This window comes from Eptesicus fuscus, chromosome 25 (assembly GCF_027574615.1).
Source record: "Eptesicus fuscus isolate TK198812 chromosome 25, DD_ASM_mEF_20220401, whole genome shotgun sequence".
Taxonomy (NCBI): Eukaryota; Metazoa; Chordata; class Mammalia; order Chiroptera; family Vespertilionidae; genus Eptesicus; species Eptesicus fuscus.
In genome coordinates this window covers 12,330,806-12,465,137 of record NC_072497.1, presented here as the reverse complement: position 1 = coordinate 12,465,137, position 134,332 = coordinate 12,330,806, and the positions used below count along the sequence as shown (strand labels likewise).

Genomic DNA, 134,332 nt, shown 5'->3' with positions numbered 1-134,332 from the left:
TTCGTCCCCGGTTCTGGTTACCTTCCGGGGGGGGTGTCTCTGGAGCCTAGGGGGTCCCTGATTCCGTACATGTGTACCCGCTGGTTCAGCAGAGTGTTAAGCACTCGAGTCTGTAAAAGGTTCGAGGAGGAGGACTCGCCAGAGACGAAGACTCAATGCAGAGTGCGCCTCTCACGGGAAGGGGGTGTAAGCCGGGCGGGGGAGGTCTCTGGCCACCTGTGAGGGCATTCCTGGGACCAAGGGCGACATTTGAATCCCGCCAGAGGACTGGGCGGCACAGACGCATCAGCGTGAACTTCCCGATTCTGATGGCTGTGCAGGAGGACGCCCTGGTTTATAGGAAATGGCCCCTGAAGTATTTGGGAGAAAAAAATTTAAAATATTTGCAGGCGTCACAGGGTATCACACGGGTGATTTCAGATTGCTCACGAATAGAGATCTCTGTGTATACTTGTCGCTTTTCTGTAGCCTTGCTTTGGGATGGCTTAAAAAAGTTTCAAAAGACAATGCAATTCCAGATGTGTCCACAGGAGGGCGACCTAAGCGCCCAAAACTGGTTTTTTACCAGGCATCGCGGTTATTAATGCGCATTTTTTTGCACTCGGTGGAATTACCGCTAAAGGACTCAAACTTCTCGCAAATGCCCCCTTTTTTTGGCACTAATCTCGACATTTTTAGGCGTAAAAATATCTATAAGGCCTACGCCTTCAGAAAATTGGACATGAAGTTTGGAAGCTTGTTGTCAATACTAAAAAAGAGCAGACACATCAAATCGCATACATATCAACCTATGAGTACTTGCCATTTCGCTAGCTGGGCTTTAAAAAAGGGTTTTGTGTTTATGTTTTTTTAAAATATGTTCTTGATCTCAGAGGGGAAGGGAGAGGGAAAGAGAGAGAAATACCAACGTTGAGAGAAACATCCATCGGCTGCCCCCTGGACGCCCCACTCTAGGGATCGACCCCCCAACCGGCTTGTGCCCTGACCGGGAATGGAAGCGCGGGACCTCCTGGTTCGTAGGTCGAAGCTCGACCACTGAGCCACACCGGCCGGAGGGCGTGGGTGGCTTTAATGGTCTCCTCTGCAGTCAAAGCTCCCAAGATCAAAGACGAAAGGCACGTTGCCTTGAAAATCGGAGGCGAACTTACCAGCCACCGCACTTTCCGGGGCTTCCGGGAGGGCCTTTGCGCTCGAACCCTCGCCCTCAGCCAGTGACCCTGCAGCCACGGTCAGGCGGCCCCAGCACAGGGTCCTCCCGACACAGTAACTTCTCTTCCGACTGAAGGGCCTCTTCCCAGGCCTCCTGCCGCTGCCCCTCACCTGACAGGCCGTCCTGTCCCCACCCGCAGCCCTGCAAGCCGGCACAGCCGCCACCGTTTTCCCCTCTGAAAGAAAATAACACAATTTTATGGATTTCAGGGAGAGGGATACACACCCAGGGTGAGAATCGGCTGCCTCCTGCACCTCCACACCGGGGATGGAGCCCCCAACCCGGGCATCGAACCAGGAATCAGAACCGAGACCTCCTGATTCACAGGTCGAAGCTCAACCACTGAGCCTCCCTGGCCGGGCGCACCCACGTGTAATCGCTGCGCCCTGGGAGGAAAGACGCCTTGGCTGCGGGTTGTTAACTCTGTTAACTTAGGGTTAACACCTCATTAACTCAGGGTTAACACCGCATTTGCTCTGAGGGAGTCCTGGACTTGATCCACCCCTGCTGAGGGGTCACCCCAGGTCCCGATCTCTGGCGGTTCGGGGGTCCCGGGGGCCTTGGCTACGTCGTCCCCCGTTCTGGTCACTTTCCGGGGAGGGGGGCCGTCTCTGGAGCCTGGCAGGTGTCCGATTCCCGACAATTGTATCCGCTGGTTTCACTAGAGTGTTGAAGCGCTTGAGTCTGTAAAAGTTCAAGGACGAGGACTGGCGAGAGATGAAGACTCAATGCAGAGTGCGCCTCTCACGGGAAGGGGGTGAAAGCGGGGGCGGGGTGCCTCTGGCCGCCTGCGAAGCGCATTCCTCAGACAATGGGCTGCATTTGAATTCCCGCCAGAGGACTGGGCGCTAGAGAAGCATCCTCTTGAACTTCCCTATTCTGATGGCTGAGCAGGAGGACGCCCTGGTTTATAGGAAATGGCCCCTGAAGTATTGTGGAGAAAGGGAATTAAAATATTTGGAGGCGTCACAGGGTATCACTCGGGTGATTTCAGATTGCTCACGAATAGAGATCTCTGTGCTGTACTTGTCGCTTTTCTGTAGCTTTGCTTTGGGATGGCTTAAAAGTTTCAAAAGACAATGCAATTCCAGATGTGTCCACAAGAGGGCGACATAATCGCCCAAAACTGGTTTTTTACCAGGTATCGCGGATAATAATATCCATTTTCACCCCTTGATGGAGTTACAATTAATGAAGTCAAACTTCCCGCAAATGTCCTTTTCTTTAGCACTAAACCCAACATTCCTAGGCGTAAAAATATGTACAATGTTATCGCCTTCAGAAAATTTGACGTGAAGTTTTGGAGCTTGCCCTCAATGCAACCAAATAGTATACATATCAAATCGCATATGTGTCAACATAGGAGCGCTTACCATGTCACCTGCAGGGCTTTCAAAAAGGTTTTGTGTTTTTGTTTTTTGAAAGAAAAATGTGTTATTGATCTCAGAGGGGAAGAGAGAGAAATACCAATGATGAGAGAAACGTCCATCGGCTGCCCCCTGCACGCCCCACTCTGGGCATGGAGCCCACAACCCGGCATGTGCCCCGAACGGGAATGGAACCGCACGACCTCCCGGTTCCGAGGTCGAGGCTCGACCACTGAGCCACACCGGCAGGAGGGCGTGGGTGGTTTTAATGGTCTCCTGTGCAGCCAAAGCTCCAAAGAACAGAGACAAAAGGAACGTTTGCTTGAATATCAGAGGTTCCGGGGCCTGCGGGAGGGACTCGAACCCTCGCCCTCAGCCTGTGAACCGGCAGCCACGGTCAGGCGGCCCCAGGACAGTGTCCTCCAGAGACCCTAGTTCCTCTGCCTCCTGAAGTGCCTCCTCCCAGGCCTCCGGCCGCTGCCCCGCACCTGACAGGCCGGCCCCACCCGCATCCCTGCAAACTGGCACCGCCGCCACTTTTTTTTCCTCTCTCAAAGAAAATAGCACATTTTTATTGATTTCAGGGGAGGGATACACACCCACGGTGAGAATCGGCTGCCTCCTGCACCTCCACACCGGGAATGGAGCCCCTTACGCGGGCATCGGACCAGGAATCAGACCCGAGACCTCCTGGTTCACAGGTCGAAGCTCAACCACTGGGCCTCACCGGCCGGGCGCACCCACGTGTAATCGCTGCGCCCGGGGAAGAAAGGCTCCTTGGCTGTGGGCTGTTAACTCTGTTAACTTAGGGTTCACAGCGCATTAACTCAGGGTAAACACCGCGTTTGCTCTGAGGGTGTCCTGGGTTTGATCCACCCCTGCGAAGGGGTCACCCCAGCTCCCGATCTCTTGCGGTTCGGAGGTCCGGGGGTCCTCGGCTTCGTCCCCGGTTCTGGTTACTTTCCGGGGGGTGTCTAAGGAGCCTAGAGGGTCCCTGATTCCGGACATGTGTACCCGCTGGTTCAGCAGAGTGTTAAGCACTCGAGTCTGTAAAAGGTTCGAGGAGGAGGACTCGCGAGAGACGAAGACTCAATGCAGAGTGCGCCTCTCACGGGAAGGGCGTGTAAGCCGGGGGGTGGGGGGGTGTGTGTGTGTGTCTCTGGCCACTTGTGAGGGCATTCCTGGGACCAAGGGCGACATTTGAATCCCGCCAGAGGACTGGGCGGCAAAGACGCATCAGCGTGAACTTCCCGATTCTGATGGCTGTGCAGGAGGACGCCCTGGTTTTTAGGAAATTGCCCCTGAAGTATTTGGGAGAAAAAAATTTAAAATATTTGCAGGCGTCACAGGGTATCACACGGGTGATTTCAGATTGCTCGTGAATAGAGATCTCTGTGTATACTTGTCGCTTTTCTGTAGCTTTGCTTTGGGATGGCTTAAAAAAGTTTCAAAAGACAATGCAATTCCACATGTGTCCACAAGACGGCGACCTAAGCGCCCAAAACTGGTTTTTTACCAGGCATCGCGGTTATTAATGCGCATTTGTTTGCACTCGGTGGAATTACCGCTAAAGGACTCAAACTTCCCGCAAATGCCCCCCCCCCTTTTTCTTTCGGCACTAATCTCGACATTTTTAGGCACAAAAAATATCTATAAGGCCTACGCCTTCAGAAAATTTGACATGAAGTTTGGAAGCTTGTTGTCAATACTAAAAAAGAGCAGACACATCAAATCGCATACATATCAACCTATGAGTACTTGCCATTTCGCTAGCTGGGCTTTTAAAAAAGGTTTTGTGTTTATGTTTTTTTAAAATATGTTCTTGATCTCAGAGGGGAAGGGAGAGGGAAAGAGAGAGAAATACCAACGTTGAGAGAAACATCCATCGGCTGCCCCCTGGACGCCCCGCTCTAGGGATCGACCCCCCAACCGGCTTGTGCCCTGACCGGGAATGGAACCGCGGGACCCCCTGGTTCGTAGGTCGAAGCTGGACCACTGAGCCACACCGGCCGGAGGGCGTGGGTGGTTTTAATGGTCTCCTCTGCAGTCAAAGCTCCCAAGATCAAAGACGAAAGGCACGTTGCCTTGAAAATCGGAGGCGAACTGACCAGCCACCGCACTTTCCGGGGCTTCCGGGAGGGCCTCTGCGCTCGAACCCTCGCCCTCAGCCAGTGACCCTGCAGCCACGGTCAGGCGGCCCCAGCACAGGGTCCTCCCGACACAGTAACTTCTCTTCCGACTGAAGGGCCTCTTCCCAGGCCTCCTGCCGCTGCCCCTCACCTGACAGGCCGTCCTGTCCCCACCCGCAGCCCTGCAAGCCGGCACAGCCGCCACCGTTTTCCTCTCTGAAAGAAAATAACACAATTTTATGGATTTCGGGGAGAGGGATACACACCCAGGGTGAGAATCGGCTGCCTCCTGCACCTCCACACCGGGAATGGAGCCCCCAACCCGGGCATCGAACCAGGAATCAGAACCGAGACCTCCTGATTCACAGGTCGAAGCTCAACCACTGAGCCTCCCTGGCCGGGCGCACCCACGTGTAATCGCTGCGCCCTGGGAGGAAAGACGCCTTGGCTGCGGGTTGTTAACTCTGTTAACTTAGGGTTAACACCTCATTAACTCAGGGTTAACACCGCATTTGCTCTGAGGGAGTCCTGGACTTGATCCACCCCTGCTGAGGGGTCACCCCAGGTCCAGATCTCTGGCGGTTCGAGGGTCCCGGGGGCCTTGGCTACGTCGTCCCCCGTTCTGGTCACTTTCCGGGGAGGGGGGCCGTCTCTGGAGCCTGGCAGGTGTCCGATTCCCGACAATTGTATCCGCTGGTTTCACTAGAGTGTTGAAGCGCTTGAGTCTGTAAAAGTTCAAGGAGGAGGACTGGCGAGAGATGAAGACTCAATGCAGAGTGCGCCTCTCACGGGAAGGGGGTGAAAGCGGGGGCGGGGTGCCTCTGGCCGCCTGCGAAGCGCATTCCTCAGACAATGGGCGTCATTTGAATTCCCGCCAGAGGACTGGGCGCTAGAGACGCATCGTCTTGAACTTCCCTATTCTGATGGCTGAGCAGGAGGACGCCCTGGTTTATAGGAAATGGCCCCTGAAGTATTGGGGAGAAAAGGAAATAAAATATTTGGAGGCGTCACAGGGTATCACACGGGTGATTTCAGATTGCTCACGAATAGAGATCTCTGTGCTGTACTTGTCGCTTTTCTGTAGCTTTGCTTTGGGATGGCTTAAAAAAGTTTCAAAAGACAATGCAATTCCAGATGTGTCCACAAGAGGGCGACATAATCGCCCAAAACTGGTTTTTTACCAGGTATCGCGGATAATAATATCCATTTTCACCCCTTGATGGAGTTACAATTAATGAAGTCAAACTTCCCGCAAATGTCCTTTTCTTTAGCACTAAACCCAACATTCCTAGGCGTAAAAATATGTACAATGTTATCGCCTTCAGAAAATTTGACGTGAAGTTTTGGAGCTTGCCCTCAATGCAACCAAATAGTATACATATCAAATCGCATATGTGTCAACATAGGAGCGCTTACCATGTCACCTGCAGGGCTTTCAAAAAGGTTTTGTGTTTTTGTTTTTTGAAAGAAAAATGTGTTATTGATCTCAGAGGGGAAGAGAGAGAAATACCAATGATGAGAGAAACGTCCATCGGCTGCCCCCTGCACGCCCCACTCTGGGCATGGAGCCCACAACCCGGCATGTGCCCCGAACGGGAATGGAACCGCACGACCTCCCGGTTCCGAGGTCGAGGCTCGACCACTGAGCCACACCGGCCGGAGGGCGTGGGTGGTTTTAATGGTCTCCTGTGCAGCCAAAGCTCCAAAGAACAGAGACAAAAGGAACGTTTGCTTGAAAATCAGAGGTTCCGGGGCCTGCGGGAGGGACTCGAACCCTCGCCCTCAGCCTGTGAACCGGCAGCCACGGTCAGGCGGCCCCAGGACAGGGTCCTCCAGAGACCCTAGTTCCTCTGCCTCCTGAAGTGCCTCCTCCCAGGCCTCCGGCCGCTGCCCAGCACCTGACAGGCCGGCCCCACCCGCATCCCTGCAAACTGGCACAGCCGCCACTTTTTTTTCCTCTCTAAAAGAAAATAGCACATTTTTATTGATTTCAGGGAGGGGGATACACACCCACGGTGAGAATCGGCTGCCTCCTGCACCTCCACACCGGGAATGGAGCCCCTTACCCGGGCATCGGACCAGGAATCAGACCCGAGACCTCCTGGTTCACAGGTCGAAGCTCAACCACTGGGCCTCACTGGCCGGGCGCACCCACGTGTAATCGCTGCGCCCGGGGAAGAAAGGCTCCTTGGCTGTGGGCTGTTAACTCTGTTAACTTAGGGTTCACACCGCATTAACTCAGGGTAAACACCGCGTTTGCTCTGAGGGTGTCCTGGGTTTGATCCACCCCTGCGAAGGGGTCACCCCAGCTCCCGATCTCTTGCGGTTCGGAGGTCCTGGGGGCCTCGGCTTCGTCCCCGGTTCTGGTTACTTTCCGGGGGGTGTCTCTGGAGCCTAGAGGGTCCCTGATTCCGGACATGTGTACCCGCTGGTTCAGCAGAGTGTTAAGCACTCGAGTCTGTAAAAGGTTCGAGGAGGAGGACTCGCGAGAGACGAAGACTCAATGCAGAGTGCGCCTCTCACGGGAAGGGGGTGTAAGCCGGGCGGGGTGTGTGTGTGTGTCTCTGGCCACTTGTGAGGGCATTCCTGGGACCAAGGGCGACATTTGAATCCCGCCAGAGGACTGGGCGGCACAGACGCATCAGCGTGAACTTCCCGATTCTGATGGCTGTGCAGGAGGACGCCCTGGTTTTTAGGAAATGGCCCCTGAAGTATTTGGGAGAAAAAAATTTAAAATATTTGCAGGCGTCACAGGGTATCACACGGGTGATTTCAGATTGCTCGTGAATAGAGATCTCTGTGTATACTTGTCGCTTTTCTGTAGCTTTGCTTTGGGATGGCTTAAAAAAGTTTCAAAAGACAATGCAATTCCACATGTGTCCACAAGACGGCGACCTAAGCGCCCAAAACTGGTTTTTTACCAGGCATCGCGGTTATTAATGCGCATTTGTTTGCACTCGGTGGAATTACCGCTAAAGGACTCAAACTTCCCGCAAATGCCCCCCCCCTTTTTCTTTCGGCACTAATCTCGACATTTTTAGGCACAAAAAATATCTATAAGGCCTACGCCTTCAGAAAATTTGACATGAAGTTTGGAAGCTTGTTGTCAATACTAAAAAAGAGCAGACACATCAAATCGCATACATATCAACCTATGAGTACTTGCCATTTCGCTAGCTGGGCTTTTAAAAAAGGTTTTGTGTTTATGTTTTTTTAAAATATGTTCTTGATCTCAGAGGGGAAGGGAGAGGGAAAGAGAGAGAAATACCAACGTTGAGAGAAACATCCATCGGCTGCCCCCTGGACGCCCCGCTCTAGGGATCGACCCCCCAACCGGCTTGTGCCCTGACCGGGAATGGAACCGCGGGACCCCCTGGTTCGTAGGTCGAAGCTGGACCACTGAGCCACACCGGCCGGAGGGCGTGGGTGGTTTTAATGGTCTCCTCTGCAGTCAAAGCTCCCAAGATCAAAGACGAAAGGCACGTTGCCTTGAAAATCGGAGGCGAACTGACCAGCCACCGCACTTTCCGGGGCTTCCGGGAGGGCCTTTGCGCTCGAACCCTCGCCCTCAGCCAGTGACCCTGCAGCCACGGTCAGGCGGCCCCAGCACAGGGTCCTCCCGACACAGTAACTTCTCTTCCGACTGAAGGGCCTCTTCCCAGGCCTCCTGCCGCTGCCCCTCACCTGACAGGCCGTCCTGTCCCCACCCGCAGCCCTGCAAGCCGGCACAGCCGCCACCGTTTTCCCCTCTGAAAGAAAATAACACAATTTTATGGATTTCGGGGAGAGGGATACACACCCAGGGTGAGAATCGGCTGCCTCCTGCACCTCCACACCGGGGATGGAGCCCCCAACCCGGGCATCGAACCAGGAATCAGAACCGAGACCTCCTGATTCACAGGTCGAAGCTCAACCACTGAGCCTCCCTGGCCGGGCGCACCCACGTGTAATCGCTGCGCCCTGGGAGGAAAGACGCCTTGGCTGCGGGTTGTTAACTCTGTTAACTTAGGGTTAACACCTCATTAACTCAGGGTTAACACCGCATTTGCTCTGAGGGAGTCCTGGACTTGATCCACCCCTGCTGAGGGGTCACCCCAGGTCCAGATCTCTGGCGGTTCGAGGGTCCCGGGGGCCTTGGCTACGTCGTCCCCCGTTCTGGTCACTTTCCGGGGAGGGGGGCCGTCTCTGGAGCCTGGCAGGTGTCCGATTCCCGACAATTGTATCCGCTGGTTTCACTAGAGTGTTGAAGCGCTTGAGTCTGTAAAAGTTCAAGGACGAGGACTGGCGAGAGATGAAGACTCAATGCAGAGTGCGCCTCTCACGGGAAGGGGGTGAAAGCGGGGGCGGGGTGCCTCTGGCCGCCTGCGAAGCGCATTCCTCAGACAATGGGCGGCATTTGAATTCCCGCCAGAGGACTGGGCGCTAGAGACGCATCGTCTTGAACTTCCCTATTCTGATGGCTGAGCAGGAGGACGCCCTGGTTTATAGGAAATGGCCCCTGAAGTATTGGGGAGAAAGGGAATTAAAATATTTGGAGGCGTCACAGGGTATCACTCGGGTGATTTCAGATTGCTCACGAATAGAGATCTCTGTGCTGTACTTGTCGCTTTTCTGTAGCTTTGCTTTTGGATGGCTTCAAAAAGTTTCAAAAGACAATGCAATTCCAGATGTGTCCACAAGAGGGCGACATAATCGCCCAAAACTGGTTTTTTACCAGGTATCGCGGATAATAATATCCATTTTCACCCCTTGATGGAGTTACAATTAATGAAGTCAAACTTCCCGCAAATGTCCTTTTCTTTAGCACTAAACCCAACATTCCTAGGCGTAAAAATATGTACAATGTTATCGCCTTCAGAAAATTTGACGTGAAGTTTTGGAGCTTGCCCTCAATGCAACCAAATAGTATACATATCAAATCGCATATGTGTCAACATAGGAGCGCTTACCATGTCACCTGCAGGGCTTTCAAAAAGGTTTTGTGTTTTTGTTTTTTGAAAGAAAAATGTGTTATTGATCTCAGAGGGGAAGAGAGAGAAATACCAATGATGAGAGAAACGTCCATCGGCTGCCCCCTGCACGCCCCACTCTGGGCATGGAGCCCACAACCCGGCATGTGCCCCGAACGGGAATGGAACCGCACGACCTCCCGGTTCCGAGGTCGAAGCTCGACCACTGAGCCACACCGGCCGGAGGGCGTGGGTGGTTTTAATGGTCTCCTGTGCAGCCAAAGCTCCAAAGAACAGAGACAAAAGGAACGTTTGCTTGAATATCAGAGGTTCCGGGGCCTGCGGGAGGGACTCGAACCCTCGCCCTCAGCCTGTGAACCGGCAGCCACGGTCAGGCGGCCCCAGGACAGGGTCCTCCAGAGACCCTAGTTCCTCTGCCTCCTGAAGTGTCTCCTCCCAGGCCTCCGGCCGCTGCCCCGCACCTGACAGGCCGGCCCCACCCGCATCCCTGCAAACTGGCACAGCCGCCACTTTTTTTTCCTCTCTCAAAGAAAATAGCACATTTTTATTGATTTCAGGGAGGGGGATACACACCCACGGTGAGAATCGGCTGCCTCCTGCACCTCCACACCGGGAATGGAGCCCCTTACCCGGGCATCGGACCAGGAATCAGACCCGAGACCTCCTGATTCACAGGTCGAAGCTCAACCACTGGGCCTCACTGGCCGGGCGCACCCACGTGTAATCGCTGCGCCCGGGGAAGAAAGGCTCCTTGGCTGTGGGCTGTTAACTCTGTTAACTTAGGGTTCACACCGCATTAAGTCAGGGTAAACACCGCATTTGCTCTGAGGGTGTCCTGGGTTTGATCCACCCCTGCGGAGGGGTCACCCCAGCTCCCGATCTCTTGCGGTTCGGAGGTCCTGGGGGCCTCGGCTTCGTCCCCGGTTCTGGTTACTTTCCGGGGGTGTGTCTCTGGAGCCTAGAGGGTCCCTGATTCCGTACATGTGTACCCGCTGGTTCAGCAGAGTGTTAAGCACTCGAGTCTGTAAAAGGTTCGAGGAGGAGGACTCGCGAGAGACGAAGACTCAATGCAGAGTGCGCCTCTCACGGGAAGGGGGTGTAAGCCGGGCGGGAGTGGGGGTCTCTGGCCACCTGTGAGGGCATTCCTGGGACCAAGGGCGACATTTGAATCCCGCCAGAGGACTGGGCGGCACAGACGCATCAGCGTGAACTTCCCGATTCTGATGGCTGTGCAGGAGGACGCCCTGGTTTATAGGAAATGGCCCCTGAAGTATTTGGGAGAAAAAAATTTAAAATATTTGCAGGCGTCACAGGGTATCACACGGGTGATTTCAGATTGCTCACGAATAGAGATCTCTGTGTATACTTGTCGCTTTTCTGTAGCTTTGCTTTGGGATGGCTTAAAAAAGTTTCAAAAGACAATGCAATTCCACATGTGTCCACAAGACGGCGACCTAAGCGCCCAAAACTGGTTTTTTACCAGGCATCGCGGTTATTAATGCGCATTTGTTTGCACTCGGTGGAATTACCGCTAAAGGACTCAAACTTCCCGCAAATGCCCCCCCCCCTTTTTCTTTCGGCACTAATCTCGACATTTTTAGGCACAAAAAATATCTATAAGGCCTACGCCTTCAGAAAATTTGACATGAAGTTTGGAAGCTTGTTGTCAATACTAAAAAAGAGCAGACACATCAAATCGCATACATATCAACCTATGAGTACTTGCCATTTCGCTAGCTGGGCTTTTAAAAAAGGTTTTGTGTTTATGTTTTTTTAAAATATGTTCTTGATCTCAGAGGGGAAGGGAGAGGGAAAGAGAGAGAAATACCAACGTTGAGAGAAACATCCATCGGCTGCCCCCTGGACGCCCCGCTCTAGGGATCGACCCCCCAACCGGCTTGTGCCCTGACCGGGAATGGAACCGCGGGACCCCCTGGTTCGTAGGTCGAAGCTGGACCACTGAGCCACACCGGCCGGAGGGCGTGGGTGGTTTTAATGGTCTCCTCTGCAGTCAAAGCTCCCAAGATCAAAGACGAAAGGCACGTTGCCTTGAAAATCGGAGGCGAACTGACCAGCCACCGCACTTTCCGGGGCTTCCGGGAGGGCCTTTGCGCTCGAACCCTCGCCCTCAGCCAGTGACCCTGCAGCCACGGTCAGGCGGCCCCAGCACAGGGTCCTCCCGACACAGTAACTTCTCTTCCGACTGAAGGGCCTCTTCCCAGGCCTCCTGCCGCTGCCCCTCACCTGACAGGCCGTCCTGTCCCCACCCGCAGCCCTGCAAGCCGGCACAGCCGCCACCGTTTTCCCCTCTGAAAGAAAATAACACAATTTTATGGATTTCGGGGAGAGGGATACACACCCAGGGTGAGAATCGGCTGCCTCCTGCACCTCCACACCGGGGATGGAGCCCCCAACCCGGGCATCGAACCAGGAATCAGAACCGAGACCTCCTGATTCACAGGTCGAAGCTCAACCACTGAGCCTCCCTGGCCGGGCGCACCCACGTGTAATCGCTGCGCCCTGGGAGGAAAGACGCCTTGGCTGCGGGTTGTTAACTCTGTTAACTTAGGGTTAACACCTCATTAACTCAGGGTTAACACCGCATTTGCTCTGAGGGAGTCCTGGACTTGATCCACCCCTGCTGAGGGGTCACCCCAGGTCCAGATCTCTGGCGGTTCGAGGGTCCCGGGGGCCTTGGCTACGTCGTCCCCCGTTCTGGTCACTTTCCGGGGAGGGGGGCCGTCTCTGGAGCCTGGCAGGTGTCCGATTCCCGACAATTGTATCCGCTGGTTTCACTAGAGTGTTGAAGCGCTTGAGTCTGTAAAAGTTCAAGGACGAGGACTGGCGAGAGATGAAGACTCAATGCAGAGTGCGCCTCTCACGGGAAGGGGGTGAAAGCGGGGGCGGGGTGCCTCTGGCCGCCTGCGAAGCGCATTCCTCAGACAATGGGCTGCATTTGAATTCCCGCCAGAGGACTGGGCGGAAGAGACGCATCAGCGTGAACTTCCCGATTCTGATGGCTGAGCAGGAGGACGCCCTGGTTTATAGGAAATGGCCCCTGAAGTATTGGGGAGAAAGGGAATTAAAATATTTGGAGGCGTCACAGGGTATCACTCGGGTGATTTCAGATTGCTCACGAATAGAGATCTCTGTGCTGTACTTGTCGCTTTTCTGTAGCTTTGCTTTGGGATGGCTTAAAAAAGTTTCAAAAGACAATGCAATTCCAGATGTGTCCACAAGACGGCGACATAAGCGCCCAAAACTGGTTTTTTACCAGGTATCGCGGATAATAATATCCATTTTCACCCCTTGATGGAGTTACAATTAATGAAGTCAAACTTCCCGCAAATGTCCTTTTCTTTAGCACTAAACCCAACATTCCTAGGCGTAAAAATATGTACAATGTTATCGCCTTCAGAAAATTTGACGTGAAGTTTTGGAGCTTGCCGTCAATGCAACCAAATAGTATACATATCAAATCGCATATGTGTCAACATAGGAGCGCTTACCATGTCACCTGCAGGGCTTTCAAAAAGGTTTTGTGTTTTTGTTTTTTGAAAGAAAAATGTGTTATTGATCTCAGAGGGGAAGAGAGAGAAATACCAATGATGAGAGAAACGTCCATCGGCTGCCCCCTGCACGCCCCACTCTGGGCATGGAGCCCACAACCCGGCCTGTGCCCCGAACGGGAATGGAACCGCACGACCTCCCGGTTCCGAGGTCGAAGCTCGACCACTGAGCCACACCGGCCGGAGGGCGTGGGTGGTTTTAATGGTCTCCTGTGCAGCCAAAGCTCCAAAGAACAGAGACAAAAGGAACGTTTGCTTGAATATCAGAGGTTCCGGGGCCTGCGGGAGGGACTCGAACCCTCGCCCTCAGCCTGTGAACCGGCAGCCACGGTCAGGCGGCCCCGGGACAGGGTCCTCCAGAGACCCTAGTTCCTCTGCCTCCTGAAGTGCCTCCTCCCAGGCCTCCGGCCGCTGCCCCGCACCTGACAGGCCGGCCCCACCCGCATCCCTGCAAACTGGCACAGCCGCCACTTTTTTTTCCTCTCTCAAAGAAAATAGCACATTTTTATTGATTTCAGGGGAGGGGGATACACACCCACGGTGAGAATCGGCTGCCTCCTGCACCTCCACACCGGGAATGGAGCCCCTTACGCGGGCATCGGACCAGGAATCAGACCCGAGACCTCCTGGTTCACAGGTCGAAGCTCAACCACTGGGCCTCACTGGCCGGGCGCACCCACGTGTAATCGCTGCGCCCGGGGAAGAAAGGCTCCTTGGCTGTGGGCTGTTAACTCTGTTAACTTAGGGTTCACACCGCATTAACTCAGGGTAAACACCGCATTTGCTCTGAGGGTGTCCTGGGTTTGATCCACCCCTGCGAAGGGGTCACCCCAGCTCCCGATCTCTTGCGGTTCGGAGGTCCTGGGGGCCTCGGCTTCGTCCCCGGTTCTGGTTACCTTCCGGGGGGTGTCGCTGGAGCCTAGAGGGTCCCTGATTCCGGACATGTGTACCCGCTGGTTCAGCAGAGTGTTAAGCACTCGAGTCTGTAAAAGGTTCGAGGAGGAGGACTCGCGAGAGACGAAGACTCAATGCAGAGTGCGCCTCTCACGGGAAGGGCGTGTAAGCCGGGGTGGGGGTGTGTGTGTGTGTGTCTCTGGCCACTTGTGAGGGCATTCCTGGGACCAAGGGCGACATTTGAATCCCGCCAGAGGACTGGGCGGCACAGACGCATCAGCGTGAACTTCCCGATTCTTTTGGCTGTGCAGGAGGACGCCCTGGTTTTTAGGAAATGGCCCCTGAAGTATTTGGGAGAAAAAAATTTAAAATATTTGCAGGCGTCACAGGGTATCACACGGGTGATTTCAGATTGCTCACGAATAGAGATCTCTGTGTATACTTGTCGCTTTTCTGTAGCCTTGCTTTGGGATGGCTTAAAAAAGTTTCAAAAGACAATGCAATTCCAGATGTGTCCACAAGACGGCGACCTAAGCGCCCCAAACTGGATTTTTAACAGGCATCTGGGTTATTAATGCGCATTTGTTTGCACTCGGTGGAATTACCGCTAAAGGACTCAAACTTCCCGCAAATGCCCCCTATTTTTTGGCACTAATCTCGACATTTTTAGGCGTAAAAATATCTATAAGGCCTACGCCTTCAGAAAATTTGACATGAAGTTTGGAAGCTTGTTGTCAATACTAAAAAAGAGCAGACATATCAAATCGCATACATATCAACCTATGAGTACTTGCCATTTCGCTAGCTGGGCTTTTAAAAAAGGGTTTTGTGTTTATGTTTTTTTAAAATATGTTCTTGATCTCAGAGGGGAAGGGAGAGGGAAAGAGAGAGAAATACCAACGTTGAGAGAAACATCCATCGGCTGCCCCCTGGACGCCCCGCTCTAGGGATCGACCCCCCAACCGGCTTGTGCCCTGACCGGGAATGGAACCGCGGGACCCCCTGGTTCGTAGGTCGAAGCTGGACCACTGAGCCACACCGGCCGGAGGGCGTGGGTGGTTTTAATGGTCTCCTCTGCAGTCAAAGCTCCCAAGATCAAAGACGAAAGGCACGTTGCCTTGAAAATCGGAGGCGAACTGACCAGCCACCGCAGTTTCCGGGGCTTCCGGGAGGGCCTCTGCGCTCGAACCCTCGCCCTCAGCCAGTGACCCTGCAGCCACGGTCAGGCGGCCCCAGCACAGGGTCCTCCCGACACAGTAACTTCTCTTCCTACCGAAGGGCCTCCTCCCAGGCCTCCTGCCGCTGCCCCTCACCTGACAGGCCGTCCTGTCCCCACCCGCAGCCCTGCAAGCCGGCACAGACGCCACCGTTTTCCCCTCTGAAAGAAAATAACACAATTTTATGGATTTCAGGGAGAGGGATACACACCCAGGGTGAGAATCGGCTGCCTCCTGCACCTCCACACCGGGGATGGAGCCCCCAACCCGGGCATCGAACCAGGAATCAGAACCGAGACCTCCTGATTCACAGGTCGAAGCTCAACCACTGAGCCTCCCTGGCCGGGCGCACCCACGTGTAATCGCTGCGCCCTGGGAGGAAAGACGCCTTGGCTGCGGGTTGTTAACTCTGTTAACTTAGGGTTAACACCTCATTAACTCAGGGTTAACACCGCATTTGCTCTGAGGGAGTCCTGGACTTGATCCACCCCTGCTGAGGGGTCACCCCAGGTCCCGATCTCTGGCGGTTCGGGGGTCCCGGGGGCCTTGGCTACGTCGTCCCCCGTTCTGGTCACTTTCCGGGGAGGGGGGCCGTCTCTGGAGCCTGGCAGGTGTCCGATTCCCGACAATTGTATCCGCTGGTTTCACTAGAGTGTTGAAGCGCTTGAGTCTGTAAAAGTTCAAGGAGGAGGACTGGCGAGAGATGAAGACTCAATGCAGAGTGCGCCTCTCACGGGAAGGGGGTGAAAGCGGGGGCGGGGTGCCTCTGGCCGCCTGCGAAGCGCATTCCTCAGACAATGGGCGGCATTTGAATTCCCGCCAGAGGACTGGGCGCTAGAGACGCATCGTCTTGAACTTCCCTATTCTGATGGCTGAGCAGGAGGACGCCCTGGTTTATAGGAAATGGCCCCTGAAGTATTGGGGAGAAAGGGAATTAAAATATTTGGAGGCGTCACAGGGTATCACTCGGGTGATTTCAGATTGCTCACGAATAGAGATCTCTGTGCTGTACTTGTCGCTTTTCTGTAGCTTTGCTTTGGGATGGCTTAAAAAAGTTTCAAAAGACAATGCAATTCCAGATGTGTCCACAAGACGGCGACATAATCGCCCAAAACTGGTTTTTTACCAGGTATCGCGGATAATAATATCCATTTTCACCCCTTGATGGAGTTACAATTAATGAAGTCAAACTTCCCGCAAATGTCCTTTTCTTTAGCACTAAACCCAACATTCCTAGGCGTAAAAATATGTACAATGTTATCGCCTTCAGAAAAGTTGACGTGAAGTTTTGGAGCTTGCCGTCAATGCAACCAAATAGTATACATATCAAATCGCATATGTGTCAACATAGGAGCGCTTACCATGTCACCTGCAGGGCTTTCAAAAAGGTTTTGTGTTTTTGTTTTTTGAAAGAAAAATGTGTTATTGATCTCAGAGGGGAAGAGAGAGAAATACCAATGATGAGAGAAACGTCCATCGGCTGCCCCCTGCACGCCCCACTCTGGGCATGGAGCCCACAACCCGGCATGTGCCCCGAACGGGAATGGAACCGCACGACCTCCCGGTTCCGAGGTCGAGGCTCGACCACTGAGCCACACCGGCAGGAGGGCGTGGGTGGTTTTAATGGTCTCCTGTGCAGCCAAAGCTCCAAAGAACAGAGACAAAAGGAACGTTTGCTTGAATATCAGAGGTTCCGGGGCCTGCGGGAGGGACTCGAACCCTCGCCCTCAGCCTGTGAACCGGCAGCCACGGTCAGGCGGCCCCAGGACAGGGTCCTCCAGAGACCCTAGTTCCTCTGCCTCCTGAAGTGCCTCCTCCCAGGCCTCCGGCCGCTGCCCCGCACCTGACAGGCCGGCCCCACCCGCATCCCTGCAAACTGGCACAGCCGCCACTTTTTTTTCCTCTCTCAAAGAAAATAGCACATTTTTATTGATTTCAGGGGAGGGATACACACCCACGGTGAGAATCGGCTGCCTCCTGCACCTCCACACCGGGAATGGAGCCCCTTACGCGGGCATCGGACCAGGAATCAGACCCGAGACCTCCTGGTTCACAGGTCGAAGCTCAACCACTGGGCCTCACCGGCCGGGCGCACCCACGTGTAATCGCTGCGCCCGGGGAAGAAAGGCTCCTTGGCTGTGGGCTGTTAACTCTGTTAACTTAGGGTTCCCACCGCATTAACTCAGGGTAAACACCGCGTTTGCTCTGAGGGTGTCCTGGGTTTGATCCACCCCTGCGGAGGGGTCACCCCAGCTCCCGATCTCTTGCGTTTCGGAGGTCCTGGGGGCCTCGGCTTCGTCCCCGGTTCTGGTTACTTTCCGGGGGGTGTCTAAGGAGCCTAGAGGGTCCCTGATTCCGTACATTTGTACCCGCTGGTTCAGCAGAGTGTTAAGCACTCGAGTCTGTAAAAGGTTCGAGGAGGAGGACTCGCGAGAGACGAAGACTCAATGCAGAGTGCGCCTCTCACGGGAAGGGCGTGTAAGCCGGGGTGGGGGTGTGGGTGTGTGTGTCTCTGGCCACCTGTGAGGGCATTCCTGGGACCAAGGGCGACATTTGAATCCCGCCAGAGGACTGGGCGGCAAAGACGCATCAGCGTGAACTTCCCGATTCTGATGGCTGTGCAGGAGGACGCCCTGGTTTTTAGGAAATTGCCCCTGAAGTATTTGGGAGAAAAAAATTTAAAATATTTGCAGGCGTCACAGGGTATCACACGGGTGATTTCAGATTGCTCGTGAATAGAGATCTCTGTGTATACTTGTCGCTTTTCTGTAGCTTTGCTTTGGGATGGCTTAAAAAAGTTTCAAAAGACAATGCAATTCCAGATGTGTCCACAAGACGGCGACCTAAGCGCCCAAAACTGGTTTTTTACCAGGCATCGCGGTTATTAATGCGCATTTTTTTGCACTCGGTGGAATTACCGCTAAAGGACTCAAACTTCCCGCAAATGCCCCCCCTTTTTCTTTCGGCACTAATCTCGACATTTTTAGGCGTAAAAATATCTATAAGGCCTACGCCTTCAGAAAATTTGACATGAAGTTTGGAAGCTTGTTGTCAATACTAAAAAAGAGCAGACACATCAAATCGCATACATATCAACCTATGAGTACTTGCCATTTCGCTAGCTGGGCTTTTAAAAAAGGTTTTGTGTTTATGTTTTTTTAAAATATGTTCTTGATCTCAGAGGGGAAGGGAGAGGGAAAGAGAGAGAAATACCAACGTTGAGAGAAACATCCATCGGCTGCCCCCTGGACGCCCCACTCTAGGGATCGACCCCCCCTACCGGCTTGTGCCCTGACCGGGAATGGAACCGCGGGACCCCCTGGTTCGTAGGTCGAAGCTCGACCACTGAGCCACACCGGCCGGAGGGCGTGGGTGGCTTTAATGGTCTCCTCTGCAGTCAAAGCTCCCAAGATCAAAGACGAAAGGCACGTTGCCTTGAAAATCGGAGGCGAACTGACCAGCCACCGCAGTTTCCGGGGCTTCCGGGAGGGCCTCTGCGCTCGAACCCTCGCCCTCAGCCAGTGACCCTGCAGCCACGGTCAGGCGGCCCCAGCACAGGGTCCTCCCGACACAGTAACTTCTCTTCCTACTGAAGGGCCTCCTCCCAGGCCTCCTGCCGCTGCCCCTCACCTGACAGGCCGTCCTGTCCCCACCCGCAGCCCTGCAAGCCGGCACAGACGCCACCGTTTTCCTCTCTGAAAGAAAATAACACAATTTTATGGATTTCAGGGAGAGGGATACACACCCAGGGTGAGAATCGGCTGCCTCCTGCACCTCCACACCGGGGATGGAGCCCCCAGCCCGGGCATCGAACCAGGAATCAGACCCGAGACCTCCTGGTTCACAGGTCGAAGCTCAACCACTGGGCCTCACTGGCCGGGCGCACGCACATGTAATCGCTGTGCCCGGGGAAGACAGCGTCCATTGATGTGGGCTGTTAACTCTGTTATTAACTCAGGGTGAACACTGCATTTACTCTGAGGGCGTCTCCCTTTGTTTCATTGCTTCAATTCACCCCTGTGTGGGGCTCCCCCTGCTCCCTGAGACACATCAGATGCACGATGGTCCGAGGGTGGAGTTGGACACAATGGAGAAGTACAAGCTCCAGAAGAAGTTTAACGCAAAGGTTACTCTCGGTATCGGGAGGCGATCGGTGCATTTCCGGGGAAATATCGGCATTCTGTCCACAGGACCTTGCTCGGTGAGAACTGGAGTAGGCAGCTGGTCCACACGCCTGACCCAGGTTTGGCAGCAGGAGTTCCCAAGGGCCGGCTGGCGCACAGTCCGGGTGGACGGACACAGGAGGCCGGGCCCCTCATCACCGGTGTTGATGGCCCGTCCCTCCAGCGAGACCCGGTTGTGGCTGAGGTTGACCTTGGAGGTGCTTGAAGCCTGGCGAGTAGTGACGGGGAGGCCACGTGCTTGCCTTTCGCTTTGGTCTAAAGAATGGGTAAATGTGGGGGTTCCCAGGCAGGGCCCGGGTTGTCATTGGGGTGCACAGGAGGGATGAGGCCGGCGGGTGTAGTTCGAGGGGACGTCACACAGCCGGTTGGACTTCACCATCTCGCAGACGATCTTGTCCGCTGGGGAGAGTGGAGGGGGGCCCGGTCAGACTTGGGGCGCCGTGGGGGTCCCAGCCCTGGGGTCCTGCCCTGCCAGCTCACCGTTGCTGCAGGTGTGGTTGGCGACGCACGAGGCCCCCAGCTGCGTGAGGCCCGCCTCGCAGCTCAGGCAGTTCTCGTCGCACCTGTTGGGGGACACGCAGGGGACAGGGGTTTCCGCGGCTGGAGGGGGACGAGGCCCAGTCCCTCCAGCAGGTCCCGGATCGAGTCCCAGTCGGGGCATATGCCCGGGGTGCGGGTTCCATCCCCAGTGTGCGCCGGGCAGGAGGCAGCCAGTCCATGATCCTCTCATCATGGATGTTTCTCTCTCTCCCTGAGCCCCACCCTATCTAAAAACCCCTGGGAAAAAGATCCCTGAGGAAGGATTAGCAAAGAGATAAAGGAGAGAAGGACCTGGGGCTTTGTCAGCAAGGAGTCTAAGCCCAAAGCAGAGCCAGCAGCAGACCCTGCGGACCCCGTGGGAGCGAATCCCGGCACAGACTGTACCTTCTCATCCCCAAGGCAGCGGCTCTTCCCGTTCTTCCTAAGTCACCTTCTGATCGGCTGAACAGACAGCTGCCCGTCCCTCCGACTTCTTTGTTGTTGCTGATCCTCACCCAGGACACTTCTCCATTGACTTTTAGAGAGAGTGGAAGGGAGGGGGAGAGGAGTGAAACGTCTATGTGAGAAACTCTTGGACTGGTTGCCTCCTTCACACGCCCCAACCGGGTCCGGATTGAGCCTGCAACCCAGGTTCCTGCCCTTGTCCTCGAATAAACCCGTGACCCTTCAGTCCATGGGCCGACGCGCTAACCACTAAGCGAACCTGGCCAGGGCCAGAGCACTTTCCTTTTTATGAAGTTCAGCTCCGGAGGAGGCATTTCAAGGCTGACTGACCACTGAGCTACCCTGGCCCAGGGAGCCCGCCCTCTCTCGGCTCTGACATGGGCGGGGGTGGAGGATGCTTCTTTGGGTGCAGCCACGGCTTGGAGGTGCACGTCAGCCTTTAGCTGAGGAAGAAACAGCCCCGGAACCGGACAGTTCAGAGTCCTCACTGCCACGCGGCGCTGTTTCCAGCAAAGACCGGCCCCTGATGGGGCGTCTGGGTGACGGGGTACCGGGGCCCCTGAAGCTGCCGAGGAGGCGCAGGGAAACCATCGCTTCCCTCACGGACTTCGCCTCCCCCCGCCCCCCCGGCTGATCGGAAATGACCAACTCGGCCGCGGCCGCTGTGGCCGGAGCGCCCGAGGGTCTCGGGTTCGATTCCCGTCAAAGACACGTACCTGGGCTGCAAGTTCGATCCCGGACCCGGTCGGGGCGTGTGCGGGAGGCAACCAGTCCAGGTGTCTCTCTCACATCCATGTGTCTCTCTCTCCCTCCCTCCCTCCCTCTCTCTAAAGAGAAGAGAAGGACCCGCACGCGCCCCGTCCACACTCGGACGCCGTCACCTGAACGCGTTTCCTGAGAACCAGCCGCTCGCTCGGCGCTGGGGTGACCGCCCCTGAGTCCAGGCTCGGCGCTCGAGCGGATCGGACCGAGAAACGGTCCCGCGAGGCCGAACCGAACGCGGGCCCACGGGTCCGGGGCGGGAAGCGGTCCCAGTCCCGTCGCCGAGCCGGCCGGACAGGGAGCCTGCGGGATGGTCCCCCGCCCCGCAGGCCACACTCGGGCCGGGACGGCCTGGCGCAGCCCGCCCACTGCGGGGCCCCCGGGGCGGGCCGCCCTCCCCGCACTCACCCCGCAGGCCCAGCTCGCGGTCCCGCACGGCGTTGTGTGCTGCGCCGCCGGCTCCATCAGCTCCGCCGTCAGCTTCCCCAGCCCGCCGCCTCCCTCCTCCCGGCCCGCGGCGCCCGGGGCCTCCCGCCAGACACACCCCTCGGCGAGCCTCGACACACTTCCCGGCGGGCCCCGCGCCGGCAAAAGACGTACTTTCCAGCTCGCCGGAACCGCTTTTGCCACACTTCCCGACTAGCCCCACGTTCACCGCAAGACGCATCTCCCGGCATGCCCCGAGCCTCCGCTGACACACTTCCGGGGCGCTGGAGGACCGAAGGAAGACGCACTTCCCAGCATGCACAGCGACAGACGCAAGACCTACCTCCCGGCATGCGCCGCGCGCGACACACCTCCAGCCATGCTCCACTCTGCAGCTGACGCATTTCCGGGAATGTCCCTCGGTGTCGGCTAGACGCGCTTCCCAGCTTGCACCGCTCTCATCCCAGCGTGCCTTGCGCCCGCCCACAGGCGGCATTAATTGATCCAGCGGACGTGCGCGCGCTCTCCTCGGCCTCTCGCGGAAACAATGGAAGAGCCAGGTTCCGGATCTCTTGGGGTTCGGAGGTCCTGTCCCGCCTTGGCTACCTCCCTGGTTCTGGTTGACATTGGTGGGGAAGCTGCCCGGCCCGCTCCCGCCGCCCGCGTCCCCTTCTGGGCTAAGAAAGGCCCGCCGATCGCCGTGCCTCTCCTCCCGGCCGCAGTCCAGGCCTCTGGGGGCGGGACGATCCCAGCGTTGGCCCCGACACGCCCGGGATCACCGTCACAGACGGTCCCCGGCATGACCGCCCGCCCCCTGCCCGCCGCCGTGTCCTGCACCCACTGCCCGAGACTCCCCTCTCTGACCCTATTTGACATGGGACTTGGGGTGTGTGTGTTTTTCCCAGAAGGTTTGGAAGGGAGCACACCCAGCTGTCCCAACAGCTAGCTGACGATCAGTAAGGTGGTTTTTAAAGAGAGCAGGCTACGCCCCCTGCCCGGCAGGGCTTGACAAGGGTGGGACTGGCCGGGTCTGGATCTAGCCCAATGGGGGGCGGGGTGTCTCACAGGATTTTGAGGTGCATGTGGGTGGGTGGGGACCTGACTCTGTGTCCCGTGGTGCACCCCAGACTCTGACAGCAGGAAGGTTTTCATATACATTTTACTAATTTTCTTTCCTCTCTGACACTTCTATTATAGAGAAAAGGGCAAATTTCCTCTAATTAATCCCCTTTTAATGTGCACGAATTTCGTGCACCGGGCTACTAGGGCTGATATACATATGCGATGTGATATATGTGCTATTTTGTTGTATTGCTCCTTCAGACGACCACTTGTTCCGATCAATGGCACACGCACTTTCTCACTTCAAAATGTGCAAAGTGGAATATTGGGTCTCTGAATGGTCTGCCTCAAGACAAGAAAAGTTCTATGGGGACGGTACCCACCACCAGTTACCTGAAAGATGGGGGAAATGTGTAGCTCGAGATGGACATTACTTTGAACAAAGCACTTTTGGTGTTTCTCTTGAAATTGGCGTGTTTTCTTTGATTACAAAATCTGCATTTTAACCGGTAGTTAAATGTGATGGTTAATCTGCATTTTTAACTGGTTAATGGTTAATCCGCATTTTTAACCGGTACACCCTGTAGACACCACTTACTAGTACAGTACAGCGGGACCCGGGCCTGCAAACGCCATCCCTATTCCTGGCGGCTGTTCGGAAACCGAGTCATGACCTCCCGTGAGAAGCCGCGTAGACGGAGCCAGAAACCTTGGTGTAGGGGGACACGGCGCGCTCACCAACAGAGCTACCAGCCAGGGCCACTTCCTCTGCTTTCCAAACTTTATTGATTGTTCAATGACAGTGGACAGTCAACATGACTTTGTATGGGGTGGACAGCACAGTGGTCAGTCAATCCATTGCTCTCAGAAGAGCCCCCTGATATGGCCAGTGCCCCCCACCAGTGTCGCGATGGGGTGCCTTAGAGTCCTGTGTAAGGAGAGGAGTCCACCAAAACGTGAAGTGTGGGGGGGAAGGTTTCCCCCCCCAAATATGACATGTAGCCCTAAGATCAGTTCATGTTTTTTTGGATGAGCATCGAAGGTTCATATACAAAAGCGAGCAGAGCAGCAGCAACACGTCAATTAGAAGGCGCGCACAAGGGCGTAAAGGGGGGAAGGGTGCGGTCACAATTTTTCACCACGGAAGCGTTACACATTGGCGGCAGCGGAGAGGCGTGGTCAGAGATCGAGACAGCAAACACACAGGCCAAGAGCCGGAACTGTCGTCACACCTCCCTCTGTTGTAACATCCGTTCTGCCTTCCTCATGGTTCGATTGGTCGGGGCCGTGGCAGGAGAACAGGGAGTATGTGTACTCCCCCTCGTTCTCCCCCCAAAAAAGAATTAATTTTTTTAAGCAGTTAATTATTTTTGTTCTGGGGGCAATAGTTTCTCTGTGAATCTAACATACTGGATGTGTATTCAATTTGCCTGAATAAATATTTGCCTATTCTATTGATTAAAGTGAGGTCATGCACGACTTTTTAAGTTTCCGAATAGTAAGAATTATCAAAGGCAATTCGTTTTGTACAGAAATGCTCACGGTCTCCTTTGGAACGGGAAAAAAATGTGCTCTTTGATTTTTTTTTTTTTTTGCAAGAATTTTGGTCAAGTCACAACCGTGAGCAGTGTCCTAAAATAGCTCTTTGCTGGGAAATTTCGTATGAAATGACGTTGGACGTATAAAAACATTGCATTGTCAGGTCACCCTTGGAACAGGGACAAAGTAGACTTCTCTTGCTTGTAAACAATCAGTGTCAGACATAACGCATGTCAGAGCCGTCCTGGCTTTTCTAGAAAGATCTTCGTTTCTCATGTATCAATGTGACATCTTCGATTCATCTGACGTGGTGTGTAGAAACACCAAGGCAACAAATAGCGTTCGTATGCATTATTAAACATGCAAGAATTTCCTGAAAGATGGTATCCTAGGATGGAAAGTCCCTCTAAGATTAGCCCTTCTGGGGAACCATTCCTCGGAAACTATGGCTCTCGGGTTTGGGGGTGAGGAGGCTGGTTTGGGGGGTCGGGGAGGAGCCTGACTGGGGTGGTGGTGGGTAGCCCTACATCTCCTTTCTTACAAATAAAGCCACCAGTAAATCAGGTTGAAAATGATGAATGCGACCGGGAACAGGATTCGGGACATCTGGTCGATCTTGCTTTCGCTGTTGTACGTCTTCATCTCGGGGGACTCCTGGTCCTCGGGAGGGACTGGCCGGCGCCTGGAGATTGGGGACGAGGTGGCGGCCTGGGGCCCGGGGATCCGCAGGCGGACCTCCTCACCCCGATGGAGACTCTGCATCGGGATGTGCTCCCCTGGGGTGCCGGGCGAGTGGCTCCTCCTCCTCGAGGTGGTGAACAGCCTTCTCCGGCCTAAGAGGCGCTGCTGCTTCTGCAAAGGAGACGAGAACGTCAGGGCGAGCCGTTGGCGGGCGAGGGCCCACGCGCGGCCAACAGCTTGTCCATGGGAAAGGGTAAGCGCCGAGGGCTCGGCCCTGGCCGGCGGCAGACCCCGCGGCTGTGGGGGGTTCGATGGCAGGCAGCGGTATTGATGGTGGAGGGAAGAGCATGGAACTGCTGGTGATGCCCTGTCGTGACAGGGACGGGTCACACACACCCTTCGTATCTGGATGCCCCGCACACTGAGTGGGTCACCCGGGAAGCAGGTGTTCTGTCACAGGGCGTGATCAGTGTGCGGGTAACACGCTGTCCTCTGCGATTTACCTTAGAAGGCATCAAAAAATAAGGTGGATGGATGGATGGGTGGATGGATAGATAGATAGATAGATAGATAGATAGATAGATGATAGACAGATAGGTAGATGACAGATATATGATAGATAGATAGATAGATAGATAGATAGATAGATAGATAGATGATAGCTCGGCCAGCATGGCTCAGTGGTTGAGCATCCACCTAGGAACCAGGAGGTCACGGTTCAATTCCTGGTCAGGGGCACATGCCCGGGTTGCGGGCTGGATCCCCAGTGGGAGGCGTGCAGGAGGCAGCCAGTCCATGATTCTCTCTCATCATGGATGTCTCTCTGTCTCCCTTCCTCTCTGACATCAGTAACATATATATTTTAAGGAGAACCGGGAGGAAGAGAGGGAGGAGGAAACGAATCGGTACCTTGTGCTTCATCCGGCCCGCGCTGCCCTTGCCATCCCAGGCCCAGCTCCTCTTGGTGAAACCGTTGACGGCGGCAAACTCGAGGAGCGCGGCGAACACGAAGAGGTAAGACACGGCCATGAACCAGTCCAAGGCGGTGGCGTAGGACACCTCGGGCAGCATGCTCCGGGCATTGATGCCCATGGTGGTCATGGTCAGCACCGTGGTCACCCCTGCAGCGAGGGGGAAGTGGGCGCGGGGATCAGGGCCGGCACCCAGACCCCGCGTGGCAGCCGAACAGGACGGACATGCGCATGCCGGGCTGCGGGCTGGGTCCCCGGTGGGGGGCGGGCAGGAGGCAGCCGATCCATGACCCTCTCTCCTCATTGACGCTTCTCTCGCTCTCCCTTCCTCTCTGAAGTCAGTCCTAGATAGTAAAGAGCTAATATGCTAATGAGGCCGAACAGCACAACAACCTTCCGGAGGACCTTCCGGACGAAGCCGGGGCTGCGGGGGGGGGGGGGGGGGGGGGGAGAGGAGGGGCCCTGGCAGAGGCAGGCGGGGCTGCGAGGGGGAGCCCCTGGCACGAATTTCGTGCATCGGCCTCTAGTAAAACCACATCTGGAAGAACAAAAACGGTGTTTTAACTAAAAGCAGTGTGTGGAGGGTAGTCATGTCCTAGGCCAGCCTCTTCCCTGACAAAGGTCAGTCCTGACCTGACCTGAGCCTGTCCATTGTCTTTTTCTTTAATCCTCGCCCGGGATGTTTCTCCATTGATTTTTAGGGAGAGAGCAGGAGAGAGGGAGAGACAGAGAGAAGCATGGACGCGAGAGGAACACATCCATCGGTTGCCCGGGCCGGGGAGGAGCCTGTCACCGAGGTACGTGCCCTTGACCGGAATCGAACCTGGGACCCTTGGGTCCTCAGGCCGACGCTCTACCCACTGAGCCGCACTGGCCGGGGCTGCTGTCTTTTGCCATTGTGGGGGGGGGTCACAGCCATTCTGTTTTCTGGGCCTCAGAGCGCGGGCTCTGCTCTGCATGGACCGCCGGCCCCTCCTCGTTTTCACTGTCGACTGTCCCCCACCGGCACCCCCACACGAAAGGAATGCAGGCTTCTCAGAACAACTCTGGCTCAGAGAGCAACCCTGCACCCCAACCCTGTACCCTGCCCTGTACCCCATCCCTATACCCAAACCTTTATACCCTCCCCTGTAGCCCAACCCTTATACCCTCCTCTGTACCCCAACCCTGCACCCTGCCCTGTACCCAACCCTATACCCTGCCCTGTACCCCAACCCTGTACCCTAACCCTATACCATAACCCTGTACCCCAACCCTAGACCCTTCCCTGTACCCCAACCCTGCTCTCCAATCCTTAACCCCGCATCTCCCCGACCTGGGCCTCTGGTCTCCAGATCACAGGACAGAAGCGCGATGGCTGTGGCTGGGGTGGCGGGAGCGGGTCCGGGGCCCAGGCCGACTCACCGAACACGGTGCGCGCCGGGACGGCCTCCCGGTTCAGCCAGAAGGACAGGTGGGACAGGACCACGGTCATGATGCAGGGCAGGTAGTTCTGGACGACGAAGTAGCCCAGCTTCCTCTGCAGCTGGAATTCCGCGGTCATGACGGTGAAATTGCCTGTGCACAGCAGAGGAGCGTCAGCCGACCCAACCCCCCGCATTGACCCGGGGCCCAGCCCCCCGGGCCCCCCCGGCTCCCAGGTGGCATCCTGTGCCTGGGTCCTGCCCTCTCGGCCCCTCCCATCAGACACGTGCTTCTCTGTGAGGTTTGGGCAAAGGAGGGGATGGAAAACCCATGGGTTTCTTTGTTTTAAATTAATTTTTTTTAGGAAGTTTGTTGGTTTTTATTTTATTTTTAAATATATATTTGCTGATGTCAGAGAGGAAGGGAGAGGGAGAGAGAAACATCAAGGACGAGAAAGAACCATGGACCGGCTGCCTCCCACACGCCCCACACTGGGGATGGAGCCCACGGCCCGAGCAGGTGCCCTGAGCGGGAACCGAACCCTGACCTCCTGGTTCCCAGGCCCAGGCTCAACCGCCAAGCCCCCCAGCCGGGGCCGCGTGTGACTCCGGGGTCATGTCATAAACCCGGTGACCCACCCCCCCGAAGCGCCTGCCCTGGCGGCTGCTGTTCCCGGAAATCGGATTTCTGTTTCTAATCCCCAGCCCATCTGTGCCCCCTCTGCCTTCCCCTTGCCACCGCCACTGCTCCCACAGCACCGAGGGCCTGGCCTCTCCAGACAGAACGGGGGACACCCCCAAGCCCGGTGGTGGGTGCACGGGTCTGGCCCCATCTCCCAGCCAGGGAGGCTCCAAGGAACGGGCTGACCACCCCCGCGGGCTCCGTGCCTGCCCCGGGGACCTCTCCCTCACCCCCGTCTGCCGAGAGTTTGGGGCTCTTCCTTGGCGATGCCCCCAGGCCTGCTCTGGATCTGCCTGGCCGTGTGGGAGACCCGTGGGGATCTCCCGTTCATCCCCGAGAACAAGGCGGCGCTGACGGTGAACTGGTACGGAGCCGGGGCTCTGGGAGGGTGTGGACCGGTCTTGAGGGCCCCTGGGTTTGCACCCCCACCCGTGGGAAAGGTGCTTGGAAACGTGGAGGCAGAGCTGGTGGGATCTGAGGTTGCGAGAGGTCTCTGGCTGAATGGTAGGGAGGAGAGGGTGTGGCCCCGGAGTCTGGCTGAAGGGAACGAAGGGAAGGGGTCCGATGGAAGGGGCCCCTCGATGGGGGCAGAGTTGGGGCTTTTGAGGCCGACGGACAGACGGCCGGGAGGCTTGCTGTCGAAATGCAAGCCCAGAGCTCCGAGGGGCGCGCTGAGGGGTGGGACTGGGAGCCCTTTGTCACGGCGTCCGGGCCACGGGGTCAGCGCTGCCCCTGGCAGAGGGGACAGGCTCCAGCCCCTGTGGCTCAGAGGTCGAGCGCTGACCTACGACCAGGAGGTCAGGGTTCGGTTCCCGGTCAGGGCACAGGCCCGGGCTGTGGGCCCGGTCCCCAGTCGGGGGCGGGCAGGAGGAGGCCGATCCGTGATTCTCTCTCCTCATCCATGTTTCCCTCTCGCTCCCTCTCCCCTCCTCTCTCTGGGGAGCAGAACTCAGGCCACCCTCAAGGCCCCCTCCATCCTGTTACCCTTTTCTCCTCGGCTGCCGGGAGGCTCTCGGAGCCCCGCCCTGCTCACAGCCACTCCTCGTGACCCCACCACTGGCGCTGGGCCTCGAACCCTTCCTGCAGGGGCGTGGCCTGTGCCCGGTCTGTGTGGCCTCGGGCAGGGCCTGCGGTCCCGGGGGCCAGCTCGCCCGCCCGCCCACCCGACAGCTGAGGAGAGAGAGCGGCGTCCTGGGCGCCAGCCTCACCTGCGCTGGTGGTGCGGTTGCCCTTGCGAGTCGAGTTGTTTGTCAGGTAGTACTGGGTCAGCCGGGAGGCGTCCTTGGCCACCGCCAGCCCAGTGATGTTCGTCTTGTTGGTCCACACGTAGGTGACTTCGTCCGCGGTGTACGCGTCTGCAGGGAAGGGGGACAAGGAGGGCGGCATAAGCAGGGTGTCATTTGAAACCGGACCCCCTCCCCCCCCCAAGGAGCCAGAGAGACGGTAGAAAGGCCCAGGCCAGCCCGGCCCGGCGTGGCTCAGGGCTGAGTGTCAACCTAGGCCTGTGCGGACGTGAGAAAGACACACGCCCGTGGGCTGCCTGCCGCGTTCGCCCTGACTGGGGCCAGGGACCGAGCCTGCAGCCGAGGGACTGGAAGCCCGGCAAACACACGAGCAACTCACAGCTGCCGAAGGTCAGGGGGCACGTGTGCTCGTCCATGGGGAAGTTGTGGAGCTTCATGGGGCAGTCGGCGGAGATGGTGAGGCTGGAACAGAAGAGAGAGACGGTGCGTGACGCGGCAGCGAGGGCTGTGGGGTGAGCGGCCGCAACCGCGCTGTTCGGACGCGTCTCACCCGGGACGTTCATGGCTACCTACTGGGGACCCAGTGAAAACCCTGGCTCAGTCAAGTCCCACTGTGGAGGACAAACGCTAGCCTATCTCATTGTCCCTGATGGAGGGACTTCCCTGTCACCCAGGATCTCAGGCCAGTCACGGGCACTGACCCCACAGCTGCCCCTTTGGAGGGTGTGGAGGAAAGGGGGGGTCCTGTCACCGCCTCCCAGCTCACCTGCTCCTCTGGGAAAAGGTCTCCCCCTACTTGGCATGTCCCCCGAGGCACGTGGTCGCCCCTACTGCCCTGGCTTTTCAGGGCACAAAATCAGCAAGGCGGGGTTCTGCACCTGCCCCCCCATCCCCCCACCCCAGCCCTGCAAAGGAGGCCGGGAGACCGCTGGGCAGATCCCCTCTAAGCTGACCCGGCCACCCTGCCTGATACAAAGGTTGGGGACCTTTGTAACAGTGTGTGCATGTCTGCCAACAAACAAAGATGAAGAGTTAGATGCTTATGTGGGTACATACTCCCACACACATACCAGGACCCGGTTACAAACTTCTAGTTGCGTGTGGATAACTCTCTTCAAATGTCACCCAAACACGTGCGACAGGTAGACAAGTCCCTTCAAGAGAGTTCCCCATGCTCCCTGACACCTGCAGTCAGCTGACTCCTGCGCATAAATGATCCTCTGCTGCCATCTAGTGGCCATTCGGAATAACTGCACTATCACCAGCTTTCTTATTGAGAAACATATATACTGCATTGGAATAAATTAAAAACAAACAAACAAATAAAAAACAAAGCCCTAGCCGGTTTGGCTCAGTGGATAGAGCATCAGTCTGTGGAGCAAAGGGTCCCGGGTTAAATTCCAGTCAAGGGCATGTACCTTGGTGGCAGGCTCCTCCCTGGCCGTGACCCTGGTCAGGGCTCCTGTAGGAGGCAACCAATCGGCGTGTTTCTCTCACATCGATGTTTCTCTCTCTCTCCCTCTCTCTTCCACTTTCTTTAAAAATTAGTGCAAAAATATCCTCGGGTGAGGATTAACAAAAAAACAAACACAAAGAAGAAAGCAAGATTTAGCGAATATATCTGTCGGTGCCATAGTTACCCAGATACTGGTGAGTGCATGTATGGAGATAAATATAGATACAGATAAACAGATAAAGATACAGGTGCTCATACGTGTGTGTGTGTGTGTGTGTGTGTATACTCGCAAACGTACTAGTTCCTAGTTAAAAACTTCTAGTTACATATAAATAACGTATTTTAAATACTGCCCCGGAATAAAACGTGTAGAACACATGTATCATGTTCTCCAAGCACGTTACTGATTATCGTGGACACCTGTGTGGAACTACCTGCTTCTTACGCTAGAACTCCAAGGATACACTCAGCCAATTCCTGTGCAAACATGATCCTTTGCTGCCCTCCTGTGGCCATTTTAAGGAATAACACACGGTGTGTCTGTCCGCGGTGCTGAAGCGCCGGGCGGAAATCGCGGCTCTGCTCTCAAACCCGGCGGAGCCAAGTCCGCCTGGAGGACACAGGCCAGCCTATCTCATTGTCCCTGATGGAGGGACTTCCCTCCCGCCCAGGATCTCAGGACGCTCACGGGCACTGACCCCACAGCTACCCCTCTGGAGGGCGTGGAGAAAAAAGGGGGGGGGTCTTGTTACCGCCTCCCAGCTCACCTGCTCCTCTGGGAAAAAGGAACACCAAAAATTCTACCCCGAATAAAAACCCCACATCAGCCAGGCAGGCCAGGGCGGCGTCATTCCGTCCCCGGAGGGACCCAAGTCACACCGCTGGGTGCTGCACCTCCTCCCGCCCCAGCCCTGCAAAGGGAGGCCCCGGAGACGGCATAGCTGAGGTTCCCTCCAGCCCAGTGGCTCCCAACGTGGGGCACACGCCCACAGGGGGGCCGTTTGATGTTTAAGGGGGGCAATTCGAGAATGAGTTATTAACCATGAATGTTTTGCATTCCTTATGGTCCTAGGGGCCTCATGTGCAGTCTATAAATATATATATAGTGACATACTTATGCATCTCAGTTCTGTATTATGTTTTGAAACTTTACTATTTTTCATATCCCTTCATATTGCTTTTATTTTTTTAAACACTTCCGTAGTGATTTCTTCCTCAGTCCGGCCCCTGTCCTTTCGTCCTTTTGTTTTTCTCTCTCATGGATGCCATGTTCTTGGGAAGCTTGTTTAGACCAAGTTCATGGCCTTTGAGGCTTCCTCCATGTGAATGGGAGTTCACTTTTTTTTGAATAATGAGAATTCTATGTCACCGCGGGTTGTGGCACCAGGATGTTAGAGATGCTGAGGTGGGGCGTGGCCAGAACAAGGCTGGGGACCACTGCTCTAAGGTGACCCTGCCCCCCGTTGCCCCCCCTGCCCTGTGCCCTGGCCCCCTGCCCACCCCACGCTGCACCCCATATCCCTCCCCTGTGATGTTTCCACCCCCATCCTGTGCTGACCCTGAGAGCTCCCCATCATAACTCCCCCTGCACCTGCACTGCGCTCCTTGCGATCCCCCACCCGCCTCCCTGAGCTGGCCCTCCCCAGGAGGACTCTGCATGCTTCACCCTGGCGCCATTGCCCTGGCTCACCGCATGGTGTAGAGCAGGGTCCCGTCGTCATCCAGCCGCAGCAGCTTGTTGGGCGTGGTTATGTTGTGCGTGATGGACTTCTTGCTGTTGTGAAAGTAGGTGTCCGGCGTCCAGATCTTGCTGGCCAGCAGGTTGTTGAGCGACAGGCGGCGGACGGGCCCCTTGAACTTGAGCCGCTCGTCCTTCCAGCTTTGGCGGAAGAATATGTCTATGGTGTATTCCTGTTGCCGAAGCGGGAGGGAGGAGACAGGTGAGGTCATGGCTCGGTGGGGGGGGGGACCCTCCCCAGGCCGTCGTGTTTACCCCCCTGGGACCTGGGGCAGGGGGAACCCAACCCGCACCTACCATCTTCTTGTCGGACACCGGGCCGATGCTGGTCACGTAGATGTCGGTCTGCACCACGGTGGGCCCCCCTGAAACGGTCAGGTTCCTTAGTCACATCACCACCACGGAGGCAGTCCTCCCTCCAGCCCAGTGCCTCCTGCCTCGTCCTGGCCACGCCCCCCCGAGCCTCTCACCTCCGAAGCCGGGACGCAGCCTGTTGTCGTAGCCCTTCAGGAGCTTGTCCAGGATGCGGCTGTAGATGGTGGGGTCCTCGGCACTCTTGTCGGAGTTGGTCTCTTGGGGAAGGCTGTGGAAACAGACACAAAAGGCCTCCGGCTCCTACTCGTGATTTCTTTCTTCTTCTTTTTTTTTAAATTTATTTTTACTGCCCAGCCGGCGGGGCTCCGTGGTTGAGCTTCGACCTATGAACCAGGAAGTCACGGCTCGATTCCTGGTCGGGGCACATGCCCAGGTCGCGGGCTTGATCCCCAGTAGGGGGCGTGCAGGGGGCAGCTGATCCATGATTCTCTTTTATCATGACTGTTTCTCTCTCTCTCTCTCTCTCTCTCTCTCTCTCTCTCTCTCTTTCTCTCTCTCAAATCAATAAATTAAAAAGAAAAGGAGCCCTAGCCGGTTTGGCATTGATCCACGGACTGAAGGGTCCTGGGTTCGATCCTGGTCAAGGGTACCTACCTAGTGGCAGAGTCATTCCTGGCCGTGGTCAAGGTGAGTTCGGGAGGCAATCAATGGATGTGTCTCTCTCACATCAATCTCTCTCTCTCTGTCTCTCCCCCTCCCTTCCACTCTCTCTAAAAAAAAAAAAAAAATCAACGGGAAAATATCCTCGGATGAGGATTAACAAAACAATACAAGCACCGTGTCACAGCCACGGAGAGGAAGGCCCCTCCCTGGTCACATCTGGGCCCCCACCAGGGCCGGGGACCGAACCTGCCACCGAGGCACGTGCCCTCCACCAGGGATCCAACCCACGACCTTTGGGAGGGCCGACGCTCTAACCACTGAGCGACGCCGGCCAGGGCTTATTAGGGTGTTTTTAAAGGGGGCACGTTCAACAGTGATGTCCTCATTTCTGGGGGAAGAAAAAAACAATTAAAAAAAAAAACCAACACCACCTTTTGAGTCTCGTCCTACCAGAGACGGAGCCCCGGAGACAATTAGGAATGTGTTTCTCGGCGACGCTCTCTCTGCCTCCGCGGACAGCCATGTCGGATTTACATAATTGGGATCAATAACGGCCATGCCGGCCCCGGGTTCACGCACACTGAACTTTGGGGACGCGGCTGGGATTGGCTGTCGGTGGAGGCTGATCTGTCTCCCTCAGTGGCCTGTCTCCCTGGTTCTCTCTCTCTCTCCCCCAGCATTTAATTACTTCTGAGAAATGCACCTCCCGGCGACTCGTTTGTTACTTTAAACTCATTACTTGAGCACCCCGAAAGGGCACGGTTCTGTGAGCTTTGTCCTCAGAATTTCCGTGGCACGCCTCCTGAGCTCGCCGTGTGAAACCACGTGATGTAAGAGAGCCCCGGCCAGTGTGGCTCCGTGGGTAGAGCGCTGGCCTGTGGCCCCCCCCCGAAGGGTCTCAGGTTCAATTCCCCAGCAAGGGGCACGTACCTCTGGTGCAGGCTCGATCCCTGGCCCCCGAGTTGGAGCATGTGCAGGAGGCAGCCAATCTCTCTCTCTCTCTCTCTCTCTCTATCTCTCTCTCTCTCTTTCCCCCCCCCCCCCCTCCACGCTCTCTGAAAAATAAGGAAAAAATATCCTCGGGTGAGGATTAAAAGCAAACCATTCAATGGCCATTCTTTTGTTGACCTACACCTGCTGTTGGGTACAATGTAGTGAGGCCTACCCTTCATGACCTGACCCTTCCCCCTTCCCCATTCCCCCTCTGATTATTCCTCTTATCAGCCTCCCCTTTCCTCACCCCCAGGTCTAGCAACACCCCCTGCCCCTCAGGGCGGCTGGCTGTATGTAGTGCCCCCCCCTCCCTCCCAGGCCTCTATTCGCATTTCCTCTGCCTGCAGCCACGAGCCCTTTCACCTGCCTGCGCCGTGGCGTCTGTTACGAGCCCCACGCGGAGGCCGGGAGCTGAGGGGCAGGTGTGTGAGACTCGGCTCCCTGCTCTGCTAGGCGCCCCTCTGCCTCGAGAAACGGGACAAAACAGGACCCAGCGTGAACAACACGCTGTGAAATTCCAGGCGAAGGGCTGTTTTCTAATAGAAACGACCTCCGGCACTTCACACGGCCGTCGAGCCGAAGTGTGCATTGTGGGGAGCTGTACGACAGCCGGATGGGAAACTGAATGAGAGATGAGCGAGCGGCCGTGGCTTTTCATAACAACCACCCAAGTGTAAATCATATATTTCAAGGGGTTTGCAATAACAAAGCATCGGGCACGGAAGAGAAGCATCGCTCCAAATTGAAGGTGAAGTAGGATCCCTGTTGCATACATAAATATGCATAAAAAATACACAGGGAGGTGCGAGGGAAGGAGACACGCCGCAGTGTGAAGGGAGCTTGTGGCGGGGCGGTGGATGCTTCCTCTCCCGCCCCGTTGTTTGTACACTCGCCTGCGGCTCCCGTGTGTGTGTGTGTGTGTGTGTGTGTGTGTGTGTGTGTGTACACGCGCGCGCGCGCGCACACACACACACAGGAGGTATTGTTTCAGAATGGGCCGTTATTCTGACCTCTGCCTAACGCATACGGCGTACCTCGAACCCCGGCCTCTCTCTCGGGGAAATGGAAGGGCAATGTACCACCGTTCCGTGGAAGCTTCCAGAAACCAACAGCTGCCCCTCTCCACGGCGCAGATGACCTCAGGAAGCCACCAAATTAGAGGAGAAAGAAAGCATTGTTTGCTGCTAATGGCTGCGGCCCTGGGCCCATTACTTCCCATTTCAGACCTGCTCTGCCAGGGCCCCTAATAGCTGCCTGCCTCCTGCAGAACGCAGATGCACAACCGCCCCCCCCCCACCGCCCCCCCGGATCTCAACCACGGAACGCATGTTTGTGCGTGTCCCTCGGCTCTGACATGGCGCGGCACGCATGCCGCTTTGCCAGTAAACAACCTAACGACCCCATGTATGCACGGGGAGACAGGAGTGTCGGGTGTGTTTTCACGTGCACACACATGTTCCGTGGGCAGCAGGGGTGGGCAGTGGGCAGAGGAGGCTTCTGTGTGTTTACCGCAAACCAAAGGGTATGGGCGGCAGAGGGTGGCCAAGAGACGCCGCTGGGCCCCCAGGACCTCGGAGCGGGGAGCAGAGAGGACCACTCACCTGCCAGTGGCCCCCAGACCTCGGAGGGGGGAGCAGAGAGGACCACTCACCTGGGGTGAAACTCCAAGTTGAGGTACAGGTAGAGGACCAGGAGGGCCTTGAACAAGGACCGTTTCAGAGCCATCCTGCAAGACGGAGGGCTGGGGCTCCCACCGGACCCTCACGCTGGAAGGACACAGAGAGGACACTGTGAACACACCTGCCACATCCCCGATTGGCCCGGAGAGCGCCCGGCTGCCCCGCCTCGGGCCGGCTCACGGCGGGCAGGAAGACAAGTGCCTGCTGGCTTCGCTTCCAGCGCCAGCCCAGCGGCTTCCCCTCATCCGTTTGGGCTTCACCTTTTCAGCGCGTTACCAACCCACCCCCTGCTCTGTCCTCACCGAGCACCAGTGCTGGGCGGGCCACAGAGGGGTGGTGCTCACCTTTCTGGAATCGACCACGCCCGGTCCGGCCAGGTGCGGAGAGAAAGTCTGTGGAAAGAGGGACAAGAAGGAGAAGAGGCTCATTTAAGAAACCAGTCTTCCAGGGTCGGGGAGGGCGGCCCGTTTGTCAGTCAGTCTCCAGGGAGGAAACAACTTCACGGAGCCCCTGCGTATGGGGAGGAGGGGTGAGGTCTCTCTCTCTCTCTCTCTCTCTCTCTCTCTCTCTCTCTCTCTCTCTCTCCTCTCTTGGGGTCTGCGCTGGGCTGTCACACACGCATCCGAGATCCAGGCAAGCGTGGTCCCTCGGGCGCTGCAAGTAAGAACCGAGGGAAGGAGGCGCCCATTTCCCAGCCTCTGCGCAAAGGGCCGGGGGCGGGGCGGGGGGGGGGGGGCGCGCACAGGCGCCCTCGTGTTCCAAGGGCGCACGTTCCCCAAGGAGCCCCCAGGCCAACTCTGGATCCGGGAACCGCACTACAGGTTCTTGGACCTCAGACACAAGAGAAGGCCCTAGTGCCCAGAAGGGCAGGGCGCCTGGGTTCCAGGCGGTGGGCGCGCGGGGGCGCGAGGTGGGGGGGGGGGGTTGTCGCCTGACCCGGGCTGGAGTCCCCGCAGCGCCGCGTGCTCGCTGCGTGCGGGCAATCCTGGAAGACGCCTCGCGCTGCCCCTCAGCCCAGAGCCCCCCCCCTGCCCCCCGCCAAGAAAAAGGCTGCGCTCTCCCAGTCCCCGCACCGTCTCGGGGGCTCGCGGGGAAAGCGGGGCGCCACTGCGGAGCCGCAGCCTCGGCCACTCGGCGACCCGGCCTCCCGCCCGGTGCGCAGCGGCGCGCCTCTGGCTCCTGGGACCTCCCCGCCTCGTTCGGTCTCTCCCACACCTTTCCCGCTCCGGTCCCGGGTCCGAGCCGGGCCGAGCGCGCGCCAGGCAGCGCCTCCCTCCTTAGCGAGGAGCGCGCGGCGCAGAGAGGCTCTGAGTCCCCCGGCCTCCTGCAGGCAGCCCGCACGCGACACCCCGCCAGCCACTGGGGCACTCGGCGCGCATCTTAGCCCCACGGCTGGCGGGGCTCTCCAGGTGGGCGATGCCGTGACGGCAGTGGCGGGGTTCCCCGCGCCCCAGTTCCTAGCGGCGGGCGAGGGTTGGCGCTTCGCCCAGGTGCCCCGTCTGGCAGGGCTGCGCCGCCCCGTGCGCCCCTGCCCTCCCGCAGCCGCGGAGGGGGAGGGGGGGAAGTTTGCGCTCCCGGCAGCCGGCTCTCCAGCTCCCCTCGCGGACCCTGCAGGGTCCCCGGCTCCTGCGCCCCGAGGACAGGGGCGCGGGCTGAACGGGGACCGCCCGTCCTCTCCGCCTCGCCCGCGACCCTTACCCCGCGGCTTACCCTGCGCGCCGACCCCCGGGATGCGCGCCGTCGGCTACGACGCCTCCTCGTCCTCTTCTGCCCGCGGTCTGTCGCCTGGCCGGTGCGGCGTCACCGCCCCGTGCTGCCCGGGCCAACTTGCCCGGTGCTCTCAGGGCTGAGCGGGTCCCCGGCCGAGGCTCTGGGGCGCCCCGCGCTCCCGCCGTCACCCTGCGGCTCCGCTCCGCGCCCCAGGCCGCGCGCTGCAGATGCCCCCGCGCCCGGCGCCCTCGCGCGCGTTCTCACCTCTCCAAGTGGCACCCCGCGCGGTGGGTCCGCGGCGCCGACGAACCTTCCTCGGCTGCGGAGGCGCCGCCAGAGGACGCCAGACCCTCACCAAAGGCGCCGCGGGCCGCGGGGCGCAGGGGCGCGCGCAGGGCCCGGCGTGGCCTGCTTTGGGGATGGGGTCCTGGGCCCTCGAAGTTTCCTTCGCTTTTCTTTTCTTTTCTTCGGGGAGGGGGGCTTTGTGGCTGGCACGGGGGTTGCTTTTTTTTTTTTTTTAAATATATATGTTTACAGCGTTACTTTCCCACAAGTGAGCGACCACAGCACCTCCCTTCCAGGTGTCCAACCCGGTGATTCAACGTTTATGTAACTTGAGACGTGACCGCCCCGGGCGGGACGCGGGGCACGTCTGTGTTGTTACGCGCGATGACGGACTGTGCCCCCAGCGGCCCGCGCTCCGCCACCCCCGGGGCTGGTTTCATAACTGGGCACCTGCTGTGAACAGTCCCTTCACCCCTTCTCCCAGCCCCCCCTCCCCTCCCTCCCGGCAGCCATTTCTCTGTATCTAGGAGGTGTTTTTTGTTTTCCCCCTATTCTGTTGGTTCATTTATTGGTTTTTTTTTAGGTTTTTTTTTTTAGATTCCACATGTAGGTGAAATCACGTAGTGTCTGTCTTCCTCAGCTCCCCCTGTGCTGTCCCCAAATGGGGAGATTTCATCCTTTTTTCCCTTTTTTAATGGCCGAGTAGTATTCCACCGTCTTCTTTCAGGCGGCTTCCTTATCTGGCTCCTGTCCATCATGCCGCCATGAACATGGGAATGCACGTGTCTTTTTTTTTTTTTTTTGAGAATTAATGTGTTTCCTCAAAGAAACACCCAGAACCACAATGGCTGGGTCCTGCTTGGGCTCTGGTTACAGCCTCTGTTTTAAAGTCTGTTTTGTCTGGCCTAAGGATGGCTACCCCAGCTTTTTTTTTTTCCTCCCAATTTGCATAAAATGTCTTTTTCCATCCCCTTTACGTTGAGTCTGTGTGTCTCTCCAGCTGAAGTGAGAATCTTGTAGGCAGACATCTTGTGTCCGGGTCTTGTTTTCTTATCCATTCATTCCCCCCCCCCCCCCCCCCTTCGGATTGCAGCATTGAATCCATTTACATTTTAAAATTGATGATGGATAGGGATGTAGGTATTTTGATCTTTTTTTTTTTTTTTCCTCACAGAAGCTGTTTAACCTTTCCTGTAATCGCTTTTTCTAAATGACAGCCTCGCTGGGTAGAGTGGTCTCGGTTGTGGGTCCTTGCTTTTCATCGCTTTGACTATTTCTTGCCATCACCCCCCCACCCCACCCCCTTCTTCTGGCTGCAAAGTTGCTCTTGAGAAGTGAGGGGAGCCCCCTAGCGGGTCACTACCCCCTTTTCTCTTGCTGCCTGTCCTGGATCTTTGGCATTCTCCCTGGGGTGCGTGCTGGGAGGGCCTCTTGGGTCCCCAGGTGAGGGAAGTTGCAGCCATTATTTTCCTTCCAAGTGGGCTCTCAGTCCCTTGCTCTCTCCATTCTTTGACCCGGGGGCTGTGAATGCTGTTATGTGTTGAGGTCCCCGAGGACCCTTAAATGAGCCTCATTTTTTTGGATTTTTTTTTTCTTCTCCTTTTTGTGGTTCTGATTGGGTGTGACCGGCTACCTTTGGTAATGTCTGGCTCACTCCTCGGCTTCGTCTAACCTACTGCTGAATCCTTGTAACGGGCTTTTTTTATGTTGTCTCTCTCCACCTCTGCGTCTCCTATCTCTTGGTTTAAGTCCTCCCCGAGTTCCGCTCTCCTCCTAAATTCTCGGAGCGCCCTGATGACCGGTGTTTTGAACTCTGCCCCCTGGTGAATGACGTGTCTCGGTCGTGTTTGGTTCATTTTTTTCCTGGGGGTCTGTCCTGTTCTTCCCGTGTCTCTGTGTCTCCTCCTTTGAGCTGCCTCCCTGGGTTGTGTCTATGGCTTGGGTCTTGGTGCAGTGGCCTTACGTAGCAGGTGTCCTGTGGGGTCCAGGGGCGCAGTCTCCCTGGTTTCCTGAGCCTATGGAGTGCCCCCCTGTAATAACAACTGCCCCCCCTTTTAGGAGCAGGGATAGAAAAGGGGGGCCATTGCGGCAGCCAATGACGCTCCTCCTCTAGGGCCAAGGAGAGCCCCTCCCTCACCTGGCCACGTCGTGGCTTCATCCTCAACAGCGCCCCCCCCCCCATGTCTGCATTGCCTCTGCGCTTCAGAAAGGACCCACACCCTGGGCTCCAGTGCATCTGCAATTCATTGCGACGGGCGGGGAGCGCAGAGCCCAAGCGGATTAGGTTAGAATCTGACACTGACTTAATTGCAGCATACATTGAGGGTTTCCTAAAGGGCCTTTCTTTCTTTTTTCTTTTTTTTCTTTTTTTAATGTATTTTTACTGACGTCAGAGAGGAAGGGAGAGGGGGAGAGGGAGGGAGGGTGGGAGGGAGGAGAGAGAGAGAGAAACGTCATTGGTGAGAGAACATCATGGATCAGCTGCCTCCTGCAGGCCCCCACACTGGGGGCTGAGCCCCCAACCCCAGCATGTGCCCCCACTGGGAATCGCACCGTGACCTCCTGGCTCAGAGGTCAACGCTCTGACCACTGGCTGGGCAAAAGGGCCATTTTTGTGTTGTGTTTTGTTTTTTTTAAAATGAGAAAACGCCTGTCAACAACAAGTGGTGGTGGGTCAGCTGATCTGGGAGCCCTCTCTCTGGGGCCCATGTACACAGGGGCTTCATCTCGGGGTGACGTGTGTGTCTGGCTCAGGGGTGCAGCTCCTATGGGTGAGCACACGCCTCGTGGCGTCTGGGCAGAGAGGGGGCCCTTTGCAAGCAGCACAAACAAGATGGCCGGATGGCTCAGTTGGGTAGAGCGTCATCCCCTACGTCACACCTGCAGAGCAGCTCTCCAGGCAGGGCACGCACCAGCAGCAGCCAGTGAATGCATAACTAGGGAGGGGGGGGGGGCCAACAGCCCATGTTTCTCTCTCTCTCCCTCAAATAATAATAATAAAATAAAACCCAAGCAACCTGTTGGGGCTTTTGCAAATTCCAAATATCCTAAGATTTCCCTCAACAGTGAGGAACTGGGAATACATGTCAGGAATCCCAGGAAAAGGACGCAATACACAAACATCAAAAACCTGCAGGGGTGTCGTTCTGAACAGACCTTTAGGCTCAGGATTCAGGAACTCTGAATCGAGGGCTTATCGGATCCTGGAAATGAAACACAGACGCCAGGGCTGACATGGAAAGTACGTAAGATGCTCATGGGGAAGGCTTTCCAGTTCTAACACATGCATTTCTTCCTTTTCTAGTTCCTCAAGGCAGAGACCACTCAGATTAAGTTTAAAAAACAAACCAACAACCATTCCATTAACAACAACCAGAATCCCACAAGACTGCACCCCCTTACGTCTATACAATTCTGTTTACCAAGGTAACCCTCATGAATTCAACTGGAAGGAAAAAAAAAAAACCGATGTAAAAACCACTCAGAATCAACATCATGCATTTTCTCATCAACCCAAACATCCCTTTTACCTCGAGGTGTGAGAATCCCCAGTCAGACACCAGGGAGCTGCTGTGCCCTCAGCACATGAAGCAGCGTGAGGAAATGCACAGTGCGTAGAGTTCAGATACGCAGTGAGCGTGAAGCTCTACCACGGACCAGGCTAAGTTCTAGAGCGCTTCTTGCAAAAAAAAAAAAAAAAAAAAAGGGAAATACAGAGGAGAGAAGCCAGTCTCCGTCAGACCTGTGAGTGACGGGCGTCAGGTGCCTGGATGGCCTTCGGATGAGTGATCTGTGAAACGCCCGGGCTCTGGGGTGGGTTTTTCTACCCGAGGCTTGTTCATGCAGGTGATGGCCATTACCTTCAAGTGAAATGGAATGGGTGACAAGGTATGGGAGCGAGGGGGTTGAAATACTCACCTTCTCCCCGGGATGAGGTGGTGACCGGGCTCCCCTCTCCGATATCCGGAGGCGCCCCGAGTCCCAGGTCTGGTGGACCTGGGCGCTCGTGAGCCAGGGAGCTGTGTCCCGGTCTCCCAGAAACTCCCCGTCTAGGAGTCTATGTATTACCCTGTCAGGAACTGTGTGCCAATAGGAAGTCAGCGTCCCCCCCGCCGAGAGATGACAGCCTGCCAGCTGAACTCCCATTGGCTCGGTTTCTCCAGTGACATCGAGCAAAAGCAGAAAAGAGAGCGAGCGTGGAAGGCAGCAGGGGGCACCCCAGTCCCACAGAACCCCAGTGCTGTTGGACCAGGCTCAACAGGAATTTCTTTTGCAGCCTAAAACGGCTGAACTTGGGGACGCCAGGCAATAGACTGACCGTGTGCCTTGGAGCCCCCCACCCCGTCCCCATCTGCAACGGGAGGTCGGGGAGGGGAGGGAGGCTGTGTCCTTGTGGGTAGGGTGACGGAGGGGGCTGTACCATGAAAACCAGGGTCCCCACAAGGTTGGCAACAGGTTGAATGGGGGGCGAGGGGAGAATGCACTAGGCCCAGGGTCCACTCCTATAAAGTAACGTGTGCTCCCGGAACTGTGGGTAATTTTGCACTTGGGAAGAGTCAAGTTCAGGGTGAAGATAGGGCGAGAGGGGGGCCCTGGACGGTGGCTCAATGGTCAGCGCGCCGGTCCATGCCATGCAGGGTCGCCACAGGTTCAGTTCCCGGTCCTGGTCGGGTTGCGTGTGTGAGAGGCAGCCAACAGATGTGTCTCTCTCACCTCCATGTCTCTCTGTCTCTCTCTGTCTCTCTCTCAAACATCAATAAATAAAATAAAAAATTTAAAAATATATTATTTCTTGAATTTCACAAAAACACAAGTGGAGTTATCTCCTACCCAATAGACACGTATGCAGACACGCTCATAGAAGACATTTCAGATGTCAGCAATGCACTGGGAGCTTACACCTCTTCCTCCCTTTATTTCCATCTTCCAGGAATGCAGTCAAAGAACACGGAACACTCTACGCCATTTATGAAGCCGGGTGAGTCCGCGATGCCTCCGTGCAGCCCTCAACGGCTGAGGGAGGCGCGCGTTCTAGCCCCGTCCTGCGAGCTCCCCGGCTTCCCTCGCCCCACCTGCTTTGTGCTCGGGGCACCTGCTACCATCGGGGTGCGGCAGACAGAAGTGAAATAATAACAGTCATACCTGGCACCCCCTTAATTTACCTTCTGCAATGTCGCTACCATTTCAAATAAAATGGTTTCTTGAATTCTGATAGAACACCTGATTCTAAAACCAAGTGCATCCAAGTCGAAAATGAAGTGTGTTTTAACACTCGGAGCCATTTCAAACGTCACGTCATTATGTTGCACATTTGAGAAGATTGCTCAGAAAGATTAGGCGTGCCCGGGACCACACAGCTATTTAGCGGCAGAGTTAGAAAAAAAATATTATATATATTACTTACTCTCATCATTGTGCTGTTAGATTGCTTTTTTTTTTTTTAAGATGGCTTTTTCCCCCCCTGGAGGAAAAATTCCTCTCTAATAATTTCATGTGTATAAATGCACGATCTCCAGCTGATATTCTTATGGAAAGAAACAGGTTCCGAGAACAAATTTTTGCAGCAAATCTTTTGAAGACAGATTTAATGGAAACGAATTATCTGATAAAAATCGTGTTTATCTTTATAAATTCATCTACAAAACCGACGTCGGGGTGAAAACTTCTCTAGACACAACCGCCCCCGGTGCCCAAACTAAACCGCCCGCCCAGACCTCATCTGGGCCCTTTGCTTGTTAACGTTTAAAGCTCTTCTGTGTGAAGGGCTAACAATTCCCTCCCTCTGTTCCTTCTTTATTTCCACATATCCAGATTCTAGGAATTGTAACTTGAACTACAGTCGTTCAGTAATTTGGGTAGAAGTCATAATTTAGTCTTAAATGTCATTTCAGTTTCTTATCTATTGTGTACATGTAATTTTGTTTATTCATCCAAGTAATTTCTTAGGACAAAAGCTTTTTGTTCATTTGTTTGTTTTGTGGGTGTTTGTTGTTAATCCTCACCCGAGGACATTTTCCCGTTAATTTTCAGAGATAGTGGAAGGGAGGGGAGAGACAGAGAGAAACATCGATGTGAGAGAGACACATCTATTGGTTGCCTCCCGCACGGGGATCGAGCCAGCAACTGAGGTAAGTGCCCCTGACTAGAATGGAACCAGGGACCCCCTTCAGTGCACAGGCCGAAGCTCTACCTACTGAGCCACACTGTCCAGGCAGGACAACATCTTGGAAGCAGAACCGTACGATGGAAGAGTGTGCCCTTGAGAAACGTTTATATATATGGATGCCTGTCCATAAATGTGCATACATCTTAAAGAGAAAGCATAAGTCCTTACAAGTAAACACCACCATGCAGCCACCAGCCAGCCTGGGGACCAGGACATCAGAGGGACCTCAGACCCTCCCTTCGCGCTGCCCGTCAGTCACCGTCCCCCCTCCCCTTGGCCCCAGAGGTGACCAAGCAGGCCTTCTCTCTCCGCTTGTCTCAGGTTCGGTTCCTGAGAAACAAGTTCCTCCCCAGATGAGGGTTCTCTGGCCAGTGACTGATGGACGCAATGCCGTATCGAAAAACGTGTGAGGTGCTGAGCAAGTGGCAGAGGAGAGGCAGAGAAAATGCAGATGGTGCTGTTCTTAGGCCTCTGGGCTCAGCTCCATGTCTTGGGCACCCTGTGATGTCAAGGAGAGAGCACCAGCCACCCGCCGGGAAGCCCAGTGGGCACTCATTTGCATGAAAAGACTTTAGCAAAAGACTATCCCTTTGCCTGGCCGGTGTGGCTCAGGGGTTGACTTTCCAGTTCTAACACATGCATTTCTTTTAGGAGGTCCAGGAACCGAGAAGTCACCGGTTTGGATCCCGGTCAGGGCACATGCCAGGGTTGTGGGCTCGACCCCCCAGTTTGGGGTGTGCAGGAGGCAGCAGGTCAATGTTACTCTCTCATTGATGTTTCTCTCTCTCTCTCCCTCGATCTCTCTAAAATCAATAAAAACACATTTAAAAAGAAAAAAGAAAAGCGACAAGAATTTGTCGTGAGCCTGAATGTCCTAGGAAGTCCTTTGGCCCAAAGGAGAATGATGTCAGACAGAACCTTGAAAAAGGAGTAATGCTAGAAACAGCAAATGAATAGGTAACTATAAAAGAATTATTTCCTTTTAAAAACATTCCTTAAAGTGTATTTATAGCAATAACAATCTGCTGTGGTATCTGGAACATAGGAAAGTAAAAATATAAGAAAAAAGGCAGAGAGTTTGGGGGTGGGACTGGGCTGTGCTAAGGTTGTTGCATTAAACATCAAGTGGGATTTAGCAGTGAATGGCAGACTGGTTACTTAGAAATGAATGCTGGGAACCATCTATACCAATAAAAGGGTAATATGCTAATTAGACCGAGAGACCTTCCGGAAAAGGCCATGGTGGCGGGGCCGAGGCAGAGGTGGTTAGGGGCGATCAGGCCAGGAGGGGAGGGCAGTTGGGGGCGATCAGGCCAGGAGGGGAGGGCAGTTGGGGGTGATCAGGCTGGCAGGGGGGGCTAGTTGGGGGAGAGCAGGCTGGCAGGCAGAGTGGTTAGGGGCCATCAGGCAGGGAGGCAGGCGAGTGGTTAGGAGACAGCGGTCCTGGATTGTGAGAGGGATGTCCGGCCGCCTAAACCGGCAGGTGGACATCCCCCAAGGGGTCCCAGATTGGAGAGGGTGCAGGCCAGGCTGAGGGACACCCCCCCTGCACAAATTTCGTGCACCAGGCCACTAGTAAATAATAAAACAGGAGGACACTCTGGCTCAGTGGTTAGAGTGCCAGCCTGCACACCGAGGGTCTCGGGTTCAATTCCCGGTCACGGGCATGTATCTCAGTTGCAGGTTCGATCCCTGGCCCCGATCAGGGCATGTGCAGAGGGCAACTAACTGATGTTGCTCTCTCTCCCCCTCACTCCCTCCTTTCCACTCTCTCTAAATGGAAAGAATCTCCTCGGGTGAGGATTATCAATAACAACAAACAATCTTATCTATCTGAAAAGAAGATATGAGCGAGTGGGTCAATGTTTCCCTCTCTCTCTCTCTCTCTCTCTCTCTCTCTCTCTCATCAATGAAAAACATATCCTCTGGTGAGGGTTTAAAAACAGAAAAAGGATATGAGTGGCCAGTACGTAAATGCAATGTATTTATACCCTCACACGCCATCAGGAAAAGTGAGATGGCGTTATCCATCCATTATGACGGATGAAGAGGGTATGGAGCAGCCACAATTCTCATGCGTTTCCGGGGAAATGAAAAACCCTTCAATATTTTGGAAATTGAAAATCTGGGGGCAGTTCCCTTGAAGCGGTACATTCACCTGCCATATGACTCAGCCGTTCCACTCCCAGGTTTTGTTTTTTTGTGGGGTTTTTTTTTTCACCCAAGAGAAATGAAACCATCTGTCCATCCACAGACCTGTGGGTGAGTTGTTATTCCTCACAGGCCAAAGCCAGACAGGTCCAGCAACAGATGCGGGGACAGGCCAGTCTCGGGAGGGCTGCACGCGGACCCCACACAGCCGCGGAGGAAGCCAGCCATCAATCTGCACCAGCAGCGTGCCTGGGGATCGGCAGCGTCGCAGGAAAGCAGGCGCGGGGAACTTTTTTTTCCTGCCACTGGCCATTTAAATAGTCACAACATCATTCGGGCTGTGTGTGGGGGGGGCATACAAAATGATCAGCTGAAACATCAGCCTGCTCGATTTGGACAAACGTTTCATTAACTCACCCCTCAAGGGGCGATAGCTGCAATACTACCAACAATAAAAAGATACATTAAAAAATAATAATAATGAACTCACCCCCAGTGCCTTGGCAGGGCCAGACCAAACGGTTTCATGGGCCTTCTCTGGTCCGTGGGCTGACGTCCCCACGCCTGTACTAAAGGAAAGAAGCCAGGCATAAACGGACATAGAACGCATCGTGCCACTCATCGGCCAGGCCAGAACAGGCGGCAGGTCTACAGGGACGGGACCCAGGCCAGTGCTTGTCCGCAACTGAGAAAGGCATGGAGGTGCGAGGAGTGAGGGCATTGGGGGAGAGAAGAAATGTAGACTGGCTCATACATTTGTCAAGACTCATCTAATTATACATTGAACGCTTTCCTTCGTGCGTGATACCCGCAACCGATGGTGATTTTTAAAGAATGTTAAGGCCGGCCAGAGTGGCTCAGGGGTTGAGTGTTGTGACCAGGAGGTCACGGTTCGATTCCCGGTCAGAGCACATGCCTGGGTTGTGAGCTCAATGCCCAGTGTGGGGCCTGCAGGAGGCAGCCGATCCATGATTCTCTCTCGTCATGGATGTTTCTATTTCTCTCTCCCTCTCCCTTCCTCTCTGAAGTCAATAAAAATATATTTCAAAAATAAAATAAGACAGAGAGCCTGACTGGTTGGAGCCTGGATTTGAGGTGGTGCCGGTTGGATAACCACAGCATTTGTGACTTTGTGGTTTTGCATTGCTTTCTTTCAACGGCCGGGGTCCCCTGCAGACTGTTTCCCTACAAGAGGCACATGTACACGTAGGAGAAATAGAAACACGCGTGTGGATGGGAAGGCGTGATAAATGCAGACCTCTTTTTCTGGATAATTCCATGGTGCACCAATGGGACACAGAATCCAAAGGGGTTGTCAATAGATCTTTCCGGAAAAAAACATCATCAGAGAGCCGTATTTATCTCTCACTGTCTTCCCATCCCAACCCTTCAGGTTCTGTGGTCACATTTTTCTGTTCCAAAAATACAATTGCTGATTTTTAAAAAGGGCAGTGATATTTAAAATTAATGCGGAGAGCCGTGCCAGCTGGCGAAGAAGAGTCCGGATTTAGATATTTACCTCTATGGAGTCGGCACAACAGGAAAACACACACACACACACACACACACACACACACACACACACACCCCTCAAGCTCTATAAGGAAAAGAGGTCATACAGAGGCGTCGTTATCTGTTATTCACCACTCACTGAGGTCCGAGATGGCCCTGGGACTATGAAGTGACCCTGATCTGGGGGTGGCGTTGGGTTACCACAGGTGGGCCTGTGTGACCACCGCCCTCACTGTGAGAATCAGCGGCGCCGGGAACACGTTTTGAGCATCATTCACTAAAGAGAAATACAACTGCCCGCCGTGGCTCAGCGGCTGAGTATCAGCCCATGAACCAGGAGGTCACGGTTCGATTCCCAGTCAGGGCACAGGCCGGGCTTGTGGGCTCAAGATCCCTAGTGAGGGGCGCGCAGGAGGCAGCGGGTCAATGACCCTCTCTCATCATGGAGGTTTCTCCCCCTCTCCCTCCCCCTTCCTCTCTGAAAGCAATAATAATACATTGGGGGTTGGGGCGGAGAAGACTAGAACCCAGGGCCGTGGGCACACGGGTTCACACGGGTCAGGTGGATGTGGTGGACATCGGTCTTCTACTGAGAACCGAAGGGTGGGGCTGGTCCCAGGGAAGACCGGGTGCCTGGCCCAGCGCTGGGCCCGGGAGCCGGGGCTGTGGGCTCCATCCGTGTGGAGTGCGGAGTGCGCAGGAGGCAGCGATAGAGGATGTTTCTCTCATTGGCGGTTCTCTCTATCCCTCACACTTTCTCTCTCTCTAAAGATCAATTTTTAAAAAGTATATTTTTTAAAAAAGAAAAAGAAAACAAGGTCCCTGGTTTGACTTAAACACCACGGACAGCTCCAGGGCGTGTTATTTCCCCACAGCTGGGGCGGACCCCCTATCTGACAGGACCCCAACTTCCTGACCACACACCGCATGTAAGTGCACACATGTGAGCACAGGGTGGGGGTAGGGCAGGGCCCCCTGAAATGTTCGGGGTGAGGGGAGCCGTGAAGGAACCGGGTTTTTTTAATAAGATGGTCTTAGTGGGCATGTATAATTAACGGGGCCGCCATGCTGGGGGCCGGAGGACGAGGAGGGCGGGAAAGCCCGTGGGTGGGGGCAGGGGCGGGGATCCCCGCTCCGGCGCCGACTCCTCCGTGGCGGAGGGGGAGAGCGGAGCCCGGATCCCAGCCCGCGAGGCCGGAGCAGCGCGGCGCCATGTGCTCCGGGGCCCTGGCCCTCCTGCTGCCCCTCTGGCTCTGCTGGGCCCTGGGGACGCGCGGCTCCGAGCCCCTCAGGTGAGGCAGGGCCACCCCCGGGGCGCCGGCGGCTCGGTCCGGCCCGGAGACGCCCCGGCGCGCGGTCCCGCGGTCCCCGGCACGGGGGCTGCACCCGGGGCCGTCTCCGCACCGCAGCTGAACGGGGCGGGGGGGGGGGGGTGTTCGTGAGCGGTCGGCCCGGGGGAGCGGGTCGTGGTCCCTGCGCGCCTCCTCCCTTTGCCGGCTCCCGGGGCCTAGGCCGCCGAGCGAGCGCCGAGAGGGCCGGGCACACGGGGCGGCCGCTCCGCCTCGGCCAGCCCTGCCTGCTCCTCCTCCTCCCTTCGCTCCCGCGCTCCTCCCCTCGGTGCTCCCCTCCCCCTGCGCCCTCCTCCGCTCCGGGCCAGCGCGGCGGCGGCAGCAGCAGGAGCAGCCCCGGCTGCGGGTCGCGACGGCGGCGGGGCGCCCCCTCCCCCGTGCCGGGGCGCGGCGGAGGGATGTGGGGCTTTGCGGGAGGAAGGCTTTTCCGCTTCTTCTCGGCCCCGGTGCTGGTGGCGGTGGTGTGCTGCGCGCAGAGGTAGGGTCGGGTGGCTGCACGGCCGGCCGGGAAGCGGGCCCTGCGCCCGGAGCGTTGGCGCGCGAGCCGCCGCCTGACCCCGCTCCCCGGGCCCCCTTCTCCCCTCTCCCCGCAGCGTGAACGACCCGGGGAACATGTCCTTCGTGAAGGAGACGGTGGACAAGCTGCTGAAAGGCTACGACATCCGCCTGAGACCCGACTTCGGGGGTAAGCAGGGTGTGCACGGCCGGCCGCTGCGGGGAAGCGCGCCGAGGCACCGGCGGCCTGGGTGGACGAGGGAGGCGGGGTCCGCTTCCTCCGAGCCACGGCGAGGGGTGGGGGTGGGGTGGGGGACACTGCTCCTGCGCCCCCTCCTCGGGAGCCCCCCTCCCCCCGCCTCCTCGGAGCCCCCCACACTCCCAGGCCCGAGCCCGGCTGATGCCCCTGTCGTGCGCTTCCCGCAGGGCCCCCGGTCTGCGTGGGGATGAACATCGACATCGCCAGCATCGACATGGTGTCCGAAGTCAACATGGTGAGTGCCCGCCTTCCGGGGGCTGCCCCGAGACCCTGCGCCGCCGTCCGGGCCCAGCGCGTCCACAGGACCGGGCCTGAGGCCTCCTCTGCCGGGGCCCAGCCTCCGGGCTCCGAGGCGCCGGCCTCCTGCGCGTGCAGCTACCTCGCCCGCCCGGGGGGCGAGGGGCCATCGCAGCGGCGCGGAGGGTGCAGCCTCCCCGCGGAAGGAAGGGGTCCCCGGCCGGCCTAGCGCTCGGCTGGCCCCGCCGCTGGCGGCTGCCGGCTCCTCCTGCACCGGGTTCCCGGTTCCCAGGCCGCCTCCTTAGCAACAGGCGCCGGGGAGCCGGGAAGCAGGCGAGAGCCGTGGGGGTGGCTCGGATGCTGGGCGAGCCGAGCCGTCTTCCGGGTGCCTTTGGTGTCCTTTTGGGAAGCGATGCAGGCAGCTGGCCAGGACCAGGGCGGCGGCCTGTGGGTGCCGGGTGCCTCAGTTTCCCCGGTGTCGGCGGCCTTTCTGGAGGGCCGGCTCAGGGGCGGGGAAACGGCGCGCCCAGCTGGGCCAGGCGCTGTCAGAGGTGCTGAAGGCCGGGCTGCTCTGACAAGGGAGGCCAGGCTCCCTTGCTCGTCACGGAAAGGGCTGTGAACGCGCAGGGGGCTCCCTGTCCCGACCCGTGGGAGGCGGGGGACCCCCGTCCCGAGATGCGACTGTGTGTGGGGTGGGTGTTAAGGCGTTGGCTCGGGACCACAGGGCAGAACCACGGGGCCAAAGAACCCCTTTCATCGGCTGGTGGAACTGCAGCGCGTGCCGTTTGGAAAGCCTTCTCTGTGGAGTGGACACTTTGGTAGGAACCAGCCTTGGGAAACGGTGCTCTTCGGGGAGCGATCGCTTGGCAACTTTTCCTTCGGCCACATACCGAGCTCGTGACGTGGGTTCCGACGGACGCGATAGGTTCCTGGGCTTGGTGTGCCCCAGACACGTGGGCACACGCGTTCTCAAATGCAGGCTCCCAGGCGCTCACGCGCTGGTGGTTCCGGTCCAGCGGGGGGTTGTGGGGGGGGAGCTTGCGGTCTCTGCATTGAAAACGGATGCTTCCTGACTGTTCTGAGGCAGGGACTCTGTGGACAGTATTTCGAGAAACTTTGCAATCAATCAATCACAGAAACGCAGACGTGTAGAAACACACGGAAGCTAGGATTTGGCGTGCGGAGCGGCATAGGTTTAAGCCGAGAGACCACTGTGGGTTCTGCAGGAAGAAATCTTTGGCCCCGCAAAACTATTTTTTTTTTTTGGTCAAATTTTCACGCTGAACCTAAATATTTTAAATTACAATGTGTGATGTAAACAAAAAACACAACAATTTACCTTGCACTCACCTCAGCCATTTCTATAAAAGGCATGATAACAATAAAAGTGCTAGAAAGAAACCCAGAAGGAATATGACTTTACATACATTACATTAAAAATTAACATCATGCATAGTATACATTTTTTTGTGTGATTTTGTAAAAATAATTCTGTCCAAAAGCTATAGTTTATGGTCTAGAGAGAAAAAACAACAACCACCACACAAGTCATATATTTAGGATCTACTGTGTAGTCTGTGGTTTTCTTAATTGGGGACTTTACAGTCTCGAGAGAAGACAATTTTTTTATGGAAGTTAATTGAATATTTAGTGGATTATTGTGTCAAAAGTGTTCTAATTGGATGGCAAAGGGAAGAAAACATATTGATGATGTGGTGCTGTAAGAACTCTACACAGTATTGTGTTGTCCCAGACCAGTGGTGGGCAAACTGCGGCTCGAGAGCCATGTGCGGCTCTTGGGCCCCTTGAGTTTTTAGCAAAGGCCAGCTTAGGAGTACCCTAATTAATAACAATGCACCTACCTATTTAGTTTAAGTTTAAAAAATTTCTCTCAAAAGAAATTTCAGTCGTTGTACTGTTGATATTTGGCTCTGTTGACTAATGAGTTTGCCAACCACTGTCCCAGACCATGGACCATTTCCCCTTGAACTTAATTTTTAAACTTGAGTTACATAATGGTTGTGGCCTCACGTGGACGCCTGCTACCTTTGGCAAGTGCATCATCAATCGTTGCCTCGTTCATGGATTATGAACTGAGGTGCCTCCATTTTCTCGGGGTCCAATCCTAGACAGGCCAATGGAAGCCACAAGCCATTATATCGAACACTCTTTCCTTGGAGGGCATGTCCCGAAGTTCATAGCTACGCAGGACCTGTACAGGCATCCTATCGCATGTATGCTGTGTGTGTGTGTGTGTATGTGTGTGTGTGTGTGTGTTCTCATGATGGTAATTTCTGTGGCGCTCGAACCAGAAATGTAGTATAAACAAACATTGGGGATGGTTAGGGTTGGAGATCAAAGGTCAGTCGTTGGTCAGGTGGGACGGACAGGCATTTGAAATACCTCCCACCGATTCCCATGATATGCTAGAAAAATTGGATTTTCCTGGACATATTTGCTTCTGAGCATGGCTGTGATCGTGGACCTTTTATGGTATTTTTCTTACATGTTATTAGTTGTTTTTGTTGACTTTATTACTTTTTTTGTGGGCATATTTTTATCTTAATCTAACCACAGGGCTGCCTCTGCCCAGAGTGTGCTGGGTGCATGACGGGGGCGGGGAGGGCACCAGCGGGTAGCAGGCGCCCGTCTATCAGGGAGGGTTGGGCAGGGGTCTCCTGGGCGACGACTAGTGGGATTAGATGCTTCTGCCTCTGCTTCCGAGTCCTGCAGATTTTAGGGAGACGCATTTTGGGGGGCCTACCTGTTGAGAGTCTCGCTGCCTCTCTCCATGGTGCCTGCCTCTTCGCCATGGTGCCTGCCTCTTCGCCATGGTGCCTGCCTCTCGCGATACTGACTGCTCTCTCGCGATGGTGCCAAATTCTCGCGATACTGCCCGCCCCTAGCGATGGTGCCTACCTCTCGCGATACTGGCTGCCTCTCGAGACACTGGTTCCATCGAGCGATGGTGCCCGCTTCTCGCGATGGTGCCGGCCTCTCGCGAGGGTGCGTACCTCTCCTTTTTCTTCTGTGTTTATAGGGGAAGAACAGAGACTATGTGAGTATGAGATTAGAACCATCGTTCGGTCATCTTGTATACACACAATGTAAATTCTATGCACGAGCTCCCTTCACCACCTTTCTAGTCCCAGACAACAAAAGGTCGTTGGGTTACGAAACTCAGTAAAACATGGCCTTGCATTCGGCATGTTGTAGGGTGTCAGGGGAGAGATGCCAGATGGTGGTCACAGAACGTAGGAGCACAAGAAAGGACCAGCCGGGCCGGAGCGGCTCAGTGGTTGAGCGCCGACCTATGAACCAGGAAGTGAAGGCTCCATTTCCGGTCAGGGCACGTGCCTGGGTTGCGGGCTTGAGCCCCAGTGTTGGGGCGTGCAGGAGGCAGCCATGTCATCATTGCGTTTCTCTCTCTCTCTCTCCCCCTTCTCCCTTCCTCTCTGAAATCAATAAAAATACACTTAAAAGTTATATTTCAGTTGGGTGAGTGGGGGCAATAGAAGGGCGCCTGGTGATGCTGGAGGAGGGTGTTCTGGGTTAGGGAAGAAAATGGCAAAGGTAGGGATGGTTGGGTAGGAGATGGCGGAGGCGACTGGAAAGGTGAAGTGAAAGGGTAGGACCAACCCCTGTCCTCCTGGGCCCTTTTCTGCCGTGCCCAGCGTTGCAGATGCTAATGTTCAAGAAACGAGGAGCCCGTAAATGTGTGTGTGTGTGTTTAAGTACATGATTGACATGATTTGAGCTGTGGTTTAAGATGAATATTTTGGCCAAAATGTAAACTTAGAGGAATGAGGGCAACGAGGTAGAAGAGGGACATTTACGAGGACATTAAGGGTCACAATGATCCTGGAAGGGCCCTCCTTGACATCGTCCTTCTCAGGGTTTTGTTAGATATATTTTTCCAAACACATAGTGATATAAGTAAAACCGCATTACTGTATTAAATGGTTATGTGTAAAACGTGTGTATCTCAAGGTGGGACACGTATGTGCTTGTTGGAGGGGTGGCTTGTAAGAACTCATCATGGATGTTGCTAATAGTCCTACTGTCCCTTTTTAAATGATTGCAAAGCGAAATCTTCATCTGCTGCCAGCGCCCCCAGAGAGCACCCCCTCCTGCAAACAAACACATTCTGCTTCTACACGTAGGTATCATCGCACATGCTGGTGTTTTGTAGAAATAATCGAAGGGGGGATTCCAGTACTTGAACATTTAACATTCTAGCGCATTGTAACTTGTTTCATGGGTAATGGAGAGAGTCTGCGTTTTTGTTGTTCCCCATCTTTCAAATTTTCCTTTTCCCCACCTTTTTAAAATTGATTTTAGAGACACACACACAGAGAAAGGGGGGGGGGAGAGAGAGAGAGAGAGAAACATTGATGTGAGAGCTAAACATGGATAGGCTGCCTCCTGTACCTCCCCTTCAGTGGATTGAGATCGCCCGCAACCCGGGCATGTATCCTGACCGGGAACCAAACCATGACCTCCTGGTTCCTAGGTCGATGCTCAACCACCGAGCCACCTGGCGGCCGGGGAGTGTTCCAAAAAGTGCCTGATGGCATTGCCAGTTTCAGGTTCTCTTCCCAAATCTATGGGAACATCTAGCCCCAGGCAAAGCGCTTACACTCACTCAGTATTTCCATCCCCGGCTTCCCAGAGCCTGTGGCATGCCCACAGAACTGATTCCAAAGAGATCTACGTACAGAGGAAACCACGAGGAAGACGGGGACACACACACACACACACACACACACACACCCACGGCCACACCGACACGTGTTAGAAAGCCACCCTCCACGGGTTTCTTCCCGAGAGGCAGGGCGGGCCCTCTTCAGAGCTTGCATTATGAATCCTCGTTAGCGTGTTAAGGGTTGGAAATGTGCGAACGCTCTTATTATTACTAAGTGAGCCGGGGGATGACTCAGCAGAAAGGAAGAAAGTGTTTCTCTGACCCAGTTAGGGCTGGGAAAGGTGCTGCCGCGTAAGGTCCGGGCGGGGAGTGTGCTGGCACTGGGTGCCAGGTGGCTGCCACTCGGGAGGGGGTTGGGGTGGGGCCGGTTACGGAGCACATAGTTCTCATGGGCGGGCCGTTCGTTTCATGCATAACCTATGATCGTGCATCAAGACGGGGCCGAGGATAAGGAAGTCCAGGATGAACCTCCGAGATGGATGGGAATAATACCTTACATAAGAAGCACCGTTCAGAGGGAGGTTTGTATTTAATATTAGAAGGAGCCTTAGGGAGTGTGCAAAGAGAATGCCTTTTGTATCTCCCCTCAGGGAGACTGTAAAGCTTTTTGTGGCTCCATCTTTTTTTTTAAAACACACACACACACACACACACACACACATTTGATTTCAGAGAGGAAGGGAGACAGAGAGAGAGAAACATCCATGATGAGAGAGAACCATGGATCGGCTCCCTCCTGCACGCCCGCAACTGGGGATCGAGCCCCCAACCCGGGTATGTGTCCTTGACCGGGAATCGAACCGGGACCTCCTGGTTCATGGGTCGATGCTCAACCACGGAGCCCCGCCGGCCAGGCATGGCTCCATCTCTTCACAGGCGGATGTCACACGCTTTGTCCCGTTGTGAACGACCCCTTGTGCTGGGCTCGGGGTCGGGTGGTGTGTTGCCCATAGAAGTAAAGTATTTGTCTGGTGCCAGTCTGCTCACTGGCATATAAAAACCTTCCCGACTTTCCCCAAGGAAAGTGCCGTGGGCTCGGCATTTGGGTTTTCACCATCTGGCGTCCGTGTTACCTCCACTTCCCTCCCTTGGGAGCTGAGCCCTTCTCTCTCCAGCGCGCTTTGCATCGAGTAGGGCACTGTCATTGCAGGGTGCAGCCTGCTGACCACCTGGAATCGTTCAGGTTATTGTGTAGTGCGCGGTGAGATGTCGCTTGGGGGCATGCGCACCAGCGGGCTGCTGCCATTTTGGCCGTGGGAGAAAGGCTTCTGTTATCGCGTCCTCTGTGGTCATCAAAGCTGATGGCCAGCCTGGTGACGTAGGCAATGAAGGTGTTGACCTCTTCTCCATTTAAAAAAAACCATGATTTCAGAGAGGAAGGGGGAGAGAGAGAGAGAGAGAGAGAGAGAGAGAGAGAGAGAGAGAGAAACATCAATGATCTGAGGGATCAAGCTTGCAACCCAGGCATGTGCCCTGGCGGGGAATTGAACCCCTACCTCCTGGTCCATGGGTTGACGCTCAACCACCGAGCCACACTGAGCTGTTTTCACAAACAGATTTCTGTAAATCTATAATAATTTCAAAATAAAAACGCAAGAATCCTGAAGATGCACACATCCACATATAACGCTATGTCTAAATGTAAATAGCATAGGTAATAAATGAATTTTTTGGATAATAAAATTGGGGGGGTCAAAGATATGAGTTTCCATGTCATGAGTCTAATACTAGTTATACAGATTTAAGGAAAGTGCTTGTTTCTGTTGAGTCTTGTTGAATATAATTTTCAATATAGCTGATAACTGTACTTATTTCTATAAAGAAACATAGTTTAGCCCTAGCCAGTTTTGCTCAGTGGTTAGAGCATCGGCCTGTGGACTGAAAGATCGTGGGTTCAAGTCCAGTCAAGGGCTTGTACCTGGGTTGCAGGCTGAATCCCGGACCGTGGTTGGGGCACGTGCTGGAGGCAACCAATTGATGTGTCTCTCTCACATCCATGTTTCTCTCTCTCTCCGTCTCTCCCCCTCCCTGCCACTCTCTCTAAAAATCAATGGGGAAAAAAATATCCTCGGGTGAGGATTAACACTAAGCAAAGTTTAAATTTTAAAAACATTATAGAATGAAAAGAAATGTGTGTTTAAAAAAAAGAAAAGAAATGCGTGTTACAAAAGTAGTTCAAACGTCCATTCAGCCTATCTAATTTCCTAAGTGAGATATCTGAGAATTTTCACGCTTGATCTTAGTAGTAAATGCAATTACTGAGCGGCAAGGCCCTGATCCGCCTAACTTGCGTGGAGAAGAGCGCAGGGATTGTGCTATTTATACGCGCCTCATTCAGAAAGCCTCGCCCTGTGTGGAATGAACGCCTTCTCTCCAGTCCCGTGGAGCTTGGCTGGTTGTGTCTGTGTGAGACTCGGTCTCACGCACACAGAGGACATTACTTTTAAAAAAAACATACATATTTTTATTGATTTCAGAGAGGAAGGGAGAGGGGGAGAGAGCAACATCAATGATGAGAGAGAATCATGGATCAGATGCCTCCTGCACACCCCACACTGGGGATCGAACTCTCAACCCGGGCATGTGTCCTGCCTGGGAATCAGACCATGACCTCCTAGTTCATAGGTCGATGTTCAACCAATGAGCCACGCTGGCCGGGCCTGAATTTTCTCACTCTGGGACTCCATAACCTGCCCCCCTTATTCACGAGTTCTTCTTGGGCAGAGAACCCAAGTGTTCTCCATGGAAGTAGAAGACTGTTTGAATGATATTTGGAAGCTACTGTGAAGGCCAAAGGTTGAGAGCTTTTGTGTTGTTATTAAAACTAGAGGCCCGATGCATGAAGATTCATGCAAGAATGGGCCTTCCTTCCCCTGGCTGCAGGCACCGCCTTCGCTCTGGCCAGAGCCACCTTTTTGCTCTGGCCCGAAATTGCCTTTCCACCTTCCCACACTGCCCAGAGGCCCAGAGCATCTGAGGCAGTGTGGAATGCCCCCGTCCGCTTGGTGCCTGAGTATGCAAATTAACCCGCCACCTTTGTTGGGTTAATTTGCATACTCACTCCTGATTGGCTGGTGGGTGTCATGGAGGTACAGTCAATTTGCATATTTCTCTTTTATTATAAGTGTAGGTGAAGTCACTCTCCTGGGAGACTAATGATACACACTGGACCACGGTGAAGCCGACAGGTCCCTGCGGGAGAACAGTGGGCCTGAAAGGGCAGTAACAGCAGCGAAGTGGAGACACCCAGTGTAGGTGGGGCCCATGCTGACCCCCAGAGGCAGGTATCCACACCCTTTGGAACCGGGGAATCACATTGGAATAAACGGACAGTTAGAACCCGGAGTCGGTTTTCCCAGTGAGCCATCCTACTCCTGAACAAATACCGTAGTCTTGGGCCTCGGTTTCCCCATCGATAAAAAGAAATAGGGGTGCCGAGGTGATGGGTGAGGACGCTGCCAACCTTGAAATACTATTGGACAGGAGGACTGAACATTCATGTCAAGTTCAAACAAATCAATTGCCTTAAAATGTTTTCCCTTCAACCCCGATATCCTCTAAGAAGTGAAAGTGGGAAGCCAGTTTTTTTTTTTAATTCATTGATTTTAGAGACAGAGGAAGGAAAAGAGAGAGAGAAACATCGATTTGTTGTTCCACTTATTTATCCGATTGATGTTGCTCTCTCTCTCTCTCTCTCCCTCCCTTCCTCTCTGTCTCAGATCAATAAAAACATATTTAAAATAAAACTGGCCACTGTCCAATCTCCTCCTATTCTCCCTCCAAAAGGTATCAGATTTTACTTCAACCACAACTTTTTCCCCCCCTTAGTCATAGTGAGAATTCTGGTTCATGAATGTTTACACTATTTCACTGAAACCTTCTGTACACACATACACACAGCTGAGTACCCCGTCCCGGAGAATTTTCCAGTTCCATCAAACGGAAGCGAGATTGCTCACATTGGAAATGGGAACAGGAGTTGGAGGAAAAGCTGGGGATTAAGATGAAGCCTAAACATGGCAACCTGGAAACGATACATTCAACAAACCGAGGCGTGCCGATACTCCGAAGAGGCCATCTGCTTTCCGCTTTCTGCTTTCTCCTGTCAGAAAGCGTTCGCGCACTTCCATTCGATCATGGAGTCAAACGGAGCGCTCAGACCCCGGACTCCAACCAGATCCTGGTGGTGGGGGGGGGCGGTTTGGGGCGCCAACATTTCAAACGTGAGCGAGCACTTCATCGTGCAAACCTTTCACTCACCTCCCACCCCCCGAGAGGTACTCACCGGAGGTGCTGAGCCACCTGGGGACACGTGGGCTTCCGACTCCAGGCCTGGGGGGCCGTTGGGACCCGGCAGGTGGGCCAGGGAAGCTACCCTCCTGACATGGGTGAGAGCCCAGCTCCCAACGCCCCCGGGGCCCCTCCCTGGGCCTCCTCAGCCCGATCACGCAGGGCTCCTCAGGAGTCCGCTGAGACCAGCAGACAATAGCCCGACTGGCAGATCTCACCTGGGCCCGAGGTGCTCCGGGAGGATTGGGGCGATGTGGGAACACCTGAGCCGGGAGCTGGGGTTCAAGGAGCGCGTCTGAGAGTCTCCGGTGGCCCATCTCCGGCCTGGGCTCCCAGCCCTCCATCATCCCAGGGAAAGGTTCACATTCCTCACATGGGGATGCCGTCTTCTTTCAAAAAATGAGTCCCAGCCTTTGCCGGCCTCAAGCAATGCCTCTTCCAGGCGGAACCTCAGCTGATCTCCTTTCCCACCTCGAAGGGAACCCTCCACAGCAGTGAGGAGTTAGAATGGGGGCTGCTGGGCTCAGATCTAAGGCAGCTGGGGGATGCAAAGCTAGCCAACAGGGTGGAGGCTGCAGGCCATGTCCTCAAGATCTCTGCATCGCTGTTGGTTTTGTTTTTTTAAAATATATTTTTATTGATTTCAGAGAGGAAGGGAGAGGGAGGGAGGGAGGGGGAGAGGAGAGAGAGAGAGAGAGAGAGAGAGAGAGAGAGAGAGAGAGAAACATCCATGATGAGAGAGAATTATGGATCGGCTGCTTTCTGCATGCCCCCACTGGGGAAGGAGCCCGCAACCCAGGCATGTGCCCCAACAGGGAATCGAACTATGACCTCCTGGTTCATAGGTCAATGGTCAGCCACGGAGCCCCGCCGGCCGGGCTAAGAACATAATCTCTGGCGTGGCCGGTGTGGCTCAGTTGGTTGAGCATTGCCCTCTGCACCCAGAGGTCACCGTTTGGTTCCCAGTCAGCACATTCCCGGGTCGTGGGCTCAAATCCCAGTAGGAGGCGTGCAGGAGGCATCTGCTTGCTGTTTCTCATCATTGATGTGTCTCTCTCTCCCTCTCCCTTCCTCTCTGAAATAAATAAAAATATTAAAAAAAAATAACTTAATGGCCCTGCAGAGTGACCCTCTCCCACAGCGTCCCCCTCCCCCCGCAGGTCCTCCCCCTCCAGCCTTGCCCAGAGCTGGTCTTCTGCAAACTGCCCTGTCATCCCGCCACTGCGCCTGCCCTCTCGTCCGCACGCCCTCGGTGCCGCGCTCTGTGTCTGAGACCCCTGCTGGGTGGCTTTGTCGTTTCTCGAAGGCTGCTTTTCTGGGGATGTGTCTTACCTCCCCTGAGGCAGCTGACGGGTCCGCCCCTCTGTTCTCAGTTGTCCTCTCAACACTTGGTGTTCAGCCCTGGCTTGCGGGCTCAGTGGTTAGAGCGTCGGCCCGCAGACAGAAGGGTGTCGGGTTCGATTCCCGGTCAGGGCCCATGTTGGGGTTGCAGGCTCGATTCCCAGTAGGGGGCGTGCAGGAGGCAGCTGATGGATGTTTCTCTATCTCTATCTCTATCTCTATCTCTATCTCTATCTCTATCTCTATCTCCCTCTCTCCCTCTCCCTCTCTCTCCTTTCCTCTCTAAAAGTCAACTAAAAATCTTTAAAAAAAACACACACACACAAAAAAAAACAAGAAACAAACCAAAACCAACTAGATGTCGGTGTTTTGAGGTTCCCAGTTTCCAGGGGAGGACGTGACTTGTGATCCGCCCCAGCGCTGCCATTTCTGAGGGAGTCCCCGAGAGCTCTTTAGGGTTATGTATTGAGTCCATTTGCATTTGCCAAACCGACTTTCTTTCCCAAATTGACTTCTTAAATATCACTTTGGGCCGTAAGGGGGAAAATATTTTAAGGAAGAGAAGACACGGGGAAGAGAAAGGAACCAGGAGGATAAAAGAAACACACACACAACACACACACACACACACACACACACACACTCTGGGCAGTGATGTAAGACAGTGTTTAGCCAGGCTAAATTGGTGGTTCAGATATTACTGTGGGATTAAGAGGTCAATAAAACACCCCCCCCCCTTTCCCTCTCGGAATCCATGGAGGAAGGGATCAAGCCAACTGAGTAGAAATTAAGACATCAGGTTGATTGCTGGTGAGGCCCGGAGCGGAGAATGCATCCCTGATAAGGCCGGTCTCCTCCCACGCCTGCTCGTCCCTGGCTTCCCGGGAGAGAGGGCCCAGGTTCATTCTGCGCTGATGGACGGGGGCGTGACCCCAGGCCCCGTGGGGAAGAGTGAGGGCCTCGCGCCATCGGATGGAGACACCCGTCTAGAGCGAGGACAGGGACCACAGCCTCGTGCAGAAACGTGAGAAAGGGAAGACCTCGCTCACCCTAAACCCGAGTGTGTCTTCAAAGGAACAGGAAATGACCTGGACCTAATGGACGAGAGGGGTGACTTTTTAGGAAATCCCGTCATCAGGGTACTTACTAGCTTAAGAAAACTGAACATGCATCTACTACTTCTACGTGAAACATAGGTCATTTTATAGGCTTCCTTCTGGACCACAAAAACAGTCACATATGCCAGACACACACGACCCTGCTCCAGACCAGACCTTTTTAAAAACTGATCTTAGAGACAGAGAGGGGCAGGAGGAGGGGGTGAGGGGGGCGAGGGGAACACCAGTTTGTTGTTCCAGTTGTTGGTGCGTTCGTGGGCCGATGCTCTCTGTGCCCTGACTGGGGGTCGAACCCACAAGCTTGGCGTGTGAGGACGGCACTCTAACCAACGGAGCTACCGGGCCAGGCCTCCAAACTCGTCTTGAACGGGGGTCCCCATCCTCTCCCGGGACCCGCTGGGCCTCAGGCCTGCGCTCCCCGCTCCCAGGCGCGGCCCCTGCCGCCCTTTGCACAGGGCTCAGCGCGGGGCTTCCTGTGGGCCTTGGAGCTGCTCGGTCTAAGCAAGCGCGTGGACCCTGGCCTCCATGTCCTTGCCCGAGAGCTGGCAAGACAAGGACACGAGCCTTGGGCGGTGGCAGGATGAGGAGTCCATCGTTAATATTCCAAGTTCATCGTTAGCTGGGGAAAAAAAAAAAAAAAAAAAGCAAGCCCCGGAAACCTGCTGACTGGCTCCACCACGGACGGCGCACAGCTTCGGTCTCGGCGGATCCTCCAAACGGCTCAGCACTTTGTGTTGCTTTTGTGCCCAATTATCTCTAAACGGAGACTCGGACGGTTGTGTCTGCGAATAAAAGATCCCTTTGTAGAAAATTTGGGAATTATAAAACATTAAACACCCACAGGGCCACCCGCAGAGAGAGCCTACTCCAGGAGTCCCCGTTCAGTGTGTTGTTAGTGTAGTCGGTCTCCCGCCCTCCCTCCGTCTACCTAACTTACCTGTTTGTCCTATCCGTGCATCCGTCTGTCACCTGGCTATCTTCTCTATCTTCCTATTTAAAAATATATATGTTTATTGATTTCAGAGAGGAAGGGAGAGGGAGAGAGAGAGAGAGAAACATCAATGATGAGAGAGAATCATGGATCGGTGCCTCCTGCACACACACCGCCCCCCCCCCCCCCCCCCCGGGGATGGAGCCCACAACCCGGGCATGTGCCCTGACCGAGAATCCGGGCATGTGACCTCCTGGTTCCTAGGGCGCCGCCCGACCACTGAGCCACGCCGGCCGGGCCTGAATACTTTTCAGCTGAATGACCATCCTCGGCCCCCTTGCTTAGGGGTCACGAGGTTCTGACTGCCCACCTTCTCCTTCGTTATTTCATTCCATTGACAATCTCCACCGACGGCCCTTGAGCCGGTGGCCTCTCGAGGGGATGGGGTTGACCTTGCAGGCCGAGCGTAGCCGGAATTGCAGCACGTATGACGTCACGCCCCGTACATTTCAAGTGACAGCGTTTCCGTGTCAGAGGTGAACGTCCAGCAAGCGAGTCACCAGCTGTTGATCCCGCTGCCCCTGGGTCGTTACACACGGATTCCGATGCACACAGCAGCTAGGGCCTCCACGGCGCTGGGTGGGTCGCCCCGAGCCTGGCGTGCGCACGCTTCCCAGCTCAGAGGGGAGCTTCCTTACCCTCGGACGGTGGAAGAAAGCACCCAGGAGCTGCGGCACGAGGGCTCAGCGCCGAATCCTCGCGGTGTGGCCCCGAGGAAGCCTGCGGACGAAGGAGAAGCAGAAGGGCCCGTGGGAGATTGTGCTCACACTCGAGGTCGTCAGCTCCCCGCCCAGGGAGGCGCCTCGCCTGTGGCAAGCCTGCGTGTGAGCGTCGCCCGTTCCTCACACGCTCCAGGCAATGGACAGTGAAGGGTCGGTGCGGGTCTAGCCAGCACCTCCCTGAAGAGAGGCCTCCTGCCCTTTGAGGCACCATCTGGATGCTCGTGAAGGGTTGTGTTCAGTGGCCTGGCTGGTCCACAGCTCCAGCCTGACTCCTTGAAACACATGTAAATAGGAGTCGTGTCCGCCCGGCTGTGGGGCTCAGTGGTTGAGTCTCAACCTGTGACCCATGATTCTTTGAAGTCAATAAAATATATATATTTTTTTTAAAAAAAGGAAATTGAATGAATAGCCCCAGGGTTCCCTAGTCTTAAGAAGAAAAGGAAGAGTTGAGGGAGCAGCCAAGAAGAGGGAGGGAAAGCGAGAGAGAGAGAGAGAGAGAGAGAGAGAGAGAGAGAGAGAGAGAAGAACAGGGATGGGTCTGGGATGTCAGCCACCGTTTTTTGTGTGGAAGACACGGGTCCCACGGTTCGGAGACAAAGGGCCGTCTTCCTGCTCAGCTGCATACTCTGGGGGCCCCGTGCAAAGTGAAAAGGTTCTTCAAAAGCAACGGTGAACTAGGATTTACCTCCGCTCCGGAGGCCAGCACTGGCCTTCTCTCTGCTCGGGCCCGGGAACCTGGGCTTTGGTGACCATGTCCCCGGACACAGGGCACCTGGGTAATGCCATGCGCCGATGCCCATCCCAGTATTCCTGCTGGAAGGAATAACAGTTCAGGGGGAATCACACACACACACACACACACACACACACACACACGGCCCCACATCAAGGCAGTGTTTTTCACTTATAGGATGTGTAGCATTGTTCCTGTTGTGATTTGTGGAAGAGCAATAACCTCACCGTTTCTGGGTAGGAGCCAGAAATAGACCGGGTCTCAGAAATGAATGGGCTTGCTGCCTAAAAATAGCACATCTTCTTGGAAACGGAAAATGCTTTAAATTGTGTGGCGGGCACGAACCCACGTGACCCGTCTTTGCGGAGAGGAAGAGCCATTGTTAAATCCTAGCCCAGAGGCACCTATATGAAATCAAAGGCCCTTTGAAGTCTGGGAGGACGAGTCTATAGCAGGGGCGCTCGGTGTAAAATGGAAATATTCACCCTTGCTTTCTGTTGAACCTTTTAAATTTTTATTTTCATTTTATTTTTTGCCTTGTCGCCCGCCCTCTTGAAGGGATTCAGACAGAAATGAGTTTAAGTGCTACTCAGTCCCGCAAATCTAATGATTCGAGTCTGTTCACCTATATGTGGGATTTAAGGAATGAAATCGATGAACAAACCAAGTGGAAACGGACTCAGAGGCACAGAGAGCAGACTGCTGGTCGCCAGAGGGCGGAGGATGGGGGACCTGGTTGAAGAAGCCAAAATGGCCTTGGTGGTGTGGCTCAGTGGCTAGAGCATTGGCCTGCAGACTGAAGGGTCCTCGGTTCGATTCCGGTCAAGGGCACGTGCCCGGGTTGCGGGCTCGATCCCCAGTGGCGGGCGTGCAGGAGGCAGCTGATCAATGATTCTCTCTCATCATTGATGCTTCTATCTCTATCTCTCTTCCTCTCTGAAATAAAAAAGAAAAAGCCAAAATGTCTTCTCTTGATCACTGTAATTTGGGGGGAAGGGCGTTTAATTTTATGTGTACTCACCAGGTACAAATAATGTGTTTCTTTTTTGTTTAATATGTTTTTATTGATTTGAGAGAGAGAGAGAGAGAGAGAGAGAGAGAGAGAGAGAGAAACATCGGTTGATTGCCCCCCATATGCACCCTGACCAGGGACTGAACCCACAACCTGGGTATGTGCCCCGACGGGGAGTCCCGCCGGCGACCTGTGGGTGCACGGGAGGGGGCTCCGACCAGCTGAGCCTGGGCCAGGGCCGTTCCTCATCTCGGGTCCGAGCACCCGGCAGGGTTTGGACCTGTGGTAGGTGGGTACCGGATGCAAGAGGGAGGGAGGAAGAGGGCTGCAGAGAGATGGACTCTCCTCCCCATTGGCCGTATGGGTTCGAGTCCCCGCAGAGCATGCTGTGGGAAGAGCCAGGTAACGGGAGCGGGTTCGAGTTTTCTACATACGTTGTGCTCGTAGCGATGCCAGGTGCCCCCAGCCGAACCCCTGCTGCAGAAGCGCCTGCCGGGAGGCCGGGAGGCCGCCAGCACGTAGGGCTTACGTAAGCGGCTGCTCAGAGCCATTTCCATCCTCCCTGACCCCAGAGCAGTTTACCTGCGAGGCTGTCTCGTCGAAGTGCTGAGGCAGGTGCCGCACAGGTGCCCTGCGGCTCCCCAGCTGCGGCTCCCACCCCGCCGCCCGGCACGGAGGCTGCCGGGCTTCCTCAGGGTTAGTCATCCTCTCCCTCCATTTCCTACGCCGAGGAAATGTAGTCAATCACTTAATTGCGGAATAATGAGCGATATTTTCACTCCCAGAGATGCATTCTGGCCGCGGTAATGCGATAAATGCCGGGAGGTTTGCGCGCGCAGGGAAGCAATGTTGTTGTTGCTCTCTCCCTGCAATTTACGGGAGCCTCTCGCATGACACACCTAGAGCTGGGAGGAGGTTTTCTGCGGGTAATTTGGCACGTGTTGTCTCCGCTGCCGCTGCCTGTGTACACCCCGGAGGTTCTGGAAGGACTCAGACTCAGGAGTGCCTGCTCCCAGCCCCAGCCGTCGGGGCTCCTCCTCCCCCCACCCCCCCACCTGGGCCCTCGGGCTCTAAACCAGGGGACCCCGGGCTGGCCTGGCGTTCCTACCCCCGGACACCCTGGCCTCTGACTTTGGCATGAAGTGGGATTTTGGAATCCGGGGTAAAAACCGAACACCCTTGTGTCATAGTTTTCCCAGTAGAACACAGTGTGCAGATTCTAAACACGTGACGGGACAAGCGTGTGGGAACCCACCAGGTGTGGGGAGACGTGCATCTCAGTGGGCGTCAGCGTGTCACGCTGGTTAATTCGAGGCACACACGCATGCACACAGACGCACATGAACATGCACACGTAGACAGCCATGCCCATGCTCACATGCACATCCATGCGCACACACTTGGGTGGTCATGCTTCCCTTAGATCATCAAAGGGCTTTATGATCCCAGAGCGATGTGTGGTCCCTCCATCGAATGATTTGTTTATAAGATTCTCTTTAAGAGGGACTCCAACTGGAACACGGTTCTCGCCTCCGTGTGTATGTCCGCTGACCCTCAGCTTGTCATACGCCTTTTATAAGGCGGGGGGGGGGGGGAGGACCGACCCCGAGTTCGCATTCCCAGGAAGCAGCCCCTGCTCCCCCTGCCCGAGAGAGAGCAGCGTCCGCGCCTGCCCCTCCCGGCCTGCACGTGGCGGGGGTGGAGGCAATACCGCCCGTGGCTGAGCGGAGACTAACGTCTTTCTTTTCTCCCCCCCGCCGCCCCGCCCCCCAGGATTACACCCTGACCATGTATTTCCAACAGTACTGGAGAGACAAAAGGCTCGCCTATTCCGGGATCCCGCTCAACCTCACGCTGGACAACCGCGTGGCGGACCAGCTGTGGGTGCCGGACACCTATTTCCTGAACGACAAGAAGTCCTTCGTGCACGGGGTGACGGTGAAGAACCGCATGATCCGTCTGCACCCTGACGGGACGGTGCTGTACGGGCTCAGGTCTGTCTGTCTGTCTGTCTGTCTGTCTGTCTGCCTGCTCCTCGGGGCCCTGACTGGCTCCCTGGAGATGGTCGTGGCCGGCGAGGCCACGTCCTCAAATGAATTAGGAGACCTCCCGGGCTTGGCAGAGAAAAGAACCCTGTAGGATCTGGGCTTCGCCGTCACAAGCAAACCCGGCCAGCATGGCTCTGTGGTTGAGCGTCAACCTAGGAACCAGGAGGCCAGGATTCGATTCCCGATCAGGACACATTGCCCGGGTTTGGGGCTCGATCCCCAGTGTGGGGCGTGCAGGAGGCGGCCGATCCATGATTCTCTCTCGTTGATGTTTCTCTCTCTCCCTCTCCCTTCCTCTTTGAAATCAATAAATATTTTAAATATAGTCACGAGCAAGGGGACCGCCTGCTTGCGCTGCTTTGATCTGATTGGGTTGCCAACTCAGCGCCCGGGTCCCCCCAGGCTGGAGTTCCCGTATTCTGGCCTTACCTTGAACCGGGGGTACTCGGGAAAGGGGGGGCCTACTCGTGGCTGATGTGGGAGCCGTGTTCTTGCCACGCTTCTCACCCCGTCTTTGCTCTCTGCCCCCCCTCCCCCACTGTGTGCGTTTCAGAATCACCACGACCGCGGCGTGCATGATGGACCTGAGGCGGTACCCCTTGGACGAGCAGAACTGCACCCTGGAGATTGAAAGCTGTGGGTATCTGTGTCGCTTTTGTCATCCGGCTGGTGGGTGAGGCGTCTTGTCAGGATTTGGCATTCTGGCCAAGGCACCATTTTCTTGACATTGTTTTTAACTATCGTAAAGATTAGAGGTTAACTCTTCTACTCTGCAGATTTCACTGTTGAGAGGGGAGGCGGGAAAGAGAGAGAGAGAGAGAGAGAGAGAGAAAGAGAGAGAGAGAGAGAGAGAGAGACTCAGGAGGAGATCTCCATTCTAACCTGATTAAGAGAGTCTGTTTGCTGAATATATAACAAAACCAATACCCCCCACCTCGAGCCACTCGGTGCGAAGAGAGCAGACACGGAGATAATTCCGTCACGCCATGCCTCCTCACGCCTGAGTGGCTGCACTCCCGGGACCCTGGGCAGTTGGAGTAGAAACTCATTTTCCGTCAGGGGCTCAGCTTTGTACGCAAAAGCTATCTCTGCGTCGTGGCAATTTGCTTCAATTTGCAGCGCCTTCCTCGGCCTTATTGATAACTCGGTGCTGAGTGCTCCTGTGTGAGGGCCCGGCTGCGGTGGTGTCACCCAATCACAGACTCCCGCCTGCCACCGGGCGGCATCTCCCCTCTTCTCTGGGTGTTGGGTGGTGGTGCCTAATCCGGGCCTCTCCCCGGGGGCCTTGTCATTCATCTCCGCCGGGTTCAGACTTGTCCATGTTTATTTACGTTTATTCTTTTAAAATATATTTTTACTGATTTCAGAGAGGGAAGGGGAGAGAGAGAGAGAGAGAGAGAGAGAGAGAGAGAGAGAGAGAGAGAGAGGATGATGGGAGAGAATCATGGATCGGCTGCCTCCTTCGTGCCCCACACTGGGGATGGAGCCCACAACCCGGGCATGTGCCCTGACCGGGAATGGAACCGTGACCTCCTGGTTCATAGGTCGATGCTCAACCACTGGGCCACGCCGGCCGAGCAGCTTGTCGGTGTTTCTATTGAATTTTTTGTGGATGGCGAAGGACTGACTTGGCAATGTCACTCGATTTATTTGTGGTGAGAAGGGAGTGTCTGCCTGCGGGCTGAAGGGTCCCGGTTCCACTCCCATCAAGGGCTCCATCCCCAGTGGGGGGCGTGCAGGAGGCAGCCTGTCCATGATTTTCTCTCACCATGGATGTTTCTCTCTCTCTCTCCCTCTCCCTTCTCTCTGACATCAATAAAAAAATATATTTTGAAAAAATAAAAGAACAAAAATAGGGTGGGATGGGAGAGCTGAGATTCTCCAAGCTCGACGCCCACAAGCGTGAGTCACGCTTCGCTCCGGCCATTGACTTCAGCAGCTAAAGACGAGCAGGTTCCAAACGGGAACACGACTTTCTGATCCCCCGGGCTGGAGGGCTTAGTCTCACGTGACCGTTTTAGTTGCGAGGTTGGAAGCCAGCTAGAGCTGTGGACGTCAGGCTATATTTGTAATCGTGACGTCTCTGCAGAATGCACGCGTGAAAACGCATTGCGTCATTAGGCAAAGCTGTTGAAAAACGGCCAAAATGGTTCTTGATGTTTCAGAAACTAAGTACACACGGTAGAGAAGATGAGTAGATTGAATTACATAAAAATACAAACCTTGGAGGGACAGCTGGGGCCGGGGCTCAGCGGGTCCCTGGAGCTGCAGGGGAGCGCCGAGGGGGGCTGCAGGGGGCAAGAGATGCCGCCACGGAGGTGGGGTGGCAACAGGGGCGTGGACCCGGCCGCACGGGCAGAGCCACGTCTCGCAGAGCGCATGCAGGAAGTCGGCGCGTTTGCAGGCCCCGAATCAGTTTTCTTTTTGAGGTAAAACAAAACCTGCCAGGGGAGGCGGCCGGCTGAAGCCAGACCCAGGGAACAACGATGGAGCTTGTGATCAGCCACGACGGGAGGGGAGGTGGGGGCGGGGCGTTCTCCACTCGAGGCAGCGGGATGCCGCCTGCCCCGCGGGTTACCAGCTGGGAGGGGCGGCAGGACAAAGAGAGGTCGCTGGGGCAGTGCTGGGGGCGGGGAAGGGGGTGGTGGGAAGAGTGAAGCCCATCAGAGCAAATGGCCGCTTACCCAGAGGTCGCAGGGAGAGGGACCAGTTTCAGCTCCGCCCTGGTCTGCTGTGTGCCCTCGAGGAAGTCGCTGGCCCTCTCTGGGCTGCAGTAGCCATGGGCCACATCGGCTGCTCACAGGAGGGTGGGGTGATGGTGTGTGTGCCCCACTTGCCCGAGGGCGTTCCGCTCCCTGATCAGCACCCCTGCCTCTCCACTCTCCTCTCCCCCAGCCTTCCAGGGACAGCACAGGCCCCTCTGGACCTCCTGCGTGGAGTCTGGAGGGGCCACTGCTCTCCCGTCTCCTTTTCAACTCCACCCCGAAACAGAGGCCACCCAGGGTCCCACGGGGGTGGGGCCACGTGATCACGCGAGAGTGGTCACGTGAACAAGGGGGTGGGGGCATGTGGAAAAAATACATATAAAACTTCTACTCGTCAGAAAGCACACTAGCCTTAGTGAAAAGCTGGTGTAACAAGCGACTTGTTCTAATTCTTTTCTTTATTCACTAAGATGGTCTAACTCAGTGGTCGGCAAACTCATTAGTCAGCAGAGCCAAGTATCAACAGGACAACTATTGAAATTTCTTTGGAGAGCCAAATTTTTTAAACTTAAACTTCTTCTAACATCACTTTCAAAATAGACTCGCCCAGGCCGTGGTGTTTTGTGGAAGAGCCACACTCAAGGGGCCAAAGAGCCGCATGTGGCTCGCGAGCCGCAGTTTGCCGACCACGGGCCTAACTTACACGAGTTAAAATCTCGTTAACAATTCTGCCTGAGTCTTCCTATTATTTTCAGGAGGAATGTGACACACATGACATGGTAGGCTGAGAGTGAGCACGCGATACCTGTGTTCCACCTGCCGCCCTGGTTCTCCTTTTGAACAATTAGACTCACGCCATGAGCTTCTGGTGGCTGATGGTTTTATCAGAATGGGCCCGGCTGGCGTGGCTCAGTGGTTGAACGTCGCGACACCTATGAACCAGGAGGTCACAGTTCGATTCCCGGTCAGGCCACATGCCCGTGGTGCGGGCTGGATCCCCAGTGTGGGGCGTGCAGGAGGCAGCCGGTCCACGACCCTCTCTCCTCACTGATGTTTCTCTCTCCCTCCCCCTCTCTGAGGTCAGTAACAATAGGTATTTTTTAAAGGCGGTCATGTTCATGGGTGTTTTCTCGGGGTGAGTTGAGCTCAGCCTTCCTGGCACAGCTGACGTGATGCTCGCGGAGGGTCCTGGGTGCCCCAGCAGCGCCAGACTTCACCGTCCTGTTTGCTCATGAGGCAGGAGCCCAGGCCTGGAGCCCTGAGCAGAGCGGGGCTTGGACCTGGAGTCCGGCCGGTGGCCACCTGGAGTGCAGGGGAGGCCGTCGTGCAGGCCTCCGAGGCCACGCGTGTCCGGCAGGAGGCTGGCTGGGCGGCTGCGGAGAGCGTCCAGAAAGCCGGAACACCGCGTCTGCGCCGGGATTTGTTTTCTGATGTTGCCAACGTTGACTGGCTCCATTCACCGCAGTGATTTCACTTTAAAAAAATACATATATTTTTATTGATTTCAGAGAGGAAGGGAGAGACAGAGAATAGAAACATCAGTGACAAGAGAATCACGGATCGGCTGCCTCCCGCACGCCCCACACTGGGGATGGAGCCCGCCACCCGGGCCTGTGCCCTGACCTCCGGGTTCAGAGGTTGACGCTCCACCCCGGAGCCCCGCCGGCCGGGCCGGGGGCAGCTTCTGGAACGCTGTGGTCGATAGGACGATGCTTCATGCCCGCCTGTCCCTGCTCCTCTGTCCCGGCAGACGGCTACACCACGGACGACATCGAGTTCTACTGGCGCGGAGGCGATAAGGCGGTGACGGGCGTGGAGAGGATCGAGCTCCCGCAGTTCTCCATCGTGGAGCACCGGCTCGTGTCCAGGAACGTCGTGTTCGCCACAGGTGGTCCGCGCCCCTCCCCCCGCGGACACTCGGCTCCTCATTCGTTTGTCTATTTACATGTTCGCTTCTCAGTCCGCACCCGAGGACATTTCCCCATTGATTTTTACCGAGAGTGGAAGAGAGAGGGAGAGAGAGAGAGAGAAACATCGATGTGGGAAAGACGCATCGATTGGCTGCCTCCTGCACGAGCCCTGACCAGGGCCCTTGACCGGAATGGAACCCGGGACCCTTCGGTCCGCAGGCCGACGCTCTATCCTCTGAGCCACACCGGCGAGGGCTGCTGGTCTCCTTGTGAAATCCCCTGACACCCGGCCCCGGGTCAGCCAAAGCAGCGGGGTCGGGGGTCACTCATCCAGTAGATGCCCTTCTCTCTGTCTCCCAAGGGCTGGTGAGCTTGGGTGGGGACAAGGGTCACCTGGCGACGGGACGCCCTGGTGGCTGGTTATGGAGACGTTCAAAGACCGAGGGTGGGTTCAATCAACCCACTTTTAAAACATATTTTTATTGATCTCAGCGAGGAAGGGAGGGGGGAGAGAAACATCCATGATGAGAGAGAATCAAGGATCAGCTGCCTCCTGCACGCCCCCTACTGGGAATCGAACCCTGACCTCCTGGTTCATAGGTCAGAGCTCAATCACTGAGCCACGCCGGCCGGGCAAACCCATGTTTGGTAACATAAGCAACTCATTGTGGGCGGCGCAGACACCACCCATGTCCTCGGGGGCAGGGAGGAAGGGGAGAGGCCTGAGAAGCGGGGGCTCCCCCCCATTCTTCCACCAGCACCGTCAGGCAGACAGGAGCACGTGGCGTGGCTGGGGGTCACCCCTGGGTTCCCGGGCTTCTCAAAGGCACCCGGTCACAGAGGTGGAGCCAGCTCTGGGCGCCCCGCGCCCGCCCGCCTGACCCTGTCTGCTCCCCAGGCGCCTACCCGCGGCTCTCCCTGAGTTTCCGGCTGAAGAGGAACATCGGGTACTTCATCCTGCAGACGTACATGCCCTCCATCCTCATCACCATCCTCTCCTGGGTGTCCTTCTGGATCAACTACGACGCCTCCGCCGCCAGAGTGGCCCTGGGTAGGGGCGCTTCTATTTTATTTATTCCGCTTGTTTTAAAAATAATTCTTCATTGTCGACAGTGTTACATACGTCCCCTTCCTCCCCATGGCCCCCTCCAGCTGCCCAGGTAGGTGCCATCTTAAAGCCATATCTGAAATGTGTGTGAACCCTGTCGTTACAGCATTAGGGAGGTCAAAGGCCAGAGGTCAACAGTAATGTTTCGCCATCCTGACACCAGTCTTGTCCATGGCATCACTTGCTATCGTTTTATTAAAAACTATGTTTTTATTGATTTCAGGAAGAGGGAGAGGGAGAGAGAAACATCAATTAAGAGAGAGAATCAAGGATCTGCTGCCTCCTGCCCGCCTCCCACTGGGGATGGAGCCCGCAACCCCGGGCATGTGCCCTCACAGAGACCTCCTGGTTCGTAGGTCGACGCACAACCACTGCATCACACCAGCCGGGCGTCCATTTCTATCTTGAAGCACTCGTTTCCTGCGCGATTGCTTTGATGTGTTAATTTAATTATCGGGCTCAAATGTAAATTTTCATGCCCAGGAAAGGGAAAATATGCTTGCCGGAGATTTGCATAATAGAGCTATTTCTGACACTCATTTTAAAGCAAGGATTAACATCCCCTGTTCAGAATTATTCGGTGGTCCAGAAAGAAGACATGGTTAATTGGACGTTCTTCTTCTTTAAGCCAGAGAAAAGTAGGCAAATATTTATTATAGCATGTAATTGGAATTACGCAATCTAACGAGCGTTAAAATATATGATTCGATTCTGAGCGATTCCCCAGAGCTCTTGGTGATCTTGCGGCCACAGGTTATCTGACGACGATCAGCTGATGTACGACAAGCAGAGTAGGTTCCAGCACTATCTCTGCTGTATATCGAGTCGTCGGCCTCCATTTCCCGGGAGGTCATTCTCTATCCGCTGAGAGCTATGAGAGTGCACAGACAAAATAAGCATCCCAGCACACTTTAGGTAAATACAGAGCTGAAGAGCAGCTATCCCAGTCAATCCCTTCTTTTTTGGGGGGCGGGGGGGCAGGGGGTTAAATTTAACTCCTGAAAGTGGAATTATCAATAACACGTTTAGCCCTGGCTGGTGTAGCTCAGTGGATAGAGCATCGGCCTGTGGACTGAAGGGTCCCAGGTTCGATTCCTGGTGAGGGCACACGCCCAGGTTGCACGCTCGATCCCCAGGGCGGGGCGTGCAGGAGGCAGCCGATCGCCGTCTCCCTCCCTCTCTCCCTTCCTCTCTGAAATCAATAAGAACTTTTTTTTTTTTTTTCCCACAAAAGAAGGAAGTGAGGAGGGAAGATGCGGAGGGGGGACGAGGCCGGCGAAGCCGAGGGCCCTCACCCCTCTGCGTCCTTTGCAGGCATCACGACCGTCCTGACCATGACCACCATCAACACGCACCTCCGGGAGACGCTGCCCAAGATCCCCTACGTCAAAGCCATCGACATGTACCTCATGGGCTGCTTCGTCTTCGTGTTCCTGGCCCTGCTGGAGTACGCCTTCGTCAACTACATCTTCTTCGGCCGGGGCCCGCAGCGCCAGAAGAAGCTGGCCGAGAGGACGGCCAAGGCCAAGCACGACCGGGCCAAGAGCGAGAGCAGCCGGGTAGGCCCTCCCCCGGCCCCACCCGTCTGCCCTCGCTGGTGTGGCTCAGTGGGTAGAGCGTCGGCCTGCGGCCCGGAGGGTCCCGGGTTCGATTCGGTCAAGGGCACGGGCCTCGGGGGCAGGCTCCATCGCTGGCCCTGGTCAGGGCACGTGCGGGAGGCAGCCCATCGACGTGTCTCCCCCCCCTCCCTTCCCCTCTCTCTAAGCAGCAATGGGAAAATGTCCTCTGGGGAGGATCCACCAAAGTAAATGAAAAGTAAGTCGCAAATTCGATGCAGAAAGCAGATTGGCACGCGCTCGGGGCTGGTTCTGTGGCGTTAGCCCGACTCAGGTTGTCGTCCCTCTCCCTCGGGATTGGTGCCCAACCAGCAGGGCCCCGGGCGGCCCCTGGACTGGGAGCGGCCGCCTCCCGCACGCCCCCCACTGAGGATCGACCCGCACCCCGGCCTGTGGCCCGACCGGGAATCGAACCGTGACCTCCTGGGTCATAGGTCGGCGCTCACCACTGACCTGTGGGCCTTTGCCAGGAGGGTCTGTGCTCCCAGCAGCTGCCCTGAGACACGGGCGCGGTGGACTCCACCGTCAGTCACAGGCAGAGTCCCCTCGCATCCGGCGGCTGCACGGCCGTCCGCTTCGGGCTGAATAACAAGGCTCCGCGCATTCCCGGGTTCCTTTACCTCCTCTCAGGCCGGCCGGGCCCTGCACATCCTGACCGGGGTTTATCTGTGTTTAACCTCGATTTGTTCCCGAGTTGCGGTTTTTTGTTGTTGTTGTTTTTTGCCCGAGAGCCAGTCTTTGGCTGCTGTGCCAGTAGCCGGTGTGTGGTCACGGCCCGGGGATGTGTTGCAAGGTGACCAAGCCCGTATCTGAATGTCATCAAGTGGCAGGAGGGCCTCGTTCTGGCCAGGGAGTCAGAGCTGCGAGCCTGACATTTTCCCTCCTGCTCAGGAGCCAATCCCCTCCCCACAGGGCAGCTGCCTTCGAATCCTTTCCTACGAGCGCCTTACTCACGTGGAAGCTTGAAGGCCAGCGGAATGAGCTGTCTGCCCCGTCCCAGGCGGGAGACACGGTTTAGGACGGAGCACAGCTCCCCGGGGACCCCCCGCATGCGACGTCCCGTTCTGTTCTGTTTGCACGTTCACACCTGTCCGGGGGGAGCAGGAGGGAAGACCAGGCTGAGCAGGCGACTGACTGCGGTAGACAGGACACGACCCCGCACAAGAAGGCGTGGTCCTGAGGCGGCGGGGAGAGACTGTGTCCGTGCTTTGGATCCTTCCTTGGGGATCCCCCGACTTAAGCTCTTATGGGAGTTTTCAACCCCATGGGCGATCGGCCCCAAGCCCTCGGTATTGTGCAAGGTTCAACAGTATTTGTTTAAAACGTTTGGCTTCTAAGATTTAACGGGTTATAATAACCCTTTAGCTCTTTCAGAAAAAACAGTCCCTTATTATAATTATAATTTTTGATGGGCATTTCCCACACGTCGGTTCCCAGGAAGATGAAAACCTGACCGTCAGAAGGGGCCAGTGAGTTTACGCTGGGGCCTCGTTACCTTGAGATATAAACCCATTCCTCCCGGCATCTTTATGTCCGTTACAGCGTCCCCCCCTCTGACACGGGAGTGGCGTCCCAGGCCCGGCCCGAGTGGGTCAGCTGCGCCAGGAGCCGCCTGTTAGATCCCGGTCCAGGGCCCGCCCCGTCTCTCGGGCACCGATGTTTCTCTCTGTCTCTCGCCCTCCCTTCCGGTCTCTCTAAAAATCAATGGAAAAATACCTTCGAGTGAGGATTAACAAAAAAAAGAAAAAACGGAGATTGAGCTTCCATCCAGTCCGCGGCCGTGAGAAATGGTTGTAACGCCTGCGTGAGCGTCTTGACAGACACAGTACTTTAGTTTTCTCTTCCGCAGGCCTTGTCTCCGTCCTGTGAAATTTCAGCCTGAAAAGGGCCCCCGCCCCCCGCCTTAGTCTGTCTAGTCCGTGTGCGAATTTTCAATCAGGGAAACAAAATCACCAAGTCCCCCCGCCCCGACCCCCCGTTAAACCTCCCAAATGGCGTTTCCCACCAACACCGAGCTCGGCTTTGCCAGGCGTGCCCGTTCCGTAATCTACTGGACGGGCCGCAGGGCGCGGGGGTCCGGGCGTGCATTTGGAGATGAGGTTTCCCCGCCGGCCGCCGGCCTGCCGTCTAACGGTGCGCATCCCCCCCCCCAGGTGGACGCCCACGGGAACATCCTGCTCACGTCCCTGGAGGTCCACAACGAGATGAACGAGGTGGCGGGCGGCCTCGGGGACGGCCGGAACTCCGCCCTCTCCTTCGACAGCTCAGGGATCCAGTACCGGAAGCAGAGCGCGCCCCGGGAGGCGCCCGGGCGGCACCTGGGGGACCGGGGCGCGCCCCACAAGAAGACGCACCTGCGCCGGCGGTCCTCGCAGCTCAAGATCAAGATCCCCGACCTGACCGACGTGAACGCCATCGACCGGTGGTCCCGCATCGTGTTCCCCTTCACCTTCTCGCTCTTCAACCTGGTCTACTGGCTGTACTACGTCAACTGAGCCCGGCCGGCTGCGCTTCCTCTCCTCAGAGACGTCACGTCAGCACTGAGTGGACTAGTCCTCTGCCTGTCGAGTTTTTTCTACCTGCTCACACGCACACGCACACACACACACACACACACACACAGAGATAACATACGCAGTTGTATATATATGTGACCTTTCTCAGCATATATATAAGACACACGTGTCTATGCGGGTGTATGTGTATATGTTTCGCACGCGGGTGCACGCGCCCCCGTGGATTGTCAAACACCTACACGTACACGTGACATACCTTTTTGCAGCTACGGACAAACTCCACACGGGATGCACATTCGAGAAGGCCGTGGCGCGTGTTTCACATGGAAGGGACGAGCGTTGTCCGGATAGCGTGGCTGAGAACGAGGGCGGGACCCGCACTGTCACCCCCGCGGTGTCTCTCGTTACCCTAAGTCACAGCTGTTCGGGTGTGAAAAACCTAACGACAAACTGCGGCCGTCGGGAACCCGGGCAGCGGCGCTGCGCGCGTCCGAGGACTCGCCACGGCTCCGGCCGCGCTGTCCGTGGCCTGAGCGAAGGCGGCTCGGCTTCCTCGCGGTCGGTGCCCGTGTCGCGGACGAGGCGGGCTCGCTCACCTGCCGTCGGACACGCGGGCGGGCCCCACGCTGGCAGCGGGACCCCCTCCCGGGGGAACCTGTCGGACCGGACGGCCTCTCCCCGTCCAGGACTCTGCTGTTCGCTCGCTCAGAGGGACCAGCGTGCCCGTCCTTGCGGGACTCGGTGGCGACGGACAGTCCGCGGACATTTCCCGGCGCTGACGGTGGCCCCCCCCCAGCCCCCCCGCGTCCCGTCTCTGGATCTCTAGGCCTGATGCGTCCCGGGAAGCGTGGCCGTCTCGGGACCTCTGTTCCTCTAAAGGTAAAGCCACCGCCGGGCGCCTCCTGAGCGTTGTGTGTGATGCCGGATGTATCTGCATAATGTGCATCCTCTGTAGAGCTCCCGGTTCCGTGTTCTGTGCTTGCTACCATGGCAGCATGCCGTGTCGTGCCCTCTCCACGATGCACCGCTCTCTGTCCCCCAGACCGTAAGAGGGAAGCTCCCACACCCTGCCGTTAGGTGTCAGAAACCGAGACACACCCTCATGCCTTCATTTCCGCCTCTGACATCCGTCACTAAGCACATCCGACCCCCGGCTGGCCCGGCTGGGACGCGGCGGGAGCCCGCCCCGTCCTCACACGCGTGCCCCACCGAGCCCAGCGTCCTCTGGAGGCAAAGGAGAGTCCCTGGTCCCGCACACACGCACACACATGCACACACACGCACACACATGCACACACACGCACACACACACCTCTCTTTCCATCCGACCCACAGCCTCATCCGTATCTGGGACTTTTTAAAAGCGCGTGGACACGTGACCAGGTGCACCGGTTTCATAGACGCGACCTTAACTTCCTACTTAGATGAGATCTTTCTAAAGAAAAAAAAAGAGATGATATATTTTTTGTAAACAACCTTTCTATCACAGGCTCCGTAGACGGGAAGGACGGCCGTATGCAAACAGATGTCACAGGGAAGGGAACGCATTTGGAGAAGAAAGATAGAAAAAAAAAAAAAAAAAAAGGCAAACTAGTCAGTAAAGAACCGACAAATTGAGACTTTTATCCCCAAATGCCACTCAGGCCTCGCCCTCTCTGTCCTGCCCCAGGACCAGAGCCAGCCAGCCCCCCGTCGTCACCAACCTTGAACCTGTGGGCGTCCCTGACAGCTCAGAACCCACTGTGGGTAACAGCAGTCCGCCAGGTCTCACGCTGGAAGCAGGACCGATGTTTATGCAGCCCTTTCCCCTCCTTCTTCCCTCCCCTCCTCAGGTCTCCCCCCAGATCCTGCTCCCAGTGCTGTTTCTCTCGAGGGACTCGCCAGCTACTTCTTTTAATTTTTGTTGATTTCAGGGCGGAAGGGAGAGGGAGAGAGAGAGAGAGAAACATCGATGATGAGAGCATCATGGATCGGCTGCCTCTTGCACGCCCCACACGGGGGATCAAGCCCACAACCCGGGCGTGTGCCCTGACCGGGAATCGAACCCTGACCTCCTGGTTCATAGGTTGACGCTCAACCACTGAACCACACTGGCCGGGCTGGTACCGCTGTTCTCCGCTCGCCCAGAGGGACCACCTTTCCAAGCATGCACAGGGTGTGGGCGCTCACCTTGAGCTGATCATCGCTAGATTTTATTTTATTTTTTAATATATTTTTATTGATTTCAGAGAGGAAGTGGGAGAGAGAAAGAGAAACATCAGTGATGAGAGAGAATCATGGATCGGCTGCCTCCTGCACGCCCCACACCGGGGATCCAGCCCGCAACCCGGACCTGTGCCCTGACGGGAATCGAACCGTGACCTCCTGGTTCACAGGTTGATGCTCCACCACTGAGCCCCGCCGGCCGGGCCCATCACTAGATTGTAAAGGCGGCCCTGCCAGCCTTTAACCTGTGGGCGTCTCTAAAGGCTCAGAACCCACTGTCGTTTGAAACGTAGTCCACAGAGTCTCATGCTGGAGGCAAGGACCGATGTTTATGAGGCCCTTTCCCCTCCGTCATCCCTCCCCCTCCCTCCGCGTCTCCCCCCACATCCTGCTCCCCAGGTGGGGTCCCCCGTTGACTTCTTGGCCTTTGGCTGCTCTCGGGCAGTTTTTTTCCCAGGGGTAACATTGGGGGGGCTTAGAAGTTGAACAGATTGGGGAGAAACCTAGTAAGTGGCCTTATCGTTGTTAACACGTCCTAGAACACACAGACCTTTATCCCTTTCGAGACTTCAGGTGGCTTTTCCCGCATCCAGTAATTCAAGGAGGGCGCTCCCCCTGCAGAGGAGGGACCCCCCCCCCCCCAAAGGCAAATGAACGTGGACAAAGACCCAGTCATTGGTCGATCTCCGTACAACGGACACCGCTATTCAGAACTGTGGCATTCATCCTTTCTGGCAGAGCAGCGGCTCAAAACACCTTTGACGCGTTAGTGGAGGAATCCAAATACCCACGGCAGAGACCCCCCGCCCCGGGGCTCAGAAGAGCGACAGTCGGCTTCCCAAGGTTTTCCGGATCTAAATTTGCATGGTATCATCCTAGTAGCTTTTGAGCTTTTTATATGCTTTTGGCACCAAGACGGGGACCCACAACTTTATAGACACTGCGATGAAGTCAACACAATAGCTCTAACTATAAATAGTGTTTATAACTACACGCACACGCACACACAGATGCATACATATATTCTGTAAAAAAACAACAACAACACACACACACACACACAACTTTTTAAGACCCTTGGGTATGTGTTTGCTTTACTCCATTTCAGAAGAAGACGCGTTTTCTTCTGATCCGGTTATTTTATAGCTTCTCCATTTTGTAACCGTGGCGAGACCCTCCGAGACGCAGGGCCCCGGCGGCGGTGGCGGGAGAGCGTGGCGGCGGTGGGGTTCTCTGTCTGTCACGCCGACCCCTCGTCACTACACGGTCGTTTCTGGCGCCGACGAGCGAGCCGGACCGATCGCTCCGAGCCCAGACCTTGGACGTGCCCTGCCGGGCGCCTGTCCCCCACGCCCAGACCTCCCGAGTGAGGAGAGACGCGTTGAATTTGGAATATCATGCTATTTCTTTCTCCACAACTGAATGGAATAAAAAAAAAAGTTAATTTTTCTAAGTAGTCCTGTCTTTCCGAAACGCCTCCAAGGGGCTCAGAATGTACAGACGGACCTTATTATGTCCGTGCTCAGCTATACTTGAGACAATTCAAGAGCCCGGCTCCATCTCTCCGCGCACACAGAGACGGGCAACACTTGAGTCCTCGGTAAAAACAGTGTCTGTTACACTCGCCCGACGGCCCCCCTCCCCCGCTCCCCGGCGGGGCTCTGTCGAGGGGCCTCACTGTCTATGCCGTAAGCCCCTCATCCCCTCTCGACCCGAAACGAGCTAGAAAACATGTCACGTGGACATGCTGTCAGTCCTGGAGATCACAGTGCACCTGCCGTAGCGTGTTCTGGTGGGTTTTTTAAGTATTTTCATTGATTTCAGGGAGGAAGGGAGAGGGAGAGAGGGAGAGAGACATCCGTGAGGAGAGAGCATCACGGGTCGGCTGCCTCCCGCACGCCCCCCAACGGGGATCGAACCCTGACCTCCCGGTTCCTAGGTGGACGCCCAGCCACGGAGCCACGCCGGCCGGGCGGTAGCGTGTGTTTGCCACGCCGGCGCCCAGAACCCTCAACATGGCCAGTCGTTCCCACGGAAGGCACTCCTCCCTGCCCGGCTGGGGAATTATTTCCACCCGGGAAACCACAGGGCTGATGCCACGTGGGCTTGGCACTGGTTTTAGGGGGACGGGGACCTCCCAGCCGGAGAATGTCCTTCTCAGCGTCTGGGAGACGATCCCCTGGGTGTCATTCTGGGTGGGGGGGAGGTGGGGGGGCCTTAATTGACATGAAAAAAAACACCAAACAGCAAACCTGAGTGAGAGCTGCCGTCTGACACGTGTGGGGAGCGGATTCCAGCGCAGGAGACGGAGGACGAAGGGCCGTTATGTCGAGGCTGAATGGATTGTTCCCCCCGGGGCCCCCGGGCCCCCAAACTCGGCCCAGATGCGCGTTTCCGGACCACCTGGGGCTCCTCACGGTTCCCTCCAATAGGAGAGGCCAGCGGATCCCACGTGGGGCACACGCCCTACGGAGGGGCAGTTTGATGTTTCAGGGGGGCGACTCGGGAATGCGTTATTCACACGGAATGTTTGCATGTCTTACGGTTCGAGGGGCCTCGTGGACAGTCTATACATACATACGGTGACATGTTGATGCATCTCCGTTCTCTGTTACATGTTTTGAGACTTTGCTATTTTTTCATATCATTTCACACTATTATTATTATTTTTAACAATTCCATAGTGATTTCTTCCTCAGTCCGTCCCCTGTCCTTTCGTCCTTCTGTTTTTCTCTCTCATGGAGGCCATGTTCTTGGGCAGCTGGTTTAGACCAAGTTCATGGCCTCTGAGGCTTCCTCCACGTGAAGGGGAGCTCGCTTTGTGAATTCTATGTATGTCACGGGGGGAGGGCGAGGCAGGGGGGCCAGGATGTTAGAGGTGCTGAGGTGGGGCGTGGCCAGAACAAGGCTGGGAAGCACTAGGCTAGACGGAGGGATCCAACCCCATGGGACTGCAGGTGGGGTCCCCCATTTACTTCGGGGGGAGAACGGGGTGTGTGGGGACCTTCTTGTCACCCAGTCTGAAGAAGTGGATTCAGCCCCAGCCGGTCTGGCTCGGTGGAGAGAGCGCCGGCCTGTGGACCGAAGGGTCCTGGGTTCGATTCCCAGTCAGGACACAGACCCAGGGTTTCGGGCTCGATCCCCAGTGGGGGGTGTGCAGGAGGCAGCCGATCCGTGATTCTCGCTCCTCACTGATGTTCCTAATTCCCTCTCCCTCTCCCTTCCTCTCTGATATCAATAAAAACATATTTGAAAAATGAATAAATAAAATATGTCTAAAACAATAAAACTTAAAAGAAGCAAAAAAAAAAAAAGAAGAAAGAAAGAAAAAGAAAGAAATGGGAGAAAGAGATGGAGGGCTGAGAGTATGGAGCTGGTCCCAGGACCGGCTGATTTTTTTTCTTTTTCTTTTTGCAATAATACGGAAGCGAGGCGTTGAGACACGACTCACACCCGATGAATATTAAAAGGATTAAAACCTGGGCTTATAACGCTGCCCCTGCTGTCCACGGCGCTCGGTAATTTCCCTGTCACTCCAGCCCACTTTACCTAATACCACGACTCAAGTGGATGTAATAGCCCAGCGAGCTGACAATCACAGAGAAATATGCGATTCCCGAGCTTCAGATTCAATCGGCAAAGTTATTAGAGAAATATGCGTTCCTCGGGCATCAGATTCAATCGGCAAAGTTATTAGAGAAATATGCGATTCTCGGGCTTCAGATTCAATCGGCAAAGTTATTAGAGAAATATGCGTTCCTCGAGCTTCAGATTCAATCGGCAGCGTTATCGGAAAGTAGGTGACGTTATTTATGGCTTCGAAGTCACTATCCGCCATGGGAATAACAATATGCACGCTGGCAGCGTAAATGAGAAAAACATTCCGTTAAAAACCATGAGGAAATTTGGGGGGTGGGGTGAGATGGGGTGGAGGGGCGCATTAGGTTCTTTTTTTTTTTTCTTTTTAATTGAAAATATTTTTTTCAGTTACAGTCTACATTCCGTATAATCTTATATGGACTCCTTTCATTCGAATTGGTGTCTCCTGTAGCCTCCGGGCCGATGGGGAGATAAAACAACACGGGATGGCCTTCACATGAATGGCCAGGGTGTTTAGGAACCCATCACATTAGAGTCCGAGACTGCACCCTGGGGAGCCACGGAACCCAGTTCTCCTGTGAGCCCAGCCCTCCTCAGACCCTCCGCACAGGAGGCACAGCGATCAACAGGAACTGGAGACGCATTTAACATTCCAGAGCTGTCCTTCCCTCGTGAGGCAGAATGGTGCTCATGTATTTATTTATTAATGTGTCTCATTATACTTGCATGTCGAGCTACATGCCAGACATTTATAATGCGTTTTAAACCCTCACCTGAGGATCTTGCTTGCTGGTTTCATCTTTTAAACATTTTTTATATGTTTTTATTGGTTTCAGAGAGAGAGAGAGGGAGGGAAGGAGAGGGAGAGAGAAAGACAGAAGCATCCGTGACGAGAGAGAATCCTCCGTCGGCAGCCTCCTGCACACCCCACAGTGGGGATCGAGCCCACAAGCCGGGCATGTGCCCCGCCCGGGAATCGAACCCGTGACCTTTCGGTGCAGAGACAAGGCCCAGCCAACGGAGCCATGTGAGCCAGGCCTGCCTATTGATTTTAGAGAGAGAGAGAGAGAGAGAGGAACATCAATGTGAGAGAGAAGCACCAGGCAGCTGCCGCCTGCATTCCTCCTGCTGGGGAGGGAGCCCCCAGCCCGGGCACGTACCCTGACCGGGATTCGCTCCTGTGACCTCTTGGTTCTTGAGTTTCCGCTCGACCACCGAGCCACCCCCACTGGGCTCATTGCTCCTTTTAAGCCCAAAGGGCTGGTCGTGACAGAGCACACCCATTTCTGCCGCACGGGAGTCGGATGGCTCGTTTAGTCGCCATAACACGGGAGTTCAGAGCACCTATTCGACCACCACCTCGTCCCTCGTCTGTGTCGCCCCTGGGCCTGGGATGCAGCGTGTCGCCGTGGGCAGGATGTCCCTAGGAGCAGCAGGGGTGTGTGTGCGGGAAACCGTGGCGAGCAATTCCGTTACACGGACACGGTGGACATTTCCCCGACTTTCTCTACGGGGTGCAGGGGTCCGACACTCACCAAGACCGTCTTCCAGAAAATGTCATTGGAAATGTTGTGTGTTTTTTTTTAATTCGTTTTTATTGATTTCAGAGAGGAAGGGAGAGGGAGAGAGAAACATCCATGATAGAGAATCATGGGTCGGCTGCCTCCTGCAAGGCCCCACCTAGTGGGGTCGAGCCCGCCACCCGGGCATGTGCCCGGAATGGAAGGCCGACCTCCTGGTTCCTAGGGCGACGCTCACCCACCGAGCCACACCGGCCGGGCTGACACGTTTTAAGTCGAAGCCAAGTAAGCTGTGGACCGTCCCCCCGCCCCGTCCCCCTTCCTGAGCCAGGGCTGCCGCGATTGTGGGAAACGGTCTGAATCAGACGCAGGTGCCCAGCAGCATGCAAGTCCTCTTGGTGAGCATGCAAAGGGTGCTTCGCCCGCTTGATAGTCAATTATTCATCACAGGGCTGAGTGGGGAGCTCCGTGCCCCGCTGGAGGTACCGTTGTCATGGAGACGGCCTGCTGGGCTCACACAGACCCCCGACTCCCAGGGTTGACAGGGGAGCGGATAGACGGGAACTCACTCGTACCGACAGGCCTGGGGGAGCCCGGGGGGGCCAGGGTGGCAGGGGAACTCCGTGCCCACCTCGGGGTGAGCTCCGGTAACATCCGAAAGGCCATCGTAGGCCCTGGCCGCGTAGCTCAGTCGGTTAGAGCCTCATCCTGATTCGCCAAGGTTGCGGGTTCGAGCCGCGGTCAGGTCAGGGCGCCTACAAGAATCCACCGGTGAACCCTGGCCGGTGTGGCTCCGTGGAGAGAGCACCAGCCTTCGGACTGCAGGGTCCCGGGTTCGACTCCGGGAAAGGGCACGTACCTCCGTTGCACGCACTTCCGTTGCCGGCTCTATCCTCAGCCCCGCTGGGTGTGTGCCGGAGGCAGCCAGTCTATGTCACATCGATGTTTCCTCTCCCTCTCCCTCTCCTTTCCTCTCTCTCTAAAAATTCCATGGAAAAATACCCCCGAGTGAGGATTCACAACAACAGAATCAACCAATGACCCGTGACCAGTGAGCTCAGCGGTGAGAGCCTCGCCCTCAAACCGAAATGGGGGGGATTCACTTCCCAGTCAAGGGCACACACCTGGGTTGCAGGTCGCTCCCCGCCCCTAGTCAGGGCGCGGGCAGGAGGCACCCCAGCAATGTGTCTCTCACGTCCGTGGTCGATCCAGTGGCTCGTCTGCATTCAGTTCCATAGACCATGCTGCATCTAACCCATTTTTTTTTTTTCCTGGTACCAACAACGCTTAAATCTATCCTTCCTGCTCAATATTTGCAGCGGTCCTTGTAAATGACATTCTACAGGGGCCCTCCACTGGCTACTATGATCCCACCGCCAGCCACTGTCCCCCCTCTGTGGTGGGGCCCAGCCTCCACGAGGGGACAGCCCCCCCAGTTCTGCAGCCCGGGGGGGGGGGAGGAGGAGGCCTCCCGCCTTCTCACCAGCCCCCGCTCGGCCTCAGCAACTTGTTAAAAATGCTGAGTTCATCCCACGGGCGTCCCGGGTCAGCCAACCTGCTGGTTCCTGACCTTCCTCAGATTCCGTGCTAATTGTTTCCTCGGAGACCTCATCTTTCTACTTCGAATAAAAAAAAGGTCTTCATTTGAAGTTTTTCAGCTTTTTTTTTTTTTTTTTTTTTTTTTTTTGTTCCATGGTGGGAGCGATAATACCATTTCCAGCTCTTCTACATCTACCTCCAAATGGAAACGGGAAACTTGATGTCCTTTTAAACATCAGATCAGCAATCCAAGTTGTGCCGAAGATGACCTGTTTAACATGTCTGCGTCTCGGCTGACCCGAAGAAAACAAAATATTTACCCGGTCAAGGGCCCTCTCGTCCTCCCCCAGTTCATCTCACGCCGAGTATTAGATTAAAAAAAAAAAAAAGAGAAAAATTCACTTAATTGCTGACAAAAATACAGCCTGCTGCGTGCAATGAGAAATATCGCTGGCTCGTCCTCCAAGGAGCTTTCCGTTGCATTTTCCAAATTCATTGATCACGACTTGGCAAACGCTGAAGGCACCACGCTCGAGGGGTTCGATAAACACAAACATGGAAGCAGTCTCCCCGCCCCCCGCCTCCCCCAGCTCTGTGGTGTATGTTGAGTTAACAGAAAAGCAGGTCCCTGGGACTGTTTTCGGAATTATGATCTTCACTAGAGGCCTGGTGCATGAAAATTCGTGCACTTGCGGGGGGTGAGGGGGTGGTCCCTCAGCCCGGCCTGCACCCTCTCACAATCCAGGACCCCTCGGGTAGGGCCCCTAGGCCTGGCCTGAGATCAGGGCCTAGTGGGGGTTTCCTTCCCGGGGCTGCAGGCAGCTGGCCCCACCCCCGCCGAGGCCACTGCTTGCCATCTGTGCAGCGCTGCCCCCCCTGCCCTGCCACTGGTGGCCTCCCTCTGCAGGTGACAGGCTGGGGTGCAATGGCTTGGCTGGCCTGGGCCTCCCTCTTTCTTTGCTGGGGGGCAGGGCCAGCCCTGCGAGGGGCCGTCTGCTTACCTGATCTCCCCTAACCACTCACCTACCTACCTGATCACCCCTAACTGCCCCTAATCACTCTGCCTGCCTGCCTGATCACCCCTAACCGCTCATCTACCTACCTACCTGATCTCCCCTAACCACTGGTCTGCCTGCCTGATCACCCCTAACCGCTCACCTACCTACCTGATCTCCCCTAACCGCTGGTCTGCCTGCCTGATCACCCCTAACCGCTCACCTACCTACCTGATCTCCCCTAACCGCTGGTCTGCCTGCCTGATCACCCCTAACCGCTCACCTACCTACCTGATCTCCCCTAACCGCTGGTCTGCCTGCCTGATCACCCCTAACCGCTCACCTACCTACCTGATCTCCCCTAACCGCTGGTCTGCCTGCCTGATCACCCCTAACCGCTCACCTACCTACCTGATCTCCCCTAACCACTGGTCTGCCTGCCTGATCACCCCTAACCGCTCACCTACCTACCTGATCTCCCCTAACCACTGGTCTGCCTGCCTGATCACCCCTAACCGCTCACCTACCTACCTGATCTCCCCTAACCACTGGTCTGCCTGCCTGATCACCCCTAACCGCTCACCTACCTACCTGATCTCCCCTAACCACTGGTCTGCCTGCCTGACTGCCCCTAACCACTTGCTCGGGGGTGGGGCCAGCCCTGACTTCCGGTTGACCGGCCTCCGGTGGTTCCTGGCTGCTATGACCCAGGGTTTCTGTATTTTAGGATTGGGATCAGGATCAGGATTGGGATCAGGATTGGGAGGCAGCCGGCCAGCTGCGGGGCTCCCGGGTCCAGCCTCTCAGGCTTCATCACAATCTCCCTCCCAAGGCGCCGGGTCTCCTCGCGGAATCGGACGGACATTCCCCTGAGAACACGCTTCCTTTGCCCCCCCCTCCTCCAGGGGGCACCCCAGAAACACCAACTCACTCAAGAACAATGTCGTTTGTCACGTCTTGTTCCCGGGGTTCTCCTCTGGCTCCGGGGGGGAGAGGGGAGGGGGTGCCCTGGGACTTCAGCACATGCGCAATAGAGATCAAAGGGACCCCCCAGGGGGGCGGGGCTTGATGGTAGGGGCCTGTCAGTCTAACCTGGGAAAGGGACCATTGGCTAAGGGGAGGGTGGGGGTGGGCCCATCAGAAGCCTGGGAAGCTGATTGGTTGTTGTCTCATTGAGTGACCCCCGGCCGGGCCTATGCGAGGGGGAGCTCTCTCTCACCTGGGCAGGTGAGCTTCCATCTGAAATGGAAGCCGGCCCTCCCTCTGGGCACCTGGGGGCCATGACCCTCTCCCCTGCACCTGCTTTGTCCAGGCCCACCCTGCCCCGGGCCCCGCCCCATAAACAAAGAACGAGGTGGCTGCATGCGTGTGAATGGCACTTTTTTTCTCTCTCACCAAATATGAAGCATAAACCTTATAAAATCACATAGCATCATTAAAACGATTTTTTTAAGGGAAATGACTGGCAATTTTTCAAAAATGTGTTTTTTATTGATTGTAAGAGAGAGAGAAATGTCGATGAGAGAGCAACATCAACATCTATCGGCTGCCTCCTGCACGCCCCCCCTCCCCCCCAAACTGGGGATCAAGCCCGCAAACCAGGCATGTGCCCTGACCGGGAACCGAACCCGTGACCTTTGAGTGCATGGGTGATGCTCAACCACTGACCCAGCCGGCCCGGCCCAAACGTTTCCAGCTGTCTACTCCCTGGGCCCGTGAGTAGGAGGGTTTGTCCTTAGCCCCCGAGAGGCTGGGAGGATGGAAGGGAGAGTGAGTTTTCCAGGCGGGAATCCCGGAGGCCCTAATGCTAACCCTGGGCTCCCCCAATCGGCTCCCGGTGGGGAGCACACCAGGTCTTAAGCACCTGGACTCGGAGGCTGTTTATGACCTCGATACACCACGGCGGATCCCGGAGGAGACCCGGCCTCTGCATGAGCGTCCCCTCTTCTGAGTTACCTGTGGTTTCTGACAAAGACAGCAGCCTCTACGCCCACACCCGCGGCTGTTTCGCCCGTCGTCGCTCATACACAAGGTTCTTTGAATTGAGACGTATTCAGTCCAACCACCCGGACAAGCAAGGGGGGAAATTGTGTTTGTAGGGCGGCGGGGAATTGTCTCTTTTCACGCGGCGAAGGGAACACGCAGAACAGAGGCGCTGTTTGGTGGCGGGTGGTGGCTTTGTGCTGGCGGTGTCTTGGCAATGTCTGAGAGGTAACGAAGCACGAGTGTTAACTGCGTTCTCAGAGATGGAAATGAAGCTGTGCTGATGCCACACAGAGAGAGCTTTTCTGGTCCTGACACAGCGATTTCTCGGGGCGACGCAAACGTGTCGGCTTTACCAGAGTGTTAAGTGGCCGCCATCACTTAGGAAAACCTCCTACAAGCTCAGCACTGAATGAGCAGCCTCAAGGTTTGGAAACAATCATAAACTGGAAAGTGAGCTGCATGTTATTTGATTGATTTCAGAGAGAGGAAGGAAGAGGGAGAGAGAGAGATAGAAACATCAATGATGAGAGAGAATCATGGATCGGCTGCCTTCTGCACGCCCCTTGCAACCCGGGCCTGCAACCTGTGACCTCCTGGTTCATAGGTCAATGCTCAACCCCCGAGCCACACCGGCTGGGCCAGAAATAGAGTTCTTTGTGAAAGGAGCGAGGCATTAAATTCCGGGGAACCCCTTGGGCGGCTGTGGGTAGCACCTTTGGAGAGATAGGCCTCTGTTCTTGCTCGGCTCTTTTCCTTGGTTTCCTGGTCTGATGTCGCACTCCCGATGGCCCGTGGGGCAGGGACCTTCTGACAAAGCCTGGGACCGCCGGAGACTTTAAACATTTGCTGATTTTTATCCCCCAGATGCAGCAGCTTCGTGTCCAGATTGAATGACTAAGTGTGGTGTGTGTGTGTGTGTGTGTGTGTGTGTGTGTGTGTGTGTGTGTGTGTTTAAAACTTCTTCGGGGAAGGAAACATTATAGACTCATGTCTACAATGAGAGAGACACAGAGAGAGAGAGGGAGCAAGAGAGAAACATCCATTGGCAATATATCCATCTGCTACCTATGTCAATGTCTAAACTTTGCAAACACCTCATAATCTCGATTTTTTTTCCCCCCTCAACCTGGCCATGACCATCATGGTAAGATTCAGGTGACACGGTGCCTCTGTTGCTCTAGGTTCATAGGTCGATGCTCAACCACTGAGCCACGCCGGCCGGGCAGGATCGAACCCGCCACAGGGGTGTGCGCCCCGACCGGGAATCAAACCAAACCTTTGGTGCGCTGGGCAGGACGATGCTCAAGCAACTGAGCCGCACCGGCCAGGGCCCTGTGGCTTTCGCGATACTGCACTGCACAGCAGGCTTCTGCTGCATTGGTTCACCTCGGTTCACAAGCCCTCGTTGTACACCTAGATAGAGCACTACAAGAAAAATATTCATTTATTTTTTTTAGAAAAAGAGAATGCCTTCCAGGTATTAATGACTTTAGGAAGCAGAACGGTCACGTAAAAACCGATGTCATCGGCAGGCCCATGGCCCCGACATGTGGCTCTGTGCATTCTCTTTAATCTCACATTCTGTCATCCCGTTTGTGAGATTAAAAGGCCCGAGTGTACTCTGTCTGGGAGATTGTGCAGTTTGTTTGTTTGTTTAAAATATATTTCATTGATTTTTTTACAGAGAGGAAGGGAGAAGGATAGAGAGTTAGAAACATCGATGAGATAGAAACATCGATCAGCTGCCTCCTGCACACCTCCTACTGGGGATGTGCCCGCAACCAAGGTACGTGCCCTTGACCGGAATCGAACCCGGGACCCTTGAGTCCGCAGGCTGACGCTCTATCCACTGAGCCAAACCGGTCAGGGCTTTGTGCGGTTTTTTTATGTTGTTGTTTTTTTTTTTTAATCGAATTGCAGCTTTCTGCACAGAGATGGTTGCATATTCATAACCACTGGGGACCCGGTGCCCAGCGCGGAGACAATTACTCAGAGAGTCCTTCCCGCGACACGTCAGGGGGATGGATGGAAGCGCTGAGGCCGCTGCTATTTTAAGAGCTCGGGCTGCTGGTGGCTGGGATGGCATAGAAGGAGCACCGCTCGGTGAGACCGAGGCTGGCGAGGGGGAGAGACAACCCTTATGGGGTCGGCGAGAGGGAAGAATGAACGCAGAGCGTGGCCCAGGTTCTCTCTCTAAAATACCCACTAAATCGTGGCCGTCCTTCCAGTTCCCGAAGAAAGGCTCCAAGTGGGTTTAAAAAGCTGGTGTTGGCGCTTCTCCTTTCGTTGTTCTTTTTTTAAAACAGAGTTTTATTGATTTCAGAGAGGAAGGGAGAGGGAGAGGGAGAGAGACATCCATGATGAGAGAGAATCACGGATCGGCCGCCTCCTGCGCGACCCACGCTGGGGGTCAAGTCCGCGACCCGGGCGTGTGCCCCGACCAGGAATCAAACCGTGACCTCCCGGTTCCTGGGTTGATGCCCAACGTCTGAGCCACACCGGCAGGGCTGGGAAATTTTTTTTTTTAATCCTCATCCAAGAATATGCTGTTATTGATTTTTAGAGAGAGAGGGAAGGGGAGAGAGAGAAACATCAATGAGAGAGAGAAACGTTGATTGGTTGTCTCCCATAGGCACCCCGACTGGGGCTCGAACCTGCAACCCAGGTGTGTGCCCTGACTGGGAGTCAAACATGCCACGTTTTGGTGTAGGGGTGACGGTCCAACCCACTGAGCTACTGGCCAGGACAAGACTGGGAAAGCCTTCCTTTCTTTTTATTTCTTTATGCCTCCCTCCGTCTGTCCGTCTGTCTGTCTGTCTGTCTGTCTTTAATTATTGAGTGTTTATAGCTGACAATTTTTTTTTTTGAGGTGGAATAAGTTCTCTCGGCTTGATATCCCCAAGCTGTTACCCAAACACGCTCCGGACCCCTGAGGAGCTGGGTCCCAGGGGGAGGTCTCAGGAATGCCAATCCCATCCGCACCTTTGATGCCATCTGCCCGGGAAATGGCAAACGCCCACAGGAAAACGCAAATGAAAGCCCTGCGAGTCCTCTCTCCAGCTCAGCTCCCCAGGGCAGAGGCAAGCCAGAGGCACAGCGCTGCCTGCAGCGGTTACAAATGCCACTCGGCCCTGGCGGCAGGCTTGGCGACCAGACGGAAGGGTCCTGGGTCCGATTCCAGCCAAGGGCACGTACCTCGGTGGCAGGCTCCATCCCGGCCCTAACGGGGAGTGGGCCGGGAGGCAACCAGCGGACGTGTCTCTCTCACATCCATGTCTCTCTCTGTCTTTCCCTCTCCCTTCCACTCTCTCTGAAAATCAATGGGAAAATATCCTCGGGTGAGGGTTAAAAAAAATGCAATTCCTTGCTCGCGCGGCTGCCAAGCACTGATGCTCCGGGAGACGTTTCCCTGACGGGACTGCTGACCCGACACCTCCTGAGCTCGGGCTGCAGTGCTGACGAAGGCAGGCGGTGCTGGATCTGCTTGGCAGACTCCACGGTGGCTGGTGCAAGTGACTCCAGAGAGCTGGATCTAAGGAAAGACATGAGCCCGGCCCACGTGGCTCCGTGGTTGAGTGTCGCCCTATGAACCAGGAGGTCACGGTTCGATTCCCGGTCAAGGGCACATGCCCCGGTTGCAGGCTCGATCCCCAGTGTGGGGCGTGCAGGAGGCAGCCGATCCATGATTCTCTCTCATCATTGATGTTTCTCTGTCTCTCTCTCTCTCTCTCCCTCTCCCTTCCTCCCTGAAATCAATAAAAAATATATTTAACATAACCCGAGTCCAACAATAGTGTTGAATAAACAACGGCAACAAACCGACGTGGTTAACGATGAAATGAAACGAAGGAGCGCTCTGACGCGGATTGGCAGCGATCTTCAGAACACGCTGAGCACAAAAAGCCAGGCACAGAGCGCGCACAGACCGTCCCTCTGTGTGCACAAAGGAAATGTCCTGCCATCCTGGCAGAACGTACACATTATATAACGTTTTTTTTGTTTGTGGCACAGGTGGAGGCTGCCCAGAGCAGAGGTTTTCCTACTCGTTTTCATGTTTGTTTTCTGGTTCTGCCCTGGTGCCTGGCGCACAGCAGATACTTGCCATAAACATACCCACGGCTACTTCCTCTCCCCCACACCTTCTCTTACGGGAATTTCACAGAGGTTTTGGGGGCGGGCCAGTCTCTAATAAGCTGTAATGATATTTTTAAATTCTTCTTAAAATATATTTTTTTATTGATTTCAGAGAGGAAGGGAGAGGGAGAGAGAGAAAAACATCAATGATGAGAGAGAATCTGCCAGAAGCCAATTCCAGCATGTCAGCAGGGCTGAATCATCTGGGACGGCTAAGAAGCATCTCCCCCAAACCTGAATAGGACATTTCCCCAAACCTAAAGATTTGTGTATATTATTGTCTGCTGCCAGACAGCTCAGGGAATCTTAGATCTGCATGTTATTGCCTCCTGTTGGCCAAACACCTGAACAGCTGTAGGCTATTCCCCAATCTGACAATGCTTCTGTAAACCTTACCCTTTGAAGTGTATTATCTCCACCTTGCCTTAGGACAAATTGTGTTAATAAATAGCACGGGGTCCTGAGTCAAGGGGTAGTCTTTCAGCTCCTTTAGCTCCGTGGTCAGCAAACTCATTAGTCAACAGAGCCAAATATCAGCAGTACGATTGAAATTTCTTTAGAGAGCCAAATTTTTTAAACTTAAACTTCTTCTAACGCCACTTCTTCAAAATAGACTTGCCCAGGCCGTGGTATTTTGTGGAAGAGCCACACTCAAGGGGCCAAAGAGCTGCATGTGGCTCGCGAGCCGCAGTTTGCCAACCACGGCTTTAGCTGAAGCTCCTCTGACCCCCAATGCCTTTCAAAATTATCTTTCGTCTTTGGACTCCTTCTTGAATCTACGCATCAGCTCCTTTCTCCAGATTGCTGAACCCTTTGTAAGGCTGGGACAAGAACCCCAGCAAGAATCACGGATCAGCTGCCTCCTGCACGCCCCCAACCGCAGATCAAGCCCACAACCTGTGCATGTGCCCTCTACTGGGAATCGAACCTGGGACCCTACAGTCCGAAGGCCGCTGCTCTATCCACTGAGCCACACCAGCCAGGCCTAGCTGTAGTGATAGACGGGTACTCCACGCCTCAGGCCGAGTCCTCTGGGCATCTCGTCTGAGTTACTTCTGAGTCCAGAGCTCCCGGACTCTGGTTCAAGGACCTCCCATCTTCAGCATCTTCCTTGGTTGCTTGGCAACACCATCCAGCGATTACCTTCAAGGCCCCCCTGTGAGGTACCTATCAGCGCTCTAATGAACGCCGCAGACACACATCCCCGGAACTTGGGAGAAATATTCAGGTCTTTCCACTTCTGCGGCGGGATTCCCTCCTCGTGGGCGTGACGGCCGGTGTTTGATTCCAGGGCCTACTTGCACCGGGTGAGCAGGGCCTTCACGGTTTCCTTGTCCTCTGATTTTGGCCAAGGGCGAGCTGTCATTCAAAGTGAATGCGGCGGGCAAAGCCGATCTCTGACCTGGGCCAACACGTTGCCCTGTTTTCGGGGCCTGCACCTTCACGGAGACTGTGGTGAGTGTCAATGTATTCAACCCACTGATCGGTTCCCGTCGAGCCAATGGTCATTCTTTTTACACAACTTACTGCACCGAAGGGGAGAGAGAGTGTGTGTGTGTGTGTGTGTGTGTGTCCGTGTGCGCATGCACACACATTTTCTTTGTCAAGTATACACTGAGTGGCCAGATTATGATGATCTCTGAACGCATAATAATCTGGCCACTCAGTGTATTTGTATCTCAAATGGGAACCAAAAGTATTCTAGACTTTGGCTGGAGATCAGCCTCCTATTTGCCCTGAGCTTTCTATCAGCCAGTGCAAAGGGGAAAACTGGTCAGGTGCACGATTTATAGTATCTTTAATATCAAATCGATGAGGTGCTCAAGAGTAGTACACTGAGTGGCCAGATGATTATCATTCAGAGATCATCATAATCTGGCCACTCAGTGTATATTCGCAGCACCTATGATTACCTTACATTGCCCAGGTAACACCGAGGTCCTTCAGCCCGTTCAGGGAAGCGGTGATCCTCGCACCCAAGGTCAACTGCAAGAAAGAAATCAACAGCAATGGCAACAGCTGCCCTGGCCAGTTTGGCTCAGTGGATAGAGCGTGGGCCTGCGGACTGAAGGGTCCCAGGTTCGATTCATTTCTCTCACATGTGTCTCTCTCACACTGATGTTTCCGTGTCTCTCCCCGTCTCTTTCCCTCCCTAAAAAAAATCAATGGAAGAATATCCTCGGGTGAGGATTAACAACAAAAAATAAACAACAGCAGAGGAAACCGTGAGAAGGGTCTGAGAAAGCATCTTTGCTTATTATTGAGCAAAAGAACAACGGGTCGGAGCCAGCAGACACCACTGCAGACGATTACGGGAGATGTGGGGAGGGGTAGAAGTGAGGCCTCTCTTTGTAGATGGTCATGAGCTCTGTACTTATGTCCAAATGGTTCAGAAAAAGACATTGAGCCCGGCCGGCGTGGCTCAGTGGCTGAGCATCGACCTAAGAACCCCAAGGTCACGGTTCGATCCCTGCTGAGGGCACTAGCCCGCGTTGCAGGCTCGATCCCCAGTGTGGGGTGTGCAGGAGGCAGCCGACCCCTGATTCTCTCTCCTCATTGATGTTTCTCTCTCTCTTCCTCTCCTAAATCAATAAAAATGTATAAAAAAAAAAAGGAGGCAAAGCCCAGTGATGGTGATGGGGAGTGGGCGGGGCTGTTGAAGGCCGTGGCTGGGAGCTATACACCTGCCGGGGACCTCACCATAGATGCCTGCTGGCAGCCCTCCTGCACCCCTCACATGAACTTCAGGTAGACATCAGGCTGACCGGTGGAACCCCCTTCCCCATACCCCAGGTTCATATCTTATTGGTGAGAATGCATCTTTATGCTCCGGTCTTTGTAGCTCCCCTGGCGATTGCCTGGGCATCCCCCCAAAATGAGGGGACCGAGTAGAGGACAGGAGAGGACGCCTCGCAGCCAGCTGCAGCAGGACGGTCCTGGGACAGGCAACCAGAGAGCCCGTGTCCCGTCACCCTGGGATCGGGGCCTCGGAGATGGCCCGAGGAGGATGGAGAGCGGGCTGGGCCTCCTTTATGCAAAGCCTTTTTCTTGTTAAAAAAATATTTTTATCGACTGCAGAGAGGAAGGGAGAGTGAGAGGGAGAAACATCAATGAGGAGAGAGAATCATGGATGAGCTGTCTCCTGCACGCCCCACACTAGGGATCGAGCCAGCAACCTGGGCATGTGCCCTGACCGTAATCAAACCGTGACCTCCTGGTTCCTAGGTCGACCCTCATCCACTGAGCCACGCCGGCTGGCAGCTATGCAATGCCTTTTCAGCACAGGGCTGTGGTGTGCATGCGGCACGGGGGTCCTGCTGACAAGTTAGGGGAGGGAACTTACCGATGAAGATTTGTTGACTGCAAATCTGAGACCACTGAGGAAATGATTGAAAAAAAAAAAAAAAAGAAATCTGTGTGCAATGAAGACATCAAAAGCAAGATCGAGGCCAGGGGGGGATTCCAAAACCTAAAAACATTCCGGCTCCCACATGCAGGTGTGGACGCCCGCGCGGGGAGGCAGCCAGCGTGTAATTACTCCGAGCGGGCTCCATTGTCGCCGGAGATCAGGGCGGCAGCGGCTCCTGAGCACGCTTCCCCGAGGACAAAGGCAGCTGCTGCTGGTGACGACGGCGTCCTGTTCCCACAGAATGGAAGGGTTCCCGCTGCCGAGACGAGAGGCAGGAGATGGCGGGCACATCCAGTCGGGGGCCCAGGGGCAGCCCGGACGCTGATGGCCTGAATCTCCGGCTTCTCCGAAACGGACAGAGTTGGGTGATGGAGGCCACAGGGTGATCACATTGGTCTCTTCTTTAACTTTGGTTACAAATAGTTTTTATTGGTTTTTGAGAGAGAGAGAGAAGGGACAGAGAGAGAGAGAGAAACATTAATGAGAGAGAACATCATCGATGGGCTGCCTCCTGCGCACCCCACACTGGGGATAGAGCCCGTAACCCGGGCATGTGCCCTGACCGGGAATCGAACCGTGACCTCCTGGTTCCTGGGTTGATGCTCAACTACTGAGCCACACCGGCCAGACCAGATTGGTCTCTTGTAGCTTTAATCCTTGGAACTCTTTTTTTTAAGAGTCTTTTAAAATATGTTTTTATTGATTGTTTTAGAGAGAGAGGAAGGGAGAGGAGAGAGAGGTAAACATCCATCGGCCCCAACCCAGGCACGTGCCCTGACCGAGAATCCAACCGTGACCTCCTGGTTCACAGGCCGACGCTCAACCACGGAGCCACGCCGGCAGAGCTGACTTTTCCTAAGGTGGCTGTTGCTGGGGAAGATGAGAAATCTTGGTATTTAAATGACAATCTACCTCGTAGGCTGAAAACTGTCATCGTCGGCTTTAGGAATGACCAGCGTTTTCTTGGGGAGCCTTTAAATAGCGAGCTTACCTGTCAGCCAGAAGGATGCTTCGTGAAAGTGGATAAATGATATTAAACGTGGATAAATGATATTAAAAGGGAAGGATTTCAATGGCTCTCAGCCACCCTCTATCATGACAGAAATAATACCTCACCCTCACTTTCCCCTCCTAAACACTCACATATTCTACTGTGTTTACTCTATTACAGAATTTGCCAATTGCGGGCCAATGGATTTTTATTATTTTTTTAAATGCACAAGTGTATCTAAAGATCAATTTTTTTGTCACGAAGAAAAACACATCAATATCGTGTGACGCAGCCGAGACTGCGCCGAGTGGACTTGACCGCCAGCTAATTGCCATCTCAACATATTTCTGACAGAAATCCACTCAACATGAACTTTGGTTCCCCTGCGATTCCCAGGGTTGCTTGAAAGATTCAATTTATGAGCAACCTGTACAGCAATTTCTGTAGAAATACAATATTTCCTGGAGGATTAAAACGTTGTTTTAAACAGAGGCAGCAATTGACACGATGCTTCCAGACCCTCTAAGAGGCCCAGGGCGAGGACCTGCAGGGAGGGACGTCGCCTCTCGGGCACCTCGGGAGCTGGAGTGGGTAGAGTTGGGCGTTCCATAAGAATCACCCCTCGAGGCAGCGGTAGGCTTCTGCTCACTCATCATTCTGTTAATTGACTTGAGAAACATCGATTGGTGGTTGTCCTTCTGTATGCATTCCCTGGGCGGTTCGTGTATGTGCCCTGACCGGGGGTCGAACCGGAAACCTTGACCCTTGATGTGTCGGGACGAACGATGGTCCCACCAACCGAGCACCCGGCCGGGGGTCGTCTTCTTGTCTCTGCGCTTGGTTATCCGTGAGGGTCCTGAGCCATCTCCCGGCCAGGGGCCGGGGGTCTCTGCTCCCGCTACAGAGAAGGGTCGGGGAGAACCTCAGGTACAGGAAGACCTTCCGGTGATGATTTCGGGTGGAACACGGGGCTCCCCGCTCCGAGGTGGGCCTGGCCCATGTCTACACGTTGGCAAAGGTGTTATCGACAGTGCCCGCCTGGCAACGAAGGGTAGACTCCTCCGGGAGCGGTTCCCAAGAGGAGCTGAGGGATTCTGACGAGAAGCGGTGGAGAGATGCATCCGATGTCACAGAGAGACCCAGAACCAGACTGATGGCTACTGGCTCTTTGGAATCCCACGCGGATGCTCTGTGTGTGTTTGATCAATCGGCAAGCTCACACTAGACCTCTGTTTTGTCATTTGAAACCCAGTCAGCCAAGGCCACTCAGACCCCTTTCTATTCCCTCCTGAGTATGAACACATTGCATTTCTTTACAAAGAACGATTCCAGGAAGACAGGGTCCAGACGGGGGAAGAATAATCTGAGGGAAACCACACATTGTAACGTTAAATGAGACCCAGCTGCCCGGCCGGCGTGGCTCAGTGGTTTCGTGTCACGGTTCGATTCCCTGTCAGGGCACATGCCCAGGTTGCGGGCTCCATCCCCAGTGTGGGGCAGCCGATCCCTGATTCTCTCTCCTCATTGATGTTTCTCTCTCTCTCTCCCTCTTCCTTCCTCTTTGAAATCAATAAAAATATATTTACCAAAAAAAAAAAAAAATGAGACCCAACTATAAGGGAGAGTTTACAGAGTATTAGAACGTCAGATCTATTCCTTCAAAGGAGAAGAAGGCCTCTGTTACTCCCAGTTCTCACCTGGGATGTGGTGGGAATTCACCAAGCAGACAAAGCAGTGACGTTTGCTCCGGTTGCGAGAGGCATAAGTGATCCAGCGAATGGTGTGTTCCCAGCAGCCACTGCTGAGGCCCAGGGAGGCTGTTTTGCACACGTGCCTAATTATCACGGTGGTGATGATGGTGATGGTGATGGTGACGGGGACGGTGATGATGGTGATGGTGATGATGGTGATGGTGATGGTGATGATGATGATGGTGATGGTGATGGCACCCAGGTGCTTAGGAAATGCTCCTGAACAGGATTTTCTCCCAAAACTGGCCACACGACTAGGCTATGTTGGGAAGACCCCCTATTGATGGATGCACTCATCCTAGTAAACAGGGTCTCTGGAACCTGTCTGTGGTTTGTTTTGTTTTAATGTGTTTGTATTGATTTTAGAGAGAAAGGAGAAGGAGAGAGAGAGAGAGAGAGAGAGAGAGAGAGGAACACCAATGATGAGAGAGAATCATTGATTGGCTGCCTCCTGCACGCCCCCTACTGGGGATCTAGTCTGAAACCCGGGCATATGCCCTTGACTGAGGATCGAGCCGTGACCTCCTGGTTCCCAGGTCGACACTCAACCCCTGAGCCACACCGGCCGGGCTGAAACAGTTCGTTGAGAGCATAAGCACAGCACCCCGTTCTGCCTCTTCATACCGTGCATGCACGCCAGCGTCGTTCACCGGAGAACAATAATCCTGGGTCCCCCGGGGCTCCGGCGTTTCTCGCTGACCTTCTCCGATCTTCCCTGGATGGTGACATGTGGGGAGGGCATGACGGATGTTTATCGACCCGTGTCTCAACACTTCGGGGGAGGGTGTCCTTTGCCTTGGCCAGCCTGGCTTCGGAAGCTGAGGAGGAGGATCTGGTGGTTTAAAAATACCCCTCTTCAGGCAGCCTCCGTGATGGATTGCCCTTCCCCTGGTCTGACCGCAGACAAGGCCTCGGGGAGTCTTGGGAGCTATGGAGAGCCAATTGTAAAAGTCGATGGAGCCCACCCATGCCGCCCAGTCCAGGGGGTAATCGATGGCGTCACGGTGGGTGGCAGGTCCATCCCATTTAATGAGAACAACGTCCCATTTTCATTTTTATTTTATTTCTTTCTTTATTTTAATCCTCACCCAAGGATATATTTCCATTGATTTTTAGAGATAGTGGAAGAGAGAGGGAGAGACAGAGAGAAACATTGATGTGAGAGAAACACATCGACTGGTTGCCTCTTGCACATGCCCCGGCCAGGGTCTGGGTCAGCCATTCATTCTGTTCATTAGATTCCACATATAAATGATCATGTGAGACTTGTCTTTCTCAGTTTGGCTTATTTCACTGAGCATAATATTTTCCAGGTCCCTCCATGCTGTCCCAAAATGTAAGATATCCCTCTCTTTTTTTTTTTAATATATATTTTTATTAATTTCAGACAGGAAGGGAAAGGAAGATTGAGAGAGAAACATCAATGATGAGAGGGAATCACTGATCAGCTGCCTCCTGCACTGCCCCCACTGGGAACTGAGCCTGCAACCCGGGCATGTGCCCTTGACCAGAATCAAACCCAGGACCCTTGAGTCCGAAGGCCAACGCTCTATCCACTGAGCCAAACCAGCTAGGGCGAGATCCCTCTTTTTTACAGCTGCATAGTATTCCATGGTATAAATGTCCCACCTTTTTTTTTCCCACTCGTCTGCTGATGGGCACTGGGCCGCTATGAACATAGGGGCGCACACATTCTTTCTGATTCGTGTTTCAGGTTCCTTAGACTGGTTGTTGCCAGAAGTGGGATCACCGGGTCAAATGGCCGTTCCATTGTTAATCTGTTTGAGGAAACTCCATGCTGTTCTCCATAGAGGCTGCAGCAGTCTGCATTCCCACCAGCAGTGCGCGAGGGTTCCCTTTTCTCCGCATTCTCGCCAGCACTGGTCACGTGTCGATGTGCTGATGGCAGCCACGCTGACGGGGTGAGGGGATTCCTCCCTGTGACCCCCTTCTGTGGAACATGCGCCTTTTGATGGCGTCTCTGCTGCTCCCCCACCCTGTAAAGGGAGCACCGAGACGGCGGCACAGAGAGCTCCCCGTCTCTCTGGAGGGCTAACGCTACCCGACACGAAGCCGTTAAAATAAAACCCCGGCGTCATGCGGTGTCCCTGCATGTGGTCTTTACTGGATTCCGAGGGAGGCATTTAAAAATCGTGTTTTAACTTTTGAACCTGCTTTTGAATTAAAAAAAAAAAAAAAGGCAACTCGTTGCCGCTGGCCTAATGGATGCGACTACGAAAGGCTGATTTTACGACCAAAGAAATGCATTTGACTCCGCACAGCGGATGACAGGCCCTCTGTTCGGCTCGCCCCTTCCATCCGCATTCAGGTTCATTATCTCGCAGACGGGACAGGCGGGAGGTCATCTGTCCCTCTGGATGCTGCGCGTCATGGATGCCTTTCCGTGTTTTGTCTTTTCTTTAATCCTCGCCCGAGGATATTTTCCCATTGATTCTTAGAGAGAGTGGAAGAGGCGGGGAGAGACAGAGAGAGAGAGAAACATTGACCTGAGAGACACATTGATGGGCTGCCTCCTGCGCGCGCCCCGTCCAGGGCTGGGGCGGAGCCTGCAACCGAGGTGCGTGCCCTTGACCGGGAATCGAACCCGGGAGCCTTCAGTCTGAGGGCCCACGCTCTACCACTGAGCCACACCGGCCAGGGCCACAGGAGGAATTTTTAACCTTGTTTGCCGTGGATGGACTGCCCTTGGCCGGAACATTCTGTTCGCTCGGGCATCCTGAGGAACGCTCCGATCTGCGCGTCCTGTCCACCCACGTGGCCGTGTCTTGGCGTGGGGTCCCTCGGGCACCGGAGCACCGGTGTGAGGCTCAGTGTATTGCTCAGCTCAGGCCGCCCGCCGAGCCCCACGGGTGGGCGGCCCACCCCACAGACACGTGGTCTCAGGCGCTGGAGGCCGGGAGCCCGAGGTGTCGGCTCATTTGGCTCCCCGCCCCCCTCGGTGTATCGGGACGACTCTCTGACCAACTGAGCTACCCGACCAGGGCCAGGATCCAATACTTCTCTTACTGTTCTTGCTGTTACTGTTAAGCATATCTTTCCTTCCAGTTCCTGAAGCTTTTGTTATGGTTGCATAAGAGCTTCAAACACTCTTAGAGTTTAAATGACAAACTGCCCAGCGTTCATCTGCATCCCTTTGATATCACATCAGACGGAATCTGTGAGGAGGAGCCGTACACGCTCTTTACACGTATTGCTTCCGGTCGGATCAGAAGCTCAGTGAAGAGAGTTTTCTCGAGGGACGCAGAGGGATTTCTTCCCGGCGAGGATGAAACACCGTGAGAAATCAAAAGAGAGGAATCGCGTGACTGGGGCCCCGCAGAAACTCTAGGGAGGACACGCTCCGCTCCAAACCTACGTCAAAGCTCTGGGAACAAAATCTAGCCATACATGTTTTTGGCAACTGTGGCTGTGTTTGTTTCATTTAATATTTTCATTAAAAATGCATTTTTGCCCTGGCTGGTGCTGCTCGGTGGTTAGAGCGTAGGCCTATGAACTGAAGGGTCCCGGGTTCGAGTCCCCTCAAGGGCCCCTTCCTCGGTTGCAGGCTCGTCTGCTGGCCCTGTTGGCATCACCCAATCGATGTGCCTCTCACATCGATGTTTCTCTTCCCCTCCCTTCCACTCTCTCTAAAAATCGATGGAAAAAAACATACCCTCCAGTGAGGATTAACCCCCCCCCCCCCCCCAAAAAAAAAGCAGCCTTGGGTTAGACCGCCGCTGTCTCCAGCTCACGGCTGCGGGGTGTCGGGCTCTGTCCTATTACCGTGTCCACGTCAGCCCAGCACCACCTGCAGCCTGGCCTTAGCGCTCCGGGCCCCGCGGGGTGGCTGTGCAGCGATCGATCAATAATAACCGGCGGCCCTCTTGTGGGTGGACGTGAGCGGAATATCAACCCCTCCTCGGGGAAGCGTGGGAAGAGCTTCGTGACCAGACAGCCCTGGCGCCCGGCCCGCCTGCACCCCGGGGCGCCTCTCAGGCCCCTCTGGAGACTCAGCACCGACCCCGTCCAGGGGCGCTGAGGTGTCGCCCGCTGAGGCTGGGGGGCAGGGGGTCTGGACTTGCAAATACCCGGGCGGTGGGGGGGCACCAGGAGATTTTTCTGGGCTTTGGCCCAGGGAGCTCTCCAACAACTTCAGTCGGTCAGTTTATTTTTTTATTGATTTGAGAGGAAGGAAGGAGGGAGAGAGAGAGAAAGAAAAAGGAAGGAAGGAGGGAGAGATAGAGAGAGGAATTTGTTGTTCTACTTATTTACATTTGGTGTTTGGTTCCTGTCTGTGCCCTGACTGGGAACTGAACCCACAACCTTGGTGTGTGGAGATGATGCTCTAACCAACCGGCTACCTGGCCAGAGCCAGTCTGTTTAATACATGAAGTCCCTCTTGTTCTTTTTTATACATAAATATCTTTTTATTGATTTCAGAGAGGAAGGGACAGGGAAAGAGAGAGAGAAAGAAACATCTATGATGAGACAGAAATACTGATCGGCTGCCTCCTGCACGCACCACACTGGGGATGGAGCCTGCAAACCGGGCATGTGCCCTGACCGGGAATGAAACCGTGACCTCCTGGTTCATAGGTCAACACTCAACCACTGAGCCACACCGGCCGGGCTTGTTCTTAAATCTAGCCCCGTTCAGAGCTGTGCTGTCAATCATCCCAGGCTAAATGGAAGTAACTCCCACATTTAAACAGAGAGCCCACTCCCCAGGACACAACTGTCCCTACGATTCCCATAAGCCAACACCTGCCTGGGGCCCCTCACGTGCCCTTTGGATTATTTGTACCACAACTCAAGAAACGGCATGGCTGTTGCTGTTTTTCCTGCTTATCTTTAAGGCCTCTCTCTCCCCCTTTTGGAATATCTCATCTTTTTAGGGCATGCGTTGGAAAAATTAAATTGTGACTAGGGGATTCTGGGCATGGCTCTGTGGGAGAAGGGAAATTCACTGTGCATTTGGGGCAGAACGATGAACTGAAGTCTGTCACACGTGTAATTGTCTCCTAGGCGACCCAAGCATAAATCATCACCATGGAGACCGCTCGAAGCCAAGAGCATGGATAATCCCCTGGGCCTTGTTTGGGGCAAGAAGGGCTGTAAATGAGAGCGGCCAAGCCTCACAGGCGATGGCCATCCCTCCGCTGCGGTTGCGCCCCCGGGGCGAGAGGTGGGAAGCCGGGTCGGCCCTGCCCAGCAGCCCTGGGGGGAGGTGTCAGGAGCTGTGCTCCTAACATGCCTCTTCCCCTGATGAGGACGGGACGTCCCAGCACGCCACAGCTCCCGAGAGAGGCAGCTCAGGCCACAGCCAGACTCGGGGGAGACGCCGCCCCAGGGTCCCTCCTCGGCCTGGCTGAGAACAAGATAACGAACACGTGGAATAAAATAAATGCTCCCTTCAAGGCAGGAACGGGGGTGTGGTCTAGGAGCCTGGGGTACAAGGTCTACATTTTATTTTATTTATTATTTTTTAAAATATATACTTTTTTATTTCAGAGAGGAAGGGAGAGACAGACACGTCAATGATGAGAGAGAATCATAGATCAGCTGCCTCCTGCACGCCCCCCACTGGGGATGGAGCCCGCAACCCGGCATGTGCCCTGACCGGGTATCGAACCTGGGACCCTTCAGTCCGCAGGCCAACGCTCTATCCATTGAGCCAAACCGGCCAGAGCAATAAAAATATTTTTTTAAAAAATAGTTTGATCTGTGGAAGAAACTGGGCCACGTGCTAACCTGACCAGCTCACGGAAGGCCTGCGGGGCAGCCTTGCAAACTCAGAGACTTAAGTCACCACAAAGGTGGTCTGACATTAGCATTTTTTAAAATTAAAAAGCAGTGTATGCCCTGAGCAGTGTGGCTCAGTGGATAGAGCGTCAGCCTGCGGACTGAAGGGTCCCAGGTTCGATTCCGGTCAAGGGCATGTACCTTGGTTGCGGGCACATCCCCAGCAGGGGGTGTGCAGGAGGCAGCTGATCGATGTTTCTCTCTCATCGATGCTTCTGACTCTCTGTCCCTCTCCCTTTCTCTCTGTAAAAAAATCAATGAAATATATATATATTTTTTAAAAAAGCAGTGTGTGGTGGGTAGTCACATCCTAGGCCAGCATCCTCCCTGATCGAGATCAACTTGGGCCTTAGCTGAGCTACTGTCTGCGCATCTAAGTGAACATACCTGTGGAATGTCAGAACCGGCGCACCAGGCGGAGACCACACACGCCCTCGTTGCTATTGTTACCGTGTTAACTGTGGACTGTTACCCGTCCTGCATCCACTGAAGGGGGAAAAAAAGACAGAAAGGACACCATGGGGGATTAGTGTCAAAATTCGGGTCAGTGGGATGCACTGCAGGGGGTCGGGTGGGGTGGGGTGGGGTGGGGTGAGGGGCAGGGGGAAGGGGACTGGCTCCCCATTATTCCCGTCACAGCCTTCAGACCCGGTAACAGAGAATTGTCCCCATTTTACAGGCCAGGAAACTGAGGCTCACAGAGGCTAGGTCACTTGTCCAGAACGACACAGACAGCAAGCTGGAGAGAGAGGCCTTTACCACCTGCTGAACGCCAAGACCAGACCTGTAATTAGCGTGGAGTTCGGGGGAGGGGGGGTGGGGAGAGTTCCTGGGCGACTCACTGATGAGGAGGTAAGAGTGATTAGCAGTCAGCAGCTAGCCAAGATCTCTGAGTAAATCAGCTCTCCCTGCACAGAGGGGCTTGCAAAGGGAGCTTGACTGGGGGGCGGGGGAGGGGGGGCTCATGCTCAGCCTCCCGGTAAGAAGCATCCAGCACCCCACGATTCCGCACCTCAGCCTCTGAGTCATCGCCCGCCGCACAGGAGTGGAGGTGACGCTAATCCGACCTGACAGCGCACGTGGTCCAACCTGGGGACTAGAAAACGTGAGTCACCACCCTGCTCCCTACACCAGCCACTTAATTAAATGGGGGCCGGGCCCCTAATGGCCACCCAGCTTCCTGAGGTCAGCCTCCCCGCCTGCCTCCACCGAGCTCCAAGGGGTGGGACCCCTCCTGGCGCACCTGTGTACACTGGTGGGGCCCCCCTGCACCCCGGCATGGGAGCAGCTCACGGAATAGAATAAGCAAGCGTCACAGATATTCCTCTCGCCCTGGCCAGTGTTGCTCAGTGGTCAGATCTCCGGCCTTTGAACTGAAGGGTCTCAGGTTTTGATTCCGGTATCAATATTTCTCTCTCCCTCTCCCCCCCCCCCTTTTCTCTTCCACTCTCTCTAAAAACCAATGGAAAACATCCTCAGGTGAGGATTAAAAAGAAAGAGCCCAGCTGGTGTGGCTCAGTGGTTGAGCACAGACCTATGAACCAGGAGGTCACGATTCTACTCCTGGTCAGGGGCACACACCTCGGTTGCAGACTCCATCCCGGGCCCTGGTCAGGGTGCGTGTGGGAGGCGACCCATCGAGGTGTCTCTCTCACATTGATGTTTTTCTCCCCGTGTGTCTCTCCCAACCCTTCCTCTCTCTCTATAAGAAAAAGCAAGAAAGACATGAACAACTGTTAAATCTGCTCGGAGCAAGGATTCAGCCAACCACAGCCCACGTGCCAGTTTCTGTTCGCCATCGCCCATTTCTATTCATAATCGAAGAATGGATGTCACCCTTCCCGATGGCTGAAAAAAATGAAAAGGAGAAGAACGTTTTCTGGCATGTGGAGAGGATACGACGTTCCAATTTCAAGGTCCATAAATAAAGTTTTATTGGAGCACAGCCACGCGCATTCAGCGGCACACGGCCTGTGGCTGGTGTGACACGACGGGCAGAGCTGGGCAGCGGAGATAAGGCTGCATGTGTATCTCCCAAAGCCTGAGACACTAACACCGGCCTTTCCCAGGGAGAAAGGTGCCAACACCAGACCTGGAATATGTGCTGATGCGCATCTTCATTGTGTAACGACGGCGACGCCCCGGACACGCAGATTCTTCCCCACAAAGACACCGGCATCACAATCCACACTTGGGTTATCCGGGAACATGATTTCTGCAAATGCATTAAAGGTGAAGACATTGACGTTCAGAGAAAGTGACTTGCCCAGCACCCCCTAGTCAGTGATGCGATTTATACCAATATCCACGAGTATAATATGCCAACATTACATTTATATGGAAAGTAAAGGAAGCTAGAATATCCAAAATGATTTTGAATGTTCTTTAATATGATTTTTAAAATTGATTTTACAGAGAGAGGAAGAAAGAGGGAGAGAAACATCCATCAGCCTGCATGCCCCCCCCCCCCCATGGGGCCTGAGCCCGAGGTCCAGGCATGTGCCCTGACTCAAACAGGTGACCGCTGGGTGCACGAGGTGACCCTCAACCAACGCTCACTGTTTGACTTTAAAGCCAAAGGCCACATTGATCAGGACAGGGGGGTGTCGGTGAAACGGCAAACACGGAGAACACAGAAATGCAGGCACAGAGTCCAGAAACCCATCCGTGTATGAATAGCTGGCCAACACTTTCTGACAGAGGAATAGAAGGTTAGAATTCTCAAAAAATGGTCCTGGAACAATTGTACATCAATATGCAGAAACACAACACACACACACACACACACACCCTTTGCCCATACCCGCTGCTGTGCATCTTCTACGAAAATTACGGACCGTGGATCTGATTTGGGGTTAGGCGGAGATTTCTTAGCTACAATATCAAAAAACGCAAACCACTAAAAACCAATTAATGACTTATCGAACACCAACAGTTTAAGAGGGCTGCTCCTCAACACACACGGTTAAGAGAAGGAAAAGACAAACCTCCAACGGGAGCCATTATTCACAAAACACACAGGACACACTCGTGGATATAGAAGGTGTCGAAGAACTGCCAGGACCCGGTGAGGAAGCCAACAGCCCAATCACAAAGAGCAAAGGATCCGAACAGCCACTTCACGAAAAAGATGATAGATAGATAGATAGATAGATAGATAGATAGATAGATAGATAGATAGATAGATAGATAGATATAGATAGATAGATAGATAGATAGATATAGATGATAGATAGATAGATATAGATGATAGATAGATAGATAGATAGATGATAGATAGATAGATGATAGATAGATAGATGATAGATAGATGATAGATGGATGATAGATGGATGATAGATGATAGATAGATGATAGATGATAGACAGACAGCATGTTAAGTACATGCAAAAATGTGCAACACCGTTATTCACCAGGGAGATGCAAATTAAATCACCATGAAGTGCCACTACTACATACCTAATAAAATGGCACACACACACACACACACACAAATACATATATAAACCAGCCTGTGAGTGGGAGAGAAATGTGTGCCGTCTTTTTGGGGAGAACAATTTCGGGAAACCCATTAAAAATGCAGGGAACGCGCTCTTCGAGGCAGTAACTCTGCTTCTGAGAACCAGTTCATTTCCATACATCTCTGCAGAGACGTGCAGGGACGCCGCCCTAACAGGCATATGTGCATGAATGTTTTATAGTCATCACGTCTCTGGAAAAGCAGCCGGCGCGATTAGCCGGGGAGCCGGGGAGAGCCGCGGAGCGCGGGGCCGGGGAAGGAAACATTTACTTCTTAATTTATCCTCCCGTCGACGGTGTGACGGCTTTGGAATTGGTGCCATATGCTTGTGTTCCTCCTAGAATGCAAGACCCCAACAACTGCGGCGGATGCACATGAACAGAGAGCGAGGCGGGCAGGACGGCGGTCCGCGTTTGGGGGATTCTACGTTCCAAGGGGAGGCGTGGGACCATCTGGGTCCGGCTCCCCATCCCAGGCAACCTGGTGCCCGAATCAGAGGAACTGCATCACGGACAGCTGTGTTCTGTCGGTCAGCCTGCCTCTGCCCCGCTCCCCTCCCCCGTGTTCCCAAGCCGGAGTCTCTGCAGTGGGAATTAGAGGGTCATACTTCCTTCCCCACGCTTATCTCAGCTGCTTATAACTTTTCGAAGAAAAAAATAACACCTATTCTGTCCTTTTTGTTCTGTGTTTGTGGGGGATAAAGTGCCTAATGAAGTGTGAATAATAACATCTCTACCGCCCCCACCCCCATCCCGATCCCCCAGTGTCCGGCCTCGCGAACCGGTGCTAGGACTGGTGCAGTAGACTTCAGAACTGGTCTCTGAAACCCCAGTACTCCAACACACCCCTCAAACCCGCCGTCCACGTGGCAGCCAGGGAGCTAGCTGTGGGCTCCTCCAGGCTCCATCCACGTCTCCTCGTCCCCACTAGGCCAGACCTCCTCTCCTAAGATCAGTGGTCGGCAAACTCATTTGTCCACAGAGCCAAATATCAACAGGACAACGATTGAAATTTCTTTGGAGAGCCACATTTTTTAAACTTAAATTTCTTCTAACGCCACTTCTTCAAAATAGACTCGCCCAGGCCGTGGTATTTTGTGGGAGAGCCACACTCAAGGGGCCAAAGAGCCGCATGTGGCTCTCGAGCCACGGTTTGCTGACCACTGTTCTAGGAGAACCCTTGACAAGCCCTGAACATTTGCTCACATTCCTCTGGATTAATCTTTTTTAAAAAACTGCAATGCAAATAACAAGTATATGATCCATTGCTCCTTCTGTAGGAGAAGTAATGTCACGGCATTTATCTATGTGAAGTAAGCGATTTTCACCCTCCAGTCTAGTTACTATGGATTTCCTCAGCAGCACAGCCTCTTCTCCATCCTCTTAATTCAACAGCCGCAGCTAAGAGTGGACGTCCTTGTAAGAATATAAATACATATTTTCATTGATTTTATAGAGAGACAGGGAGAGAGAGAGAAACATCAATGATGAGAGAGAATCACTGGTGGGAACCATGCGCTTCAGAGTCCCGGATGCACAGGGCGTGGACTCCCCCGTGGGAAGCTCTCAGTACCGCGAGAACCTGTTAGTACCGCGAGACAAAGCATGCTCGCGGGAACCCGTCAGTATCGCGAGAAGCAACCTCTTGGGTGTATGGGAAGAGGCCCCACCGACTGAGCCACACCGCCGGGCAGCAGTGCAGGCGCCTTAGTTCTTCAGGTCCGCCCGCTTGAGGTTACGCCTCCACGTCCGGCCTAATAACTAAGTCTGCCCTGCCCTTTGTTAAGGGCCTCGGGCTCACCAGGGCGTGCAGGATGCATGGATGTTCAGCTAGAACCGGAGACCCGGCTCCTGTGTGGGCTGGACGGAGTGATGGCTTGGACACCACCAACCTCATTCATGAAACAAGGAACATAGAGGTCGATTCCATGAGCTCCTGCTCATCGGTATCCCGAGGGCTGGGCCTGCCATAAACCCGATGAATAAAGTGAAATAAATGGATGCTTTCCTTGAACTGCATGAGGCCCCTCGGAGACTCGGGAAAGACCCGCCTTTCGGGGGATGGAGCAGACGATTTCTTTTTTCTCACGAAAAGGGGTTTCATGAGAATGCACCAGCTGACCTGGTGGGGAGTCACACTCAGCACCTTGTACAGGTGGAGACTGCATTCTGTAGATTTGGGACTCCTTTCTAACTTTTCCGAAGTTTATTTTTGTGCCTTTTTTTGCCCGGCCGGGGTAACTCAGTGGTTGAGCGTTGACCTATGAACCAGGAGGTCACAGTTTGATCCCCAGTCAGGGCACATGCCCGGGTTGCAGGCGATCAATGATTCTCTCTCATCATGGATGTTTCTATTTCTCCCCATCTCCCTTCCTCTCTGAAAGCAATAAAAACATATTTTTTAAAAAAAGAAAGATGTTTGCCATCAGCATATGTTTAAAATGGAATTAAACCAGTAGTATGACACAAGAAATTCTATAGCTGCTTCTCTGTCAGTCATAACAATCAACTATTTAACAACTACTTTTCTCTAAAGTAATGAATTAATACATCTGCAATATAATTTCAAAAATTTCCAAAAATTACTCTTAAATTTCTTCCTTTGGGCTTGAAACGATGTTTACACAGAATTTATTCCATCAGCATATTCAGAAGTAATTTATTCCTTTTAGCTCCTTGCTGGAATACCATTAAGATATGCATGCTAGCAGTTTAGATGTGAATTATGGAATGTATTTTTTGCCATGTTTGGATAAAAAGATACCTGGAAAATAGTGAAGGATAAATTATCACCTTAAAAGGAATAAATGACAGACATTACTGTAATCCCGGAGAAGAATGTAACCTCTTCTGAAGTCTAATAGAAGCGAGTATCATGTGCTAATATTGTGCTGTTTACTAATTACACGCTGTTAGCGAGAAATGTTTTCTGATCCGCGGATGCAAAGCGGTGCTATATTTATTTAATGGCGTTTGAGATGCCAATCTATTTATAGAGGGACATGAAGGAATGCGTAAGTGAGTGTTTCATTCAGTTTTTTGAAAGGGAAATAGTGCAACACAATGTGAGACTGTGTAATAGGGCCGAGCTATGCAGAGTGATTGCCTCTCGATTCCTCTGTACTCTTGCCGTGGGCCCTTGGCATATGCCGTTCCTGGTGCCCAAAACACTGTCCCTACCTGCCTGCCCGCCCCCCACCAGCCTCTCTCTTTTCTGTGTGCAGGTATACACCCCCAATGGGAGAAGGTGCAGGTGGTGTACGTAACCACCTCACTGCTAGCACTCGAGGGGTCCTCGGTGAGCGCTCCATCATCATGACCCTCCCCCTCTTCCCGCATCACCCCAATTGTATGATAAATACTTCATGGTTTTTTTTATCATCGCACCCCTGGGCTTCCCTGTACACAGCATCCAATCCTGTCCACTGTGGGAACGTGAGGTGAGTTGCAAGGATGGAGGTGGTATTGTGTGCCCTGATTCCTTCCTTGGATACTGAAATCCATTCTTTTTATTTTTTTTTAATGTTTTGATTGATTTTTAGAGAGGAAAGGAGAGGGAGAGAGAGACAAACATCAATGATGAGAGAGAATCATGGATCAGCTGCCTCCTGCACGCCCCACATTGGGGATCAAGCCTGCAACCCGGGCCTGTGCCCTGATCAGGAATCAAACCATGACCTCCTGGTTCATAGGTTGTTGCTCAATCCCCGAGCACACAGGCAGGGCCTGAAATCCATTCTTGTCGTCAAGCCCCGCTGCATTTCACTCATTTTTGTATCTAATGTCCCGATCCATGGACAGACCACGATGCACTTACCTGTGTTCACTTGGGACAGACCTTGAGGACTCTCGCCTCGTTTCTGATGTCGCGCCCGCCCACGGGAAAGCTCCTGGGCCATTTTCACCTTGTTTGTGTCCTTTTTTCCTAAAAGAGAAACATGCCATTTACTGGATGTTTGTTAGGCTTTCTTCCAGCATCCTACGTGTTGGGGAAGACAGGGGCTTTCCAAGTATTACTCTGCATTTCTGTTATTTTATTTTTTTTTTAAGAGAGAGAGGAAGGGAGAGGGAGAGAAAGAGAGAAACATTGATGTGAGAGTAAAACCAGGGATGGAGCCTGGGCATGTGCCTGACAGGGAATTGAACCCCCAACCTTTCAGTGCATGGGACAACGCCCAACCCATTGAGCCACACCAGCCACGTCTGTGTTCTGCATTTTTGTCAGAAGAAGAACTACCGTGTCTTGTTGTTCTGGGCTCCTCCTGGCTTTGGAGGGGATAGAAAGCCGCGGTGTCAATGTGTTCTCTTTAGAGGTAACAGGCCTGAAGCAAAGTCCAGGCTCTCACACTCATTCTGTTTGTTCTTAACCTTCCTGACCCCCTAATGAGCTCCTTCGCGAATCAAGATGATAATGAATCCGAGCTTCATCATCCGGCTGGGCTGCAGGGAAGAATTTCAACCGTCTGCAGAGTCAGGAACTCCGGGCGGGCGGGGAAGTGGATGCTTGCAAAGGGTGGGCTGAGCCGAGAGGCTGGCTCTGGGCCCTGGCGTCTGGGATCCGTGCCCGGAGCTGCAGATCGGCCTGGGACACACGGCGCTGGCTGGGAGGGGGGATCTGGGAGGCAGCCGCGCTGCCCCTGCAGGTTCCACAGCAGCAAAGTTCACCTCCCCAGGGGCACCCTCGGCCTTGCCTCTGGACACCCTCCGGTGACCGGGCACCAGAAGCCGCTGGTGCCAAAGGCTGGCGTTTCAGCCCAAAGTGCAGTGGGCACCCCATCTCCGCCCCCCTCATCTATGAGAGGGCTTCTGGTTGGAATGATGTCACGTTCAGAACTCAGTCCGCACTAGGGACCAGGAGGTCAGGGCACATGCCCGGGTTCTGGGCGGGATCCCCAGTGTGGATCCCCAGTGACTCTCTTATCGGCTCCCCCCTCTCTCTCTCCCTCCCTCCCTCTCTGAAATCAATAAAAATATATTTTTTTAAAAAAGAAGAAGAAAAGATCTGTCTTCCCAGCGTCCACCCCGGGTTGCAAAGTGAGTGACCGGCTTGGTGCGGAGCCTGGCAGGGAGCACAGGCCCTCTCAGCACCCAGGGCCCCGAGGGCTTCCAGGCCCCAGGAGGCGGGATGGGGGGCCTCTCAGAGCTTCTTGGGGCTTGAACACCTGGGGGTGGCTCGCTGGGGCAGGCGTTCCTGCCACCAGCGCCTCATTGCCCTGCTGAAAACAGACTTGAGAGGGTAATCCACTCGGGAAGTAGAGGCTCTGCCCCGGGAGGCCCCTGCCCTGGCCGGTCAGAAGGGGATCAGCGCACGGATCACAGCCACAAGGTCAACCCCAAGGGCAGTCGCTGGGTCCGAGAGACGGAAAGTGTCCCTGGTCCGGGCGGTGGCCACGAATAGCGAATGCAGAGAACGCGGGAGAGGGGGGCTAGGGCCCTGCATGGGGGCGCCCAGCCCCCCCACAGCCCCTTGCTCATCCACATCTCTCCCTCCTGGGGGTACGAAATGCTGCCCCTCAAAACCTCACTCTCACGAACTACCCTTCCTGGCATATAACGCGAAATTCCGCAGGAAGGGGACGACAGGCCATCAACACCCACCAGACGGCGGCGGGTGACAGAAGCAGCGGCGAGAACGCGGCGTCTCAGCGAGGAGATAGCTCCCTCAAGCACCCTCCTGACACCGGGCGCAGATGAGCAAATGACGCTGAGTAGGGCAGTTAGGCAATTATGCCCATTATGCCATCATCCTCGGCAGCTCCGCGGAGGGCATGGTAAGTGGACGTGCGGGACAGAAAGGAGGAGAGAAGAGCTTTCTCCGTCGCGGGACTCAGCCCGGCCTGGCCCGGCTCCGCTGTCACACGCACCGGCGCTGTCAATCACGTTTCCACGGGCATCTCACCTAATGCCCCCGGCCCGAGACACCGCCACCCGGCTCCGTCTACAACAGGAGCCTCGGAGCACATCTGCAACCTCTGCGTGTGGCCAGGAGTCCGCCCGGGCACGGAGGCCACACTGGTGACTGCGACACGGGCTCTCACAGAGGCCCACGCAGCCACAGCCCGCCCGGGTCAAGGGCCACGCACTTCAGAGTCCCCGATGCCCAGGGCGCGACTCACCCAAGAGGAACTGAGGACCCTGCCTGGGCCCTGGCCGGGTAGCTCATTAGGAAGGACAAATCCATGCCTCTCTCTCTCTCCCTCGCCCTTCCTCGTTCTGAAATCAATAAATCGATTTCCCAGAGACGCAGCGGTATGGGAGCTGCTGCAGGGTGGCACCTACCAGTACTGCCCCGTGTGCCCGCCTCGGGCTCCCAGCACACCCTGAGTGCAGGCAGCCCTGTGCCTAGAAGGATCTTTATTTTATTAAGATAAAAATATTCCCACAAAATAAATCAATAAAATCAATAAAAACATTTTTTTAAAAAAACGAATGGACGGAGAAGTAGATGCTGCAAGAACTCAGATTGTCAAAAGCATTGGGGGGAGCGTGCCTGCCACGCGTGTACGTGGGAACCTCCGGGAGGGGGGACGCTTCTGTGGGAAGGAAGCCTGGCTCCCGCCTGCAAGCACAGGGAGTGGGGTCCACTGTGGGATCGGGGGGGGAGGTGGGCCGTTTGCAAGCTGTTGGGAGCCTCTGAGTGCAGGCCAGCTGCTGAGTCATGCTAGCCTGTTGCCTAGCCCCGTGGTCAGCAAACTGTGGCTCACGAGCCACATGCAGCTCTTTGGCCCCTTGAGTGTGGCTCTCCCACAAAATACCACGGCCTGGGCGAGTCTATTTTGAAGAAGTGGCATTAGAAGAAGTTTAAGTTTAAAAAATTTGGCTCTCCAAAGAAATTTCAATCATTGTGCTGTTGATATTTGGCTCTGTGGACTAATGAGTTTGCCGACCACTGGCCTAGCCATTTCCGGGGTATTGTTAACCATGACTTTATTTTTACGCCTTTCGTTGTAGCCATTTCAGTGGGTGAGCGTCATCATTTGTGTCCGCTGATGATTTTCTGTGATATGTTGTGGAGAAAACAGCTCGAATGCATGCCGCACCTGTAATGTGTATGCTTGGAAAGGACCCAGGTGACATTTCTGAAGCGGCTGAAGCTACAATTTGATCAATCAGGTATTAAAATCCAGGTTTGGTACCAAACAAACAGCATTTTAAAAGTAAAATAAAATGATTAGAATATCCCACCATCAGGCCAATTACAATGTAATCTAACGCTGGAAAAAAAGTATTTACAAACTTATAACTAGGCTTAAAAATTTTTTAAAAAAGGACTAAATGCCATTATAGAAAAATGGCGAAAGAACAAATATAGAAGATACAAAAATTTTAGGCACTTGGTCATCTTAAGCAAGGGGTATACGTTTTTGGAAAAGTAAAAGCAACCTACAGAGACGTAGTTCAAAAGGAAACCGCCACAGAGGACTATGGGTCAAGCAGGGACGTGGAGGGGTTAGCTGTCCTCATAGATCTAATTCACCGTGACCAGGTCCCATTCATTCCTGAGAGAAGATGCTCCCTTTTCAAACACAGACATCATTCCCAGAAACCATATTCTGAACCACAAAGACAATCAGCACGTTTCTCCTCCCATTGGATGTTTCATTTCAAGGTACATAAATGCTTGGCTTTTTAAATTGTTTTCCTCTTTTATTGCTTGGTGAAAATAAATGCGGTTTGACAAGGAAGAAGTAAACACAGAATTGCTTGGTCATTGCAGGGCTAGGAAATCCTGACAGAGAGCCTCCATGAGCAAGTGTTACTGGTTTTCTAAGAGCTTCCTCTCCCCTCCCCCCAACTTGCCAGCCCTGGACAAGGCCACACTTTTGCTTTTTGGCCCAATGGCTGCTGGGAGCCAGTGAGGCCAAGATTCCCGCCCCCCCCCCCCCCCCCCCAATGCCTCTCAGAAGCTGACCTGTTCACAAGTTCTCACACTGACCTTGCGAGGGGCCTTGTAGAAACCCCGTCATTTCTCACTTCTATCAGACGCCCATCTCTTACATGTGTCTATCATCTCCCAGGCAGTTTGTTTGTTTGTATGTGTTTGTTTTGAGGTGGGTTTTTTTTTTAATTTATTTATTGTGTGGACAAAAAGGGCCACATACTAACCTCAAAAACTCAGAGAAGGCCTGCATGGAGGCCTTGCAAACTCAAAAATAACCACAAAGGATGGCCTGAAACTAAAACCTTCACTTCAAAAGCAGTTTGTGGTGGGTAGTCATGTCCTAGGCCAGTATCTTCCCCGACAAAGATCAACTTCGATCCTTGCTGAGCCTATTGTCTTTCTGCACCCAGATAACATGCCTGCGGAATGTCAGGGCAACTTGTTGTTATCCTATGAACTGTTGAGTGTTAAGTGCCCTGCTCCCACTTATGTAAAAGATGCGTGTGTCCACCATTTTACTTTTTAATCCAATCCCAGAGGTTTCCCTGCTTTGCTTTCTCCCGCCTCCCTAATCCATCACCAGTGGATTTCAGGTAACCAGGTCCCTGTCCCCCTTGGGTGGTAATTTATAAAAATGGGTGAAAAACCACTATTCTCCGGAGCATTGTCCCAACATGTTGAGATGCTGCTTCCCGGCAATTGTCGACAGTTTGGCTCAAATAACCTCACAAAACTTCTTCACAGGTTTGAAAGTTTTCTTATGTTAGCAGTAGTTTGATTTCCCCCTGAGTGAGAGTTACAGTGGTGCAGGGCGTGGCTTTCTCCTTTCGCAGCTGTTTGGGGTGTTCTGCTCGGGTTTCAGTGACGTCAGGCCACCCCACTCAAGAACTAAGAGCAGCAGCCTGCCCAGGCCGCGGGCCCATGGCCCCTGGGCATTCTTTGGGGCAGCAGCCTGGGGCGTGCACAATCCCCACGGCCGCGTCCTTGGACCTAAAACGTCGTGGTGGGAAATCTGGTCTAAAAAGGTCACCTTGGCGACCATCCAGAGGCCTGGGGGCCGTTCACGCCTCGCTCGGAACCTTTCAAAGCTTCCTTTTCCCCAATCTCCCCGCGGGCCTTGGAGCCCAGCGGGCGGGGCTGAGGTCTGCAGGGCCCCGAGCCCGCCGATCGCTGGCGGGACGGCGGCGCGCAGCCGGGGGCGGGGTCAGGGCGGAGGCGGAGGCGGAAGCTGACGCACACGATTCAACTCGCTTACGCTGGGGCTCGCCCTCGTCGTCTCCCACATGGTCTAGCGGTTAGGATTCCTGGTTTTCACCCAGGCGGCCCGGGTTCGACTCCCGGTGTGGGAACGCCATCACCTTTTTCCCCCCTTTTTTTGGAATCGGGTATAAAACATGAGCAAAGCCCACGACCATTGTTTTTACCAAGAAGAACACTAAATATAATTGCTAAATCCTTCCTGGGGGTGAGGAGCGATTCCCCACCCAGGAACAGTTTGTGTAGTCAGTATTGATGTTTTTGCTCATCCTATAATGTACATAAATGACACACGAAATGATTATAATTAATATTTAGTGGTCAAACTCTATTAAGAGCAGCACTCTTTTTCCCCAGCTTTATTGAGATTTAACTGACATGGAAGCCTGTGAAAGGTCAAAGTGTGCCACTCCATGTTTTGATGGGTGTGCCTATTGCCAAATGACGGCCACGGTCGGTTAGCGAACACCTCCATCACCGGTAATCACCATTTCTTCCAGGGAAAGTAATTTTTACGTCTAGCCGACTCACTGCTGTCTGTGCCTCCACCAAGTGTTTCTGGCCGGAGGACAGAGAGAGAGATGGTGGAGGGGAGAGGGATTTGTTGTTCCACTTATTTATACACACTCGTGGGCTGATTCTTGGATGTGCCCTGACCGGGGATCGAACCCGCGCCGGAGGACACTCCAACCAACTGAGCTACCCGGCCAGGGTGCCTGTGATTTTTAACATTTGCAGATGCCTACTGAACCCCCTAACATGAGTGCACTATTAAGTAAGAACTCACACGCTGGGGGATCTTATTCTGGTGAGAGAAAGCTTACTAAAAGGGAGTGTATTTTATATACTTGTACAGGGAATACACACACACACACACACACACACACACAGAGGGGTGGGCAAAAGTAGGTTTACAGTTGTGAGTACAGGAAGCAGTTTATTTTTGTATCATTTATTAATTATAGTATTATTTTCCACATGAACAACTGTAACCTACTTTTGCCCACCCATATGTAATATACAGGGTGTCCCCCAAAAACGTAGTACACATTTTGCATACTCATTCATTCCAATGGCTTAAATCTGAAAAGAATCATCGGAATGAATAAGTATGCAAAGCGTGTATACGTTTGGGGGCGGAGGGGACACACACACACACACACACACACACAGTTTTATATTACATATGTGTCTCCTGGATATATACATATATAACCCAGGAGAGCCAGTATGGTGCACACACTGGTCACGTGGCTGTGGAGAACCGCCTTCCGGCATCTTCTCTCACAGAGGAGTCTCGCTCTCTCTCCGGTACTCTGCAGCGGCTTATTAGCCCGACCCTGGAAGACAAGTCTTCCGGCCAGGTTTCTGGTCTCCACGTTAACCTATTATTCGGTATTAACACCCCTTGCAGAGCTGCATTAATTAAAAGCAAGCATTGCAAGAAACCTGTCACTTCAAGTGTCATTTGTCACAACAAACCGGTGTTCTTTTCTTTCTGTCATTTTTAGAACTTTGGTTACCACAGCAACCCAGGGCAGCTTTTATATATAGGATCACTTATATTCAGTCCATTTCTCTTATTTATTTATTTATTTATTTATTTATTTATTTATGTATTTTATTTTATTTTGTAAATTTTTTTTTACCATCAGGAAGATGAGCTGTTTTTCTTCTTTTAACAAAGCTCACAATGTGGTGGAATAATCAGGCATAATGATAAGTTGGTCCACGGAGGGATATTACATGTTTAAATGAAAAATCATTACCTTACATCTGCATATTCAAATGCTCTGTTTAAAAAAAAAATAACGTCTCTAAGTAGAAGCGAGTGCCAATTTAATCTCCCAGGTACTGGCTCATTAGAAGTCGGTAGCCCTAGGATATAATTAGTATTCCATAAAATAGCAGGCCAAAAAAAAAGCAACTGCGGGTTTGGGGGAAATCCAGGCATGCATTAACAAGCAATGCTCAGCTTTAAGCTGCCCCATCCCCTCAGGGGTCCTGGGGCTCGCTGACCCAGCCCAGGTCTTTTGGGGGGGTGGGGTGGGGGTTCTGAGTGCTCTCCACATACACACTTCCCTTTGCAGTGAGAGCAGAGCCACCCTGGGCCAAACAGCGGAGGGAAAGCAGCTTTCTGCAGGGCACAGAAGGCATTCTAGAAGATTCCAAACTACCTGGCACATAAGAAGACCAGGGAGTGAACACCACAGGCAGGGACTGTGTCTGTACGTACGAGCTATGAGAGCCAGCGAACCTTGAGAGCCAGCTCACCCTGCACCCACCGGCAGTTCTAACTTCTCCCCAAAGGCCTTTACTCCTCATCCATCCTGCCTCATGTTTTTCTAAAATATTCCAGCATCTTCTCACTTTGCTGCACCTTCTAATTGCAAGCCCCTGGCCTGAACCAACCTTTTCTCCTTTGCCCCATCCAAATGCTACTTACGTAAAGCAATCCAAGCCGCTTCCTTCTGACCCCTCCCGACACGAGGGCCCCACCACCTCTTCACTTCTTCTGAAATCTCTGGAACCCTGAGGGCCTCCACACTGTTCAGCAATCAGGCCCAGGGCCTCCTTCCGGTTCAGACCAACACATACTTCCTGGGCATTGCTGGGTGCCAAGTCTCTGACAAGGCTCTGTGGAGAGAAAGATGAGCAAATGAAGGTGTCGGACTTAAGACCTTCAGGTCTAGTTGAGGGACACCCCATATAGAAACCGATGATTTCAGTATAGTTCAGTCAAAAAGAGATTTCACAGCTCAGGCGTCAGTAGAAAGTATACCTGAGACTATCTGGTAGTTCCTGGAGAAAATAATGCCTGAAATGCATCTTTAAAGATGAAAACATTTAAGCAAGCAGAGAAAGAGGATAAGAGCACTCTAGGCAGAGATGGCATGGACAGTGAGGGGCGTGCAACCACAGACAACACAACAGATATTGCTAGAAAATAGAAAGCAAGCACGGGGCCCTGACCAACGTGGCCCAGTGGGTTGGGTGCCGACTGGTATACCCAAAAGTTGCAGGTTCATCCCTAGTCAGGGCACATGCCCAGGTTGCAGGCTTGATCCCCAGTAGGGGTCATGCAGGAGGCAGCTGATCCATGTTACACTCTCCCTCTCCCTTCCTCTCACTCTAAAAAAAATCAATAAAAAGTAAAAAATAAAATGCATTGAATTGAAAGATTTTCTGAGGCTTCTTGTATTCTGACATTTGTGCCCACGCATTTCCCTGTTTCTAATGTTTGTCAGGTATGCTATGATGGTGGTAGATGTGAAATGGTGAATTGTTAGGAGTCAGTAGGCTTCTAGAACGTATAAATCATTTTCTTGCAAAAGGCTAAAGAGCCTAGAAGCATAAAGTTACGGAATATGGAGGGTTCTCTGACATCACATACAAGCCTTTGTAGATCCATTACCCTTTTCCTATATATAATACACATCAATTTAAATAAGACAGGGTTGTGGTTTTTTTTTTAAGTTTTATTACCTTGAAAGAAAATTTGGGAAACACTGAGGAATTTACTATCACTCAAAGTAAATGTGTATAGCCCAGCCAGTGTGGCTCAGTGGTTGAGCATCGACCTATGAACCAGAAGGTCACAGTTTGATTTCTCGTCAGGGCACATGCCTGGGTTGCTGTTTTGATCCCCAGTGTGGGATGTGCAGGAGGCAGCCGATTAATGATTCTCTCTCATCATTGATATTTCTATCTCTCTCTCCCTTCCTCTCTGAAATCAATAATAATATATACATATTTTTTTAAAGTAAATGTGTATAAATCATCCCACTCTCAGATTGGTACAGCCTGTTGAAAATGATGCCGATACCCTAGTGCCGCGGTCGCCAGCCTTTCGGACCTCACGGACCGCCAGTTGGCGTCCGCTGCTCCAGTGTCTGGTGGAGGCCACGGTTTGTGTGTCCATCGCTCCTTAACCCGTCCTGCAAATTGGAGCAAAATCTAACAATATGTTTTTCTTTCTATTTTATTTTACTTTGGCTCTTATTTTTTAAATGATGTATACGGGAGAGCTTTTAATGTAATGAAAAAAAGTTTTTTAATAAATGGGAAAGTTGGTAGAGCTCTTGAGGAGGTAAATTATAACAATTAAAAAGATAATGAGATTCATGGGTGTCTAATCACGAGAGTACATTATAAATAATAGTGTCTTCCTTGTACACAGTATCTTCCTGGTACTCCCAATAAATCTGTCTCCTCTCTCTCTCACATCAATATTTCTCTCTCTCTCCCTCCCTTCTTTCCTCTCTCTCTCTCCCCCCCCAAAAAAAATAATGGACCAAAGAATCCTCGATTGGCGATTTAATAAAAAAACACAGGGGTGTATCCTCCCACCAGGATACAGAAGCAGATACAGCATACAGTGTACCAGCAAGACCGGAGCTCCTCTTGCTGAGCAGCTGTTGTAGCTCCCACAACCTGTCATGCAACTGGAATGACAGGGGTTCTCTTTTGGAGAGAGACCTCAAATTTAAGACAAATACAGAAAAGCCACAGTGAGATATGATTTGAAGTTCGCTTCCTCGTCAACTGAGACCCACTCCCATCCTCGGAGCAAATGGACGTTTGAGAGAAAAGAGAAAGGAGAAACTTTTTGTTTTTCTCCAATGATCCCACCAACTGCAGGTTCCGTTCATTAGCTTCTCCTGGGAACCACGGTGTGTGTAGATGGTCGAGCTTCCGTCGCCATGGAAACGCGTCACCCAAGGCCCACTTCTGAAAGGGGCCGGGGCCTCCTGGTTGCCATGGGCGATGTTCCCCTCATGGTGCTTCAAGGCCGGGGCTGTGTGTAGGGTCCTTGTTTGGAGGGCGCGTCCTGCGCGATCTTTCAGCATTCGCCTTCAGCTGCATTTCCTCTTTTGTCTGAATGCCAATTTCTGAGAACGAACTAGTCGCCCACAACATGATAAAAACACCACACACACCATCTTCAATCAGAATGGTGTCCGTTTCAGAAAACCAAATGGTAGAAAAGTAAAATCATGTTCTCTATCACCCGGCCGGTGTGACTCAGGGGTTGGGCATCGACCTATAGATGAACCAGGAGGTCACGGTTCCATTTCCGGGTCAGGGCACAGCCCCGGGGGCGGGGGTCGTGGGTTCGACCTCCAGTCGGGGATGGGTAGGAGGCAGCTGATCCATGATTCTCTCTCATCACGGATGTGTCTATCTCTCTCTCCTCTTCCTTCCTCACTCTTAAGTCAATAAAAAAAATATATTTTTTTAAAAATTAGTCATAGACATATGTTTTGCAATGATGGATCCCCAAACCTTCAATAGACGCAGCACTGCCATCTTTTGGGAGGGCGGACGGGGAACTCCTTATAATAAACCTGAAACCACCGGGTTCCAGCGGGCATCTCCTCTGGGTAACGCTTCCATATTCGGCCTCCATCCCAAATCGGGGTCGCGCTCCCGAATCCGTTTGCCAGCCAGACGTCCCCAAAATCAGGGGGCAGAGGTGTTTCCATCCGGCTCCGTCTACAACGGGAGCCTCGGAGCACATCTGCATCCTCTGCGTGTGGCCGGGAGTCCCCCGGGCACGGAGGCCACGCTCGTGACCGCGACACGGGCTCTCACCGAGGCCCACGCAGCCGCAGCCCGCCCGGGTCAAGGGCCACGCGCCTCAGAGTCCCCGGATGCCCAGGGCGCGGACTCACCCAAGAGGAACTGAGGACCCTGCCTGGGCCCTGGCCGGGTAGCTCAGTAGGAACGACATATCCATGTCTCTCTCTCTCTCCCCCTTCCTTTCTCATATCTAAAGACAGAGGGGCAGGCCCCATCGCAAGAGGCAGTCCGTATCGCTAGAGAAAGGCCGCCATCACCCCGAGACGCAGCAGTCACGCAGACGCAGACGCAGACGCTCCCAGTAGTAGTATCGCGAGGCACAGCCATTGTCGCGAGAAGCAGCAGGATCGCGAGGCGCTGTCAGTATCGCGAGACGCAACCGTGTGTCACCTAACGCGGCCAGTATCGCGAGAGGCAAGCACCATGGAGAGAGGCCGCGAGATTCTCAACAGGTAGACCCCCCAAAAATGGGTCTCCCTCAAACCTGCAGGACTCGGAAGCAGATGCGGAGGCATCTAATCCCACTAGTCGTCGCCCAGGAGACCCCTGCCCAACCCTCCCTGATAGACGGGCGCCTGCTACCCGCTGGTGCCCCCCATCATGCACCCAGCACACTCTGGGCAGAGGCAGCCCAGTGGTTAGAAGGATCTTTATTTTATTGAGATACAAATATGCTCACACAAAAAATAAAATCCATAAACACACGCACACGCACGCATGAACTGCCCTGGACAGTTTGGCTCAGTGGATAGAGCGTCGGTGGTTCGATTCCAGCCAAGGGCACGTGTTGCTCTTGCATCAACGTTTCTCTCAGTCTCTCCCTCTCTCTTCCACTCTCTCTGAAACAATCCATGGAAAAATAAACTTGGGTGAGGATTAAGAAATAGATGTATATTCCCACACACAAAAATAAAATCAATGAAAAACTTTAAAAAACAACAACACACTAATGGACGGAGAAGTAGATGCTGCAAGAACTCAGATTGTCCAAAGCATTGGGGGGGGTGGGGGGTGCCTGCCACGCGGGTACCGTGGGAACCTCCGGGCGGGAGGAAGCTTCTGTGGGAAGGAAGCCTGGCTCCTGCCAGCAAGCACAGGGAGTGGGGTCCACTGTGGGATCGGGGGGCAGGTGGGCCGTTTGCAAGCTGTGGGGAGCCTCTGAGTGCAGGCCAGCTGCTGAGTCATGCTAGCCTGCTGCCTAGCCATTCCCGGGGTATTGTGAACCATGAATTTATTTTTACCCCTTTCGTTGTAGCCATTTCAGTGGGAGAACGTCATCGTGTGTGGCCTCTTACGATTTGTGTCCTCTGGTATGTTTTCGGAGAAAACAGCTCGAATGCATGCCGCACCGGTAATGTTTACGCTTGGAAAGGACCCCAGGTGGATCAAGATGACATTTCTGGAAGAGGTTGAAGCCACAATTTGATCAGGTATTAAAATCCAGGTTTGCAAAGGACTTGTATGCATGCATATAAGCCTAACCAATGGACACGGACAACAGGGGGGTGAGGGCATGAGTGGGAGGGATGGGGGAGGTAATGGGGGGATAAGGACACATATGTAATACCTTAATCAATAAAGAAAAAAATTTTTTAAATCTAGATTTGATATGAAACAAACAGGATTTTAAAAATAAAATGATTAGAATAACCCAGAAAACACCACCAGACAAATTATAGTGCAGCCAGCGCTGGGGAAAAAAAGTATTTACAACTTTATAAAGAGGCTTTAAAAACATCAACAACAGGATCAAATGCCACTTTAGAAAAATGGCCAAAGATAACAACGAGAACAAATATAGAAGGTACAAAAATTTTAGGCACTTGGTCATCTTAAGCAAGGGGTATACGTTTTTGGAAAAGTAAAAGCAACCTACAGAGACGTGGTTCAAAAGGAAACCGCCGCAGAGGACTAGGGGTCAAGCAGGGACGTGGAGGGGTTAGCTGTCCTCATAGATCTAATTCACCGTGACCAGGTCCCATTCATTCCTGAGAGAAGATGCTCCCTTTTCAAACACAGACATCATTCCCAGAAACCATATTCTGAACCACAAAGACAATCAGCACGTTTCTCCTCCCATTGGATGTTTCATTTCAAGGTACATAAATGCTTGGCTTTTTAAATTGTTTTCCTCTTTTATTGCTTGGTGAAAATAAATGCGGTTTGACAAGGAAGAAGTAAACACAGAATTGCTTGGTCATTGCAGGGCTAGGAAATCCTGACAGAGAGCCTCCATGGGCAAGTGTTACTGGTTTTCTGAGAGCTTCCTCTCCCCTCCCCGCAACTTGCCAGCCCTGGACATGGCCACACTTTTGCTTTTTTGGCCCAATGGCTGCTGGGAGCCAGTGAGGCCGAGGGATTTTTTTTTTCCTCCGGTCTTTACAGAGCCTGTTGTCTTTTTGCAGCTAAGATAACATACCTGGGGAACGTCAGGGTAACTTGTAATTCCCTCTTCTGGGCCCCTCAGGGCATGACTAATGGCACCAGGGCTGAAACCACCAATTCCCTTGTTGCTATTGTGATTTGATTAGATTTTAAGTCCCTTAATAAAGGATATTTATTTCCAACTTTACTAAATGATATTTATTTCCCACTTTACTAAATGGTATTGCTTGCTGTAATTTTTAAGTTGATTCTCGTGAGTTGTCAAGGTAAACACACTATCATGCAATAATAATTATTATGTTATATAAAATGTAAAATAGTTAAAGCTTGTCAGCATGCAACCAAAGAAATGAGGTAATGTGTAGATTTTTTAAAAAACTTCTTTTTGTTTTTCTGTTTTTTTAGTGATAAGTTCATTAATGTTTAAGTAGGATAGTAACACAATTCTTAGCATTTTATTATTTTTATTACTTTTTAATATATTTTTATTGATTGCAGAGAGGAAGGGAGAGGAAGAGAGAGATTAAAAAAAAAACAACAAACATCAATGATGAGAGAGAATCATGGATCAGCTGCCTCCTGCATGCCCCCCACTGGCAAGAATCCACTGTGACCTCCTGGCTCATAGGTTGATGCCCAACCATTGAGCCACACCAGCTGGGCTCTAACATTACTCTCTAAATGCTGCCTGTAAGCATGTCTGTGGCTGGATTGTGGGTTCGCACCCCACCCCCACTCCAGGTGCATGCAATGGACGTCTCTCTCTCTCTCTCTTCTCTCCATTCCCCTCCTTTCCACTCTCTCTCAAAAGCAATGGAAAAAAATATATTCAGATGAGAAAAAGGGAAGAAAAAAAAGGTGCTGGTTGCTCTGGTCGTCTGCATGCACCAGTGGGACTACGCCGACCGCGCTCTTTGACAGCCTCCAAGGTGACGAGGACCCCTCCCCATGAGCAGACAATGCCAGCCAGCTCCCCTCTGGCCATCTCGTCGGCGCGGGTCCTGGAGCAGAGACAGAGCCACCATCCCGACTACCTGCACCCTCTCTCGCACCCTCTCGAGACAAAACCCCTGTCCGCCCCCCTGCGAGGCACACGGCGCCTCATCTCGTCTCCATCAGCTCTGGAGTGGCTGCTTTTAGCACCCGCCGTCTCTTTCCCCCAGAACACGCCGCAGCCCCGCACTTGAGACTGTTTCCAATGACAAACCCACCTCCAGGGGACCGTGATGAAGTCTCTTTCTTTCCCGCCCATTAAGGGAGCTCAAGTGCGCCAAGGTGCCGGGTACTCTGCGCACTTGTCCTTCCCTCCCCATTGGACACGCGTACATGGGCGTGTGGTGTTTACACCTGTGTGGCTCAGTGGTTTGAGCATCAACCCATGACCCTGGAGGTCACGGTTCGATTCCCTGTCAGGGCACATGCCCGAGTTGCAGGCCCGATCCCCAGTGTGGGGCTTGCGGGAGGCAGCTGATCCACGAGTCTCATTATTTTTTTTAACATATATTTTTATTGATTTCAGAGAGGGAAAGGGAGATAGGAACATCCATGATGAGAGAGAATTATGGATCAGCTGCCTCCTGCATGCCCTCCCACCCCCCGCCCCGACTGGGGACCGAGCCTGTAACCCAGGCATGTGCCCTGATTGGGAATCGAACCTGGGACCTCCTGCTTCATGGGTAGGTAGGTGTTCAACCACTGAGCCACGCCGGCCGGGCTGACTCCCATCACTGATGTTTCTATCTCTCTCTCCCTTCCTCCAATGAATAAAAATATGCATAGATTTTTTTTTTTTTAAATCCACCTCTGCGAGGCCTCAGAGCGTTCAGATCCAAACAAAAGGCCAGCCCGCACCCTGAGGTCCCTCGCTCCGTCTCGATCGCGCCTGGGGAGCGGCGGCGCACGTGGCTGGCCAGAGTCCTCGCTCACAGCCCATTTCACAGCACTTAGCCGCTAATTGAAATTTCACAGTACAATACTTAAGACACAACTCCAAATTGCATCGCCATTTAAGCAAATGTGTTTTCCCGGCCATTGCACCGGGCCCGATTTCCTCTCGGCTACGTGCTTCCTATGATTTGCTGCCGGTGGCGGGCGCAATTAAGTCCTTCGCTTATTTATTTCAGGATATTCTAGAAGGTCCTATCTCCCCGGGAATTTGCATTGAACCCAGCCGTGTGCTTGCTCATCTCCGCCGACCGTGGGCCTTTTCTGAATGAGTTAACGAGTGAATGGACGAACACAGGGGAGCTTAAGTGAGTCCCATTCTCGGGGGGGGGGGGGGGGGGGGGGGACGAGTTCTTGCTTCTCCCCGGGCCCAGACGTTTCTCCAGACCTCGGTCGATCCCTACCGGTTCCATTACTTGTTCTCTCCGACCAGACCCCAGCGTGAGGCTGTGTCCGAACTCCAGCCACAGAGACGCTCACTCACAGGCAGCCTTTAGAGAATCACGTGAGAGCCCGGCTGGTGTGGCTCAGCGGTTGGTTGGGCGTCGGCCTCTGCGCCAGGAGGTCACGGTTGATTCTCGCCAGCGGGGGGCGTGCAAGAGGCAGCCGAGCCATGATTCTCTCTCACCGTGGATGCTGTCTATCTCTCTCCCTTCCTCTCCATAAAAATATATTTTAAGAAAAGAGAAAGGGAGCCCCTCAGAGGATCCTTCCCCCCCCCCCCCAAATGTCACCAACAGAAACCCAGCCCGCCTTGCTCAGGCCCCGAGCCCCCATCTCGGCACTCTCAGGCTCTCAGCACCGTTGTTCTGGGCTGTTGCCCTTGGGAAAACGCTGCATTGGAGGATTTGGTGGAAAATGCTTTCCTGGGACTGACTTGTGCGTGGGGGGCGGGGAGTGGGGGAGGTGGGGGGTGGTGGAGGAGGATAAACTACTGTAGACATATATAATCCGAGAACAATCCGTTTTCTCCCTCGGGGAGAGAATGGAAGTAATTGAGAGATATGATTATTAACATAAGAATCGCGAAAGCGGCGACCCTGCCCATTCCTAACCGCATTAGAGACGTCTGTGAGCGCCCGCGACGTGTAGGAGGGGAAGTCAATTGACAGCCAGAGACAGAAAGGAACCGGGAAGACAATTAGTTCAGCCGTGGCTCTTCCACGCCGGGCTGCGCGTCACCTGGGTATCTGTCCTGCACTTGGTATCGTGTCGGAGGCTGCTGGGCCCTTATTTATGGGAGGGGCCAGTTTCCGGTTTAAAATTATTACGAGGAAGCCCGGCCGGCGTGGTTCCGTGGTTGAGCGTCGACCTAGGAACCAGGAGGTCACAGTTCGATTCCTGGTCAAGGGCACAGGCCTGGGTTGTGGGCTCGATCCACAGTGGGGGGCGTGCAGGAGGCAGCCCATCCATGATTCTCTCTCATCATGGATGCTTCTCTCTCTCTCTCTCTCTGTCTCTCTCTCTCTCAAATCAACAAATAAAAAAATTTAAAACAAGAAAAGGGAGAGAAGAATGCCCGAGAGAGCCCGTGTCTTCTGAAACGTCCGAGATGATGAATGCCGGCCGTGCTACGAACAGATGCCCATAAATCTCAAGGCCTTTTAAGTCCACGTCCTCTCCTGCGTGAGCGCGCCGGCCACACACCTCAGGGGGCCACAGACGGCGGGTTCTGTGCACGGGTGACCATGAGCCCTCAATGGCGTTCCCAGAAAACCCCCTCTGTGTCACTGACCTTCACCCGTAGCACGCATCCCGGGGGGCGTGTGTGTGTGTGTGTGTGTGTGTGTGTGTGGCTAACACGGAAGATTAAAGGCAGGCACGAGCCATGTCCACTCTCCTGGCCGGACAGGCCTGCTGGTCCCCCCAACGCGGAAGGCCCTTGCTCCATCAGATGGGGGGCCACGATCTTGTCTGACCCCACGTTTTCAGATGAAAATATTGACTCCTTAAATAGCCCGGGATCCGATGGGACAGCCAGGGACCTCCCTTCCCACCCACCCAATGATTTGTTGTTTTTAATTAAATCCGGTAACAGTGGCGGCCACTTTTGCACGAATCCCGAAGACTACAGTGTGTGTGTGTGTGTGTGTGTGTGTGTGTGTGTGCGTGTTGTTTTTAAGCTGATGAATAACAGCAAGGTGCCAAGTCCCTCCCCTGCCCCTCCCCTTTTTATTATTACATTTAAATTAGTGGGAGAGTTTCAATAAATCACCGAGGAGAAGAAGAGCGAGCAAACGTTATCAGATCAATAAATCTATCCCGGTCGGTCGGAGAAGGCAGGCTCTCTGAGCGGCCGGGCGGCCTGGGAGGGCGCGGGGCGCGGCGGCTGGGAGCACGCGGGCAAACAGCTCGTAAGTGAGACAGGGAGACACAAAGCGAGCGTTTCTGTTTGATCGGCCGCGGTCCCATCCCAGCCGCACCGGGTCGGCTGTTTGCTCTGACCTCACTTAGAGCACTTTCCAACTCCCCGGTGCTATCAATGTCGTACGCCAAAAAAAAAATAATAATAAAAGGAGAGAGAAAGAGATAACTACAAGTGTTTTAGGTGTTTTTCAACCTGAGATACCACGTTTCCATAGCAACCGAGCGTCTGCCATTGCGTTTCTTTCCTGGAAAGGGGAACGGAGACTACAGCAAGCCAGGGTTGTGTTTTATTATTTTTTAATATATATGTATTTTTTTATTTCAGAGAGGAAGGGAGAGGGGGAGAGAGAGAGAGACATACATCAATGACAGGAAGAGAAGCATGGATCGGCTGCCTCCTGCACGTCCCCTGCTGGCGATCGAGCCCACAACCCAGACCCCCTGGTTCCTGGGTTGATGCCCAACCACTGAACCACACTGGCCGGGCAAGGAAGAGACACTGCAGTCCATCGTGCGGGGTTGGCGATGGGAAAACAGCGGAGCCTATGGGTCTGGATCACTTAGCGTCCTGAGGTTCTCATCGAACCTCCCATGTTCTCGTGCCCATTCCAAACCACCCTGACATGACAGAGCCCTGCCTCCCTGCATCTGCCCTGGACTTCTCCGGGTGTGACTGTGCACTCCTACCACACATGCTCTGCCTATTGTGTGGTGGGCTCACCGCCCACAGTCACGTCTCCTTCCATCCCCATCGCTCCCCCACCTCTACCTCCTCCTGCCTGCCCCGACCCACTGAATAAACTCTCAGTCCCATGACGTACAAATCACCATCGGATTAGCCTCGCACCATCCCCTGAACTCCAGCTCCTGAGTTAGTTCAGTGAAATCTAAACTAAAGAGATGTAGCCCTGGCTGGTCTGGCTCAGTGGTTAGAGCGCCGGCCTGGGGACTGGCGGGCCCCGGGTTCGAATCTGGTCAAGGGCATGCACCTCTGTTGCAGGCTCCATCCCCGGCCCTGGTCGGGGCCCGGGTGCAAGAGGCAACCCATCGATGTGTCTCTCTCACATCCACGTTTCTCTCTCTCTGTCTCTTCCCCTCCCTTCTGCCCTCAAAAAAAAAAAAAAAAAAAAGAGAGAGAGAGAGAGAGAGAAAGAGAAAAGAAAAAATATCCTTGGGTGAGGATGGACAAAAAAAATAAATAGAAGTAAAATAGCCCTGGCCGGTATGGCTCAGTGGATAGAGCGTCAGCCTGGGGACTGAGGGGTCCCAGGTTCGATTCCAGCCAAGGGCACACGCCCGGGTTGCAGGCTCGATCCCCCGTGGGGGGCGTGCAGGAGGCAGCCGATCCGTGATCCTTTCTCATCCCGGATGTTTCTGTTTCTCTCTCCCTCTCCCTCCCTCTCTGAAACCGACGACAATGTAGGTGACGATGAAAGAGGTGCAGATAAACGTTCGCGTTGCACACTGAAACGACACCCAACACGTTAAGGGCCGCGGGGGCGGGGGATAGGCCCCGTGCACGAAGCATCGTGCTCCTGTCGCTCAAGGTGTCACGCGGCATATTTTTATCATCTGACCTTTTTCTTCTTTTCTTTCCTTTCTCTCTCTCTTTTTTTTTTTTTTTTGAAGAGACCTTGCTTGAGAGAGTTTGGAATAAATAGGTCTTTGTTAAGATCATCTATTCTCCGAGCCGGTTACAGAGCGTTCCCACTCTGCCAGGGCCCATGACTCATCAGCAATCCCAGGGCTCCCGGAGAACAGATACCTGCGCCACGCGGCCCAGCCAGGTCGGCCGGCCCACGCTCCTTCCTCCCGCGGGGGGTGGGCCTCAGACCCCCTTTCTGCCTGCCCACCAGGGGGCCGCGTGCACACGCACACCTGCAGAGGCGTGTACACGTGCCCAAATGCACACATGCACACACACACACACACAGATTAAAACGCCACAAGAGCCCGGCCGGCGTGGCTCCGTGGTTGAGCGTCGACCTAGGAACCAGGAGGCCACGGTTCGATTCCCAGTCAGGGGCACAGGCCCGGGTTGTGGGCTCGATCCCCAGTGTGGGGCCTGCAGGAGGCAGCCGATCCCTGATTCTCCCTCATCATGGATGTTTCTCTCTCTCTCTCTCTCTCTCTCCTCTCCCTTGCTCTCTGAAATCCATAAAAACGTAGTTTAAAAAAAATAAAAAGAAAAAGTATAGGCTGCCCATGACATGTGCACGTCAGACGAATGACAGATACTGCTGTAGGCGAGGATGTCCCCGATATTTGCAGTTCAACGGGGCGTCCTGTTGTAACGCTGCCCACAGCTCCCCGGACCCCAGCCCTTTCCCAGGAGGGTGTCCGGTGTGACCTATTTTTAGGAAGAGAAATCGCCCCTGGGAAAGTCACCGGTTTTTCGGGGAGTCGGGATCGTGACGCGCACGGGCGATGCGTTTAGGGGGCCGGGGAGCGTTCCCCTGGAGTCTTTGACGCACGGCCGGCCGTGTCATCATCGGGGGAGCGGACCCCGCCCGCGGCTGGCCCGGAGCAGCCGATGCGTCTCCCCCTCCCGCCGCAGACCCCGGCTGACGGCACGCACGCGGCTCCCAGAAAGAAATGTCATTAGAACATCGCGGTGTCTGACCCGAACCCAGCGCGCGACACGGAATTCAATTTGTTTCCTCGCGTCGGCCTCGGAACTGCTGTTCACGCATCAGTCGGCCGGAAAATGTAGGGGTTGGGGATGAACTCGCCCTGGGTGGGAGGCACAATTTCCCTCCTGAACGAGATTCAAAGAGGCGGGCCCACGCTTTTTTAAAATGTCTAGGCTTTCTGTGTGGCTCTGTGGTTGAGCATCGGCCTACGAACCAGGAGGCCACAGTTCGATTCCCAATCAGGGCACAGGCCCGGGTTGCGGGCTCGATCCACAGTGGGGGGCGTGCAGGAGGCAGCCGGTCCATGATTCTCTCGCATCACTGATGTTTCTATCCCTCTCCCTTTCTCCCTCTGAAATCAATAAACATATTAAAAAACAAACAAACAAACAAACCTGTGTGTCCTGCAGGCGGTGCACCCGCCACCAGGTGGCAGTGTTGCCCACGGGCTCTCCCACCTCTGCCCGGTCTGCCTTTCTGATGGGGGCACCCGGAGAAAAATCCCCCTGAGCCCCCAATACCGTGTCCCCTGCTCCACATGGAAGACATCGGAGAGGAGGCCTGCCCCACCAGTCGCTCAGGGCCCCGTGCAGCCCCTCCCCAGGGCCTGGACAGCTGGGTGGAGACTGGACCCCACGTTGTGGGCTCCATCCCAAGTGGGGTGCGGGGGGCGTGCAAGAGGCAGTCGGTCAATGAATCTCTCTCATCATTGATGTTTCTCTCTCTCCCTCCCTCTCCCTTCCTCTCTGAAATCAATAAAAACGTATTTTAAAAAAAAGAAAGAGAGAGAGCAGTGAATTCCCCCCACATACACACTTGGAGACAAACGGTGTTCGGTGTCGCAGGAGCTCAGTGGAAGGAGCCAGTCTGAAGGTCAAAGGGTCAAACTGGGCTGGGACGCTGGAGAGGACGGACACCCCGCCCTGTCCGCCCACCGCTGTTGCATCAGGGAAGACGGGGGGTCTGAGCTGGCCACCAGCCTGCCCTCTGCCCCATTCAGAGTCGGGCCAGACAGATGACCTTGCTCAACCTTGGCACCAGGCATGTCACATGACGGCTCCTTCCACCCCAGCGCGGAAGACTGGACTCATTCCGACCTCCTCGCCAGCCTCCCACAACTAGGGCAGAGGACAGGCAGAGCTGGGACTCGGGGAGACACGAGGATCAGGGGCGGCTCGTGGGATCGGTGCCGATGGGGAGACCCCGGCGGGCAGAGGGAGCCGCTCAGGGAGGCTGGACGCCCGCCGCTGGTTGTTAGCACGAACCCAGAAGCACGGGCCAAGTTTGAGGAACTATGTCTGTTCAGAGCCTCCCCGGACACCCTTACCTACTGCTCCATCTTCTGCTGCATTTATTTATTTTTTATTGATTTCAGAGAGAGGAAGGGAGAAGAGAGAGAGAGAAACATCCATGAGGAGAGAGAATCATGGATCGGCTGCCTCCTGCACGCCCCACGCTGGGGGTGGAGCCTGCAACCCAGGCCTGTGCCCTTGACCGGAATCGAACCTGGGACCCTTCAGTCTGCAGGCCAACGCTCTAGCCACTGAGCCAAACCAGCTAGGGCTGCATTTATTTTTTAAGACATATATTCTTATTGATCTCAGAGAGGAAGGGAGAGGGAGAGAGAGAGAGAGAGAAACATCCATGAGGAGAGAGAATCACGGATCGGCTGCCTCCTGCACGCCCCCTACTGGGGATCGAGCCCACAACCCC

General features: G+C 54.3%; 2 protein-coding genes and 1 non-coding gene across 5 annotated transcripts; 2 read left to right on the top strand and 1 right to left on the bottom strand.

Annotated features, from left to right (window-relative positions):
- Window positions 1–24,424: 24,424 nt before the first annotated feature.
- Window positions 24,425–36,184, bottom strand: GABRA5 (gamma-aminobutyric acid type A receptor subunit alpha5). The gene is made up of 9 exons (XM_054713189.1): window positions 36,111–36,184; window positions 32,959–33,071; window positions 32,786–32,853; window positions 32,441–32,661; window positions 29,674–29,756; window positions 29,259–29,405; window positions 27,370–27,522; window positions 25,904–26,115; window positions 24,425–25,165 (listed from the first exon to the last, which is right to left on the bottom strand). Exons 1-9 carry the CDS (start codon window positions 36,182–36,184, stop codon window positions 24,851–24,853), a joined length of 1,386 nt encoding a protein of 461 aa, XP_054569164.1. The 3' UTR covers window positions 24,425–24,850.
- Window positions 36,185–49,174: 12,990 nt separating this feature from the next.
- On the top strand, window positions 49,175–77,231 carry GABRB3 (gamma-aminobutyric acid type A receptor subunit beta3). Of its 3 annotated transcripts, none has more exons than XM_008161380.2 (9): window positions 49,175–49,254; window positions 49,905–49,996; window positions 50,233–50,300; window positions 66,988–67,208; window positions 67,816–67,898; window positions 71,718–71,855; window positions 72,776–72,928; window positions 74,300–74,544; window positions 76,755–77,231. In XM_008161380.2, the coding sequence occupies exons 1-9, from the start codon at window positions 49,175–49,177 to the stop codon at window positions 77,094–77,096; spliced, it is 1,422 nt and encodes a 473-aa protein (XP_008159602.1). In that variant the 3' UTR covers window positions 77,097–77,231. The 3 variants fall into 3 exon arrangements, with proteins under 3 accessions (XP_008159602.1, XP_008159601.1, XP_054569270.1); XM_008161379.3 differs by lacking the exon at window positions 49,175–49,254 and adding an exon at window positions 49,710–49,789; XM_054713295.1 differs by lacking the exons at window positions 49,175–49,254; window positions 49,905–49,996; window positions 50,233–50,300 and having other exon boundaries at window positions 74,300–74,546; window positions 76,751–77,231.
- Window positions 77,232–117,727: 40,496 nt separating this feature from the next.
- TRNAE-UUC (transfer RNA glutamic acid (anticodon UUC)) lies at window positions 117,728–117,799 on the top strand. Its single transcript has one exon. It is a non-coding gene; the product is annotated as a tRNA-Glu (tRNA).
- Window positions 117,800–134,332: the final 16,533 nt, after the last annotated feature.

Coding starts and splice junctions, on each gene's coding strand:
- GABRB3 (XM_008161380.2), top strand. CDS start 49,175: ATGTGCTCCGGGGCCCTGGCCCTCCTGCTGCCCCTCTGGCTCTGCTGG. Junction 50,301..66,987: donor TGGTGTCCGAAGTCAACATG/GTGAGTGCCCGC, acceptor CCCGCCCCCCAG/GATTACACCCTGACCATGTA. Junction 72,929..74,299: donor CGCCGCCAGAGTGGCCCTGG/GTAGGGGCGCTT, acceptor CGTCCTTTGCAG/GCATCACGACCGTCCTGACC.
- GABRA5 (XM_054713189.1), bottom strand. CDS start 36,184: ATGGCTCTGAAACGGTCCTTGTTCAAGGCCCTCCTGGTCCTCTACCTG. Junction 32,854..32,958: donor GCTGCGTCCCGGCTTCGGAG/GTGAGAGGCTCG, acceptor TGACCGTTTCAG/GGGGGCCCACCGTGGTGCAG. Junction 29,757..32,440: donor ACCCTGCTCTACACCATGCG/GTGAGCCAGGGC, acceptor CTTCTGTTCCAG/CCTCACCATCTCCGCCGACT.